The sequence below is a fragment of the Malurus melanocephalus genome, unplaced genomic scaffold (assembly GCF_030028575.1).
Source record: "Malurus melanocephalus ecotype Western Australia unplaced genomic scaffold, MMel_1.1 scaffold_3, whole genome shotgun sequence".
Lineage (NCBI taxonomy): Eukaryota > Metazoa > Chordata > Aves > Passeriformes > Maluridae > Malurus > Malurus melanocephalus.
In genome coordinates this window covers 4,233,299-4,377,477 of record NW_026623235.1, presented here as the reverse complement: position 1 = coordinate 4,377,477, position 144,179 = coordinate 4,233,299, and the positions used below count along the sequence as shown (strand labels likewise).

Genomic DNA, 144,179 nt, shown 5'->3' with positions numbered 1-144,179 from the left:
GAGCACAAGTCTGTGCTGGCTTTCTGTAGCTTCATGCCCTCTCCACAAGTTCACATGCCCCTGCATGCTTTAGAGTGTTCTTGCTTGAATGCAGATGTTGTACATAACCTTAACTATACATATAGAAACTTGACATAAAAAACTTTTAAATCCTAGACCAGAAGTTCCATTGGAACTATGCAGCAATTTGGTTTTACTTTGTTAGTGACAGAAGACTAGACTTTACCTTGTCCCACCTTCTTTTCCTTTTAAAGAATGTCTCCTAAAATCACTTTTGATGAAAGATATTTTTTTAAAATTTAAAAATAAAGGTTGAACAGAACTAAAAGAAAACCAATGAAGGTTTTCATTCAGACCTACAAATTTTACTTACATTTAAAGGCCCTGATGAAAACAAAGGCTAAACTTCACATTCTTCTAGTAGCACACATAGGAGATATTTTAGTTTTACTTTATTTTTTCTTCAAATGTTAGTTCTATATGATGACACAATGACACAGTATCTCCTTATATAAAATTCAAAAATAGTCACTTAAATTGAGTTGAAGTTGTTGCATTTTTATGACAATGGAATAAAAATACCCAACTGTCTCTCACACTTTATTCATAGCCTGCGACACATAGAGTACTTAATGAAGTCATGGAAAGAAACCCCAAGCATTTGTTGATCACGGATGTTAAAGGACATGTACTGGTTTGTTCTTTAAAAGACTGATTTTTTTAGTAACTGCTATTCAAATAAGGCACAATACATCACCTCCTTCTCATCTGCTGCCAGTCCTTCTGTGAGGGGAGCATACAGGATCATGTAGCCTGTGGCCCCCGCCACTCCGCTCCACCTGACCCTCATGCTGCTCTGGGACACATCGTAGAGCTGCAGATCCGATGCCATCGGCAAAGCCACTACAGGGGAACAGGAGAGGCACCTCAGCTGTCTCAYTTGAACAACCAGCTATTATTCAAACACTTCATTTTACCCCAGGAAACACAAAGGAAAGTAGCTATCCCCAAGCATGGAAGTGCTGTCTGTATCCTACAAATAAGATTTAATTAGTGCATAAAAGAAGTCAGAATCAGAGAAACAAGGAAATGCTGACCCAAACCCACTCTAATGCCAGGGCACATTTATGCCTCACAAAGCATTTAAGCACAGCTGCTGTTAGGAACCAGCAGAAGTTTTAAGGGATGGCTTTTCCTGGGAATAGTTCCCAAGTCAGAGTGTGGGTGTGACAGCCACAAGGTACAACACCCTGGAAAAACTCTGGATGAGCACACATCACACATCAAAATACTTTGGCTGCAAACTGTCTCCTGTTTAAGGCCTGGACTGTCCAAACTGGCTTCTCTTTAGGTTTCCACTTCCAGGTTACCCCATCTACCCTTCCTAACCTTTTACAATCTACTTCCATCCTATCCTTGTTCTTGTATTAAGTTGTATTCCCATGAATTCTCATCATTCTTCTGATTTATAGGGAGAAACCACCCATGAACATTTTCAAATGGACATCAGTGTCCTTGCTCAGAGCTCCACTCACATCTCTGCCACCTACAGCAGGAAACTACATGTTGACATATCCTGAAGGCACTTRGTGCCACATTGTCTCATTCAAACTGTCCCAGGGTCACAGAGAGAGTATCCATCACCCATTCTTCTTGTTTTGATTCTAAAAAAATCAAAAATCTAAATCTAAAAATAGGAAATCTAAAAAGTAGGAAGAGAATCCTCTCASTCTAACTTACAACTTCCATTTTAACTCTCAACAGGAACTGGTAGCTACTCTGGCAATATATATAAAAATTGACAAAGAGGTGACTGGAAATAAAATGTGKTGTTTTCTACTGGAATTTTCAGCCAAAGAGCTCAGAATCTCAAATGTAAACATCTAGCAGATAATGCTGGTTTGTATCTTGGACAGTTACCAGTCTATCTTAACATTCAGGTAACACAGGGATAAATTAAACCAACTAAAACTATCTGGAATAAACCAGGTGAAAATATATTTTTAGCAAATTAAAATGTGAATTAATTTCATAKTTATTCCAAGTTAGAAGTGACTATTAAATCACAAAACTTTCTACTTATCTGTACATTATGCATGTATCTGTTTAGATTTCGCACACATATAAACTACTTTCACTGTTCTCCATAAACAAATGCAATTGGTGACTATTTTAATCTGTCAGTATCTCACCCACAGGCAGGAATGTAAACTACCATTTTCCATAACTCTCCATTAGAATAATAATTAAAAAAACAACTTTAAAATTGTGGTATTTTTAGCATGTGTAGGTATTAACACTGGCACATGTCAGACTATTACTTCCAACACACTATCAAAGACAGCTGTATAAAATGCTTGATGCTGCATGRCCTTGGGGTGTGATCTGATCAGATCTCTGAAAGCCAGCAGGGCTGGGCTCTGTCAGAACTTGACRGGGTGACTTCAAAGGAATACCAGGTGAGATAAAAAACAATCCTGGCTCACTATGTGACCATTCTCTCAGCCTCAATAAATTAAACAGGTCCTAACACTGTCTCATGGGGTATACCATGGCAGGAGATGACATTTTGAGAGACTGAGACCAAAACAAAAGTCTGAAATAATTTTATGTGATTCTATTTTGTCTTCAGATTAGGAGGATTAGCACTGACATGCAATCAAAGAACTGAGGACCAAAGGCACCTCTTGAGATCATCAGTCTAAATCCCTTCCCTGTTCAGTTCAGGATCAGCTAAAGAAGGTTTCTCACAACCTTGTCCAGTTGGGATTGAAATATCTCCAGAGATGCAGATTTCACAACTACTSTGGTCAACTTATTCCAGTGTTTGACCACCATTACAATACACCATGCCTACTTCTGTTCAAATTGGATTTAATGGGGTTTTAATTTGTGCCYGTTGGCTCTTGTCCTGTTAATAAGCACCTCTGAGAACAGGCTCACTCCTCCTCTACATTTCCTTACATCAGGGACTTTGACACATTGACAAGATCACCTAAGCCTTCTCTTCTCAGGCTGAACAGTCCAGCTCAGACTCTTCTCTTATAAAAGATGAGCCAAGCCCTCAATCACATTTACAGCCTTCCACTGARGTCACTGCAGTGAGTCCACATCTCTTGTGCTGGGGGAACTCAGCACAAGATCAGGCACCAGGTGTGGCCTCATCAGTCCTGAGCAGAGGGCAAGAATCAGCTCCTGAACCTGCTGGCAATCATTTTCTAATGCAGCCCAGGAGGCTCTTGGCCTTTCCTGTGACAAGGGTGCTCTGGTGGCTCACAGTCAGTTTATTTATCATGACACCCAGGTCTGTCTGTGCAGAGCTGCTTTCCAGCTGTCTGCCCTCAGTGTACAGTGACACATAGGGTTGTTGCTCCCCAGGGGCAGGACCTTGCCTTTGCTGAAATAAATTTGTTTTCCTCATCACATCGCTGGCCAGATTCAGCTCCAAATTGGCCTTGGCTTTCCTACACCTACCCCTGCAAGATTAGAGAGCAGATCTATACTTCTCCTGGGTCATCTGCCTCTCACACACTTCCTTTTTATGTCTGAGTTCCATGCCAGCCTCCAGTCAGCTGATTACCAGCTTGTCAGTAGGGACCTTTCCTGAGCTTGCAGGATGTGATCTTTGGCTGTCGAGCCATATTATCACTTCATATTCCTCCCAGCACATATTTGAAGACACTGAAGGCTGCTGTCCTGAAATCCAGAGTCATGGTCTGTTTTTTGAGCTCCTCCCTCTTCTTGGAATCCTGAAGTCCACCATGGTCACTTGGTCACTACAGCCAAGGCTACCTGAGACTTCAGTACCGTCCTTCGCTATCAGTTCATCCTTGTCTCTAAGCATGAGCTACAGCAGAGCACCTTCTCTTGCTGGYTCCTTGATCACTTGGGTCAGGAAGTTGTCAAAGTACTGCAGAAACCTTACAGATGGTTTGAGCCCTGCTGTGCAATTCTTTCCTCAGTATCAGCTGTTGATATATCACATTTGGACTTCCTGTGTCTTAGTCTGAACTATAAAATTACTGTTTCCTTCCATTCCTAGTATCTGTCATATTTACTAAAAAAATAACTGCACTTTKTATATAAATACATAAAACTGTAAATTTATTAAGTTTCACTGTATCCCAAGCCATCATTTTACAGGCAGAAAATAATTGAGAAAGAAACTTACAGAAGTTACTTTGAAATGTTTGCCACTGGTATTGCAGCAGATTTCTGGTCCCACCTAATCCTCCACTCATGAGATCATCTTCAGCTACAAACCTAGTTTATAAAGCTTGGCTCCATACCCAAAGCACAGGAATGTTCTAATTTAGAGTTCAATACAACTAACTTCAAAGTTCAGCCCAGAGATAAAGAATTTTCTCAGTGTTTWAATACCCACAGAGCATTTGGACTTAGGAGCTTAGCCCAGAATTAATTCAAACAAAATTTTRTTTAAGACAAAAGCAATAAAAGAAGGTAAATTGAAAAAGACTCCCTTCTGTATTTATTTATCACAAAGACTAATGCTTACACATGTTGATTAAATGCAGATGCTCAAATCTGCAGCAAAGATGCTGAGGATACTCACGTGTGGTTTCCGTTCCACGGAGGCCCTCGCTGGCAGTGTTGGAGTAGATTGCAAACACAGCTATCTGGTACTCTGTCAAAGACATCAGGTTTTTCAGAACTGCTGTTGACACACTTCCATCCACCACAACCTGTTTAAAAGAAAATTTAACTAAATATGCATAAAGCAAATGAACTATATAACCATCAAATCAACCAATCCCTCTTTCAGGCGATTTTTACACTCTATTAAAATTCAGTTCAGGCTGCATTCATATACAGTGAAATGTCTGAAAAAAACCAGCAACCATACACACAGTCAAAATGTTTATCTGATATAAGTAGCCATTTAGAACAAAGGAATAGCTTAGCTAAACAAAATGTGTGGGATACAGCTGGAGAGTGTGTAAGTGGCACTTTGTGATATAATATCATGATAAATATTCCTTTAGTACTACATATATACACACACACTACTTCAAAATTACATCAATACATGTCCATTCTAAGCAAGTTTCTGCAACAAAAGGATACAAAATATAACCTTAGTTAAATCCTTTCCATTAAATTTGATAAGTTGTCAGCTGAAGTCAAAAGCTTGTTCCACTGCATTTTTTTCCCATCTCCAAAATGTTGAAGTCTATTCAAATAAACAACTCTCTCCAAATTTTCAATGACCACTTGCAGATGTCCCAAAGTATACACCCGTATTATCTTCCTTTTATGAATGACTTTTTCTTTGAATTGAAATCTGGCTTACCATCAACTCCTATCTCCCCTGTTCTCATAAACAGAATGGTGCCAGGGGTGTGTATGGAATTGTTTCAAATAATCATATGTGTAAGGAAAAATGCGGGCACTTCACCCCACCCCTGCAGTGCTTATTATTATAGCACAATACAGCACAATTATTACTATTATAGCACATTTAGTTTAAATTGTATGACAGACATGTAGCCTGGCCAGTACACAACCTCTGTCACCACCCAGGGGGACCAATCTCCTTTCTGGAGCTCACATAGGGAATTTCAAAGTGGATTTAAAATAAAACCACAGATTTCCTGCCTGGTTAGTTGCCCCTGTTTCATTAAAAATTTCTGAGCAGCTTTCCCTCCTGTTACCTCTTCTGGCTGTCCTCCTCGAGTGGGATAATACACGACCCTGTATTTCTCCACTTTGCCYGGTGCATGGGTCCAGCTCACCCGGAAGCCTCTGGCTGTCACCTCCGATGTGACCAAATCCGAAGGAGACCCAAGAGAAGCAATTGTTCCTAGGTTGGAGAMAAAACAAATTTTTATTCCCTTCTGCATAATAGTGACTTGGTTTGTACTTGCTGAAGCTCTAAATATTGTTTCTCATCGGAAAATCAAATAATTGGCCACCGCACACTTATTTAGGTTATTTTCAGTGGAAACAAAGAAGTAATAGTGAATACTGCACATGGAGTTTCACTTGGATTRAAYCTYCCTGATCTTTCAGAAACCTTTATAYGAAAAAGACAAAAATACAAYACTAAGCCTTCCTGACCTTCTTCCATCACTGCTTTCAGACCTTTCTGTTGTGGCTTTTTTTCAGATTGCTTTCCTCCCAGTCATGAAAAACACACAAGTACATATACAGCTGTGATCTCCTGTGCTCCTCAGCAGGTTGGAAACTGATACTGCCTGTCAGCCTGCTGAAGAGACACAGCAAACAGTCACCCTCTCTGGCAATCACTCTTTTCCACAAAGATGTCTCATCTATCCATGGTTTTTCCATTCTCTCTCATTCAAGAAAGCCTTCCTTAATGATATATATTAAATATATCTATATATTATATCGAATATATATGATATTCAATGTGTGTGTATATATATATATATATATATATAATCTTCCATATATCCATATATATGATGAGAGAGAATCACTTAGCATTTCTGTGATAATAAGGAATCACAAACCAATAAATAGAAACAAAATCCACTGAAACCTTTCAGAAAGAAAGGCCTCAAGTGGGACTGTATCTCTGGCAAATTGCAATGTTTTTTCACAGCCATTTCTTTTGTTCAGCAAAGCAAAAAATATTGTAGTCAGAGGAGGYTTTTTCATATAAGAACAATTTTCTTCACTGCCATCTTTTCTTGTGCACCAAGATATCTTTTTTGTGCATTAAATAAGAGAAAAAAATCCATCAACAGGGAGGGACAAAGCAATCTAAATAGTTGAAAATTTTGAGTACTTATGAGACAATAAAAACATTAGGTTAAGAGATGGAAAGCACAGCATGAACATAACAATTCCATGTGCAGCTGTTAAACTAATTCATCCCCAAAACTGTATTACAAAAAATTTCCATACCTGCCACTTGGAAATAGTTACAGCGAATGAATAYATGTTTTTTAATTCTTTTTTTGTGCTAGAAAATACCATAATATTTATCAMTATTAAAGACATAGAGCAAAAGATCAGAGATATCTAAGCAAGAATAAAACATAGCTAGWAAGGTAACTTCCTTGGCAATGCACTGTCTTGCAAGCAAAAGCAAAAAGCATGAATGTAGTGCCAGAAGCCAGCCTAGAACTGCAGGTATTTGATTGTAGCTCTAAGTTCATTGTAAGCTACATGAAATTTTGTTTCTGTTCACCTTTGATTTCCTTTTCCTGTTCCTCTACTCGTGAGCACACTGTTCTGGTAAGACCTTCCACAATGGTGTGCATGAAGTTAAAGTCAGCCACGTTGTAGACRTGTGTGCTGTCAGGTTCAGAGGCAATCTCTTTGAGTTCATTTATATCTGCATTCTTCACACCTTTCATTGGAAATAAAAATAAAGAAAATATTTGCAATGAAAAAGGATAAATCTTGCCTACACAAGGATTGATAAAAAAATTGCTAATATCCAGTTGTCTGTTTTAATAACAAATTGTTCTGGTTTTAGGATGTCAATTCAAGATGTTCATTTCTGCCAGTGTAAGTRGCATCTTTTCAGCTGTCTCATCAAAACATAGCATTCACTTGTACTGCTAAATTCCAGTTATAGCTGCAATGCTTTGAGCAATGTTTATACAAATTAGTGATGGTTCTTACTGGATACAGGRGAAAAGAACAATTCCTTACAACAGATAGCAACAGAAGCAAATACACCAGAGGACAATGGGACAGAACAAATGAGTATGGCAGATTACACACCAATAGCAAACAGCTCAATGCCAGCATCTCGTAGGTTTTTAGCAGGAGGGATAACATCATCTTGGGACTTCCCATCAGTGATTAGTATCCCAATTTTRGACACTCCAGGTCTTGCTCCTGCTTCAGGCTTAAAGCTGTTTTCCAAAATATAAGTTAAGGCAAGACCTAAARGAGAAAACATTTTAGAAGAGTTTAGAAAGGAAAATATCCATTCATTTTGCTAATATCACATTGTTTGTTTCTCAACTCAATTAAAAAATTCTGAGAAACATTTTGATGAAAAATAAATATAAAAGAAAAATTTATTTACTGAAAAATTAAATTCCAACAAGCAGCAATTTTTTTTAAKAGCCTTTTCATCAATCAATGTAAACTGGCTATGAAAACCTAAATTGATCTTCCTGTAAGTTCATCATCTTTTTTTTTTTCTGACTCTACCAAGTTCTACCAAGCTAGAACAGGAAGTTCCATCTCCTACCTCCATTTTTTATGTGAAAGCACRTACTCTGGATAGCTTAGTAAATCCCCATGCTACAGATAATCTCACTGTTATTTGTTTGTTTATTCTTTCTGATTTACAAGCTGGATAAAAGCTTGGGAGAATCTGATTTTAATAAATGCAGATTCTTTAAAGGGAAAGAAGAATAACAGCTCCAGGACAAACTCACACCTGACAATGACAGCCTATCTGAAAACTCCTTTAAGTCTCCCACAGAAAATGTTTCTAACTCACTTTCTTCTAACATCCATATAAAACAATCATGATAATTTACTATTTCCTACTGTAATCTCATTCCTAGAATCATACTAGAGTCTTTGACCTTGGTTCCACTGCAATCCCTCCTTCTACCAAAATAAAGGCCATTGCTCATTGTTCCTCCCATTCCTTACCCGCCAGACAAAAATAAAAAAAGGCGGCAATTTCCTTAAAGCCATGTCCGTGTCTTTGGATATATCATTCCAACATTACTAACTGCTGCTTTGATGACACTGGAATTGTATTCAGAGACTGTATTTTTTCCCAGGTTGTCAGGCATCCCCCCTTTATCCATCACTAAGTGTCTCTGGGGTTTCAGTGCTTTAACTACAAAAAGGTCAGTGGAAATCTAAAAGCCCAGCTGGTCATTTGTAAAGTTAGTATTACCAGTTGTCAAATATTGAAACAACATTCTTTCCTTCTCCAGAATAAAGCTCTGTGCATGAACATTATAAATGGATTTTGCATTTTCTTCCTAGCAGGTAAAAGATCTTTCCTCCAGCACAGAGAGTTAAGTACWCTTTGTTTTATGGGTCCCTGTCCTGATTCCCAGTGAAAACAATGGACAARCACTTCAGAAAAGACTTAACTGACCCTGGATAAAGCCACTGGCAAACTGCAAAACCTCTGTCCTTTTTACCCTCCATAATAGGCCCTAACACTTCTTAGTCTGTACTGAAAAATATGATTTTTAACAAAAGGCAAAAATTAAAACACTCACGGTACCTGTTAACGTATTCCCTCCCTTGTAGGGCAGATTMCGGACAGCATCCAAAACAGCCTCCTTTGTGCCATAGGCATTCAGGTGCCACTCAATTCGGGGATCACCACTRTATTGTGCAAGACCTAAAGAAACAGAAATCAGACAATAAAGTGGGGTTTTTTCAAGTATCTACAGTTTATGTACTTGGTTATCAATACCTTGCCACAATTAGCTTACTGTAAATCACTTTGCTACTATACTAGAAAAAAATGCATTGGTTGACAACAAAAAAATAGTATGAAGTTGTCCTGGGAGACAACTCCTTAACTTTCAAAACCTTTTGCTCAAGTGCTACTTAAATGAAAAGCAAAGAGATGCACAATTTTTTCAGATCTATTAACATTTCAAGAATTTTTTTAAGAACAATTTTACTTAATAGACTTTCGAACAGTAGCAGATCAGAAATATAATATTTCCACCGGTTTTAAGCACAAGAAAAGCCATCCATTGGTACATTCTGCCTCCAAAAATTAAACTGCCAGTGTTTGAGGCTAATGCTGGTTGAAGTTAATAAGACTRYTTCCACTGTTYTTATTTTTCCACTGACATTGCATTKGAGTTTACCRAAGTTGACGATCACAGTAAACAGTGAGCATTAACACTCCAAACATGCCAGCAGCATTACTCTGATGATAGAAGTGCTAGTTTCAGGTGAGGATGAATGTTGCACAAAAATAGTAGCATTAATCTGTTAACTATCTTGAAATGGTAACATATTTGCATTGCTACAGAAATATTAGGAAAAACATGCAGCATCTTACCTACTCTTGTTTTCTCAGATCCCACATTGAAAGCTGAAACCAGGTTTTCCAGGAAGAGTCGAACAAGCCTGAAATTGAATCTGCCAATACTCCAAGAACCATCTACTAGTATCACAATATCTGCAATTGCTGGAGTTTTACAGGTAAACAGGCTTCCTGTAAATCATTAAAATTAAACAATATTATTAATTCAACAATAAAGTTGTAACTCAATAAATATATGGCTTTCTGCTCCCAGCAAGCTWGTTAAAGCTAGTTTCTTCCACGATCAGAGTGAGGAATAAGCAAAATGACTAAAGGTGTTTTTTCTAAGTTCAGTAATTGAATAGTCTGGTCATTATCTACTTCATTAAGGTGTTCAAAACATTAAGTAGTTCAAAACTACTTTGGGGAAACCTATGAAAAGAAGTCCTCCTTCTAAAAATAGTTGAGAAAGAAAAAATTAACCATCATATAGCACAACCAAAGCAACAGTTCATTTTCATTCCCAATGTACATATACAATTTCAGTCCCAGCACACAGGTCATGATACTTAGCCTTAGGCACAGACAAAGCAGAGAGAGCTGCCTAGAGATGCAGACATATTAAACAGTTATCAAGGCCYTTTTTACAGTCATCAGAGAAAACCAGGTGTTTCTGTACATCTCTAAAGCTCTACAGAAAACCACGAGGCACCACTGTACACTTGTAAAGCTGGAAGAGAACCTCACCCCTGGGAGTCAAGGTCAAAACTGAAGGTCAGTTGAATATGCTGTATTAAACCTAAGTAGGAGGCACTCAAAACAGCAGAGGTAAAATAAAATGCAAAGACCTCAGATTCAAATTCACAGTCTCTATGAGAATGAGCATGAGAATGAAGCTTTAGTCTTACAGATATATGGAAAACACAAAAATACAGAAGCRTTACAAGAAAATACCAGCAGAAAAGATCTGATGAGAATTAGCAGAAATACATATTAATGGTCTCTAGGGTTTAAATAACCAATAGGGAAATCAGAGGAAATTAAGGTAGAGATTAGACAAAGGTTGCACAATAACTGAAACGCCTAAACAGAATTGACACATTCAGCTCAAGAAAATGGCAGGAAGGGAAGTAAGGGAACAAAAAGGGTTTTCAGAACCTTAGACAGAATTGCCATATTCTACAGAAGTGGGTGGGTGACTGTGAAAGTAAGGCTGCTGAAACAATGGACTCGTAGCGAGGGAAACAAAGGAATGATATCACACAGGTATAAGAAATGAGAGCTTATGTTTGAAGCACAAAAATAACAAACTCCCCACCAGATTGGCTAYAAARCAAGGAGGGAAGTAGGAAAGACAAAGCAAAGCAGATTTAGTAGAAAAGGTATGATGCATCACAAGCCATTTAGGGATGAAAATCATGTCCCTGAACACAGTAAAAAATGAACACAGATCAGTGAAATCAGATGCAGCCCAGCTTTTATCATCATTTTTGCCAGGATCCATTATATATGTTAGTTCACAAAGAATATTAACACCTAAGATGGTACTAACAGGAATCACCAAGTACACTGCCAGAAATAAACTGAATTGAGCAGAGATGTTCAGCAAATAAAAGAATAATTCAGTGAGAAATTATCTAAAAGGTGCTTGCATTAGCTCCCAAGAAGCTCTCCTGATACAAAAAGGAAATAAAACACATGGTTAGTGTCTTAAATTCACAACATACTATTAATGACAAAATTTTCATGAAATGCAAAATTATAATCTCACAGGCAAAACCAATCTGATGTGCAGAAGGAGTTCAATTGGTAATAATTAAGGTTAGATTCATACTGTAGTGTAAATCCACWGAGCATTAAAGCCAACCCATAAAGTTACAGTTAATGTCTTAAACGTGTACTACAAATGTTTTTAGAAGAACAGGGAACATTTCCTACGTGCAGCTAGCAGTGCAGAGTAAGTTCTAAACACATGACAAAAATTCCACTTACAAAGATGCCAAAGCAAATATTTTATTTTAACTTTTACAGTACAAGACAACACTATTTGAATTGGCAACACATTTTAATGTATTGACACTGGGGAACATTTAGTAAGCATCAGAAAAATGATCTGAAATTGGAAGATTACTCCAAAATCTTTGTCACTGAAGTCAACAGAAAAACTTCCCTTGATTTCAGTGGGACTGGAATCTGTTTTGTGTTTTAATAGGAATCTACTAGTCATGGCAAAATTAATGTTTTAAATATCTTTGCCAAATAAACTTCCTGTTCATCAGCCTGCATTACTTGCAGTATCTGTCTTCCATTAACAGGCAGTTCAACTGTGCCATTCTCACACTGGCCATGATAAATGTTGCAAGCTTCAAAAGAACTTCTGGCAAAGCAAAGTGCTACTCTACACCAGTAAGTGAGAATGATTCACATCCAAGCAGCTGTACCATAGCACAGATRCACCTTCTCAGTGTCATCCCAGCAGTTTAATCATACAGCCCACTGAGGATAACAGGATTTGTGTGGCTGTATTTTCCTTCTCTGCTTCTAAAATCTTGTGCTGAGTATGAAACYCAGTTACTACCCTGGGTAATATTTCATATCATTTCATATCAACAGGTTTTGCCTATAAGCTTCTTTAATCCTGCAGTGATGGCTTTGTAGTGAAAGCTTTTATCAGTTTCAGCAAATCCATTCAATGAAGCAAAATCCAAAGAATAAAGAAAACAATAACAACRTTCCTTTCAATGTTTTATTTCCACATCATCAGATCAATGCAAGTAGTATAATTCAATTGTTTTTTGTTAAAGAAACATGTGGTTTGATCCAAGACTGTACTGCAAGGTCACAGTGTGAAAATTTGTTTCATTCTTCGTAGGTAGGAGATACTTGTTGRATCTTTTCTGCATAAAACATTTAGGTTTTGTTACTTCTGTACACTCACTATTTTGCTTATGKTTTCTCCTTGTTGTACTTAAAAGAATTGAAGAAAGTTCCCTAAAAGGGAATAAACAACAGTGAGATATTAAACAGAGCAAGGCGGTGATAGAAATCTTTAAAACCTCATAGGAACACAAACTCCATCACAACCCAGTTAATGAAGCTAGTCAAAAGACACAGTGTGTAGCAAATAATTTCTGCACCCCACTGTGCTCAGCCAGTTTCCATTACCAGTTCTTGCAAATATTCTTTTTCAATAATCTTTCCATACAACCATACATGGCCATGAATTCCTCTAGRGTTTGAGGGTAATTTTGAACATTTCAGCTATCTACATATTATTTCAGTRGGCAATTTTCCCAACAACCCTTCTTAAAGGAGGAGGACAGCATATCATTGCATATAATAAAGCTTTCAACACTCAGTGTTTTAGTCTACTGCAAGGTTCAATAGTGTGATCAGGTTCAATACAGTGCTAATTTCCCTTTTATTCCATCATCAAGAAAAGAATACTGAGACAGAAGGTCTCACTTCCCTCTGAATTATACAATACTTACCAGTTTCAAAAGTGGAATAGTAGGGAAGAGACCAGTTACCAAATTTTGTATCATGTTTCCTAATGTTCTATAGAAAGCATTATTCTGCTTCAAGTTCCACAACAAACAATAACAGACCCTGTGATTTTTAGGTAAGCAAAAATAACAKAATTGCACTTATTGTAAAGTCAGAATAACAGATTATATATTTTACACCAGCAATTGTCTTCATCCATTTACAATTGTGTGGAAAATTTTTATGGGGAGAAAGTAAAATTGTATAACAAATTTACAATCCTCCTACCACTACTTGGCACAAGGAACTTGCCACTCTGCCAGCAAGCTAACTGAGGAGAAAGGGACTTGGTCTGCTCACTTCTGCTTTTCATAGGAGAAGGCATTGGTTCAAAATTTCACCTTCAAATGCACCAGCATAGAGCTAAAGAATACCAGCAATGTTTTAGGGCAAGGTATTTAAACAAAACCTGCTTCAGAACTGGCAAAAATCGTATCATCGTCAAGAATTTTGGTTCCTTTGTTTCAGGGCAATTTTTCAAGAAAAAGCCAGCACTGAAAGAGCTTTGCATGTCCCAGATGAAGTTTCCTGGTTCTGATGCCTCAAGCCTCCAGACACAGAAGGTGATTTGCTGGCACTTCCACTATGCAAGTGCTACAGCACTCTCAAGACYGTGTCAAAATTTGGCTGAGAGTGAAGCCAAGGACGCCAATGCTGAAAGAAAGACCCAGAGAGAATTTTCTGGGCTAGAGGGAGCATTATTTGAGCCTGCAAAACCGACCCTTGAGCCATCCCACTGAAGGGAATGGAGTGCAGAGCGAGAGGAGCTCTGAGAGAGCACAGCAGGCTTGACAAGCTCCTGGAAGGGCTGAGCATCTCTCCATGGCTGAAATCCCTCCCTGTGGCTGCTCTTCCACACTCACCTTGGGAGCAAGGGAGCAACATTAAAAACAGAAGTTCAACAAAAAAACCTGCAAGTCGTACTTAGATAGAAATACAAAACAATGATTTTTAATCTAGAATAGGGGTTTTTTTGAGTCTTGGAGTTAATACTACTTGTCTTTGAAAGTTCCTTGAAAGGCAAAGGGGGAAGCAGCAAATGCARGCACTGCCACATGGGAGGGCTCACAAACCAGTTCAATTTGCATGCAGTTATGATATGTTTTGCAGAAACACATTTGATATTTCGCCTCCCCTTGGTATGAAACTCTGTTCGCATTTCCAAGAGCCAAAACACACACTTCTTCTGCTAGAAGTTAAGACTATAATTCTTTCTGARTCTGTAATATGTCACTTCCTTTCTTACTCCCTGCCACAGTGGAAAGTCAAATAATATATGTGGAAGGAGAGGTAGAAAGTTCAAGTAGAGGTCAGTAATAATGCAGAATGAATAGAAGACTCGTTCATGGGATAACAAAGCACAAAAGGCAAGAAGCTTGATGACAGCAGTGAGTGAAGAATACCTTGTGAATAAAGCATGAATGACAGAGAACAGCCAGTCCTCCACAGCAAGTGACAGCACCACACTGAGCAGAAGCACCACTGAGGACAAGGGCAACATAAATCTACATCAGCAAAATGTCACATCTTTTTTTTAAAAAAGGGTTAAAAAAATAAAGAGACACGAGGCAGTGTCCAGCTCCAAAATTCAGCGACTCACTAGTCCAGGCTTCTGACATTGATATTATYGCTCTGTGCTGGTGATATCATCCCTGCACTTGGACCTCAGTTTAACACATCCCATATGTCAGGGATATGGACCAGACAAATGCACACAACATAATGCTGTTCTTTAAACTAGATCCAATCACAGCTTGAATTTGAAGGACTCAAATGCTGGAACATCATTAGGTCGAAAGAGCAGCCCAACAAGGTTATAAGTTTCTCCCTGCTCACTAGGAAAAAAAAAAAAAGGGCAGCCAGCCCTTTTCCATGCACCTTATTCCTCTCCAGGAAACAAATGTAGCTCAACTGGTAAGCCTATGAATCTGTTATTTTGTGGAGTTGGAATATTAAGGTTTTCTGAAGCTATTTTGTSTAATCATGTCACATTTGTCTGTGAATGCTGTAGTTCAAAAATTTTGCTTCTTCCAAAAAGTACACAGCTGTAACTGAATACTATTTAAATCATACCTTCTGAATTTAAGGCCATAAACCCAATTAAAGGAGTAGCTAATAACACATTAATTGCCTGTGTACACTGGTGATAATTCTCAAATGTGAGAGAAGGAAACACAGAGCTGTTTTCTATGTACTTCTATGTACTTCTGTACTATACACTCAATGACTGCTGTATTTCTGCAGTAAGCAGTCCCTAGTTTAGGGTTTTCTTTCTARATCTGAACTTTTTAATTTGAGAGACAAAAAACAAGTAACTATGAAAGTGCTGGTGTCTGCTCACAGACCACTGTTGATTGATAACACTGCAGAACCCAATGTCTGCAGCAGCTTACCAAACAGCAACACTAAACACTCCTGGTCTGTGCACCTAGACAGAAAAATATGTTTTAAAGTCCCCCTGAMCTTAAACTGAGAGTTTGAAACATTTGTTTTAATTTCTTTTCCAGCAAGCAACATGTCAACACAGAACAAAGCACGCTGCTGAAGTTTTTGCTGAACCTGAAGCTCAAAATGTCAATATACTGTGTGCATTTAGGCACAATTTACACTGAAGATGATCTGCACACGAAACCTAAGAAATTCTTCTGCAGATTACAGTGATAATTCTCTACTTCTCTTTTCTCTCAGTTCTGCATCTGAGTGTATGAATGTTTTAAATAAAGCAGCTGTCTCAAGGTCTAAATTACTTTTCAAGACACAGAACTATTTTTTTTATTATTATGGTCATACTTATCSACTATTCCTATGTAACAAATATACCAGGATTTAAAAGGCTTATTTCTCCCATTTCTTTAGTGAGGTATGAAATCCCTGACACAGTTGTCTTTGGCTATCTAGAAGACAGTTAATCAGGACACTTTAGGAAAAAGCWGTTCTCAGAAATCYTCAGCATTCATTAAGGTGYATGTCTAAACYKCTCTAAACCATGATAARGAACTGGTCTGTGCCTGASCTTGTGACACAACAGGTAAAGTAAYAGAAAAGAGCTTGTTGAGAGAACAGACTGCACACCTATGAAGGTATTTAACACAGAACTAATTAAAAACTAGTTGAAACGACTGCCACAGCACTGTCAAATGACAGCTCAGCATTACAGATCTAGGTACATATGATGCTCTGGCCAGCATGTCTAGAAACAAAAACCATGGTGCAGTACAATTACAGTGCAGAACATTTCCAAATTCAAGGCCTTATATCACCTTCAAGCAGTTCTTGAAATAAAACTTTCATAAYGTAACCAGTGTATATGCTTGCATAAATACAAATATGCAGGGATCTTTAGAAGCATCACTAATTTAGGATGTCATGTGTCAATCCACAAAACTCAGGGTGAAATTCGTGCCCTCTTGCATGTACAATTCTTCCATTCTCTAATTAGCAGAGATGTCTGAGTGAACACCTTACTCTGAGAAATCTCARCTCCCAGAATAACAGGGTACTGGAGGTGGGAAGGGGCCTCCTGAGTTGGGTCAAACCACCCTAATCCATGCAGGGCCAGCAATGGCAGATTGCTCTGGGACCTGCCCAGTCAGATGAAAGAGTCTCCAGGACAAAGACTCCACAACCTGAGTAACCCACTCCAGTGTCATCATAGCAAAGTAAGTGTTTTCTTTGATTAAATATAACTTACAGTTATCTTAGTTTATGTCCACTGCCTCTTAGTTTATGTCCACTGCCTCTTGTCCTTTGACTGGCACCACTGAGAAGAATATCTGCCTTCTTCAGTCATTGCAGTGTGTATTCTTACACACTGGAAAGGTATCTCTCAAACCTGCTGTGCTCCAAGCTGAACATTCCACCTGTGTCAGCCTCTCTTCTTATGAAAGATGCTCCAAGTGTTCAATCATCCTCATAGCCCTTCAATGGACTCCTCCAGTAAGTCCATGTCTTTCTTCTGCTGGGGAGCCAGCCCAGCACTGGACACAGAATTCCACATGTGCTTCACCAAGGCTGGGCTGAGGGGAAAACCACCTCCATCAATCTGCTAACAACCTCCTTCCCAGCATTTGCCTTCTTGTAGCAAGGCTGTTTGCCCCATGACAAGTGGCTACCGCCAGTTCATGCAGGGCCAGGGCCTTTTCTGCCAAGCTGCAAGGAGCCAGTTGGCCACCAGCATGTCCTGGTGCCTGGGGCTRCTCCTCCCTGGGGCTYTGGGCTTCCCCTTGCTGATCTGCCACAGCTTGCCATCACCACCCTGCCTATGTACCCAGCTTAGTTTGGATGTTGAGTTTGAAAGGTCTGGAGGGTGTGGAGATACGAGATCTGAGTTGTATTTCACAGGCCACAGGAGCCACCATCCCTAAGCCCACAGTTTACAGTTTTCCCTTCCCTTATCATACTAGAAAGATCAGTGCAAAAGACCAGAAATTTTACCACACTTTTTTAACCACATAAACAAATCAAACCCAAACAAAGACCCTGCTGACCCTGGCATTATTTCTCAAATAGCTGTCTGCACCACTGTGCAGCCCTGATTYTGCTGACTTCCCTGCACAAATGGAAACTAAATACACTCAGGCACCAAGCTGGTGCTGGTGTTCCACAGAAGCTCCTTTGAGTATTCCAGGAGGGCACAACACAAGAATATCACAGCTCTGTTTACTGGGGAATAATGAGCCAAAGACACACACACCAAACTCAGCAGTCAGATAAGGAAACAGGACTCCCTCATTACATGCAGGGTAGCATGATCAGTACAGGTRAGAACACCTTTGAGGAAGAAAAGGTGAGGTCCTCTCAGCCAGGAAAGCTCCATTTTTGCTACCACCAGCCACCTTATGGCCAAGGAACATATCTGAGCCCTAACACCAAGGCTTACTCAGCATWGGGCACCAGGMAAAGGTGTGACTGTGACACAGCCCMGAACCASAGTCCTGCATCAACAGACAGAACAGACACAARGACATCAGATCATGCACTGAGAGTGGAAATGACCCTGAAATCATCTCTCCTCAGGACAATCATCTCCCCTCTTGATGTTGAACAGGAGATGAATAAGACGGACTATGAAACAAGACTCTCCTCCTCTCAAAGTGGAACCAAAACTTTAACTCTTTTCTCCCATTTTGCTGACTGTAGCATAAAGGAAAGAAGATTCTTCATCAGGGTATGCAAATCCATGAGTTTGCTGATGAATGCATCAATCCTTTACAATCACAACATTCCTACAAGAGGTTCTTGGTCTCACACTTCAGTCTTTGCTAATGTATCTGTCTGCTACCACCTCCCCAAAGCTTTTTTAGTTCTTCTTTAAGGTTGCCACACAAGTTTGGAAAGGTGTCCGGAGTTTCARCTTGTTGCTATGTAGCTTCAAAGACAAGATATTGTGTTATATCAATATTGTGTTATATCAAACATCTGATATCAAACTCACAATATACCAAGGTGTTTACCTAGAAAATACATAGTCCTGAGCAAGCCTACAGACTTCAGATTATGAGAATTCATGCTGCCAGATGATGAAGAACTGTTAAGGAATGTCTCAGCAGGGTAGTAATGAAAGTGTTTCAGTAATGAAACCTGTCAGCACGGACCCTGAATTTGACTTATGGGAACGTCTCTTGCTGCCAGCAGAATCCAGCCATGCCAGTGCCCTGTGGATTGGATGGATGCTCAAGAGCTAATGACTTGAGGAGATGAAAATCAGTCTCAAGATAATGAAAGACCATTCATTCAGCCAAGCTTCTATTAATCCATCATTCAAGAATGTGAACAGCAGTCTCCCACTTCAACCAAGAATAAATTGCACAAAAAAAGGTCAGTGCCTTAGGGAAAGTTACCAAATGAAAAAAAAAAGAGGCCAGACAAGTTTTCAGTTGGAAATAGTTCAGATTTATGAAGTATTACACATATATACTGYGCAGAGATATGAGGAGAAACATAACTCAAGGGTTGTGAATATGAAGATAAGCATCTTTTAACTCAGAATCTGAGTAGTTCTGATATCAGGAGCTGGATCACTTTATAACAAAAGTGAAACCTCCATTTCGATAGGCTAAGTCCCTTTTTCTACTCAGAGAGYAGAAAGAGAGCTAGCAAGTTGTTCTTTTTCCAAACTACAGATTCTCTAGATATCTATGTCAACATGGTGTCTACACTTCAATGAGGCAGATGCATTCAAGGAGCGTTCTTAGGAGGGACAATTTGGATGACAGAAAGGCAATCTGCCCAATTYTAMCTGGCCAGGAACAYTTGTGAGAGGTAATACACAACCATRACCAGATATTAATGTAYTGACAGGAAGAAAAGCATTTCCTCCTACAGAAAAGAGACACCAGGAGATGTAAGTGGAATCTCTGGGTAAGAATGGAAACTGGTCATCATTTCTAATGCCAAGCTTTCCATTTTCAGAACAAAGCAAGGGCTTGTCACCTGGAATATACAAACTGAAGAAGAYATCCAGCAACCTCTARGTTAATAGTCACYYTCAATCTAGGGCTACAATCTMATGTAAATAARTAAAATTTTACWCATATYCAGAACAGACAAGGGCAGTTAGAARACACATAAGARAGCCTTCCTTATCTTAAAATCAACCCCTTGCTCCCAATCTCTCTTTCTGTCTGTTCATATTCCCTGATCTYGCTTCAATCAGGGATTTCTTCTGTCAGGATCAAAGTGCACAACTCAACATGAACCCTTTCCCAACTCCTGGCTTCCAAATTTCAGGTCTTCGGTTTCAATCTTGCTGTTACTCAAAAGTATATTTTTTTTCTTATTCASATTATTTGAACACACTTGTGTGCTATTTAACTTGGCCAGATTGCAGATGTAAATGCTGCAATCGCTAATCGCAGCTTGCTTGGTTTTCTCCAAAGCAACTACCAAATGATGGCAAAGAAAAATAATTTTGTCCATGCTAGTGCTGATATTTCCCATCAGGTTTTTCAGCCATGGGAGCCAGGAAGGAGTCTTCCAAATTACCCTGGCCAGGTCCATAGAGGTATTGCCAYTGTAGAATGAAATCCAAGTTCCAGGCAATAGTCAAAGGACACAAAAGGTATTTCCTCCAGAGAATATATCATGATGATTTCATGGAATAAGCATTGATCACCCACAGCACAATGAGCTAAACTTTCTGGCCAGTGCAGCAGAGTTTAGCCAAGAGTTTCCTTGCATTAGAGTCCTCCGTAAAGTCCTCTGGTGTTTAACATCAAAGAAAGCAATRGTATATTCTGACAAGTCCACTTCATCTCCTTATTGTAAGATGTTTTCACCACTTGCAGTTGAGAGACAAAATTAGGAGTTCCACAGAARAATGGAAAGCCATCACATTTGGCACAAGTAAAAGCCCAGTCATTTCAAAAACCCCCATGCTCTGCCAATCTAACAGGGATGGGGGCTGCCTGCTGACAGGACTGCTGGGCAGGTTCTGAGTGGAGTCCAGGGCAGACACCTTTTTGTAACATCGGGATGGTGATCTGGCCAGCAATGAAGCCACTGAAATAACTGGCTGTAGGCATTCAAATGGGACTCCTATTGGCAAAGATCAGATGGTCAGGTGCTGCTCTCACTAGAGAAGGCTGAGATAGGAGACATGATGGACTCTCTGTTTGGGCTAAGGTTGGGCAGAACAAASCCAACTGAGTTCAAAGCCAAAGTAATGGAGTCTGAAACCAAAATTAAGTCTACAAAATTATTTCCAGGATAAACAGCTTCAGAGTGGTCAGAAGAGCATGGTGAGGGGAACATAATTATAAATGCTTGCCAAAGCTTTGTGGTGGTCCAAAATGTTCTAATAATGCTGCAGCATGGTCCAAGCATTCCCCAGCCTTCCCAAGTGTGGCATGGGAATGTGAGGCCACCCCCTTAAAGAAGCATAGAGAATAAATTCATTTCTATGTTTATATTACTTCTAGTGGATTAGTAAATGCCAGAACAAGCAGGTATGAACCAGAAACGGAAGAGCTATTGACAATCAGGTCAAAAGACCGCATGTCACTGCAAATGTCACTGCAAATGTCACTGCATGTCACACACTGCTGAAGACAGCATTCGATAAAGACTACAAACATATCTGTAAAGATAGTAAACACAGAACTGAAAAGTAAACTGCAGAAAAAATCCTGAAGTAACAGCCTCCACAAAGCACATCCTCAGGAGTGARGCAGTGAGTGACAGCAGATGTGCATCCCATTTCATCCATGACAAGGCAATGCATCCACATACATCCTATTGACACTGCAAAGGTGGAATATTCAAGCYTCAGTATTATTCAGAGACATCTTTTAAGGCAATGTAGGCAGCAACCTAGCATTTAGACAAATGCAATCAATAGTAATAAATTTCACTATTTTTCTGWTGCAGGCTTTCATTTACAAATGTCCAAAAAGGAAACCTATCATACAGAAGCACTCACAATGTTTAAATAACTTAACATATTTCTGAAGTAGGAAATGTTCCCATTTTGCAGCATCAATAAATTGATACTAAAGATGAATGACCAGTGTTATCTCTACACTTAGGAATGGAGGATAAGGAGGTAGACCTTGAGCTAGCTAGTGATGATCARGCAAGGGCATCCACCAGGGAGAGTGCTGTACTGAACAGTATCTCTGCACTGCTTTTAATTTTGAAGTAAACTTGGTTGCTTCCAGTTCAAGCACCCCTTCAATATTACATTGCACCGCACTGGAACAAAAGAAAACAAGACATGCAGAAATATTGTGTTTTTTCCTCTTGTGTAATTCCAGCATAGATCCAGAAACTGAACAATAATTGCAAATATTCATCCTGCTTGTGTCTTCCAAGATCAGCAACATATTTTGATAATTTGCACTCACTTCATCACATGGTCTGTATGGTTCAGACTGGTGGGTGACTGCTAAGGGGGTAATGAGACAGGGGATACAGGATCTGTATCTGGAGATTRTACAAAATCTAATATGGTGTGTTTAGGAGAGGAACCAAAGGCGCTGTTTGGGGATCAACACTCAAGGGAAAATAGGATCATAAAGGCATCGAGGGGACCAGTTCCACCTGCACAAATGTCTGGTTAGTCCTTGCTTGGCCAAGCCCTGTGCTCRATCACCCCAGACCTATCAGGACTACATGCTCAACTTTGCTTCTGCCTGGAGCAGGGGCACTGGGATAAACAGTTCAGTGGTCCCCAAAGAAAGACAAAAAAAGAAAGTCTTCAAAGTGCAAGAGCCAAGTACTTTCCAATAAAYTTTGCTTTTACCCTCGGATTGTAGAGGCAGATAAATGGAAGAGCTGRGAAGACAAAGACTGTTTAGGAAGAACATAATGGCATGGGGAAAAATGCCCACACAGCGCAGTTATTTCTTTCTTCTGCTGCTCATAATCAAGAGCTGAAGTGTCCTCCAGAAAACTCAAGGAAAYTCTGCCAGTAAGTCAAATTATTGGTTGTGTAAAGACATAGTTAATGCATTCCATAGCCCAGGAGTTCAGCAAGTAATAAAAAAAAATAGAAAAAAATAATGACTAAAACCAACATTTGCAGTTACATTAGCCAGGATGAAGTGAGTAAAACTATGAAACACTGCCAATGGAGCAGAAGTTCAGAAGGTATTCATTCCTTGGCTTAGTCAAATACCTCATAGCACCCATTTCACACTGTCTAGTAATGCTTACTGAAGCATCTGACATTAACTAAACAGACAAGTTAATAAATTAGATAATTAGTCTCTTCTGCGGAATAGTATCTTAATACACCCCTCTGTGGATTTTTCCTATTCTGCTTAAATAGTGTCATTCAACAGCTATAAAGTGAATGTCAAAGCTCATTTGCATCAAATGTGATAGTAATGTTGACAGAAGAATGCAAATCGGTATATTTTTAAGCTGACTGCACCTCTCTTTTCTATCACTGTCAGAAGAATGATTTCACCTCATTGCAAGAGCTACTAAAATAGAAACCTCAGACAAGTATACCATGGCATTTTGAGGAAGGATGTGCCTTTTGCATCATCTGATGGGTGCATAGCAATGATGAAAAACACAGAAAAAAAATCATTCAGAAACACTTACATTAGGAGATTGTAGAAGTAATGTGAAAAAAAAATAATTAATAATGTACAATACATCAGGTTAAAAAAATTACCAAACTGTCCCACTGCAAACAACAATAACTTTGGATACGCCTACACAGTTTTTGCAGGCAACTGAGCACTGGCAGGTCACACTCACCTGAAACAAACCGCAGGCACACTTTATGATACTAAGTCCTGAAAGTGCTAAAAACTCACAATTTAGTACAGWATCACCAAGATCTCTTCTGTGTGCAGCACTGGGTAGTGAAGAAAACACAGAGAAGAGTGGAACCTGCATGAGTCAGAGGGAGTTCTGACTGAATTAGCAGCTATATTCATTATAACTTGTATGTGTATATATCTGTATTAATAATAATAATATCAGTAAGTGTTAAATGCACTCAAGATCACTAATAACATTAAATTATTTCAAAGGAAATATTTGTTTTCTCCTTACAGGCAATTTTTGCCTCTTACTCAAAAGCTTTTTAATTTAAAATAATATAAAAATGCAGGAATATTGATCAAGGCACATGAAGTCACTATTCCCTTTTTTTTACATTAGTTCAGATTATATTGCTTACATACAGATATTGTAACCTGACCTCTGCACCTTGCTATTACAGCCAATAGCACCCAAGCTACAGCATCACATAGCTCATTATACAGAGCTGCTGTTTTTCTAGCTCTAAAGCCCATTATGATTTCTAAATTATTTTTCACTCMCCCAGTACCTAAATTTTCCATTGCCAGGGTGTCCTTTCTATACTCATGGACAATAGATTAGTTATAAATTCTCTGTTCTAAATTTCTACCTATTTGTCCCAGTCTTCCACAATGCAAAACTCAGATCTAGCTTTCATTGTCAGTCGATTTCTCCTAGAGTTTCCTCTATATTCCATTTGGGCAGGGAACTGGGTGGCAACACCTGTTTTCTCAGATCTTCCAGTGKCTCCCCACCAGCCCAGAGAGCTCAGGTGATGTTCCACCAGTCTGACTCCTGGCAAAAGTGACTCCCAACAGAAAGAGACACCTAAGGGTTCCCCCAGGTATTTTAACTCAGCACTACATCACTGGATATTCATAGAAATYGGTGAAAAAAACACACCTGCCCCTACTGGACTTGCTCTAGGGGTGAAACACAATTTTCATTTGGGAAGGTTGAACTAACCACCAAGCTCTGTGCTGTGCAGAAGAGATCCCTGACCTGCCTAACCAGTCATACTTACTGGTTGTGTATGGTTATATGACATGCATTTTACAATGAGAAAGTAAYTGTAACATTGTGCTACATAAATCCCAATCCTTTATGGGAGCTTATTTCTCATTGTTTGCATGTCTACAGACTGTATAAGGTTTACCCTGTGACACCTTATTCAGAAGAGAAATCTGACCCAGACCTGCTCTGTGCTATCCTAAATCATCTTGATTTGAGAGTTGCATAAGGGAATTTCCAAACAGGACAGGTAAAAGACTGTATAAATGCTTTACTCTAGCAAAGCACTAGAGGAACACCTTTGGCACTGTGTTTGTGGCCAGGWTTGGGAGGATGGAGGCTGCAGGGGTGGCCTTTGTGAGAAGAGGCTGAGTGTCTGTGGACAGGTGGTGGAACCTGTGGTGGTGGAAAGGATAAAAAATGCCAAGCAAAGAGAGGAGGAGGGGGAAAAAGAGTGAGGAATAGCAGAGAAAACTCCAAGGTAAGAGGAGAGAGTGGTCCATAGCCTAGAAGATACTCCCTGCAGCCTGTGGGTGACGTACATGGAGAAGAAAGGTATGAGAAGAATGAAATGGCAGAGAGAAACCACTACACCCTGATCATAACCTCTCAACACCCCTTTTGCACCACTTGCTTCCTCTCTGAAGGGACTTGGACTGCATGCAACTTGCAGTGATAACAAGGGAGGAGGAGAGGAGTCTGGGAGAAGGTCAAACTGAGCCTGGGAAAATGGAAAGGAAAGCTGTTGTTTTAGTGTTTGTCTCTTGTTTCCCACTACTCACATTAGAAATTTTTTTAGTTGGCAACAAATTAAGCAAATGTTCCCCCTCCTGACTCTGTTTGCCTACCATGGTAACTGGTAAGCAGTGTCMCTGTCTTTATCTCAACCTATGAACTCTTTCATTCCTGTTCTTCCTCTTTTCTCTCCCATCCTGCTGGGGAGAGGAATAAGCAAGCAGCTAGGTGGGAGTTTGGCTGCTAGCCTACACTAAGCCACCACAYCTCTCAACGAAAAATCCCCACAATCAAGTCAACAAGCATGAAGATAAAACTGGCCTCAGTGTTTTGTTGTTTATATTGAAATGAAGAGCTAAACCCAATTCAGATACGTGGAGAAATACTCTGCAGAAAAAAAATATAGAGATATGTATTTGCCAGAGGTTATAGTCGAAACATTGTGATTCTCCCCTCCCCAAAGGGATTTGATTAGAGAATCACTCACAGAGGGTCTCTGAGAAACTGTAAAACATCTGAGAAGGCACAGAATGTATTAACCCCTGTCGCTGTACAGAAAAGAGCTTTGTACATGAGGGAGTTGGAGAAAAGCCAAGGTACAAGTACTCAAATATCAGTGAGTGCTGAAAGAAGCTGGAACTGTGAGCTTTTTCTCAACAGACAGAAAGAGAAAAGGTTTCTGACATTATTAATACGAGTGTGCACAGCAGTGATAAATCACTAAGCTGAAAAATGACAGGGTCTCAAACATATAGAAAGGAGATTCAAGACTTGAAAGTGGTTGTGCAGAGGGATTACAGAAAGTTTCTGGAAATCAAATATAAAGTGAACATTTGATGGATGAGTGCTAGACATTAAGCCTGAATTAATTTGGCACGATGACATTACTGGATATACACTGGAGGTTTGCTTGCGATAAGAGCACAGTACTTACAGCAGGAAGGGAGTAAATCTTTTTAAACCACTTGAATGAGTAGGACAGAATAGATGGAAAATTTTAATCTATGTTGCTGAAACTGCTGGAAAAACCACWAGCAAGCTGTACAAGCTGTTGACAGAGTTCCATAAAGACAGAGCAAAACTCTAATAAGAATCTAATTTAAGGGCAAAAGAAGAAAGAGTCCAGGAGAAGGCATTCATACCTCCCAGCACTKCTCAGAGCCTTAGACAATTGATAATTAAATAACAGATAGTACTGCATAATCAGTCAACCAAACCACAGATAAAAATACGAGTGAGATGCTCTGGAACCACTTAGAATCATGAGTACAGGTATTTACATGTTGAATTTCTTATCAAAGACCTGGTTCCTAGGAACAGAAGGAAGGGCTRTGGTGAAATCCATGTCCCATTGAAATTGAAAGAGAAATTTCTGGGCTTTATTGTGTGACCCTGAAGAAGGTATATTAGCTAAGTATTTGTTAACAAAAATTTTATATTATTATGGGCCTGTTGTGCCTTTCAGGAATAACAGCATGATACATGACTTATCCTAATGCACAAACTGGAGTTTTTTCAAACTCACTGACAGGTRCATTGCTGTGCTTCATTAGTTTTTCCCAAAACAATGATTTTGGGTTTTCTGGCCTACTAATCCCCAYAAGCATCCTTCTGTAACAAGTGGAGCAGATGTTCATAGAAGGCACCTCCTTACATCAAAACTTGACTCCAATAACTGGTGAATTATGCCACTCTTTCACTCCAGACAGGAGCAGAAGGCACAACCACTGACAACAGTAGTCTGGACAATGGCTGTTTTCAATTTCTCTTATGAGCAAAGATTGCTCTTGCCCTCAGGTAAGATATTATTCTACCTAACTCAACCTGCCTGCCATCATAAAAGATTTTAACAAGTTTATACACACTAATAATATCCTCAGTAATTTCACAGACAACACCCTGAGTGTTGACTGCTGGAGGGTAGCAGAGCTCTGCAGAGGGATCTGGACAGGCTGGATCAATGGTCCAAGGCCAGTGGTGTGAGGTTCAACACGGGTCAGCGCTGGGTCCTGCACTCAGGTCACAACAACCCCAGGCAGTGCTACAGGATGGGGAACAGTGGCTGGAAAGCTGCCCTTGGAAAAGGACCTGGAGGTGCTGATCAACAGATTGAACATGGGCCAGTGTGTGCCCAGATGGCCAAGAAGGCCAATGGCATCCTGGCCTGGGTCAGGAATTGTGGCCAACAGGACCAGGGCAGGGATTGTCCTCTTGTGTCTTACTCGGCACTGATGAGGACACACCTCAAATCCTGTCCAGTTCTGGGCCCCTCACTACAGTAAGGACATTGAGGGGCTGGGGAGTGAGTCCAGAGAAGGGGAATGGAGCTGGGGAAGGGTCTGGAGCACAAGGCTGATGAGGAGCAGTTGAGGGAGCTGAGGGTATTTAGCCTGGAGAAAAGGAGACTCAGGGGAGAATTTATCTCTCTCTACAGCTGCCTGAGAGGAGGGTGTGGCCAGGTGGGGATCAGTCTCTTCTCCCAGGTGACAAGGGACAGGACAAGGGGAAATGGCCTCAAGTTGCACCAGGGGAGATTCAGACAGGATATAATGAAAAATTTCCTCACAGCAAGAGAACATAAGCATTGGAACAGACTGCCCAGGGAATTGGTGCAGTCACCACCCATGGAAGTGCTCAACAAATCAATGGATGTGGCACTTCATGAGATGYTTTTTATGGATACAGGGTATTAAGTTAAAGCTTGGACTTGATAATCTTGCAGGTTTTTTCCAACCTTAATGATTCTATGATTCCAATAATTTCTTTTGTATTGCTAACTCCCAAGGTCTTACCAGCTTGACCAAAGACATAAATGCARCCACAGAATGTATCAGAGTTGCTATTAAACCCATCAAATTTAGCCATACACTAAATGGTTATGAAACCAATTAACTGCTGGCTTGAAATCATTTGGTTGTACTCAAATCATTTCCTGTCAAACATCTGCAGAGGATCAAGTTATTATTCATRGGCTTGCCATAAAATTTTACACTTATTTCTTTAATCCATTTCTTTCAGACTTTTCCTTATTTCTTTGATCCYATTTCAATTTGAGGTGAAACAGTCTTTATATATTAAACTAGGAAAATTTTGGTATCATTACTGTCTGTGTATSAGTTCTAAATTCACTTCTACCCCAGCTACACATTTTTTTTGCTGATGTTGTTATTTTTGCACAGCGTTTTCACTTGGAATTTCACCCTACTCCCACTGAAGTCATTCAGTTGGAATCTCCATCACTTTGAATAATCATTACACTGCGCAAAGCAAAGAAATATGCAATAGTTAGAGTAGAGGAAAAAGGTCAGTTACTTTACAATAATATATAGCTGAGTTGAAAATAGAGCTTAAAAAATTCAAGAATTCATATAAATTAGCATAATATTTTTTTCTTTATGATCAGGTTTGCTGATTGAGAAGTTTGTAAGTTTTGCCTTTGTTTCAAATGCATACCCCAGTTTTCTAGTAAAACCTGCTACAGCAGGTATTGTAAGGCAATAGCTTTTCACAAGTACTGGATGGAGACATATTTTTTTTCTGATACAAACGCCCTGGTACAACTGAAGAAGCTCAGAGGAGTAAAAAATGGTGCAGGGAGGAGGAAAGTGACTAAGCTAAAGACTTCAAAAGTAAACATGAATCCTAAAAAGGGAGAGACTGCAGATCCAAGCTCTTCTTGCCAATTGTATTTTTGCCCTTACTCCATGAAAAAAGCACAAATTCTCTCCTGCAGTCTGGCAGACACTTTCTTCTGTCTGCATTTAATCAACATTTTCCAAGTACAGGCCCAGTTTTCCYTCCTTCAATTTTTATCACTTGTCCTTCATTTAGAAGGCAAATCACATTTTTCTTCTCTAGTTCTGTAATTTCTTCCAACTCAGCCTTCCTCTAGACATAATGTAGGAAAGATCACCTATCCACTACCTTGTACTAGCAGGTATAACTTGTCTCTTTAGCTAACATTCTCCCAATGCACCCAAAGGAATTCAAGGGTGTTTTGGTCTGAGAAATGCGGTATGAAAACAAACTTGCATAGTATTAATAAATACAACATGACACAAGAATGTGTGGTAAGAATAAAAACCCACCGAAAAAAAATTTGTAGGGGCTTCAAGGAGCTTTGGGTGAGGTCTTTGATACTTGCATCACTGGAGACAGATTTAAAKGCAAGGGGAAAATGGGATCCTTGAAACTGTCCAGTTTATTCACAGAGAGACTATTTCAGGTCATACCAAGCTCTTCTTGTCTGTGCTTGTTCTGTATATCATAAATAACCACTGAAGGGAATAATTACTGTTGGGGTTACTTCATAAMGAAGATGCTATTTGAATTTTAGAATAACAGGAAATAGAGCTGCATATTAAGCTTGAAACAGATTTTCACCCATACTAGACAAACTTCTCATGKCAAGCAGTATCACATTTCACCAGAAGATTGGCTCCTTGCAAYGGGACAAAATTAACTCTTTTTTTTCCCCTTCCTCAAAATGTTTCCAAAGTTTTTTTATATACAACCTACACTAGGACCAACTTCTCAAGTTATGTGGCTAAGTATTACAATAGTATCAATTTGACTTTAGGTGTGAATTAATCCTGCCAACCTGTTTTACAGCCAAGATGACATGAAGTAATTAGGTACACACATACACACACAATTCTTCCAGTACTCAAAGTGCATTCAGTGGGGAAGTACAAGATTTTAGTAATTTTAATATTATTTTAAATGACTTTTCAATAATTTACTTCTATTCATGGTGGTATTTAGGACTTTATAAAAAAAATGAAGTAAAAGACAGAACTAAAAGCAATACCTCTGTAGCAACTCTCAAATATTTCTGAAAACACTGTTTTTTCCCTTCTATTTAATTAAACCCATTGAATCGGATTTAAAGTACTGTCTTACAGAAAATCACTACAATGTCCAAGTTAAATAAAGAAGCTGATTATTTTCAGAATATCACATSAGTTATATGTGTTATGATCTGACCTTCTGGAGCTGGTTTACTCGCATTTGTTTTTTCTGGATCCTTCACCTTGGATTTACTCGTGTCTTTTCTTCTCTCTATATCTTTAACTGTAAAGTAAGGGAGGAAAAATCAATKAATCTAGAAACAATGCAGTTTATAAGCATGTAATTTTCTTCTTCATGATAAAGTAGTTGCATCTGAAAATATGCTTAGGTAATGAGTGACTGTTTCTGGTTTTCCCTCCCTCCCTTTAGGTTTATTATTTTTATGGATCTTTCCCCATTCTATCATCATTAAAGTTCTCAAAACTGACTCCCTTCACACAGGAGAGTCCAAAYAGTGACATCAGAACCTAAGCCCATGCAGACAAAATCCCACACTGGAAATATAGCCCAGAAAATTGGCAAAGCTTGCTGAGGCAAGTCCAGCATTGCAAAGTTCCACTCCAAGTCAGTCAACACAAAAGCACATAAGCCAGCTGTTACACTATCCTCCTCACAGAATCAGCTCAGATCCCATGCCCAAATCTGTATTCAGGGCACCAAATACTCCCATGAGTGCAAGGCTGCCCCAGAGCTGAGACTTTGACAGTTTCCTGTTCCACAAGTGGGTGGGATACCTCCCTCACTATGACCCAAATCTTTCACAACAGCCAAGCAGAACCCAATTKGGTTAGCAATTTCTAATATTCCATTAGTAGCCAGTGTTGCTCTAGTAATAGCCTGAAATGTTCTGACAAAGGAGTCATTGCTAAAGTCACATACTGGGAAGAAAAACCACTTCCAGAATTTCCTTAGAATGCTAATTGGTATCCGCACTCTAGCCATCTGCAACAGCCAGGAAAAGCTTAAAACAATGAAGCTGAGAATATCTTCCATAGTAAATAAAATTCTACCCCAATTACACTCTTTAGCTGATGCAAAATTGGATTATGACTGASATTCATCCAAGCAGGCACTGAGCCTCAGCCAGGACCGAAGTCCCTCCTCTGTGCTACATCATTCAAAAAACCACTGTGAGGGTGTGAAAGGAGATTATCTGTCTCTTGACTGGGTGAGAGAGACTGTGCAAACATTCTGTTGTACATTAGTGTCAAATTGGTTTCACTAATTCATCCAATAGTATGTGGAATACCTGAATCATCCAGGAGTGCTCCAAGTTGCAACCCAAAATATAAGACAATATGTTGTCTAAGGAAGACAATAGGTCAAACAATCACGGTCAAACATCTAAATGTGATCTTGTCTTTGCAGAACCTACAGTGCTCACACTCCAGATACGGGGCTGAGAACAAAAGACCTGAAGTTTTGACTCTTYTTACTGAGACAGAATGTGTGACTGTGTATCACCTCTGCCTTTAGCAAACAATTGTGAAACTGATTCGGGAGCAAATTCAAGTCCACAGCCTTGCTGAGGAGTCAGCTTTTACCAAGGCAGATCTTGATTATTAGCTGGGTTACAGATAATGCCACAGCAACATCAGGTCTTAGTCAGAAGTCAGAACAGAACAAGACTGAATAAAACGAGAGGTGAAATACCAGAACAATAYTGGCCAAAAAGGATGTGCTGCTTAGCCTGCTAGGAGCATTCCTCTGAGAAAAGGCCAARAGCAAGGCCAAGGGCTGGCCTCCTCTAATGCTAGTGCTATTGAGGGGCAAATCTCCAGAAAAATGGTACAAAAGCCTAAAAATGTTCAAAGGAGACAAGTCAGTCACATCCTGGCAGAGATTTCTGCATTTGGGAACTGTCAAAATTCTAACCACATAGGAAGAAGAGACAAGACACCAGTTTTACCCAAATATTTACACAGACAAAAATTTTATCTAGCACATTATTATATCTGCATTTTCAAAGGAAAAAAAAGTCTCCATTGATCTTAGTTCATTAAACTATGTACTAGAATAAGAATTTATACCTGGCTATATAAAGAGAAATACTCTTTTAACCATAAAACTTTATTGTAAGCTTGAGAATTCTTAGTACATCAGCTACAACTCAACRGTATTAAAACCATACATCCAATGCACTAAACCAGATGATATTCTCAAAGCTCTTTATAAACTTGACCTTTTTTGTCTCAAGAAATAGTGGCCACATGTCAGAGAACAAGGAAAAAAACTACAGTAGAGGACAGCAAAAAAAGGATTTGTATATATGCTGTATCTGGTTTTACTCATGCARGGCATCATGTTGTTAAATGAAACTCCAGCCTTATTAAGTACATGTTTTCAYGTGCAGCAATGTAAATAGAACACAATCCCCATATTCTTAAATCAAGCTGCCAGTTGCTCTACTTTCCCCAAAGGCTATTTTAAAAACAGCTAAAGCTAATATTATAGAAATTGCTGTAGCCTACTCTGGGCTTCTCTTTAATGCTAAAATAATCTGTGGTTTTGTGGGTTTCCTAAACAGGACAGAACTTAAGGTAGTAAATACGCAGTTGTAGTGATGAAAAGCTAAAAGAACACCACATCAAGTACTCAGAATATTTTATCTTGTGTTGGTTCTAAGAGACAGGTTGTTTAGCAAGGTGAGAAAAGTTCAGTGTCAGGGAATCCASCAGGCTTTCAGCTGTACTCCTACACTGCCACATTATTGTATTTATCAACCAAATTCCCACTAGTCATATTTAATATGTTTAATGTGAAGMTCAAGATAAATCAGATATAGACATYAAGAGCATGTCTTGATTATRCAAAAAATTAAATTTGTAAACATATTTGACCACTGAAGACCATTAAGAAATCAGCCTTTCATACTATTGAACTAGCTACTAGTTGCCAGTTGGCACAGTTATAATATTTTTTTAATAAAAATGAAWTTTTTTCASTATTGGAATATAGCACTTTCTTTCCACTTACTGAAGATTCTTTCCATGAAATAACAGCTAATTTCCTAACGAAATGAGAAAGAAAGAGATGCCAATCCTGTGGAAACAAAGACAGCCCAATGCAAGATTCTACTGTGCAATCAATTCCTCCACCTGTATTTCTATCAGTTAAAATACGTGGCTTTGATTCTCCTTCCACCACAGAAAATGCCATTTTTCCTTTTTCCCTGCTTTGTGTAACACTTGCTACCATTTGAAAAGTTACATGAAATATCTTATAAATTCTGCATGTCAGCCATAAAGAGACACGTACTTCTGAACTGGCCTTGTGCTGGCTTACTCTCCTTGTCTTCATTGAACGCAATGATCTGAAGGGCATAATTTTGGTCTGGAATGAGACCTTGAATAATTGCTTTGGTTGCAGTATTTTGAAGAATTAATTGATTTGTTTTTCCACCTACAGGACAAAAGACAAAAAAAAATTCCAATAAATACATGACTTTGTTTGCTTTTCTTATAGCACAGTAAATGTAATGATTAAAATACTTGAAGCTCTACCATGACCTAAGCATTCCCACTTTTCCCACTTTGGGGATTGTACAGCCAGTCCAGAGAAGATCCCMGAAAAGTAACAAATTAGGCAGTCTAACCAGTTTTTTTTTAAATAGAAATAATCTAAAATGAGCCTTTGCAACTGGGTCTCGTGAAACAGACATGGTGTCCAGCAAAATCATTAAATAAGAAAAAAGAAACATTTTACAAAAATCTGTCAAGTTTGGTAACATCACACCCCTCAGGCTTTCACTCTGTGATTGGCTGCCAGTTTCAACCCTATTATACCCACATCAGCTCTGAATACTGTCTTTGCCACCTTTCTTTGGGCAAGGAAATTCTCATGTATAAATACAAATATTAAACATTTTGATGTCCATTTATATATGAAGATTGCATACAAATATGTGCAAAGATGTATTTTAGCTGTATGCTAAAACTGTTTCTGTATCTAAATTTTATTTTAAATGTACAGAAGTAGCACCCCCATGGCTCTATACAGCCACTTGGTTGTCTATCTTTTCAAGTTTTCATTCAAAAAATTTTAAAGGTTGTTTCTTTTTTCAATTCTTTTTTTATCTTTTCCATAGTGCTCACTGTGAAAAGCTTTTAAGCCATAGGAAGGCAGCTTTTTCACCTTAAAAGAGAACATAGAGACTTTTACCTGAACTTGGAGTGACAAGAAGTTTATATCCAGTGATTTGCCCCCTGGGGGCTTTCCAAGAGATCTGTACACTGTCAGGACTCACTACATTATATCTTAGTCTTGTTGGTGGGGACACTGCAAGTTTGGAAAGAAAACAACATTTTAAATTCAAATAAAAATTAAACAATTTTAAACAAACAAAAATAGACACATATAGGAAGACAACACAAAATTTTAATGRTAAAGATGCAAGTTATTCAAAATGYCACATACATCAGTTTATTAGTTTGTCAAATGACATCCCCAGGTGCACTACTTCCCTCAGACAGACCTTTTATTTATCTCTTTACAAAACAAACTAAACAACATAACAGCAGAGGACAGAAAGGCAAACAATGTTAGAGGTTAAGAAACTAGTTTAGCAGGCAAAGCTGGCAATAAAAATGCTCTTTGTTAATATATGGGAATTAAAATTGCTCTCTTGCTTACACTGATAAGATGCATGACCTACACTCCTTTACCTCTCATTACTGTGGGCATTTCCCCACATTTCATGTCACCCAGGGCCAAATTTTCAAATCCTTGTGAGSAGAGAATAACCAAGAGGAAAGACAGGCATGCACAAGGCAAAGGGAACATCAGCTGCTCAATTTGTAAACCTGCCCTAAACAGCACAAGGATTGCAGCTTYAAACACTGCTTCAGTCTCATCAAAACTAACAGGCACGCACAGACAAGCCAAAACTTGGACAGGAGTGATCTGGATGGTAAGTAAAATTTGACTTGTATTTTTATTGTGCCATCACCTAGRTTTCAAACTGAAGCAGCAGGTGAAATGAATAAAAGCATGAAAGTGTTGAGAAAGAGGGGATGTATCAGCAAAGCAACCGACTCAAGAACAAATGGAAAAACTGCCCCGTGTCATTGCCATAGTATCAGCAACTTTGTGTCTCAGCACACAAACGAGTTTTTCAGAGTTTTGCATCCCATTGCTCAGTCAAACTCCACTGGTGCTGGACCACCCTCTACAAAGTATTTCTGCTCTGCTTCAGGGAGGYACATCCCTTCTTCACTGAAAAACTGCAGCAGAGCAGCTGGCAGTGCAGCCTGGGGCATCCAAGGCTGAGTAGAATTTGTCTCAGAGAGCAAACCCATCTACAGGGAAAGGCAGCCAGGGAAGTTACCCAGAAGCTGAATGTCAGAAGGGCTAGAAAACCTCAACACTTCCAACCTTACTCCTCTCTTCTTGTTGCCTCCACAGCCCCCTGAACTGTCTCCTTCCTTTTCCAAACCCTTGGTGCCTCTGCTGCTACATCCTCAAGGTTTCTGTTAGTAAGTCTAAGAAATCAGGGAAATTCTCTGAAGCAGGTAAGTGGCAATTTCTTTTCTCCAGGGCTAAGATTGCTCTACTGACTGGCTCATGCCCTCAGATTATTGGTCCTTTAGATATAACAAACCAACAGTCTCATGATATTTCTGAGATTTAAGGATTACAGCACATGGAGCATCTGAGTCAACAGGCAGAATGTGCTGGCCAGCAATCCCTGGCCTCGTCATTTGATCTGCTACAGCCAATGCAGCTCTGGCACCAGCAGCAGCCAAAGACCTGTCCTGAACTGATTACTTTTTCCTACTTGCTACTTTTTCCAGCAGCTTGGGTGAAGAAGGAAGGGAAAGAGGCAGGCTGTAATTTTTTTGAGATTTGGGGGTGCATGTTTTTTTCATGTCATCTATCATTAAATACATTTGGGATCTCAAAAGCAAGAATCTGGAGGTTTAATACAAGAGATGTATTTCCTAGCATCCAGCCTCTCATTCCATAAGTGGCAGCTTTGTCTGAWCAAGAGCAGGTTCTGTAGTTCTCTTCCTTGAGGGACTTAGCACCAGAACAGAGAAAAGAGAGTGTAAAAGGATCAAGAAAAGCTCAGCAACACCTCTGCATTCTCAAAGACTTCAGAGAACAAGCTCAGGAAGAGAGGCAAGGAGACAGAAACAGCAGCACATGAACTCCACACACTCAGAACTTCTGATTCRCAGCACTGAGCTTACACCCAACCCATGCACCTCCTCAGCTGCTGGGCACAGTCTCAGACCTCATCTTCAGCCTCTCACCTCCCTCAAGTTTAGAAAAGTGATAGCGAGCAAGAGAGTGTGCAGGAATCGCCGCAAATACAACACAAGTTCTTTGAAAATTTGGCCCTCATACTGCAAAATGTTTTGCTRGGCAGGCTTCTGCAAGAACATTCAGCACCTTATAATTGTGAAAACATGACAGAGACTATGGCGAAAAAGTTTTTAAAGMAAAGCAGACTGCAATTATGGATTACAGCTGTTAATTCGTTCTCAAGATTCATTGTCTTTGAACTACACATAAATCATAAACAATGAACAAGAGTGACAAATCGTACCTAGAAGTTCACAAAAATACAATTCCTCTTTTTATTATGCCTCAGGAATAGCAAATAAACTTTTAAATAATGGCTTTATGCCAGTGTGAAAATGCAGCACTTTTGGAATTAAGTGGTAAATTTGTATGGGGATTAAGAAGCAGAGCAGAGAGCAACAAAGTAACAGCCAAGATTGACAAAAAGAACCCAATCATGTCTTCGAAATTCAGTTCATTTTCTCTGCCATTTTCTTCCTTCCCCATCATTCTTTTCCATCCTACTTTCAACTTGACAGTTTATGAAAGCACCTTCTAACAAAGAAGCATAGTTCTGGCCTAACTGCTATTAGCCATCACCAAAACAGGTAAATATCTGAGCCCCTAAAAAACAATCACAGATCTTACAGGCAAAGAAGGACACAATCACCAAAAGTTTTTTGTATACTACAGAGATACAATGTGAAAGACTAGAAAAGTTGTGCCAGAATAGTCTTTACATAACTGGTCAATTTTCACTGRGTATTTTTTGCATCAAAGGCAGCARTGCAGCAGAAGGGACATTCCCACACAGCAATTAACCATAAGAAAGAAAATAATTACTCACTAGGAAGATAATCAACTGTGTCTTAGTTGTGCAAAGACTAACGTTCTGGCATAGAAAAGTACACATAGCTAAGGAAGTTAAAAATCTAACACTCGAACAGACAACAAAATATTGATGGGAATTACTATGCATTCACCAACCTGAAGAGGATATCTTTATTTCTTTGGACCTTTATTGTCTGTGGAACAAAATCTCACTTCTTGCAGAAAGGGAAAAAAATTAATCCAAGCTGAGTCAGTTAACTGATAAAAATCAGTAGCTAGATCTCGTTAAGTGGTTTTACAGGAATGCAAAAGAGAATGGCTGTCAGCAACATTAGAGCAGTCACCCAAAAGAAAACTGACAAGTTCAAGGCTTTGGTTTATGCCACCAGGAATATTAGCACTCCAAACACATAACTCTTTTGGACARCTAGGGAAAGAATGTTTTCAGCTCTTACTGGAAAGGAAAAATTCCATAAATTGCCTATGGACAATTCTCCAAGACATCCAATAGTCTAAGATTGGATACCAACTAAACACGGGCGTCAATTTACTGTTGTCGTAAGATACTAACAAGTTAATATGCAATTACATTGCAAAACTGCAATTACAATAGTAATACATGAAAATTATKGCTATAGAAAGAAAAGTTTCCATCTTTAAATACAGAAAAACTCTCAATGCAAGTTACTTTATGAATAAGTGAACAATTTTCAAGTGTTTTTCTTGCCCAGCACTGTGTTCACACACCATATAAGAACATAAATAGACAAAAGCTGTTATTTATACATTATATTGAATGGGAAAGRAACAGCAATGCTGAAAAAATAATTGTTGTTGAGTAAAAACTGAACAGCACTATGTGGTTTATAAGACATTCAGCAAAAAATGAGATGGAGCCACACAGCTCCTCTGAAGGGATAAGTTGTAGCTTCAGGCAACGTTGGCTTCAGTCTCACAAACATATTCTCCTTTCCAAGAAGTCACATTGCACACCTTTACCATCTGTGCCAAAGGAAGGAAACACAAGCTGGAACTAATACCAGCTCTTCCTACACCTTGGCAGAGTGTACAGCTTCTTAAAACAGACAAACAAACTGTGTTAAATTGTAAATAGTTAGCCAGCTGCATGAAGAGCTTACTGCAAGGAGTRGCAACCTTGACAAAAGAAAGAATTTGAGAAACATCTTATTACTTTAAGTGCACCTAGGGTTTTTTTTCAGTGAATGTGGAATAGAGACTTCATATCACCTCATTCAATAGAATAACAGTCATGTTGGGCTAAGGCAATAGTCCACTTAGCTTAATATCACACTGCTGACAGCATTCCATAGCTGATGCTTGCTGAAAGAGTCCAAGAACAAGGGAAGTATTGTTCTTTATTCATCAAATACACCAACTCTAGCTTCTGCTGGTGTGATTACTGTGGAAAAAACCCTCTCTCTGACCTTCATTTCATTGTATTGATATTAAAGGGAGAAAACTGCAAACATAACCTATTGAATCAACGTTTTAAAAAAGCAGAGAAGAATATAGTTTTCCAAGACCAAGGAATTTCACAAAACTTTCTGCAGWTGGATCTCTATCCCCAGTCCTGTTTTGCAAATCTTAACCATATGTATTAGRACTGAAATACAGAGAAAGGACTAACCATATGCTTTGTTTTATTGGCTCATTAAATCCCAAACATTCTGAACCTCATTTCTGACCAGAATTGATGCACTGAACATTGGGAACATACATTTCTTGATTCACCTCACATCACCRACATCAAGTATTACAGCTTACATGTGTCCCCAAGTTCTGGGAGAGACTTGGAAAAGGCTCACAGATTTCCAAACATCCAAGATGGTATGCRTCCCCAGCACGCAAGTGCCACGCAGACTGGACAACGTTGCTACTCGCATTTATCGGAATTTTGAAAGGCTCACATTGCCAATAGTCTCTGAATGTGCTCATGAATAATGCATTATATAAAACACTTTAAAAGACCCCAGGATCCAATTCTGCTCCCGGTTATGCCCATGCAGTCTCATATCAAAGGGATTACATAAATCTRAAGTTGAGAGAAATGCCTTTCTTTAGAAATGATAAAAACTCATTGGTATTCTTCCTCCCTCCTACCCCAAGCAATAGGATGAATTTTCTCTAGCARTCAAGACACTGTCAGTACAATCCAACAAGTATGTAAGCCTAACAATCCCAGCAGTATCCTTTAATACTCACAAAGGAGATTTTCATTTTAAAAGCTGCAGAGTAGTCTGTGACATTTAACAGATCTATGCAATATGAAATGATGTAAGCACTACAACAGCTACTGCTCCAACAGAGAAAAAAATACATGTTCCACACAAGCTTAATATCATATCTGATCCTTCAAACTTAATTGATTACATAGAAGACAGTAAAAGCAACTTCTGATAAGACTTTCATGTAAATAGCAGTAAAAAAATGTTGTGTATAACTCATTTTGAGACACAGGAATTTGCACAATATTTATGGTATTTGAGATACTGGTTCAAAGAGCACACATRAATATGCAATTCTACTCCCACCTGCTCCTCGATATCAGCAGTAAAATTCCTGCTTCATTTCAGTAGAACTGGATTCCCATCCTAATAMGAAGGAAGTGACACTTGCATTTGGAATAAAAAAGTCTATTTCTGAATATCAGAGTGAAAAGCTCCATCTTCTTATTTGTGACTCACCTTGGCCCTGGACATCACTGATGAAGAAAGCTGTGACAGCCAGAAAAGCCAAGAGAAAACCACTCTGTATCTCATATCGACAAAGCATCTTCTTCCCTTCAGTAAACACAGTATCAGCAGGTCTGAAAACACATGGAACACAAAGACTTACTAAACAGGCAAAGAGAGGGCATCCACTTTAATGAAAATTGTGGGGAAATTTGGATTCAACTAAAACAAAAGAAAAACAAGCAAGAAAGGAATTTACCACAGATATGAGTGGAGAAAAGATTCCCCAGGAGCAGTTTTATGACCAAAGCACATTTTACCTGAAAGGGACAAAGAACCCCACTTGGGCTACTCAATAGCTCTGAAAATTTGGCCCATATAAGAAGAAACACCATATCCTTTGCCAATCATACACAATCATTGGTAACAGAGTAAGCTATACATGACAAAGCACAACATGTGTCTTTATGCAACCCAATTTTGTAAGAACCTTATCAAGAAAACTGGCAAAGAACTCTGAAACTTGTGTAAAAAGGCAGAACTTGCTTCTGAAGGAACTCAAGTCCTCTTCTCATGATCCTGTATACCCTACTCTCTTTTACTATTTGTGCCTTATCCAACCTATCCTGTGCTCTCTGTTGCACACTCTGCACTTAGAGTAGTAACATCATGGTCAAAACCATCTAGACTAACTTWACCCATCGGAAAAAATCAACACTTTAGAATGCAGCAGTATATGAACACTAGAGGTAGTTCTAGGTGAACTAGCAGGGTTACAATTCTGGTGCCAAAGAGGAAGTTCCAGAATGGGTAATTCATCTGACCATAGAGGTCAGCTTAAAAACAGTACCAGTTTCACCATCTGAACCTATCCTTTAACACTTCCCAGTGGTTATTTCAGTTCCACAGAAATATGTCTCAAGATACATCAATGTGTGCCTAGCACAGTACTTACAAACATTTATCTTTCACTCAACTTTACTGCACTAGTTTTAGTTAATTTTCTGGGCCAAGAAGAATTTCTGCTGTCCTCTGCTGTKATAATTCTACAGGAGAATCAAATAAAGAAAATTAATAGTAGATTTCTCACTGTCAGCAAAGAGACAGCATTTGAAGGTTTAMCTGGGTAAATTTTGGTTTATGTATTTCTGTGTTACAGGTCTCTCCCATWTACCTCCTGTGCAATTTTCTCTAATATTCCTGACAAAACATCACTGTATTTGTCTTCCATGTTTTCCTTGTCTTGAAGGCACAAAGCAAGTGGTTCACYCACAATCTAATATAAAAAGCAGACTGAACCAGTATTAAACAGAACTGGATAAGACCTACATCCCCTTCTCCCTTTAAGTATTTGCAATGTGACATAGCTATCCCAGGACTTGGTAGGTCTACTGTCACAAATCCCAGACATGAATATCACAGGAGGTTATCAAAGTTTCCACTAAATTATCAACAAATTTCACATTACTTAAACATGTATTTTGAAACAGTCTCTTATACYATAAATCTCTCAAGACAGAGGCAAATTCCTAGAACCCAAAACAAAGATGTGCACCAGGAACTTTTATATTGCTATGCACAGTTCTTATGACCCAYTGTCCAGACAGAATTCAGAAACCTGAGCAAAGTTCCCAGGTTCCCTACTACATGAACCAAAGTGTCAAACACCAAAGGATCAAAGCCAGCAGACAGCTGCTTAGTGACAGGCAGTAGGAAGAACCAAGAATATCTCAAAACAGGCTGAAATCCACTTCTTGTGTATCTCATGCTGGGTAGTGATGCTTCTCCCCTCACTCAGGAATACAACCTGGATCAAGTAAACACAAACTCTTCAAACAACAGCACACAACTCATTCTTCCATGCAGTCACCACTGATGAGGTGTTGATTTTCTTCCATAGTAACCCAGACATTAAAATATTCACTCATTGTGCTGGCTCAATTCCCCACCTGCTACACTTGATACAAAACCTCCTCCAAAGTAAGAGCTATAAATACTAACTGACAAGTAATCCTCTGTTAGAAACATTCTCTACTGCTGCTTTTAGAGAGAAGCCAGAGGAAAAAAAAAAAAAAAGATTTATTAGAATAGAAACAACTGGTGCTGGATCAACTAGACACAAGTTCACCTCTGCAATGATCCGCACGTCAAGGTTCACTTAACCAGGCAAGGAAACCCCCCGTCTGCAGCCACCTTGTGGCTGACATCGTCTGGGACTAAAAAGAAATATCCTATTTCTTCTGCTTTTTATATATTTCACCTTTTAGTAAGCATGTGGTAGATGAGTTATCTACCAGACTAGCACTGGGAGCCGATAGCAAACCCTCGCAAGCCGAGAACCCTGTTACAGGGTGAGCCCCGCTCCTCCAGCTCCYCTCCCAGCCGGGCTKCAGGGCTCGGGGCTCRGGCCGGGCAATTGGGCACCTTCCCCGGGGGAAGGACGCGCCCCCGAGAGAACCGGCGGGACAAACAAGGAGCACATCTTCGTGCTCTGCACTCSCACCMKGGGAGGARGCTGAGCCGCYTCCGCGCAGCCCKGGCTCCCCTCCCGGGGACCGGCAGGTCAATGGGGTTTTTTGCTCGTATCTCGGTGTCTCGTTGCGGAGCGGGGCGGCCCCGCTGCCCGGACACAGGCACACGTTCCTCGGGTCGAGAGCGGAGCCGGAGTGCGACCTGCCCCGACCCCACAGGGAGCTCTGCCCTCCCGCTCGCCTCTCCACAGCCCCCGCAGCGCGGCCCCAGCCCAGCASAGGCTCCGCTCTGACCCCCGACTCCTCTTTGGGGGCTCCCCACCACCGGCACCCACCCGTGTGAAACCGAGGAACCCACCCGGGTTAAGGGAGGGACAGAGGGCAGGTGGGGAATGGGCCCCGTGAGASCCGGGAATGCCGGAGGGAGCGGGGACCGGGCGAGTGGAGCTGGGGCGGGGCGACTGCCCGGGCACAGCGCGGCTCGGAGCGAGCGAGGGAGGGAGGAGGGACGCGGGCAGCAGCCAGAGTCTCCGCCGCACCAACACTGAGATTGGTTGGGTTTTAATCACTTAAAAGTAAGGCCTTTGCAGGAGTTTCYAAAGGGATTTCCCCGTCCTAGCGGAGGCTCCCCACCTTGCACTCTCCATCTCCTCCTCCCTCACCCCATTCTCCCTCCGGGCTCCGCTCCTGCCGCCGCGGATCTGGCCGGGCAGGTGGATGGGAAGCGCGCCGCTCCTGCCCCGACCCCCGCCCGCCTCGCCCCAGCCCTCGAGGGAGAAGAAGCGGAGCGSACACCGACCTGTGCGGGCATCAGCCGGGAGCAGCCGGCGGGGAGCGGCCGCTCGTTYTCACGCGGGGCTGCGGGAGAGCCGCTTCCCTCCCCACTGGCCGCTCCGCATCTGATAAGGCGAAAGGGTAGCGAAAGGAGGCGGGCAATTATAGAGCAGAAGGTGGAAAGAAGGGGGGGGAGGGAGGGAAGAGGCATAAACGATGCCTGAGATCCCACCCTCCGCCCCCGAGCCCGACCCGCGGCGGGGGCGCGGCCAGGTGCGGGGAGGCACGGCCGGGGGCGCGGGCAGGCACGGCCGGGGGCGCGGGCAGCGTTCCACGGGCAGGTGCTGGGCTTGCCAGGGTCCTCAGGGTCTTCTGGGTCTGCTACCTGTTAATGCATTTTCCTCTCTCCAAAGTTCCTCGTTCACTTCGTTTACAAATGATTTAGAAGTTGCCTAYTCCACAGTACAGCTTGGAATGCAAGTATCGTCCCATGCCAGCTATTGAGATGTGTGGATTAGTGATTCATCAGGGAAATATTTATATTAAAGTGTTCCAACATTTGTCTGGCTTAGTATAAACCTTGATTAAAAGTRCCGTAGTACATACATACATTTTTTGCGATGTGGATAGGCACTACAATGGTACATGGAATTACAGAATCTATATTCTATATTTCCATAGAAATATGAATTACCCTGTGGTATATCTTAGTGAATTTACAATTAAGGCTACTRTTCAAAATGTTCCTAAGTCCCAAGAATTTAAGAGGTGAATGAATATTCATTACAACATGCTTGGTCATCTGTATAAAATTACAAATGAAATCACTGAAGGACTGAAGTTAAGAAACAGGCATAGGTGATACAGAGATGTGCATACTTTCGTCATGTAAGTAGGAGCCCCTTTTAGGGAAGAAGACAGTGAGTCACAGGGAGATGACKGTGACTGAGTGTAAAGCAGGACCTTCTGTTGCTGAGTAGGATTCCCAGTCCTCCAGACTCTTGTCCAAATTCATAGTGCATGGATATCTTTCCAGTTAAACTGCAGAAGTATCTGAGCTTTAAAGAAGCTCTTAAAGTCCAGTTGTTTTCTATAGCCAAGCTTTGAAAGCATTCCTAGATCTAAAAAGCATCTACCAGATTTCTAGATCCTGGCATCTGCAGTTATTTTGCTGCAGCACCAGCTATGTGTAATAGCCAGTGCACACACCAGTCAAGAAGAGCAACTTGCAAGATAATCATTCCTCTGAAGYAAAAAGAAGTTCTGCTCATTAGTGTTAAATATACAGTTTGTACCCTTTTCAGTCCCTAATTTACGTATTTAGCTAAATAGTAATACCCAGGGGAACAGAAAACAGATAATAGAATCATAGAATGGGCTGAATTGGAAGGGATCCATCAGGATCATCAAGTCCATCTCCTGGCCCTGTGCAGGACYCCTTAAGAAWGTCCCCATGTGCCTGAGAGCATTGACCAAAYGCTCCGTGAACTCTGTCAGACTTGGTGCTGTGATGACTTCCCTGGGGAGCTGTTCCAGTGCCCAATCACCCTCTGGATGAAGAACMTTTTCCTGATATTTAACCTCTCCTGGCTCAGCTCCAGGCCATTCCCTGGGTCCTGTCACTAATTACAAGAGTGAAAACATTATTGCTTGACCCTCCACTTAGCCTCACAAGGAAGTTGTAACTACAGTGAGGTCTCCCTTCAGWCTCCTTTTCTCCAGATGGAACAAACCAAGTGACCTCAGCTGCTCCTCACACRGCTTCCCCTCCAGACCCTTCACCATCCTTATGGCCCTCCTTCATGACACTCTCTAATAGCTTAATATCCTTTTTACATTKTGGTGACCAAAACTGCACACAAGAGAGCGAGACAATCCCCTCCATTGCCCAGCTGGGTGATGCTGTGCCTGATGCCCCCCAGGACAGGGTTGGCCCTCCTGGCTGCCAGGGCACTGCTGGCTCATGTTCAACTTGCCATGGACCAGGACCCCCAGGTCCCTTTCTGTCGTGCTGCTCTCCAGCCCCTCATTCCCAGTCTGTGCACACAGCCAGGCTTGCACCATCTCAGGTGCAGAATCCGGCACTTACTCTTTTTAAATTTCATCCAGCTGCAGATTGCCCAACCCTTTAATTTGTCGAGGGCTCTCTGCAGGATCTCTCTGCCCTCAGAGCTGACAGCTCCTCCCAATTCAGTGTCATCAAMAAACTCACTCASTATTCCTTCCAGTCCTGCATCCAGGTCATTAACAAAGATGTTGAAGAGCACAGGGCAGAGGATGGAGCCCTGCAGAACCCCACTAGGGACAGGTCACCAGCCTGATGTRACCCCAYTSACTGTRACCCTTTGTGCCCAACCTGTGAGCCAGTTGCTCATCCATCACATAACACAGTTATTTTGATGTGTGCTGGACATTTTGCCCAGAAGGATTCTGTGGGAGACAGTATCAAAAGTTTCAATGATTAAGATTACATTTACTGGCTTCTCTTGATGGATCGATCTATTTGCAGTGCCCCTGAAGACTCAGWAAATGTTGAAAGGTAAATCAACCCAATCCACAATTGCTCGCTGGCTCATGTGTTTCAGGGTAGGACAAGGAACAGCCTGCCAACGGGAGAGTCTGGCTCCCTCTCTTTCTGCTTTCTTTTTCCCTCCCTCCTTCCAGACTTACAATGTAGTATCTAAAGTCCGTGAGCACCATCCTGTGGCTGCAGCTAGTTGGAGTATTTTGACTCAACAGTGAAAGGTCTTGAGGATCCCACTAATGGGCAAATAGATTCTGTAACTCGTTGTAGGCTTCAAATGTCTTTAGTTTTTATTCACCTGTTCGTATCAGAATTTAAATTAATATTTTWAGATTTTACAAAGTGAGTGCTGTCAAGGGGAACTCAGCTGATTTTATTATTATCCATTAGTTTTCTTCTTTTAGACTGCTATTTTAACAGTATTTGACCACTTTTAGAGCTTATGATGCTTATTGCCATTGAGTTTGCTCATCTTTCTCTGGAAGGCCCCATAGATCTCCTTGCATAATTCCAAGGAAGAACTACTGTTGTTCACAAGTTCAAGATAAAAATTAAAAGTAAGGTTCCTTGAAAGAGTTTGTAACATCTGCACACCTGTAAATAGAATAAGATTACAGTATGCTTAATATGAATGTACAAATGATTAACAAATGTTTCCTTTTTGTCTTCCATTAAAAAMAAGCAAACAAATAAACAAACTTTTAGTTTCAAGAATTCATTTAGTGATTGTAAATTTGCCCCATAAATTTACTTTGAACTAGTTTGAATTGGTCTAGCCTCACCGATTTGAAAAGAACAACAACAACAACTTACAGCCACCAGATAGTAAAGTATTCACATCAGCAAGATATGGACAATCTTTTTCTTGGCCAGTGTACATTCCACAAAATTTCTATAAATAGGATTACATGGCAGTGATATTAGAAWTACAGCTGGAAACAATTCCATTAATCCATCACAAAAACAGAATTAGTGCAGGCTCACAACCTCAGAGTGAGCTGGGTGAATATCTAATTGTATGAATAAAACAAGCAATGGACCACCAGCAGCAGTAATTGTGCAAACACAACAGAAACCAAAATGATGGATGTTTTTGTGGCTGTGAGGCAGAATTGCACCATCATTATCAATCCTTATCTCTTTTTTTTCATATATTCTGCTTTTTAGGATATACTTAGAATATTATTTTTCTGACTTCTTTCATATACTAATGAATGCAATATGCACCATTTCTCACAGGATTTTGGAGATGAGAGTATCAAGTTTGGGGGATATTTTCAAATGGCAAATAATCAAAAACTAACCAGGTCTTGTGTTCTTTTATTAAAATTATGTTTTTTAAGTTAACTAGCACTTTTAGCTCCTAAACTATCTTACAAAGAAATGTACAATTTTAAATACCCTTTATCCTCCAGCATCCAAAAGCTCCAGTCACATTCAAAGGTTTTGACTACGGAACATCAATTTGAACCACTCACACTTGTCCCTAGGCCTRACAACAAATCACATATTTCTCTTTTCTTTATTAAAACAACTCCATAACACAGAGACAGAGATAACATTTGAGGTGAAGCATAACTGACTTTTGCTTTACATTTGGTTAAATATAACATACAATACTCTTTGAAAAGTGGTTTGCCAAGATCAGTCTGTCAACACTTGTAGTAATTAGGTGATCTATGAAGTAAGTCATGCACTGAGAGAGCAGAGAAGGACTTTGGACTATATTCCACCCAAATTAAAAATAGAGAAAAAATATTTTAATTGTGATGTACCTTCTTCAACATMTTAGCCATGCATGCTTTTTAATTTTCCTCTTCATTAGTTAAGACAATTAGTTAAGACAATTATTTTGTGATGTGAATATACAGTGAAATGACTTCTGGAAAGGATAGTGAATTTTTGTTAAGTATTTTTTGCTAGTGTCTTTCTTTGTGCTACAACTATTTCTCTGATATCAATCCCACAAATGTGGCTTTTTACATCTCTATTTTTAGGCAGAAACTGTCAAAGTAGTCCAGCTTTACTTCATTATTTGTTGACATGTCTGATGTTGTTGAYATGTTTGATGAGTCATTTTCATTTCCTTGATGCTTTCTGGATTTCAGTTCTTTCAGCACTTTAGTGAGSTGCTAGGTTAATTCTTCTGAAGCTTATTACACATAATGAGGTAAGCGACAGGGATGCATAAGAAACCAGATTGATGCCATGGCCATTGAGGTGTAGCTGTTCATGTTTAGAGTTGTTCCTGCTCCTCCAAAATTGGCAGGAAAGAGATCAAAACTGGACAAAAGGACAATAGGACAATGAAAAAAAAATCCAAATATTATTCAGTCATGTATTGTTCTGTTCTSTTCTCAATATGACGGTTTCGGGGGTAATGGCAAGAATGACAAGGTAAGTGTTTCATAAAGTCATCTTCTAATTCTGCAGTCAAATTAGATCTCTTTAGATGTGAGGGGTTAGGTTATCTATCTTGCATTTACACTTCGACATCTCAGCTAGTTTCTGAGCCTTTTTCAGGCCAGTGCTGAGGAACAAATATAGCTGTGTGAACCTGGCAACATGGTCAGGARCTACCTTCATCCTTCTGAGCCTCTGTCAAATGCAGTTCCATTTAGGGAGGGAGTTCAGCCTTAAGTAAACTTACTAAAGACAGCAGGGAAGCTGAGTTCAGCTTGCTGAGATRCTGAAGGTGCTAATTCTTGCACCCACAGGTTCCTCATAGCTGCAGTGAAAGGGCAGAGCAGCAGAGAAGTGATGTTACCCTCTCTGACAYGCAGATGTGCTCACAGGGCAGGAGCCCTTCTCCCGTCGCTGGACAGGGAGGGCTCCTGTGTGCTTCTTCTCCCTCAGGCTGCAACAAGAAGGAGGATTTTCCTCATCTGTTGCTGGGCAATGTTCTGGACCCAACAGCATCACACAGGATCACAGACTCTTTGGAGAACACCTAGTCCGACCCCACCCTGTTCAAGGAAGTCAGCTAGAATGGGTTCTGAGGGCCATGTCAGGTTCAGTTATGAGCATCTTCAAGAGTGGAGACTCCACAGCCTCCCAGGGTGACCTACTCCAGTGCTGACCACTGTCACAATGAAGGGGGAAAAACTTACCACACCACAAATGTTTTCTTGTGTTCAGATGGAATTGAATGTGTTTCAGTTTGTTCCATTGCCTTCTGCACTGTTGGTACACTGTGAAAGGTCTGGCTCCCTCTTCATTCCTTCCCATCAGGTATTTATTTATCCAAATGGATCAGATTTCCCTGAAAGAAATGCTCSAAGCCCTCAATCACCTTCATGGTCCCTCTCAGGACTCACTCCAGTACTTGACCCAGCATCCAGATGCAGGGATTTAGCAGAGGGGGAAGATCACCTCCCTCGACATGCTGGCAGTGCTTTTCCCAAGCAGGCTGTGAGGCTGTTTGCCTCCTGTGCTGCAAGGGCACACTGCAGGCTCAGCACAGCTCAGTGTCACCACTCCAGGGCCTTTCCTGCAGGCAGCCACCAGTGTGTGCCTGTGTCTGAGATTATTCCTCCCAAAGAGCAGGAGCTTGCACATCCTTTCGCTGAACTTCATGATGTTCCTGTTCTGCATTTTTCCAGCCTGATGAGGGGGCTCTAAATGGTGGCAGAACCTTCTTTTGTATCAATCACTCCTCCCAGCTTGTTTGCTATCTGCAAACTTGTTCAAGGTGCACTTTTCACTCTTGACCAGTCCAGTAATGAAGAGTCAAAGCAATATTGGCTCCAGTTCCAACCTCTGCCTGAGGCACATCTCTAGAGACTGGGCTCCAGCTGGACTTCATGCTCCTGATCAGAACCTCTTGAGACCAGAAATTCAACCAATTTTCAGCTCCTCTCACTGTCCCCTTGTCCAGCCCATGCCTCAGCAGTGTGTCTATGAGGAAGTTACGGGAGAAAGCCTTACTAAAGTTCAGATGAACACATTGCAGTCATAATGTGACCACTGCTCCCATTTGCTCCCAGGCTACGTGCTGGGACTTCATCAACCCTCCCAAAATCCCTGCATTTGGTGGGTAGGTGCTGGGACACTGCCAACATGCAGCCAGGGTGCTCTSAGTAAAGAGGAACAACCAGGCTTTGTGAAGTCACCAGCAGCTGGAAATGGGTAGGTACAAAAACAACATTATCCTGGCAAAAGGTTTTGCTGGATTGAGCTGTGGTGCAGATTAAGTTGCAGCCCATCAATGGTAAAATTTAACACAGTAAGGGAAGGACTCCCCCATATTTTACTGAATAAGCATAAGAGGTACAGATTCTGGATGTCTGTGCAAGAAGTAATTTTCTTTGGAATGAAATCCTGGCTGAAACGAATATTTAAACCAGTAAGAGCTGGAAGCAATACCGTGGTGGTCTCTATAATAAATAGTGTAAGTTGTGAATGCAAGGGATGTATGGAACAAGAAACAATTTCTTTCCAAATAAAACACATCTTAAGCTATTACCTAAAAGAAGCAGAGCTTCTTGTCCTTTTCCTACTGAGCTTCTGCTGTGAGCTCCTGCCCTGGACACCCTTGAACACTGTAATTAATCACCTTTGGTCTGCCTCACTCTGCTCTAAGCACTTTTCTAGTACACATTTGACATGAGGAACATGATTATTAAATGTTGTCCAACTATCTGGTTTTCATCTTGTAGATTACTGAATTTTCAGTTTTTCTAATTTGCAATTTTTAGAAAAGCTTGTGTTCATTAGACTTTWAAAAAATAATTACAGTTCTCTCCTAGAATAATATCACATGGCAATGTATTGCATTTGTTATGCTCAATAAACACCCAAACCAAACTCACCTTTAGGACAGTATTTTATATTTCTCAAAATTTTTTATTCATCTAAACTGTTTCACTTGTTCAGTTTTCAACAGCCTGGTTCTCTTTGCTTTTTTTGAAGTGGATGATGAGATTCATCCATGGGTACTTYGTTCCCCTACATATTTTTAAGCATTACAGCTGGAATTTTTAGGAATAGACTTAGTTTCCCAGTATTTATATAAGCATATGTTAAACATATAAAGTTAGCTTTCCATGAATAAAATACTGAATTTACCTTAGCAGCAACTTTATGAAAGAAAAATGGTCCTGAGATTTGTATTTGCCAAAGAGAAAGCAAGAAGATTTTGTAAATTTAAAAAAAATAGCTCATGTTTTAGAGTAATTTAGATAAAATGTGAATAGATAAAAGCCAAGAAAAGTATTAATATTTTTATTTGCTGCAAAAAGCTCAATAAAATTACTCCCACTCAAACACTCACTGAAGAAATCCAGTATGCCTTCCATGTTTGTATTTCAGGAGTATTTAACCTTTTATTTATGTTTTATTTTATTTGATTTTTATTTTTCCAATAAAATCTGATACTAAAAATCAGTATACTGGAAATGTCACTTTATCAGGTATGAGAAGAATTTACAGCAGTTTGAAACTTGTTTTTTTTTAGCTGCGAGGCAATAACAGATGGGGGCAGTCTTGGATAAACATCTCTCCTGTGTATTCACAAACCTCTATCTTTTGTGCTTCTGCAGTTCAAATTCAAGTACTGTGTCTGTTAAAACACAACTCTTTGATCTACATTATAAGAGCCAAKAAATTATCAGCTGTAAGGACCTGGATTACTCCCCTTCTGTGCAGAAAGGTCCCACTCAGCCAAAGCCAACCCCTATGAAGCTTCTCCGTGGAGGAAAAGCTGCTGCTGTGGGATGGACTKGGAGATGGCTGAGGTCAGACCTGCAACAGGACGTGTGACAGTGGTCACTGAGCTCTCCCTGACACTGAGGTGGTCACTGGGTTTGCCCAGAATCGCTGTGATAAAGACAAGGAGGCTGTTTTGGTTCTGCATCTGTTGCGGAATAGCCCTGTGTTGCATGTGCACCCAGGAAGAGCTTGGACACTGCCACTGAACAGGATTTAAGCACCTTCAATATCAAGTCAAAATAACAGGAAATTACACCAGAGGAAAGCAAGTATTTGCTCTGGCGTTAAACAAAGAGCCAGTAGAAACTGCGCTCCAAAATGATTGATCTGATCACTTAAATAGTTATAGGGTATTGTGACAAAGTATCAGAAAGCGGAAAAAAGGAGAGGCAATAGTTTACAACCACAAAACCCAGATAACATCTCAAAAGATTTTGGGTAAGTCTTTTTTTTTTTTTTTTTTTTTTTTGCTTCACTCACTCTCAACACTTAGAGACTGTATTTTATGCTGTTGTAAAAACTTTTTGCAGTATCTGGTTCTTGCCCTGAACATCACTTCAATCCACATTCTCCACAAAAACAGGTAAAAATAGAATATTTAACAACACTCTGTCCATAATTCTACATAATCTTCTAGTACTTGTTCATTRAACTGTAGTGACTTACTTCTCATCTCAGGCTTCTTGGCCAAGTACTGTAATCCCCATATCATCACCTTTTTTGCTGTTTCCTTTTCATTATCACTGTTTGGACCCTATTTTAACYTTTAATTTATTGGTAGCATCTTTCATAAATGACAATTTAATTGCTCTTGTAGTATTGGCACTGGCCACAGTAATTTTTTTTTCTTACGGTGCACAGAAAAAAGTTTATCTGTGTATCTGTGGCCTGTTGAAATTAATACAGTGCTTGAGATCAGACAGCTTACAACAAAATAATAAAAATAATGTCTTATTTCTTACACAGTGTTTCTTACAGCATAATCTTCAGAGATTATGGTGGAATAGTAGATRTTCTTCACTATCTTACACAATCAAAACCTCTGTCCTGAGATTTGCAGTCTTGGAAGAATAGTCAAAACATCTCCTTTAGGCCACTGGGCATTTCACAATGTTGTTGTTTGCAACCATAAAAATAGTAGTTAATCATAAACCTATCATTGCTATTGTTGTCCAGCACAAAGAAAGGAGTTAGTGCTGTTTGGCCCATCAGCTGATCTGCCTCTTAAAAATAGCAAGGTTTAACCCAACAAATTAGTCCTTAAAATCTGAAAACTCTGAATGCTTTTGCACTGGGAAGTGACTGTGTGAGTCCTTACAGTAACAGACCGTATTCTCACATGGCTTTTGCATTTGCTGATTTGCTGGAGATAATATTAACCTGTGTACGAGACTGAGTATACAATTACAGAGCAGTTCAGCTACATCAAGGTGCATGATGACCCTATTTAATCCTGCTCAATTCTTGTTTGCTAAAGCCAGCCAAAGGAATAACTTGCCTTCCTTTCTCCCATATAGCAGAGGTAGCTCTCCAGGGGGAATCAGGCTCTTATTTGACTGATATCAATCTTTGAAGGGTTCCTCCTCTTGTCTTGCCTGTGCTCTGTCACTGTTTAGGCTGCCAGCCTGAAAAGTCTGGGAAGCTGAACAGGAGGACAATGTGGTTTTGGACAATGAAATCTCCTCTGCAAAATAATTCTGCATTGGACCCAAAATTTGCAAATTGCAGGAGTCTACAATGGGGACTTGTATCTGTGCTCTCATAAAAATAACTTTGTTGGGTTTTGACTGGGTTCCATTGCAAWGAAGAGCAAAACTCACTGCTAGGGAAGGGGAGAATAGGATCAGCCTATTTCAAAGTGAGCTGTAAGCACCTTTGAAATTGTGTAATCTTCAGGTTCAACTCACACCCAGCAGCTCTCCATGAGCAGTTTTCCACCAGGTAATGCAGAACCAGACACATGTCTGTCTATCTGCTGATTCTGTGCTGTATCAGAGAAAGWGGAACAGGCAGAACAAGGCATTTTGTCACTGACACGAACTCTGAGGCATGAAGGTACAATTCCTAAAATCATGTTTCTGTCCTTCTCTACTGTCTGAACTTCATTTTCTTTGCATTATATCTGCTGATATTTTTTTAAAACTTGGGTAGTTATTGCCTGCACACTGATGAAAAAAGGAACAACTTGAAAAAAGTGAAGAACAGCTTTGTTTCTCCAGTGTAGTGCATTCTTACTACATGTTATCTTTTTAAAAATGTCCACCTATGGCCATTTGCCATGTCCAGAAAATATTGCAATCATAACACAAGTAATTCAGATTGCTATGTACATTCTGTTAATTTTSAAAACTTGTCATCATTAAACTTTCATTTCATAGCATGTACAGTTTCCTCAGCAGAGGAATGCAGTAAGAGTGCAGTGCTGTGTTTTTTTCTGGGCTCACAGGATCAGGTGAGAGCTTAGTGTGCCACACGGAAAGGAGACTGAAGGACACTCAGTGCTTTAGTGATGCTGAATCACTACCCTGCATGCCAGTGGAACAGATTAATTCTTTGCTGGCTCAAGGAGCAGCCAGTCTCCTTTTTGTTGAATTTTGGGTTTTTTAGAGGTTGATTTAGAGAGTCATCACAGTCAAATTTGTGCCTCTCATGTTGAGTAGCATTTATTTTTAAACCAAGGCTGCATCTGGTGGTCAAGTCCAGTGCAGATTTAAAAAATAATGTCCAAAATATGAGCTGTCTTATCTTTCTGCTGTTTAAATCAGCCTGCCAGTAACAAGTCAGACTGGGATTTTGCTTCTAATCTTACAGTCAGGTTGCATTTTTGTGCACTTAATGGAATTATTTCTGATTTTCTGTAGGTAAATGAAACAGAAGGTCACCACAAACACTTATAATCACTACTGTAATTTGCTTAACTGGATTCTCAAAGAATTTCCCATACTATTTGTTAAACTAGCATTAACTTTCTTCACTTGCTTAGTGAGTGCATAAGATTTATAGGGCTTTCAGTGTGTGGTTAATGTCAGTAACAAAATCAGAATTATTAACAGAAGTAAAATTAAAGATCTGAACTCTTCCTAATTCTCAGTCTTTTTGCAAGAACGATAACCTGTCCTATTTACTTACAAATTCCCACTTATGTTATTGCACTGAAAATATTGTGTGAACTGCAACAACACTCATCCTTTAGCYATGAAGTTATTCCTTTGAAAAGCCTGGGGGTTTTCCAGTTCTTGGTTTTAGTGACAGGCAGGAATGTGCTGGACAAACCCCGAGCTGCCCACGCTGCTGGGAGTGTTTGGTGCTGGGCCCAGCTCCCCCAGAGTCGCAGACGCCGTTTGTGGCCTCGCTGGGGTGAAYGCGGCGTTGGTGTGGGGCAGCTCCKTGGGGACACTTGGGCTCTAAATCCTCCCATGTGCCGCTCCCAGAGCTGTGACAGCTCAGCCACAGCCTGTGGGATCTGGCACCAGGGCTCTCACCAGCACAGCCTGGGGGAAGAGGAGCTTGGAGAGGAGCTCCAGGATGACTGTGGAGCTGAGGAGGTCACGGGCTGACCGCGCATGATGAGAACCTGGCACACTGGAGACAAGAGACTGCCAAAACTGAAATACAAGGTGGCAAATAACAAATTCATTGCTACAGAAGGTTCAAAATACATAAAGGGAAATATTTTTCCACAGCCACGGAGCCTGTGGGTTGCAGTCAATACAGGGCACTGCTGTCTTTTGCATTAGGGGAAGTGTGCCTTGCTTGCTCTCTGAAAGTTCATCCCGCAGGCTGAAAACTGGCCAAGGTCTTAAGAGACTGAGTTTCAGCTCTGCTCCTCTGCAAGTTTCCTTGATGGTCTTAGATATCCAGGACACCCACATGGATTTTACTTTGTGCACATTGGWTGTAGGAGCTCATGTGGTAACACTTGGAGAGTGGTGGATGTGGGAGGGGGGCCCTGAGGATGTCCTGTAAAACCATGTCCTGTAAAACCATGAAGAACWTGAACATGATTAAAAGGTGTAAGCCAGCTAGAATGCTATAGCTACAACATGTCAGGTAACTTGTGGTGAAATCTTCAATCCCAATGGCCCTCTAAGCATCTGTGTGCGTTAACAGGGGTTTTAAATGGATTTTTTCTTTTAATGTCAGCACCTAAATTCTCTATAAATTTTGCTTTGAGTTCCTCACTTGCGTTTGGACGCTGCCTGTGCCCCGTTCTGCTACAGCAGTGAGCAGAAGCTCCCCTTGTAGCAAAGGCTGAGATGTGAAACACCGAGATGTGACTGACTGTGGCGCAAGGGACAGAGCAGGGAGAGCCATCACTGAAGTGCAGGGTGGTGTAGAAATACCTCAAGGCAGCCAAGAGCTACAATACCTGTCATACTGMAAGCAGTGCAATAAAATGTGGGGTTATGTGGAAATACTCAGCTGCTGCTGCATCTGTTCTCATCTGCTGTGTGTGCAGTGGCTGCTACTCCTTCTTATGATCCTGTTTCTCTAATGGGAGCAGTTGCTGCCTTCCTGTGACTCCTTGGGTAAAATTAGTACTTTTCAGGACAACTTAAAAGCAGCTTAAGTAAAAGAATCTGTTGAAACATGCAGAAAGCAATAATGTATGATCATTTATATATACGGATTACAGCTCAGCTGACAAATGGCTCTGGTCCCCTTGACTGGCAGTAGACAATTCAGAAGCAGAGAGATCTTTGCGTGAGAGACCACTTTGCATCTTGACTAAAAGCATAGGAGGAAAGGAAAAGAARACAATTTTCTTGAGACATTTAACAACAGCACATCATCACAGTCAGTTCTGCATGATACAAGTGAGCAGCTTCTTTGAGATTTGGCAGGATAGCCAGGATGTTCTTTTCCATCAACAGAGCTAATTGAATATACAGCTGGGTAACTCAAAAAAATTTGACAGCTGTGAGACAATTGAATTAACTGATGTTAAATTGTGATTATTAGAGATGTCACTCAGTTGTTCACAAATAGGTGTCTAACATGTTTTGAGCTATCCTACAATATTTAAGATATCCTCTGGGACTTTGTCTCTAGATGTGATCTGAAGAGACCGTAGACTTCACTGAGGGTGCTCTCTGCTGCAGAAAAATGTCTCAAACAGCCTAAAAGCATCTTTGAAGCACTTGACATTTATGTGTATGCAACAGAAYCAAGCCCCTGGTTTCTGAGTTCAGATTCCAATTAGGTAAGTAGAAGTAGAAGGCATCACCCTGCTGTGATGTTTTTTCAGAGTCTTTGCAGTGTTGGGAAAAGAGCACTGCATTAACCCGTGTGCCAAAGGTCATCTTTGCAATCACAAGCCCATTGTTAGGAGTTAATCAGGATAACTACTGCAAAAGGGTATCATCAAAGAGCCTTTAAAAAGTGGACAATTTGATCCTAATCATRAAGTTTTTATTCCTGTATTACATGATTTCCTGGAGCTCTAGCACATTAAGACAGCATTGTCTGTTTTTAGAGAAAGAAGCAGTAATCAGCAAGAGTTAAGGTAAATGTTTTTTGTGTGTTCATCTTCCAAATTAAAATTTCTGAACCGGAAGAGATTTTTTTCTTTGTCTAACTATAGGAGATGAGGTCCAGGGGATTTATATTTAAATGGAATACTGATGCTGCTATAAGGAATGTCAATCAATAACCCCCAGAAAATAATCTCTTAGGAGAATGAACAATAATGCAATCATGTACAGTGGGAAATGAAACARAAGTGTAACACACACTAACACTCATTTTATCATGAAAATCAAACAGTAAGAGGGTAAGGCAGCACTCTTTTATAAATGCATCTTTTAAGCATTTAATGGAGTGTAATAGAAAACGAAATATTGAATATTTTAATATTCAACAGGATCTTGTTTGTTCTAGCAAAACAAACAAAACACACACACTTGCCAGCTGMAGTAACAAACAAAAGGGTGCATAAAGTTATCTTCAAAAAGCAGTTGAGCTGAAAATGYTTATAAAACAAAACAGACACTGGGAAAATGTAACATTAAGATCTTAAATACTTTCATGTTTCTTCCTTTCCAAGTTAAGCCATAAAAGCTAGTACATTCCATCTTCAATTTTTAAATGAGTTTTAAGAAAATCTTTTCTTGTTTCTAGAAATATTTTGCAGGCAAAGCAAGGCTGTTAGGGCACTTTAAGAGCAGAAATTAAAYGGATTCYTGATTCTGCAAACTACTAAGCACTYCTTCTGAGTGTAATCACTTAATATTTCCCAGGCTTTGCTCAACATCACGCTTAATTAAACTTTTGCTAATAAACATGAAGTGCTCAGTTTAGCCCCATTGCTGGACTCCATTGACAAAGCAGTTGTTCAGTCAAGCCCACGTGTGTATTTATTTTTAGCTGATACATGCAGTTTGAATTCTATTTTAAAAATAGAAGATATTTTAAAACATTTAAATTACTTCATAATGTCAATGAAACTTATTTTGTCAAATGAAATGTTTTGTTTTGGGAGTTTGTTATATTCAAAATGAAGGTATTTCCCATATGTATCTTTACTATATTATTATGCACTGCATTTTCTAATTAAGTGTTCTTATAAATAAATGCATTATTACAACACTGTTCTTATTAAAAAGGCAGTGTTAAGGACATAAATTGTAAATTTAGCCATAAAACTACAACACGTTTTCTCTCTGTGATGGTATTAAGAAACTTAACAGGACATTGTGGGACTGTCATTCCTGGCAGTGTCCAAGGCCAGGTTGGATGGGGCTTTGAGCTACCTGGTCTGGTGGAAGGTGTCCCTGCCACCAGGGACATGGGAATGGAACTAGATGATCTTTAAGGTCCCKTCCAACTCTATCATTCTATGACAAAATCTTTCCATTCTACACCACTTCAATGCACCTGCCTGAAGGATTCTCTTCTGTGGTCTACATTTGTTTTGCTTCTACTTTAAAATAATCAACAATAACTTTAAAACAAGTTAACTTGGTATTTTTTCTTATTTTTTTTCTTTTTTTTTTTAATTATTATTTGAACATACTATGTATTTTCCATCTATGATCTACTAATAGGCATCATATTGCTGGTTTTGCTCAAGTTTTCATGAAATTTTCATTAAATTTTTCCAGAGGAGGTTTGCATTGAGAAAGGAAAGTAAGAACAARTATTACATGAGACATGGTTGAGTACAAACAGAAAAGTATTTCTGTTCATCACAGGTCCCACTGGAAACATAAGGGGGGGAAAAGGAGCATTTCTTTATCAGATAGATGGAGAAATAAATTGTTTTTCTGTTTAATAAAATAAATTCTAAAACCTGCAGTGGAAAAGGTAAAATGCAATTATAAAGATCTGCAGTCATTTACAGTTAGCAATGAAGATGAGCATTTATGTGGTTCCAAGTCCAGCTGTGTTTGGAAGGCTGTGCTCCAGCCAGCACAGGATGGAGAGAAGTCACTGGTAGCTCAACCAGAGGCCCAAAAGAAAACACAACTCTTTGGAGGTCTCTCACCTTCTGTCTCCATAATGTGAGAACATCCATGAAAGCTGTGGCCCATGCTGTGTTATGAATCCAGCTTTGTTAACAGTAGATGTGGTGGCATTTTATATCTAAAATTAATTTTAGTCCCTCATTTATGGTAGCGTTTTCTTACTATGCTCCCTTGCCTCATGTCTTTGTTCATCCATGAGTTAACATTTGATCAATGCCAATGCACCTGTGTTACTGAAATACTAGGCCAGATTGATAAGCACTGCTAATTTATGAAAAGCTAGCAATGGTGATCATGATAAAGAGGCACTCAAAAACAGACAAGTAAAAATACAAAGAAAGCAGGACCATCAAGACCTTCCAGAAACAATTTTTGAGTTGGAAGACTTAACTAGGACCAATGTCAACTATGCAGCAAAATAACTAGAATAGGAAAAAAAAATATCCATAAATCACGGTAAAGACAAAACAGTCTGGTGGGTGTGGACTGTCCTTTTGACCAGTGTTCCCCAGCTTGGCCTGATTTGGTGCATGCAGCAGCAGCAGCAGCCGCAGGAGCACTGGGAGCATTTTCCTGAAGAGGAGTTCAACAGCTCAGGCATGATGGAAATGATTATTTGAAGTGGTCAGTATGCTGCCTGCTCTCYGTGTACCATAATCTAAAGAGCAGTTTGTAGATGTCTCTGGGTAGAAACCCTTTAGGATCAATACCAAGAGGTGGCACGTAAAAAGAGAGTTTTCCTCTGCAAATCACCTGAAAATTCTGAAAAGAAATTATGATTATTATTTGACAAGGCCATACAAAAGCCAGTAGGAGACTGTTGTAGTCTAAGTTCAAGGAGAGTGATACAGGATGGGAAACCAACAGGTGTATGGCAGTATTTTTGTATAAGAGGCATTACAATGATTTGTGCCAACTACAGGACAGTGTTTGCTTCAAACCCCTGCTCTTAAAGCTGAGCATTGCATTTTAAATGTGTGCTTATGAAACGTGAGTTTCAACAGCACTGGAAATTCACAGCTCCCACGGCCAATGTGAGAACGGATACCTATGTGCAAAACAAAAGCCTTTTGCCTAGAGGACATTCAGTCTGACAGTAACAGCTACTCCCTTCTGAATATTTAAGAATTTTCCTCAGGAACTGCAAATGCAAAGACAAAGYATACATGAAACACTGTCTTTATCGTATAAATTAATTGTATCATTGATTCCTGTGACATCCTTTGACAATCTTAAATTCTCTCTTGCATTAGCAGCTCCTTTTCAAAATTAAGGTATAAATATTTATTTATGTACAAGTTTGTAGAGAAATCTAATSGTTTAAAATCATTCAGCCTCTCTGGAATATTTTTATCTGCACTGTGAGTATACAAAGTAAATTACTGAATTGGCAGGTACTATTTCTGTTTTTATAAGTAACACATATAAGTGAAAAATACAAGTCTCATAACTCACCAGATAAAGACATTTAAAAAGGGTGATTTATGAAAATCTTTTAACAACAATTTTATTTTTAAAGGTCCTCTCACTTTGTTTGAAGACTRGTGTGGTCTAACTGTACTTATATATGTGACATACACATGCTTTTTCACTTACATAAGTAGTCTAGTTTCAATTATACACGGGGCAGAAAATACTCATAATTGCAACAATTGATTTCTCAGTCTGTCTTGCATTAGGCAAACACTTTTGCAAAAAACATTGTTTCAGATTCTCCTGTCTCTAAAATTAGAATACTTATCTAGAAAAAATAACATTAAAAATTAGTATTTAATTCACAGTATTATCTGAAATTATTAGAGCATTACTTTGTAATTTGATCATTCTCTCTCCACCCATATGGAAAAGGAAACCTCCATGCATCATTGCTGACAGTGCAGAAGAAGAAAGATGTGCGTTTCTCCTTCATTCAAATCCTCAGACTACTCTCTCTTGTACAGAGACTGTCCTAAGGTCCAGAGGCACAACAAATGTGCCCAAATTCAGATCTCTTGTTATTCTCCAACTTCGCTGGGGCAGTTTTCCCTTACCAGACCATGATAAGGGAACAATCTGACCATTAAACCAATAATTCTGGGACAGCATTTGACACATCCCCAGCATTCTTTAGTCATTCATGAGAGTATAAGCAGAAAATGAAGAAAAAAAATGAAGAAACATACTTTGAGAAACAGTCCTACTACATGACCTTTTCATTCCAAACCTCTTCCTGAATGTAATCTCATAGACAGAAGGTGTAACAGGCCACATCCACTAGTATTTCAGATACTGCTATAACACCACCAATGTCTTTTTAAGTCTGAAAGTTTTATYTTCAGCTTCTATGCAGACCTAAAAAGCAATTAAGTTCTGATACACCTGAAGTGGATTATTGCATCATTGTGTGAAGGAAATGCCTTCTATGGGATTAGCAGTGGAATCAGTTGTGTTCAATACTATACATATGGTATTTGATCTTGAAAAGGATAATGAAAATAATGTACCTTGTAGGAAATACAACAGAAAAAAAAACCCCACACTGATTTAATGCTCCAATTAGCTTAACTGCTACTTGAATTTAATTAAATATTACATTGCTTGAAGATGTCCATAAATGATTTGCAAATGTACATGTACAGAGGAATGGCACTAAGTTGAGTGATTAAGGCTTAAAGATTTATTAGAGGATCTCACAAGATCTGTAGTAACCAAAAACGTGATCACAGAAGACAGTAAGTCTTACAAAAATTTCTTTTTAGTGAAGCGATTACTGCTGATGCTGGGGTTTGTTTTTAATTTCTGATTTCTTGCTTCACTCCACACTGTGATATTCATCCATCTCTTGAAATGCCTCACTTCTGTGAATAATCTTACATTTCCCCTGGCACTTTGCAGGAAGCAAGGTGCTCTGTTATATTCAAAATTCTGTGCCCTCTGAACTGCACGAGAGTTTGACACGGGCTCCTGTGGAATGTCTCRGAGCATATGCAGCACTATCTGCAGACAAACTGCAATTTAATTGGAAATGATACATTTCATAGCTTAATTTTTACTCTGCATSCCTTTTTCCAAAACGCAAAATTTCATTGCAGAGACAATTTGAATACCTTTGTCACACCAAAGAGGGAAAGAATTAATTAAATCCCAGATTGTCAGTCAAATTGAGAACACAATATGGAAATCCCTGTTAAACAGAAGGCAAGCAGCAGTGCTCAGATYGTGATAGAGACGAATGTATCTTGTGAATCAAGATGCCATCTCCAATCTGTAACATAATGAAATGCACAGCTCTCTCCCTCCCCCCATTCCCACTCTTTTTGCTCTAGTCTGAAGTGCACTCTGTAATGCATTATTAAGCCAAATTCTGACCCAGTTTCTTAATTATCTGTAAGCTACAGAGAACTTGTAGCAGAATATTAACTAAGGCAAGAGATGTAATACAGAAGAATCCATGATGGCATTAGAGAGAATCATTAGCATTTTGCTAAGAAAATCCTTCACATTGTAATATTTAACTTAGTCTGTATCTGCCTTAACATGCACAATTTGTATTTTAAAGGGGCCCAAGCCACCAAAACAACCCGGGGAGGGGGGGAAGAAATGGAAAAGAAAATAAAAAATATAAATTAAATCGAAATATTTGGAGAAGCATTCCTGCTTTCACAAACCAAAACACTTACAGCATACTGAAATAACAAGATTGTTTTCAAGTGTTAGGAGTGGATACCATGGACAGTTATTACAACCTCATCTAACATTATGTGCCCAACTATTTATTTTACATTAACTGTAAAATGTAACCTGCTATGGATTATACATGTGTACCAAAATTTTGGGGAGTACAAGTGGGATTTAGAAATGTCATAGCAGACAACAGTTTGAACAAACCCAGCAAACACTCTTGTGCCTGAGTTATTATTACTGGTTAATACCAAGTTAGCAGCTGCAGTTTTACACCTCCCTGCACTGCTGCRTATTAGTGGAGTTTCAGAGGTTTTCTTGGTGAAAATACAACCACACACATACAAAACCASAAACAAAGAACACAAGGACTTCTTCCTGCAAAGCTGCAGGCATATGTGAGTTTTCAGATTTGCTGAATCTTTGAGGTAAAAGTGTTTGAGTGAGTGAAAAAACATACTGAAAGAGAAATTTATTTAGTGAGAACAATTTTAATACAAAACRTATTCCAGAATTATTTGAGGAAAAAATACTTTCCCCACCCTGTAACTGAACGATTTGTGGCATGTGCATATAGAAAGTCAAGCTTTAATTGTAAAATTTAGACAGCAGAGAAAGTCTGCAAAATATATTCATAATTTTGTGGAGCAGAACATATTTATTCAGTTCAAAGCTCAAAGAAAACCCATGCAGTCCCCTTACTATCAAGTTGAAGAGTCACCTAACTGCAGAATATGGAACTTTTATACATGTTTTTTTAAAGTATTTCTTTCATGAATTCATCAGTGAAGAAATCCTATTGTTTGAGAAACATAAGAGTGAGTTAAATACAATGTTTTATTTTTAATAGTGTCAAATGCAGCTCATGTGGGAAGTTGGTTCTTTGCAAAACATCAGATGATTGGAAAGTGCTAATAAGCTTAATGTACATTCAAGTACATTGCTTCAATTTGAAGTGTACTTTCGCTACTGGAGCATCTGGATGTATCATTCCTTATGCTAAGGCTGTGAATTTCCCACTGCAACTTGCCAAATATTCTTCTAGGAATTAAGGTGTCCAAAAAATTCTCCAAAGAGATGAATAGCAAGATTGAAGCACCTTTCTTTTACAGATATGGAAAAAACCTCAAAACCAATATTTTATACTCAAGCACCTAAACCAGTGCACAGGCATTGAAACCAAAAGACCAATTTTCAAAAGCAGATTTTATAAAAGTACCACACGTTTTTCCATCTTCTTTGTAGACTAACCCATGTACTCAGTCAGGCCCAAACATTCATACAGGAATATCCTCTACTGAGCACAGACACCTTTTCTCATGCATTTGCAGTTCGTGCTTGACTGTGATCAAGCCAGGATTTAATCAGCTGGCCCCMAGCCCAAGCAGAAAGCAACTGCGACTGCATGTGCTCCAGGGACAAAGCTGGACACCAGGACAATGTTTATCAATGTCAATACGTCATGCAAACCATCTGTGAYATCCTGACCCCACAGTGTTTGGCTCTTTCAGCTCCTGAAGTGCTTTGTTCCAGTGGYGGACTGTGAGGAAATGGCCTCTGAGGCTGGAACCCATTCTGACCAGTGCAGCCATGGCTGGACACATCACCTAAAGCCTTCATCTTGTCTCTGTCAGGCAAAGAGAAGTCCGTAGTGAAAATATGCTGGTGTCTGTTGTTCACATCTTAGCATAATCACCAGTGCTATTATTGTTAAATGAAAGAGAGCCCCCTCCCCCAAAAGCAGAATCATCTCTTTAGACGCTGCCTTGTGTCATGCCACTCCATGGTTGTTATTTCTCTCACAAAAATGTCCACTAAGAGGTTTTTTTGCCTTCTCAGGCCTCCATTTCTTCCATCACTTCCATCACAATTGTTCGAGGGCCGGTCAGGATGAGGTTGCTCACTGTCCTGTAATCCACATGCAGAACATTGAGGCCATTGACAGACACCACGAACTGGCAAACCTGAGGAGAAAGCAAGCAGCAGAGCAAGTTATGCATTAGACTTTGTTTTGTTAGGTTAATTACACAGATGCACTGATCAACTGCAGGACAGGCAAAACCTCCAGAATTCACACAATCTCACTTGGTACTCTTAAAAGCCCCCAGGTTTCTTAGAATTAATCTGGCAARTTRATTKTCCTTTTTTTTYTTTAACATCAACTATCAAATMAGTGGAATYCARCTTTCAAATATTTAGAACTTTGATGTCCTACATAATTTTTTTTTCTTATAACAATGGTATTTTTTCTTGTAAYCACGATATTTTATGGTGTCAAAGGTGCTTTGCAAACAATACAGGACATGAAGCTCTGSGATCTGCAAACAATACAGGACATCAGCTGTTGGAGCAAGATGATCAGAAGGATGGAGCACTTCTCCTGCAAGGAACAGCTAAGGGAATTAGGTTTGTTCAGCCTGGAAAAGAAAAGGTTTCTGGGTGACCTTATTGTGGCCTTCCAGTACCCAAAAGGAGCTTACAAAAAGGATGGAGAGGCACTATTTTCACAGGGGCCTTGAGTGACAGGCCAAGGGGGGAAGGGAAAGGCTTCAAACTAGAAKAGAGTTGGCTTSGATTAGATATTAGGAAKAAATTCTTTACTGTGAGGGTGGTGAAGCACTGGCACAGGTTGCTCAGACAAGCTATGGATGCCCCATCCCTGGCACTGTTTAAGGCCAGGTTGGACTGAGCTTTGAGCAATCTGGTCTAGTGAAACGTGTCCCTGTCCACAGCAGGGGGGTTGGAACTGGATAGTCTTTAAGGTCTCTTCCAACACAAACCATTCTATGGTTCTATGAAGACAGCTCTGGCTATTGCAGTGTGTTATCCTTAATTTGTCTTAAACACTTTCTTAGCAATCATTTTAGTCAGCTCTTGGTAATCACATAATCACAGCAAAAATGTTTATCATGTTTCAGGCTCAGGGCTAGGTCTGGATGATGACCTCACCACATTTAGTGCCAAAACCTCCACTGGTATAACATGAACCCAGCAGATCCAAATTTTAAGAAATAGTATCATGGAAGATGAGGTCAGTACTAGGACAGATTAAAATGTCACTGACATGTGACTKGTTTTAATTTCCTTCAGCAAGTATGGCTCATTAATTCATTTCAAATATTTTAGTATTTTGTTCACATGCAGTAAAACCTGTAACAAATGTAAACAATGGATGTTTTATATGATCATAGGCCATTTTCAAGCAAAATAGCCTTGATAGAGATATTCTAACCAACCCCATAGCTTATCTTAAAACATCTAACCATGGAAAAAGTCACAACAACATTGTAAAAAACTGCAGGAAAAGAAAGATAATACTGATTCCCCAAAGACATTAARCCTTCTCTGTATCTAATCATAAAATTACAGTGTCTGGTAAAAGGGTCAAAAAAATGTGTGTAGTGTCTAGATCTATATTTTTAATGATAAAAATATGGTGCCTAAGRGAACAATAATATCATCCTGATGTTTCAGTGGAAACAATACATTCACTGGAAGGTTGTCTTACCAGAAGTCACCTTGAGTCTGTAAGAAAGAAGCTATGAAACAAGTATCACCAGAAATGTTCATGCTTTATTTTTTATGGACAGGCTGGATCAGTGGGRTGAGGACAGTTCTATGAGGTTCAACAGGGCCAAGTGCTGGGTCCTRCACTTGGGTCACAACAACCCCAGGCAGTGCTACAGGATGGGGACAGAGTGGCTGCCTTTGTCAGAGGAATGCTGCCCTTGGAAAACGGCCTGGGGGTGCTGTTTGACAGTGACTGAACGTGAGCCACTGTGTGCCCAGATGGCCAATGGCATCCTGGCCTATGTCAGGAATTGTGGTCAGCAAGACCAGGCAGGGGTTGTCTCCCTGTACTCGGCACTGATGAGGACACWCCTCAAATCCTGTGTCCAGTTCTGGGCCCCTCACTACAAGAAGGACACTGAGGGGCTGGAGTGAGTCCAGAGAAGGGGAATGGAGCTGGGGAAGGGTCTGGAGTCAGAAGAGGAGCAGCTGAGACAGCTGGGGTGCTTAGCCTGGAGAAAAGGAGGCTCAGGAGAGACCTCATCATTCTCTACAATTCCCTGAAAGGAGGCTGTCACCAGGTGAGGATCAGTCTCTTCTCCCAGGTAACAAGGGACAGGAAAAAGGAAATGGCCTCAAGACCCACCAGGGGTGGGTTATTGCCATGGTCTCGTTGATACAATGGTGTTCAGACATAGCGTGGACTTGATCTCAGAGAACCTTTCCAACCTATTTGATTCTGTGACATGAGGAAAAGTCTCTTCACTGAACAGGTGGTCAGACATTGGAACAGGCTGCCCAGGRAAGTGACAGAACCACCATCCTTGCAAGTGTTTAAAGCCCATGTGGCTGTGACACCTGGGAACACACTTWAGTGGTGAACATGGCAGTGTCACATTAATGGATGGACTTGATGCTGTTGGACCAACCAGTYTTTTCAGCATTAACAATTCTATGAGTCCATGATTTTTCACTTTCCTTATTTAGGCAGGAGCACAAGAAATGGGTGCAGAGGTGGGAAGCAGCTCTGGTGTCCTCCAATGCTAGCTCTAGCAGATTTTCTCACATGCCAAGTCATTTAACTCTTGTGCACCAACTACCTTCCCTCTCAAGAAAAATGTGCAGTGACTCTCAATTCATATTTGTGCAAAATGGACAGAACRTAGCTATCAATTTAAGAAAAATTACAGAGGAAACAAAGCCAATCCAAAAATATAACATTTCACAAAAAATGTCAGTGATGACTTTAATCTCTGCTCCTTAGAGCCTCTGCATAGGAAGAGTGGCAGCAGCAGCTCCTCAAGGGAGGGTACACTTCTGCACCTTACCCCTTACCCTCAGAACCCCTCTGCAGAGMTGAAGATCCTGGAAGTAGCCTAACTCATAGGCTAAATGATCACCAAAGTATGGCAAGCAGTGATAGCACTGAGTAAATTCTCATGACAGTAATCTTTCCTATATATGAMTATTTCAGCTGCAAGTAGCAGTGGCAAAATGGTTCTGTTTTTGCATGCAAACAAAGCCTTCTACATTTTAAGGATTTCTGTTGAAAAGGTAACCCATCATTCTCTGTGGTGTGCCTCAATCAGTATTTAACTGACATGTCGATTTAGTTTAAAATGCAGATTATTGCAGTATCTCTAGGTCTCAGCTTCCAGTGGTATTTCCTAATACCTTCTATGGCTTTCCAAGACTGTATCAAGTTTTACTGAATTATAGCTCTGGCTCTAAAATAATATTTGGGTTGATTTAAAACAGACTTGCAGAAAGAACATTGTCTCTTATGTCTTCATGCAGTTTCTGGAAGTTGAATAGCTGATATTCAACTGCTGCATATTCTCAGACACCTTGAGTTACTGGAATCCCAGAATTACTGGAATCCCAATGCATGGGACATTTGTTTGGCCAGGCTCACATATGCAAGTGTGCAGTGGATAAATCTGCCTGCTGGATCATGTCAGGGGCAGTCAGARGCCTTTGGGGAAAGGCCCTGGCACAGGAACAGACATTCCAGACCAGCCAGTCACCCAAGCCAAGCCTGCAAAGGTGTAAATGCAGAAAGTATAGGCACAACAGCAGTGACAGCAACCTGGATGCCAAAGAGTGCATTTCTTGTGGAAGACAAGAGCTGACACGTCTGCAATCTCAATATATTTGTTTTATCACATGCCTTTGGCGATCCTATTAACCAGCAATGCRTACAGGCTGAGAACAGTCACGTTGTGACATCCTTTGCACTGCATCCAAATGCCTTATTGCTTTATCATTCCCCATGGAGAGGGTTAGATGCAAGAAATCCACCCAAGCCAGATGAAAAGAGAAATGCAGAGAGGACAGTGCATAGAAGAGTGCATGAAAAAGAAAAACTGCATGAAAAGACCCATGAGAAACAGGGAAGGGTAATAAATAGCCAACCACCTGGGGGTAGAAAGCTTTCTCCATAGTAACTGCTTGACCAGTGCCCCTGAGGGCTGAGTCTCTGCAAATTCCAGACCTGACTCCCTTGGGGATGAAGAAATATGGAGCCCTTTGCTATATCCTCCAGTCCTGGTAATGGGAAGAGGTTTGCACAGTCCTGAGCCCTTCGTTATGCTGGGTGCCCTCACAGTTTTCTTCTCCCCACCCTGATTTCTCATTCAGCACTGCATCCAACAAGGGGAATGAAATGCAGCGCTGTTTGTGCATTTTGGTAATCATTAACCCTGTCCCAAAAATGCTCACATCATGCACTGCTCTACTGAAGTTAGAAAACAAACAAAAGCACCCACAAACCAGCCCTGACTGAATGTATCAACCCACATATTGCTATCTCAGGAATTTTCTTAAGGAGACTGGTATACAAAAACACAATGATTTAAGGTTRCATTTATAAAAACACATTTCAAAAAGCTGTAAATGCTTGGCTCACAGCTGCAGCTGTTAAGGGCTTTGTAACTACAAACATGTAAAGTATTTCTGTTGGTTTCCACACATCAGTAACTATAATAGATGATAAACTACAGTTAAAAGAGCCTCAAAGAACCTTTTATTGCTCATTTCCTCATTGCTCTCCAAGGAGCCTGACAAGAGATAACCATCCCTTTTTATCCCTTAGACTTCAAGAAATGACACAGCCCAGCATAAATTCCAACCATTTTGTTGGTCAGGATGTGGTGATCTAAAAACCACAGAACTAATAATAGTTAAATAAATCAACACTGAAATGAAAAAAACCTCCCTTAATTGATTTCAAATATGTAAGTATTACAGCAATAAATATTTATTGTGTAGTATTTCAATTTCCCGCCATGGCAAACAGCAGCTTATGGAAGCAGGGATAGCAGGAAAGGCACCTCTGTCTTTTGTGGGTTTTCCATGGCACATACAGAAGGTTTAACCAAATCCACGTGTCTCCATAACAAGATATAAACTTCAAGCTTGGGCTTACATTTGAAGAGAAAGGATCTGAGACCCTGTCATTTAAGGAAGTTAGTTTAGCAAAGGTTTGTTGGGACATTTGTCATCAGACTGAGGAGGTGAGAATAATTAGTTACCGTTAACATTTATTGGCCAAAATCAGGAYTGTGCTGTACTTGGAACTGCACAACCCTTCCTCCCTCTCACTGGTAATTGCTCTTTCCTCCACAGCAGCCTTTGGCTGCCTGCCCCTCCTCATTCCTGCCAAGCTGCCCTGCAGATGAACATCCACACCCCTTGATTTTCCTGTGGGAGAACTGCCCGCTGGCCACACCAAAACCCCTCCCTGGCAGGGAGTGCCGGCACCAGGGCTGGACAGCTGAGCTGGGGCTGATCAGGAGCTGAGATGAGGGTGACTGTGGGATCCTTCTGAGGGATGTCAGAGATCGGCTGCAGGCATGGGTGTCGAATTGCACAACTACCTGAGAGCCAATTATTAAACAAAAACATTGCATACCTGTCAGTAATTCTTTGTTAGTTCTGCCTCARGATGACCTTAATATTTATAAATGCTACAGGAATGCTCTTAGAGGATAGGCAGCTAGCCTAGATCCTTGGATATTCCAATGCTGTTTGCACAGTAGGCTTTAGTTACCTCTCCCTGTGGAGCCAGGCCTTGCTTGCTGGAGTTTTTTGAATTTAATGTAGTAAAAAATCCTTTAAAAATGTTCTTTGTTTGTCTAGGCACACTTTTAAGAAGGATGCTGTGAAAGATTATGAAGAGCTGGAAATTCCTACTGCAGACTTCAACTTAAGTGATTATTGCTTTTTGAGACAGCCCCAAAAAGGTATTTAAATTCACAGATGTAGTGAGTCCAACTGTTCATCACTGGTACATAGCAAGCAACAGCCACRCACAGTCAACAGATAATACATCTCAAAACAGCAGGATAAGACCATGATTGCATGGCCACCTTAATTTGACAYGAATTTTTTAAAAACCACCCAGATGAAGAGGAACACAACTGCCACATGGCAGCATGGCTGGGGATGGCAGGAGGACTGCATAAAGAGATATTGAAAACATGGCCAGCAATTAATTTGCACTGAAGGTGTGAGTGTTACTGTASATGTGGCAAGTGCATGAAGGGAAATATTAAAAAATGTGGAGAGAGTGATGCACCATCTTTCACTCCGGATCAGCCAGGATTTCACTCYTGGACTCTGTGTGGATCTTATACAGATTTCTAGCAGCTGACAGCTCAAACCAGGCCCAYGTTCTGTTGCAAAGCACATCCCTTTGAGACCAAGTAGTTCAGAAATATTGCACAGAAATAATCCATTGTTGGGAAAGCTGGGTCTGAAACAGGGCTGGCTCAGTCATCCACCATGAGACAGACTGGATTTAACCCTTTGCACTGATCTGATTTGTGTCCACAGTGATTTGCATACACCGGCATACTTTGGGACATGCTTCCCTGACTACTATTTCTTATCATCTGCTGTGAAGCAAAAATCACACAGATAATTTTTACTTTAAGACAAACCATTCCCAAAATGCATGAAGAAATGCACCATTTTCTTTTTTATCTCCTTTTAAAAAAACCTTATTAGCATCAAGTAAAAATTAAGAATTAAGGCAAATGCAGGAGTTACTTTCAACCTTGTAAAGTTCTTCAGCAATTTTTCTAAGAACTAAAATAAAAGCTTCTAACTTCTTTCAGAACTGTCTAAAGAAAAGTGCATTTTGACTATTTCACAGAGTAAAACTCATACCAGAATTGGCAATATAACTATTTCARAAAGAAAACTATATCCCAATGTCAATAGTTTTGCTTTTCTTCTTGCTAATGAAAATGAAAATTARATCCATTACAGAGACAGCCTGCTTATATTTCTGTAATACAGATACTCTCAATAATTATAAATAAATGCTTTTTTTATGTCCTACTAATCCAGCAGGGACAAGGATCAGCTGGGACGTTTGAGTAGCTCAAACATAATTGTTTCATTATGGTATTCTGAAATTCACTGTGATCTTCTAGAGGATAGTCCTCCACATGTGGTTAGCAAATCTGTTTTCCATGTTCATGGGAGACCCACAAGATCCTGATTTCTATTAAATATCACCCCATGCAGTTAGAACCCTTCCTTGTGGGCACCCATGAAATCAGGGCTGAAGAGTTAACATTTTGCAATTGTCAGTGACCTGGAGATGTCATCAGCAGGATACATAAACAAATCGAACTTTTCACACTTTATACTTTTAAAAGCTCTGGGCCGGCTCTAAAATTGAAAACATACTGTGGTATGGCCACAGCTCTCACTTGGAAAGGTTACTAAACTCCTGAAACTGAGAAGGAAAAAGCAAAAAAAAAAAAAAAAAAGGAAAAGACAGCCTTTACCATTGCTTGTTTCAAGAGTTGATACATCTGCTTTGGCTTTTCTTATCTTGCTGACAGATTTCAGCAAAATTTGGGCAAGGCTTAGGTGCTTCTAGAACATAACATCTGAAAAACAGCTTTCCAGCTTTCTGCAAGGAGGAAGGGGACATCTAAGTTTCCAACGTTTTAAAGGAAGAGGTATCTTTCCAATGGGATCCTTTCCCCCTTGCACGCCCCTGGCTCCTCTGCAGATGCTGAGAACCATTCCTCCCACTTCTGCCTCCCAAGCACCACTGCCCTCCAAGCAAACAGATGGAAACCAAGGTRTCATTCTTTTAAAATCTAATTTAAATATGAAATGTGTAGGAGTTGAGAAATGAGTGAAAGTRAACACTCCCATTTAAGGCTATTATTTTGTCACAGAGGAACAAAAAATTACACTGTTTGTACTTTTCACTGCTGTTACCAAGTAGAAAGGAGCTATTTACAAGTGGATAACCACACAGGTTTGCCTTGCCAGTTGTTAGATCTCCTGCATAAATCCTCCCAGCTAATTACCACATCATCACCTTCTACCTCACACACCACATCATGGGGTTTGTACATAAAACCCTTAGTGACAACATCAAAGAATGAGGTTTCTCTCTCCCTAGGGTGTCAAAAAGTAATTTTACTTTTAAAAGAAATGACAAAAAAAAAGTTTGCTTATTAAAAGCTGGATCAGTAACCTGATTTGGGACCACACAACTGTTTTTGCCCATAGAAAGGGATACCTTCAGCCTGAATTGCCCGAGTCTGTGAACCCAGATATCAAAGCCTTTTCAAAGAGGAGGAAGGYTTGTAACAGGACTTGGTGTCTGCAGTCCCAAGAGGTGCTCCTGTCCCTTTGTGTTGGCTCTGGGAGCAGCGTGCCAAAGCCAGGCACCGCTCCCTTTTCATCCTTTTCATCCTGTGCCAGCAAAAATAAATAAAWGAAAGGACTTGTCTCCAGGCAAAGTAAGTTCCTTGATGTGCCTGCCATAGATGGAGGAAGGAGGCAATAGATACATATCTGGTTGGAGGCAAAGGGAAAGAAGCAGATGAAAAGGAGGTGAAGATAGGATCAACCTTCCTGGCAGMAGCTTACACTCAGATCAGTAAACTGTAGCTTAACTTTCCAGATAACTTCAAGTCCCAGTGAAATCAATGGCACAATGGATGTTATGGTACCAAGAACCAAGAGCAGAGGAATTTGAGGTGGAGGAGAGAGGGCACAGAGCTCAGCTTCCTTTACACACACAACCTGCGTTTAAGCTGATACAGGGTTTCTTCTCGTTTAATAGGTCACCCATAGCCATAAAGCAAAGGAATCCCCATGCTCAGCAAAGAGCTCAGGGTATGGAGATGCTGAATGTGCTGCCACAGAGGAGCTTAAGACCCAAGACTAACCTTCTACATAAAAGCAAACACAGGCAGCACTGAAATATTTGCTCCCACACTGCTAAGCTTTACATTGTCACAATGGAATGAGGAAAAGAGATGAAAATCAGAGGTCCTAAAAGCTATGTTTCCAGTTAGATTTTTATCTTTGGTGCTGTTTTTTTTTTTGTTTTTTTTTTAAAGAATTCATGCAATCTTGATAGGATTAGTAAAGTAAAGCTGGAACCTCACAATTCACAACCAACTGCATGTTGCCGGAAGGTTAAAAAATCATACCATGGCCTTTCCTACATAACTGAGGTTACTGGATGGAACAGAATAAATTGCAGATGTGTGTTCAGTTCTGYAAATATCTCTAGCAAAACTGTAATTGGCTGTAGAGTGGGTGGTGTGGGAGTAGGCAAGCATCCAGGCTTTGCATTAACAAAATTTTGTCTCCTGAGGGATATGTTTCTTGTTCAATCTTTCCACCAGTGTGAGGCTGGCCCACTGTTCCATCTGTACCCATCAGAAACTGGGTGTCAGCAGAGCCCAGTACAACTGACAGCAGAAACTGAACTCCATTTACAGAATTACAAGTATAAGTACATAATTCTTGGTCTGTGACTGCAGAATGATATGGATGGTTTGCCTGAGCAAGGCTGCATTGCATATTTTCATTACATACACATTACATASTTCTGTTTTTAAAAAAGAGGCTGAATTTTGTATAGTATTCCAAACAAATTGGTCTCCAAAAGAAAAAAAATTATCGGAAATTAAACAACATAATCTATAAACTACATAATTTAAAAAAATTAAAATGCATCTAATAAAGTAATATCTATTTTATAACATAATACAGTATGYCACATAATATGAAAAGTCATAGGTTCTCAAGGGCCTCATCAGTAGCTCAGATAGTCTCTCCCTCCCTCCCTTCCCACCGATGGGAATGTATGGGAATGCAAGTCCTTTTTTTTCACTAGGAAGAGAATGAAACYWTTGCTGTACAACTCCACAAACAGAMTGGACAAATTAGAGGAGGARAAGAGCTGACCTAAGAGCCCATGAGAACAACTCTTGCTTTGGAGTCGGAGTCTTTTGGGCTGCACGAGTCTCAGCTCTGCAAGAGGTGGAGTTTGGCTGACAGAGCGACTGARTGGTCAGGCAAACGCCAACACAGAGAACAGGAATTACTCATGAAGGTAAATTAACGCTATCTGAACATATCTGGAGAGTAATAACATAAGAACCTAATACCCTGAAACACAAACCATCCATAAATATGGAATAGGGGAATATAGGTCACTGCTTTCCATGGCCCTAATTGGGAATTGGTGTGTAAAATCACTGACTTAATGTGAGTCCCAGTGAGAAATACCCACAGGTAAAGCTGGGCCAGGCTGGGCCACATCAGGAAAGCAAACCAGTGACTGCATGTCGAACTTCATAAGCATTTTTACTGTATAGTGCAATTTGATACCTACCACAGAACAGCTCTGAAAATGTTAAATAACTCGAATGGCTAAAGATGGCTCTGGGTAAAATGCTGCATCAGTGTCAGAAGAACACGGAGTCTAAGCTTAGAAATAATGTCTTTTTATGCTTGGGTTGACCTTTTGGTGTCTTTATTTTTTTTTTCTGATATATCTATAACTAAATTATGTTTGCTAAAACAAAACCACGCATAATGAGTAAAGAACTTTAAAACCGTATATCAGTTAACTTACACAATTATGCTAAACTGTAGCTCATTTAAGTCCCTTATTGGTTAAAAACAGTCACTAAGGGAGAACAAGGGAGTTACAGGGGCAGACAGACTCATGCAGGGCACCCTCAGCACCCTCTGGTATCCAGCGTGTCATGAGCAGGAACAGTCTGCGCCATTTGAGACAAACAGCTGCTCTATGTTTGCACAGACAAAAGTTCAATTGTTTTTCCATGTGTTTGGCTAGCTAGACAGAGCCTTGGCTTTAATGCAACATGTTTCCCGAATCATTGGCTTATACCATGAAAGGAAGCCACTTTGTGTCTTGAGCAGCAACAAGAAAAGAGACGAAGAAGTGCAGGCAAGAGTCTGTAGAGCAGCARCTGGGGAGCAGCAGCATCCTTGAAATGCTCAGGGCAGAGAGCTGAGATAGCCATGAACTTGGAAAACCACAGCATCTGAGGAACTCTCTAAGGCTTTGAGTGAAATGAGTATTGCAGCTCAACTGAATAATACAAAAAGTTTTTCATCCTCAGTTGAGAGCAAAAGTAGTTCAAAATGACAGCATTTTGCTGCACTGACTTCTAATTGTGTCTTTTTTACAGACACTGAGGATAATCTTTTTCAGATTTCAGGCATTGTGCAGATCAATTTTTCAGATGGCAGTACTCTCTCCAGAGAGCCTGGGCTACCTGGGAGTGATGTGCAACAGCCTCCGACAGCTCGAGCACGGGTGAGATCCCAGCTGTTCTGTCAGGCACCAGATCTCACCATTCAATGGGCTAAAGACCACACAGGAATTTGGAAGTTGTATCAAAACACAAGCACAGCCCTGTTTTACAGTGCAGCTGAAATCAGTGCTGCTGTCTCTCCTTTTGAATGGTTACAGCTGTAAGACTCCAGAAAAAAATCAAGAAAATACTTTCATAAATGCAGGGTGATCAGATATCTGGGTTATCCTACCATAAAACACCAGTCAAAAAGAATTTTTAAAGCTATCATTTATTAAAATAATGTGACTAAATTTAGAAAGTCCACTTATCTCCAAATATGAAGTTGCTGAAACRTTTTTTTCTTTTTGCTATTGATGAGAAGGAGCAATGTACAGACACAAGTGTAGAGTGTCACTTGTTGCCCAACAATATTTTAGGTGAGTGCCCTGCAAACAAGTTCAATTCAGTCAACTACACTGCTGTRAGTACAAAAAGAAAGAGCTCTGAGATATTTTGAAACTTTCTTGTACTCATAAGGTTTCAGTTGTTGTAAAGAGAAAAAAAAGGGATTTTATTGCCCAGTAAAACTCTCTATTAAAAGAGTCTTTAGGAAAAATCACACAGAGGCATTGGAAACCGACCTGCTCTGCAGGTCAAAATTTGYGTCTGGGATAAGCAAGATAAAAGGATAAGCACCTTGATAAATTGTGTCCTCTAAATTTGGCAGGGTGGGGGTGGGAAGATGTTAAAGGCAAAATTTAGACTCAAAAAGTTGAACTCACTATTTTTAAATTTCACTGGGAATTCCCACTGTCTCAATTCCTTTCTCTACAGTGAGTAACATGGATCCTGTTGTTCAAAACCAGGACTGACAATCATAAAAAGCATTTTTCTCTGTGTTCTTTTGTGTGTGCAGTTTGCAGTTCACATCCTGCTGGCGTGACATTTGCGTCAGCGTTCCCAACTGCATGGGAGGGGGTCTTTCCCCTTACACCTCAGCGGGTGACTTTGCACAAGCCAAGTTTTGATTTCTTTATCATAGAACACTTCCAGAKAGTCACAGCAAACACCTGGTCTCTAGTGCAATATAAAGGTGGTTGACTCTTTTAGCCAATTTTTTGTYCACTGGCCCGGAAGAAAAGGAGTTCATGATCCACTGAAGCAAGCACAGTCCCAGACCCAACTACCCAGTGGTGAGCACACTCTCTAAGGATTGCCCACAATGGTAGGTTCACTTAACCTTCCAAAACAACTTCAGAAGTTCTGAAGYCTCAGAAGAGATGTCTTCAAAATAAACTCATCCTTACACAATTCTGTGGACAAAGAAGCAAGGCAAACCAAGGAAACAAGTAGGAAAAAATGGAAGCCACCAAAAAAAGGAAAAAAAACAAAAAGGAATGTAGGGTGAAATTCTGACATGTCAGAAGGTAACAGGAGCTTTATCCTGGCTTTAAAAGAAGTAAAATTTCACACTTCAGAGTCTAATGATTTATTAGTGGAAAATGGAGCAAAACAGGAGAATTTTGGTAAAAATCAGCAGAGTCTGGAATATGGTAGCATTGAAAATATGAAATGTCTGTCTGCAGAGTAGTTACAACCTGGACAGGGGTGACAGGGTGGCATGTCACAAAGGAAGTATCTGGAGTTAATAAAAACACAAATTTCAGGAAGAGGAGACGGATGGCTTAGAAAGAGGAGAGCTGTAGAAACTGATGTTTGAAACTCAGGGGATGTAATATTGCTACATGGGAGCCACTGGGTCCAGTCTGCAAATTCTCTGCTCTGAGACTGGAAAACCTGGACCTTATGCTGTGAACCACAGCCCCCAYAAGGAAACAAAGAAACTTTAGCAAACTTCATCTGTAAGGTGCCAAAACAGATCTACTCATGAAATGTTTTGATTATGTTTGAGAATATGTCAGATTTTCTGGCATTTTCCATCTCTCTTTAAACCCGAACTACTTTACAAGAATGCCTATGCATTCTGATGGGAACAGTCAGCATTACACAGAGAGTTTGTGTAAAAGAGGAGAATCCAAATCCAAACTGTGATTTCCTTGTGGCCACCATGGGGCAGGTTCACCAGCAGCCCAGTTGTCTCTCAGAGTCTCCTGACACAGAGTTTTGACAATGACAGGGCTTCCAACACAGAGGAGGAATAAAATGGACACAGTAGCTGGTGCAGTGAAAGGGCTGGATTTCCGATCCTGAGCTGGGACTCCCAATGCTGGGGAAAAAAATCGTGATTTCAACGGACCTAAAGACACTGTGCTAATGCAAAGGATGACCACGGACATAAAGAGTCAGTTGTTGCACTTGTAGTGGCCAGTAATGAAWGCAAAGGAGTAATTTGCCAAACCTTGTCTCCTTTTGGCAACTAAACAAAATTCTGGCAATGACACACAATGCAGCTCTCAAAAGCATGTTTTTCTTCAGTTAGTGACGTCTCTGCTTTGGTGAGAGGACTGAATTCACAAAACTCTCAGACAAGGGGAGATGGGGCAATGCAATTATCTACCCAATATTTACAGAACCATATTATTGTGATAATTTTCATGGCATTAATCCCATTATACTTAGAGTATCATGGTTTTAGRGTAGGTCCAACCTATTTATAAGTGGTAACAAGATTCAATCTAAAAATYTGGGAATTACTCATTGAGTTTAATTAAATACACACATGGGAATTGGAAACTTTGGGACAGTTACAGAGGCTGCAACACAGCTCACAAGGAAAACTCTTGAGCAAATGATGACCACAGACCAAACAGAGAAGGCAGACACAGAGCAAGAACAACACCCAGGCACAGATTCATTCACTGATCGGGAATGCACAGTGACTGCTCTACACGTTGAACAGTTGTCAAGAACACAATAACTCATTTTTTCATGCTGACAGCAGCACTAGTTTTTTCACATTTACAAATAKTTGATCTCTTCCACCTTCTGTTGAATCATTACACTACTGATTAACACAACCTTATTCATTTTTCCTTTAGAGTCTTTTAGAAAGATTTCTATGAAACATTAAATAAATAGTAATAAAAAAAACCATCCACACTGTTCACCAAACTGTTCAACATTATGTYCACCATTGCTATGCTTTCACTGTGTCCTAATGTCCTGGTTATGACCTAGGGAGGAATAACACCTGGCACCAATACAGGCCAGGGGCCAACCTTGTGGGAAGCAGCTCAGCAGAAAAGGACTTGGGGGTCCTGGTGGACAACAAACTGTCCATGAGCCAGAGCAGTGCCCATGTGGCCAAGGTGGCCAGTGGTATCCTGGGGCGCATTAAGAACACTGCCAGCAGGTCAAGGGAGGTGATCCTGCCCCTCTACTCTGCCCTGGTGAGGCACATCTGGAGAGCTGTGTGTGGTTTTGGGCTCCTCAGTACAAGAGAGACATCACAAAATGGAACGGGTCCAGCGGAGGGTTACTGAGTCAGTCRAGGGTCCAGAGAATCCCTCTTACAATGAAAGATGGAGGGAGCTGRGCCTTTTAAGCCTCAAGAAGAGATGACTGAGAGRGAACCTCGTTAACRTCTRTAAATATCTAAAGGGTRCCAAGAGGATGGGCCAGACTCTGCTTGGTGGTGCCCAGCAAGAGCACAAGAGGCAATGTGCAGAGAACAAAGCACGGGAAGCTCCACTTGAACATGAGGAAGAACTTCACTGTGCAGGTGACCATGCACTGGAACAGACTGACCAGGGAGGCTGTGGAATCCCCTCTCTGGGGATATTCCAGAACTKTTGGGGCACAGCCCTGTGCARTGTGCTCTGAGATGACTGTGMCTGAGCAGGGAGGTTGGATCAGAYRATTCCCTGTGAACCCTTCCAACTTAGGCCATCCTGTGATTTTGTAATGTAACAACCGCTCTTCTCAGCACGATGTTCAAAGCTAATGCTACCCTACTCAGCTCACTCTCCAATCTCTGTGATGGACAGATAGTAGCACATAAAATCTGAGGACTCGATTAGCACTACATAAAGTGAAAGACAAAGTTAAAACATCTTTGTATTTTCTCTGGTTTTTAAAAACCAAGTTGATTTCATTGTAAAACATAAAATCTGATTTTTTTTTTAAATTAGATTTTTCTAAAGTTATAGAAGCTTGAATACATTTCTGTGGAACTTTATACTATAGTTTATAATTAAATGGTATCAGAAAATGAAGCACTTACAGAGACATGTTTGAAACTTATATRTACATTTATATTCAAGCCCTACAGCAGTGGCATTCATTGTGGGCAGTGCTATGCATGTTTAGCTCTGCTGCTTCTCTATTTATGGACAAGCTATGAAAGCAGTTTGTCAGCAACTTTTTTTGAGTGCTCACATTACCAAATACATCCATTCTCAGCTCACTGTAATGTAATTATCAAACTCGGCAGCAAGCTGATAACACTGCTAAAGGAAAATCCCAACCTGCCTCAGTGTTTTCATGCTGTAATTGAAAACAGATGGCAACTTGTGTAATTTATGCTTTTCTACAATAAGTAACATGTTGGTATAAGATAAGAATTCTAAGACTGAATTGCATCTGCTTCAACAACACCATATGCTAGTGCATAGCATAAATATTTATCCAAGTCTACTCCATCTTCTCATTTAAAGCTCAATTCCATGAAAAAATGAAAGTACCCTTCAGATACCTTCAATTAGCACTGAAGCACCTCTGGAGTGCTTTAAAAGGCTAGAGGCCCAGCATCAAACACTTCGGTACCTTCTCTTTCCTAAAATTCACAGAGAGATTTAAATGAAGGCATGTACATTGTGCCTTATTGATACAATGAAAATCCCAGCTTTCAAGCTCCCAATACCCCACCTTTAGGAGTTACAAGGAAGTTTCTCACTTACATATCCATGCTTCTCTGTTTCTCCCACTATGTTGTAAAAGACTTGGACTTGGGATACTTTTTCCTGAAGGAATTTTTTTAAAGGATTTTTAGACTGGTTTATCTTGCTTTTCAAACAGTTATGYAATCCTCACATTTGAGGTCAGGCTGGCAAGGACCATGGAATGGGTTTTGTTTTTCTCTGCAGCATGAGGTACATTCAACTTCATGAGAATCTCACAGTTCAAATTTCTTCCAGTTGCAGGAATATAAGGTATTGGCAATTCATCCACATCATATGGTTTTGGGGTGGTTTTCACCCCACTAGATACCTCTAATGTGTGCCTTTCAGTTTTCCATGTCACAAGCCTGTAATATTTTGTTATTTTGTCAGTACTTGAATTCTTTGGAATAACCAGATAGTACAGATCCTCCTTTGATTGCATAAAATTGAGCTTGATGACCTTGAYGAAGTGACATCAATCAGCTTCTTGACACAGTGGCAACCCAGTCAGACTCTGCTAGCGAAATGATTTGTGAAACTGGACCTGAAATAATCAYTTGTGAATGCAGAAGACAAATGCACAGGCAGAAAATTTAAGAAGCTGATCCCCTCCCTGTGAAAGCTTTTAGAGTTCAGGGGAGCAGAACCATGCTGAAAGGGTCCTGGCTGCACATCACAGCTCCCAAGCTGAGCTCCAAACAGAAGGGGTTGGTACCAGTGACAATAGGTGGGCCTTCAAACATCCTGCTGCTGACTGAAATGAAGAACTAGGCCAGAAAAGGCAAGAAGAATAGGCTTGAAAAGCTTGAACAATTTGTATGATTTGAGGCAATTTGTATGATTTGAGGACCTTAGGTGTAACAGCTATAAACACTAATTTGCTAAGAATCAGTTTAAGGAATCAGACATCCTTCTTTAACAGTTTGAGCGGGGATTTCTCCAGCCAGTGGGAAGAACAGATGATCAGCAAAATGAGTAATTAATTTGTCTCTCTCACAAGCTTCATACTTAGCTAAGTCTTCTTGTTCCATCATACTCTGTCACAGTTATGMCACGCTAAATAACAATGTGATACATAATTTAAGTCACTAGTTTGAAGTTAAGTTGTAACTTCTCAAAGAATATTTGCACCTTAAAAACAGAAATGAACTTACAGAATAAATCGCTGAAAAAAAAGAGAAAAAGTTTTACTGACAACAGCTGGCAATATTTAGCAGTGTCATCTGCAGAAAACCAGATTTTTCAGCCAGTCAATAATGAATATTAAAGCAACCCAGGAACTTCAGAATCCTGCTGTTCCTGTCTGCACTGCTGACGACAGCAGACAGCTACACAGAGCTGCAAATAACTCAGAAGAACGCATCGCAACACTGACTCCTTTCATAGCCTCGCGTCGCCTCCAGCTCCCACTTGTTAATGCGCTTACAGCAACCACTCTCCTCACAACACTGTCAGAAGCAACCACACTTCAGCAAACCAGGCCCAAAAATGCTTTAATAAAGCTAATTGACTAGATATTTACTGAATTATTTTCTCAGCTTCACACCTGAAACCTCAGACTGTGAGTGGTAATCCTATTTACCAGCCCCAGATGAGGTATCAAGTCCTAAAGCTTACAGCCTCTCATACATCTTCAGCAGACCATGCTRGTAGGGATTTTGTCAGAAATAAATTGTCTGAAAATGCCCCCACAAAGGATGTCACACGTAAGGAGATGGCAAGTGCTGCCACGCCGAGGTGTGCGTGTGACAGAGCCCACGTGTCCCAGCCGCCCGCGCCGTGCCTGGACACTGCCACTGCCACTGCCACTGCCACTGCCACTGCCACTGCCACTGCCACTGCCACTGCGTGCGGGCAGAGCTCTGCCCCGAGCTCATTGAGCTTTCTACTCAGATTCCCAACTCACAGCACTTTGGAGCAGGCCAAGAGCCCGGCCAAGGTCAAACTGAAAGCAAGCCACCACTGAACCCAGCAGGTAGGTTGAGCCTGAAATGTTTACTGCTTTCTGTAACACATGGCAGAATTTTAAAGGCACAAACAGAGGTCCTACAATGAGATTGCAAGCAGCAGTTCTCTCTCAACACTATGTCCAGCACAATGCAAAGACAGGAAAATAGTGCTCTCCAAAAGAGGCAAGTGCAAAATCACCAGCTTTACAAATAAAGACACTTATAAAAACAATTACAGTGGATGCATCTCCTTAGGAGGAAAATCCCTGCTGCTACTGCCAAGAACTTCTCTACAAACTGCAATGCCAAGGCTTGGCTCTTCTTCAAAATCTTGCCCTTTTCATCATCGCCAACTCCCCTTGTTAGCGCTTCTTTGGTGTAGCACTCCTTTGCAGACAAAAGCCTCTTGGACCAGCCCACTAGAAGTTACCATGCCCAACAGCCTATTTTCAAAATCCCCTTCCTGCAGCTTCCACACAGGAGAATGTTTAATTTCAAGGAGCTGTCATCTAAAGCCTGTCATTTGATTCCTTTATATTCGCCAGATTGAGGAGTTCTGTAAACAGATGGATTAAGTGACATAGATTTTTTTTTTAAATTTCAAATACTGCACTATGATTTACATACTTATTGCCATGGGAACATCTCAACAAAAGCCTTTATTTTCAAAGAAAACACCATTTCTTCACTAGGCTGAAGGTATTCAGCATTTCCAAAAATGGGGCAACAACTTTTGTGTCTAAAGTGGGCCTCATCGCATATACRGCTATACATTTTTATGTGCAATTCTGCTCTGAAAAACGAATTCATACAAAGATAACTGTTTTGGAAACAATCAGATCCGTCCTTGTGTAAAATCAAGGCAATATATCCCAGTTTTACAACACCGTTTGCTCCCCTCAGGAGAATGGACTATTTTACTTTCTTCTGTCTTGAATGGTTCAGGTAGACCTCTGCAACCCCATGGGATTTTACATAGGACACCACAGTGATGTTGTCAGGTTTCAGAATTGCTCCACTTTACTGCTAACTTCTATATTCAGAGAATAAAAGGTGMTGAAAAATACTAAATTACTAAGTTCAGTATCTAGAACATACACATGAGTTCATTTATCATTTTTAAATTTAGGTGCTTTAAGTTTTAGGCAAGATTATTATTTGAAAATTATATTCTTCATAAAAAAAATTGTAACTGTATATTATATTTAGGTGTTGTATAAAACATATAAAAAAWTTCCAGCTCCTTCAGAATTCAAGCTGTTTGCCAGGAGGATGTGTCTGGGTGCTGCATGCACCAACAAGTTCTGCAGCTGCCATTCCCTGTCCCAGGGGTTTTGCCTAACTGTAYTAAAAAAAAAAAAAAGTTTCAAAGACAGTATGTTCTTGAAAGTTTCATTTAAAAAAGAATCATCAGCCAGAGAGCAGAAACCCCTGTTGTGYACTTGCTAAGGAGGGTCCCATGGCAGTGCAGTGGGCAGAATGTGCATTCCTGGAGCTGAAGCCTCCAGCCTGGTGGGTGTGAATACACAGATGAAAGGCAGCTGGGATGAGTGTGATGGGGAAGAGATATGAATTAGAAGGCTACACAAAATTCATAGCAAACTGGGCTGCATGTGGAATACACCTGAAACCTTCATCTGGCTTGCTGCCATACAATAATGCATGGCATAAACTGGTAATTTAATCTTTCTGGCCATTGCAGCAGGTGTAGCAGCTAATTTAATTTTCTTGCTTTTATCTGTAATTAGCATAATAGCTCTCCTTTMTTTTTCTCTTTGTACAAGGCAAAGATTAATTCATAGATATATGMAGGCTGTGATCCAATCCCACAGGTAAGTCTGCATTAGCAATATAAAAGCTAAAGCGGAATGTGTATTTATTGATTATTAAATCATGTATGAAACTATTTCAGCCCTTCATGAAATATKAAAGTATCATCCGTTGGTCTTTCCAAATTGTCTTGAATCGTRACTGCTTTACAGTGAACAATGGGCTATGCTAGCTTCGCTTCCACCAGGTATGTCTGACTTTGCCTCTTCCTCTACAGGTAAAGTCCAAAAGCTACATACCAGCAATCACATAAATACAAAGTAAAGAGGGAAGCTAAAATTGTACAGAGTTGAAAAAAAACCCATGAAAATTAAAAAAAAAAAGAAGTCAAGAAAACAGAATACCACCACCACCAAAAGCAGCCAACCACATGAATAAAAACCCACCCCAAAAAGGGAAAAGGTTAAGAAAGCAACYTGGAAAGGATAATCGAGTCTCATGTGAAAAAGCAACTTCAAGAATCTCAAGGACAGAAGAAAAATAGGAGGGAGTTGAAAGGCAGCAGAACTCACTGTGCAAAAATGCYTGAAACCGAGACAAAGGCTGGAAACAAAAGCACCTCTCCCTCCCCAAATACAGGCAGCCCAAGACTTTCACGGAGCAGCACAAATTCTCCTGGGAAATTACCCTGTTTTGAAAACCCACCTTCATCCCCGCTGCAGCTGCTGGCCCACTGGGATCCACGGCCTGGATGTGGCAGGGTTTGCTCCCCCTCACCACAAAGCCCCAGCCCACAGCATCACCAACGATCTGGAAAGAGGAAAGGACGTGGTCACTTTCAAGCAGCTCCATGAAATTCACGGGGGCAACTTCTAAATGGTCGAAGATACAATTTCAAAATCTCTATACTTCCAACACAGAGTACAGGCTGCTCATGGGACTCATGGGAAAGGCTCTATCGAAATGATTCCTCTTGCTTTTAATGAACTATTTTTTGTTGAATTAGGAGGCTGTAAAAGCAATGCTTCCAATGACTAGGTTCCCAAATGTCTTTAAAGAAAGGCTCTAACAATGTCTGTGAGTTAAAATTTCTGTCCCATCATATAGAAGGACCCTGGCAGAAAACTTTATTTGGGTAGGTGATCACTCCTGCACAGCAGGAGCACCAAGCTCAGATGAGTTTGTGTGATACAAATGTTGTTGCCTTTATGTAATTTTACACACCTTTTAAATCAGCAGTATCACACTGTCATAAGGACAGGATAAACAATGCTGAATCAGACGTGAAATTTGTGGAAGTACTGCTAATGGAATTTTGGATTTTAAAGTACAAACCTCATCAAATGCAAATAAGCTCTAATTATCCCATCAGAAAATGTCTGTTTGGATTGCTCTATGCATACAACATGCAGAAAACAAAGAAAAATACTGGAGACATACCGTAAAAGTTTTTCTAACATATGGAGCTCCAGGCATCAAGAGCTCATCAGCAGTCACAGGTCTCTTTAATACTGTGGAGGTACAGAAATGAATATTCAGTAAAAACAGTCCTCTGGAGTTTCTCCTAATAAATAAAATCCAGTGTTGGGATACGTCTTTTTGGTCCCACTTCCCAAACATACTTTCAGCTCTTGCAGCCTTGCTTAAAAGTAGTAAGAGAACCAAGGAAAAGCTTGCTCAGAATAACTCTGAGCATAAATGATGAGATCTTTGGAAAATTGGGRCATTTAACCAACAGATTTTGTTGTCTGCAATCAAAATCCCCTAAACATTATCACAAGAATCAGAAGTGGCTTTTCCTGTGTCCAATGTTGAAAGAAGTGACCAACCTTCCTGGCATGGAGMAGCTTTCCTTCCCAGTTYAYTGTGTGCTTTGTTGGGKGCTCTCTGCTATTTCATCTGAGTCRGGTTTGAATCACAGAATTAAGCAACAAAAAAATCCTGCTTGGGTGAGGAATTATCTCAAGAGATTTCTGCAACTGTAGGCACAGATTTATGACTCCCATGTTATCCAGGGACAGACTAGATAAGCTACAGCTGCCTGGGATTTAAATGAATGGAAATACCAGTAAGTTTCTGCAGGTCCCCACTGCCTTCATATGTAATGGCATGATTTTCCTCTGAACAAATTAAATTTAAAATTCTGCCAAATCAAATCAATACCATTCCATGTACAATTTTTCATCCGTCCATAAATGCTTCACAAGATAAAGGACATCATAAAGATATATGTTCACCCTATTTGCCTCCTTCACCCTTAAAATTATGGACAGTTTTCTTTTAGTGGTAAATAACTTTGACAGCATCTGTCTTTTCAGTCACAGGTGGGAGACAAAATTTCCCACAGATGGTATTTGAAGACATTCTTGACTTTGTTAATGACATTCATGGGAGCAGAGAGAATTCTAGCACACAAACGGATACTTTTTTTTTTTTTTACTTTCCCATGCATTTTGACCAACTGTCATAGAGCCAGTGTTACACTTTGCAGAGCRTGTCTCTGCAGTGAAAAAACAGAACGATTGTGCCCATTTGACAAGTCAGAATCAGGTAAATCATGCATGCAGGGCTCCCTTATGTACGTCCCTTCATTACACCYCCAGAATTTTTTTTTTGTTTGATGGTTGTTTTTCTACATGATTGGCCAAGTCATGATCTGGGTGTTTTTTAAGTGTTTGCCTGCAGGAGAGCCCGTCTGACAATAAATACACCTCTGCCTTGTGTTTATTAACACGTAGTTTAGCAACACGCTCTGGGTCTGGATAGCAGGAAGCTATTTGTRAATAAAGTCTCTTTATAGTCAGCAGAAGAKKAAAAAWTTCTCATAACATTTRCATCTGACAGYTTTACATTAACCTATTCAAGCTGAYGTGTGGATTTGTACTTGTGCTCTGGGAGAAATAACCCTACATTGCCAGTAATTGTATAATTCTTAAAAATCAATCTGTTTATAAGCCCATTGCTGTCTTCTTTCGAATATGAGTMTGTTAAAGCTACTCAGAGTTTGAAAACTAGTCCTAAGGGAAAATTTCCTCTAAAAAATTTATGCAAGAGCAACATCAGCCTGTTCCTTTTCTTCCAGTGTTGTGTAATCAACTGCATTAAAATAAACTTGTTCTCACTACTCACAGACTGACACTTCATATAAAATCAGAACCATAAATGWACGGAATAGTTGGCATACTTCAGATAACACACCCATTCATGGATAGCACATGAGTGCTGTTTTATCTGTCTACAAAATTTTCAGGGTTGTAATTAGTGTACTGGGGACAAACAGCTCCCCACACAAAACCAACCAGAGTGTTTCTGGGAAATATACCTGAGATATTCTGCCAAAACATGATCCTGTGGCACCTTTCATATAGGGCCAAGCCCCTTGCACAAAGGGGTGAGCATATTGGAAGGTGGTGTTGAACACCCAACAGAAACACACTCCGAGGATGAAATGGCCACTAGAACTGAGAGATTTCCTTTGCTGGGCAGGTCTGCTGTTGGCTTCTGAGCATATAATCCTGCTGAGTCCTTCCAATTATTCTAGTTCAGAATTTCATACTGAATTCCCAGCAGAGCCTAAGGAGAGGGAAGGAAATGTGCTAAAAGGAGAGAGAAGGCAAATATCCTTCCCTTTCTGACGGCCACTCTGCACAGCAGGAGTGAAATGCACTTTAGTCCGCTCATCTCCGGAGTTAATGGTCAATGTTTGGAACAGCATTCACCCAGTGCTTGAGGCACTCTCTTGTAATCACTCYAAACAGCATCCCTCTGAAAGCAAGGATTACACATATCCACTGAAGCCTTATCCCATTCTACAGTACTCCCCACACCACTAGCAGAGACTTGGTGAATTTGAAATAGTAAAGAACAAAAAGGGCAGCAGAGACTTTGTTTGATATTCACGGCTGTTTCTGAGGGAAACAGAGAGGCTGAAATAATATCTATCTTGGTCTGTTTTTCCCTTCCCAGATGTACAGTAAGAAACAATTTTAAGTGAACTGTGAAAGAATGGGTGTGTTTAACCTTTCGGCGTGGGATAGGAAATCCTTTCAAAAGGAAAATAAGCTTCAACACTATTTCTACCTTCTGAAACAGACCAGTGTTAAGACTTAAAACAAATGAAAATGTTCAAATGGGCTCTGACAGGCTGAAACAATGCTGCCTCAGTGGTTTTTAGAGGCTGCTGTTTTCTGAGAGGTGTTATTTCACAGCAGCCCAAGCGGTCACTGGATAGTTAAATTCTCTGACTTGCACCAAAAGAATGTCTCTAGGAGGAGATTTGAATCGGTTCAGAGCTTGGCAGTGAAGAGGCTAATCTAGGCCTCTGACTGCATGTCCTCCTAAGAGATAAACTGCAGCTCAAACCACAACTTGGACTTGACACAGAGATTACTGAAGGCAGGCGTCTGGCTTGTGTTCAACAGGACTTCAGGCTAGAAGATGATAATAGTTCCCTCTGGCCTACAAAACCTGTGACTCTGTGAATTTTTAATGTATTCTTGGAAACACAAGCTTAGGCGTGATGATAGGCATTCTTCACATCGCCTTCTCCCCRAAGAGATGTCTGCACCCTGCCTGCTGAGCATTGTAAGCCATGCTGGTGCTCACCAGATTTGGGGTTGCAGAGCACAGGGGGACTGCTGCTGAGCGTTGGGCTGCTGCTGAAGTACCCGCTGCTGCCACAGCTACTCATGCTGCTCCTCCGCACTGCCGACACGATCTTTATCTCCTTGGTGGGACTCACTACAAGCAGGGAAAAAGCAGAGAAAGGGAGCTGGTGTCAGTTATTAAGCCATATACTTTTTTTTTTTTTTTAAATGAGACAGCAACAAGCCACACTTTCACTGCCAACTGGGAATGAGTTAGTGTGTCCTACATAGTTGGACAAGTCACGCATCAGAGTAATGCTGCAACCAGCAAGATGGCTGAACTGCTCCCATTGCACTGTCTTCTAAAAGGCACATGGGGAACTACGTTTTTCCAGTTTTCCTTTCACTTCTTTCAGTCTTTACCAGATATTGCCGTACACAAATGCTGGAGGGTTCCTTTCTCCCACTTTTCATCTTCTTGGAAAGTCTACATAGAATATATGACAAATTACTTTGAGCTTGGGGTACTTTAAYCAGTTCATTTTGATCAGATTCTGAAATGCTATTGATACCGATACACTCCAGAGAGCTATAGATTTGGTAAACTCAGTGAATGGACAATGCCTATGAACAGGGACACATAACAACCAGCCCTGCTTTTTTTTTTCTAACACTGAAATGCCTTGTCCAAAACCAATTTTTTAACATTCCATGGAGTCACTCTTCATGCAGCAGTATAATTAGTGAGTCACCTGAGAGAAAACTGGTGTGTTTCCTGTTGTCATGGTTCTGTTTGCGCAGGCAAAATGGGCTGTCATGGCTTTCTGGCATCAAGCGAGATTTCTCAGTGAGGAGCTCCATTAATCGCCGCCGCCGGCGGAAATTCATTCTGCACTGGTAGAGCAAGTTGCTGTCCATAAAATGGTGCTTGTTGGACACTGGGAAAAGAAATGGATAGAAAATCTGTGCCTGGTAGGACTGAAATCCAAGCCTAGCCATGTACACTACAGACCTGGCTGTAAGGAAGCAATGCTCAGAGCTCTCCTCTTACACTGTACAGGCTCAGAAGGAGGAGGAAGGTGGTCAGCTTCACATGGGTGGCTTCAATATAAACCCTTTATTGCAACAATTACAAAGTAGGAATTGCAGTGACAAACGTTGAAAGGAATCTTTTACACTACCTTGATAAATTATGTGCACTTCTTATTGCCAAGTGGAAACAGAAGCACTTTGCCTCTCCATGGCAGGTTGCATAACAGTCCCCCTGCATGCACGCTTCCTCAATATGCCGCTTGCTTCTGCTGGTCACTACAGACCAGACTTTGCTCCTTATGTCAAGTTTTGTGTAAATTCATCAGTATAGGACAGCCCCTGGGARCTCTGTCCAACTACCTTGCTCAGAGCTATAGGGCAGCAAAGAATCAAGACCTGTGTGTATTTCCTCTGTCTTGTTCACCACAGACACCRTGTCCCAGACATTTCCTGCAGGCGACTTCCCTGCTCACATGGATACACAAGGTTTGGGAACAGGCACCTGGCCAAAAATCATTTCTTACAATAATGAACAAGAATCTTAATTGCAACCTGTTTTGACACTGAGAGCAAATCCCAGGCTGCTGGTGTCAGAGCAAGAGCATCAAGCCTACCCCCAGAGTGCAACATCACCRTAACGTCTGCGAGTTTGCTGCCACTGATGCTGTGTCTTAACAGCAATGAAAAATGCAGTAGCTGGATGCAGCTCTGTGCCACGTCCTGAAAGTGCTCTGATTCCTGCAGGTCCTGATTGCAGGAAAGCCCTCTGGAGTGCCCGCTGCATCAGTACTGCAGCACCCGAAACAGCTGCAGTAGGTGTTTGGCAGAATTTTTCTCCATTTTCACCCAGCTTCTGTTATCTTGTTCCACAGAAATAATTTCCACAGTCGACCTTTTCAATGAAGAATACAGATTCTGGATTTACCTAGTTTATAAATTGCATTTCTTGCAACACTGAATCATAAGAACTGGTGGGCTATAGATCTTTATGTGTGAAGTGTAAATAACAACACAGGTATGCACTGAGGTCAGTAAAGTCTTTGACTACATGACTCAGTCACACTGCAGACACAGAACTTTTGCTCTGTCCAATACATGGGGTTTAAAAGCCAGCAGAGTCCAAGGTGCTACACAAGACCCAGAGCCTGGAGCCCTGCTGGCCTGCTYTCTCTTCATTCTCATCCCCCACGCAGTCTTTCTTGCTCTCATCCCTTCTTAACACCTCCCTGTATCTCAGATTATTCTTCATGGACCCCACAGAACTATACCACACATGRCAATCTTACAGAATAGGCTGTATTGACACATAAACTGCCAGTAAGTCATTTGATGTTTGTCATTTGTGAGCTAAAGAAATAACCTTGAAGAAGAAAAAGTCCAGTCACCTTCTCCAGGGATGTCAAGTCACCCAGACAATAAGGAGGATGCCAGTCCTAGATATGATCCTCACGGCATCTTCTATGTGGATGCAGAAACTGCCTTACAAGGTCAGACCATCTTGCAAACAAGCATGTCCCTTGCCTGCCTGGGGCACTGTCAGAGGCCACTGTCTGTACAAATGGATTTCTGCCTTTGGGACRCAAGGAATAACCAGGACACAGGAACTTTCTGAACTGCACCTGCTTGTGCYCAAGCTGCCTCACAGACCATCTGCCCCAGAGCTGCACAGCTCAGGCTSTAAGGCATCCCTTAGATTGCCTGGCTCTGTCAAAGGTCTTTGGAAGAGTCAGTGCTACTTGGTTTTTGTCTGCTTCAGTTTGGTGCTGTGTCCTCAGGGATTCAAAATGGTTTTTTTAAGCCAAATTTAGCATCGCAAGTGACTCATTACTTATTGCAGGCACACACTGCTGCTGTGCTCCCCATTTTGGATACACATCATATGCACTACTATGAAACAACCCTTACTAACAATCACTGGTTTTGAAGAAAGGAAGTCGAGGAGGAGAGATCTGGAGATTTGCCTACATCCCCAAAAGGATTCGTTATTAGAGGCAGAGTTAGTACGTAGGTGTTCACAGCTACCAGTTTCATTTTAAGATCACTGACACAATAAATAAAAGTAGCAATATCTATCAATATCTTACAACATTATTAGAATAAGGTAATTTAAAGACCAAAAAAAAATTTTTTTTGAGGCCATGGCAAACTCAGACTTAAAAAGGCAAGCTCTATTTATTCAGCACTACTGTGATTCTTCATYGTAAATGAAAGAGGGCTCCACAAATGCTCCACTGGAAACAGAACTACTGTGGCCAACTATTCACAAKGCAAAAAGTATAAATATGGTTTCTGAGTCCAGTTAAATATTATGACACCACAGCTTTTAACTAAAATTATTCTGTTATTTGTGTCATTAACTGAAGTGCTCTGAGKGTATTCAGAAATCACAATAATCACAGATAAACACACATTCGTGCTGCAGACATTGTCAAGCATTCTGAAATTCAAGAATTACTGACCATGAAACTAGATAATGTAAACATTTTTATGCCAAGATACTGAACATATTTTAGAATAACAATACTTGTTTTGACTGAAATATTGTAATATTTATATATTAAAACAACAACGCTTAGGTTTTCCATTGAAKTAATTAATGTCTGCTGTAACTATTTTAATCCACAGAAGGGAAAATTTTCTGCAATAAATGTATGCAAGTGGAAAAGCTAAGTCCAATGACTGTGCTGGAGAATATTTGTATATGATTTACACAACGAAGGGTTTGCAGCTGAAATGCTTGTGACAAGTAGCATCAGTATAGAATGTGGAGTGCTCCTTGAATTCCATAATTTAACCTCCTCATTTCTAAGGATAGTTCGCATTTCATGTGAGTGACACAGTAACAGCRTGCATCCTCAATTTGAGCAAATCAWGTGTTTGTAGCATCATGTAATTTTTTTACATATTTAAAAAGAAGCTAAAAATAGAAATATGAGTAGTATAACTCAGACTGCCTYCTTGTGCATACATCATCAAATAAAATCTCTGACCAAAATGATTACTGTGCCTCATAGGGTTGTTCGTTTTTTCTTTAATCATCTGATTTATTCATTATTTGTGMTGAAATCTCCAGGCTGTGACTGCCTAAAGATGAGTGTGTCTGGAAGGGTGTGGRAATAGGGATTTCCAGACCATGGGTCAGAAGGAAGAGGTTGAGGAGGGGGAGGAAGACATGGGTGCTGGCTGCCTATGAAAGCACTCCTCAGGTGCAGTGGCTGACTTTCTGCAAGAACCAGCAGCTGCACTTGCCCTTGTCTTTGGTAAATCACACTCTGTGAATGCTGGCTGCAAACACAGAAGGCTGGGTTTGTTMCACTGGCACAGGTGCAGCCACGGGTGCTCAGCTCAACTGCTTCAGGAGCCCACATTTTGCTGCAAGCAGCAGAGAAAAGTGGGAGTGAGAAGCTTTTCCAAATCGATGGCAGAATGCTGAGAGGGCTGCACGGACTTGCCCAGGAGTGGTTTCTTTAAAGGTAATGTAGAGGTTGTTACCTCTGGGCGTTGACTCAGAGGCAGTAGCAGATAAACTTGACAAGGCTCTTGCTCCAGGTATCTGCACCTCTCACAGAAGCTGCTGGTCCAGATAGGGATTGACATTACTGCTCCTGAATTAGTTCACTGCCCTTCACGGTGCAGCGTAGRAAGGCAAGCTGGCACCCATTTCAGTTTGCCTTTAATAGGGACCATGGCTGCCAAGTGTCAGGAACTGTGTTTGTAAATTATGAGGGTGATGCAAAGAGCGAGGTGGGGGTGATTTCATGTTTTTCCTTCCAATTTAATTCAGGTTCCTTCATGTGGCAACACGCTCAATGTTACAATGTGCACCTTATGCAACAGAAAGACATGTACCAAAGAGAGTAAGGTAAAAATATGGTGACTGCCAACCTCCAAAACCATAAAGTACACAAGAGCATTTATGGTCCTGGAAGGAAAGRACCTAACACTAACACACAGTCATCAATGTCAAACTTTGGAGGCAGGGTCACAACCCACCAGTCTAATCTCCCACATAATACACAGGCCACAAACCTTCACTCAGAAATATAATTTTAACAACTATCTTTTAATCTTATAAAATATTTCATTTACTCATACTTTAAAGACTGTATTGACCACTTTATTCTTCCCCTTACAAGCTATTCAAGCTTTCAGTTGCTTTCCTTGCCAGACAATAAAGATTAATTTCAAAGTTGAATCTGCTTAAATTTAGCTGCTAATCCCTGGATTTTGACACACTTTCATTAGAAAATTATGTATGATCTGGTCGAAAATCTTTCCAAAGAAGTCTGTGAAGAGATTAAGCCAACACTCAAATGTCTCTTTTATCAACTGAATAAATACTACCCCTAAATTCTGACCTTTTTCTAGCCCTCCTTGAGTCCTCTTTGGAATTCATCCTTCCTAAAAATCCACCTATCATAACTGCGTGCCCACAATTACAACCTCACTCCCCTTTTTTTACTGGCTGTTGTCCTGGCACATCCCAGGCTCACAGTTACTACTGCACTGTACTGCACAAATAGCATCAAATGGGAATAATTTGTGCCCTGCACAGCACCCTCCTTTCCCTGCACAGCACTGCTCTGCAGCAGCAAGTGGAGCCTGCATTTTCATTTCCTAGATGTATTGCCTTGTAGTTATACCATTAGTTATACAAAAACCCCATCTCTTTTGGGGTAACAACATTTAATTAAWAGAGTTCAATTATTTGTTTACTGTCTCATCTATCCCCAGAGTTTGCACATTTCACTGCCAAGGGTTTTAGCYGGTCATTCACCATTTACATTACTGTCGAGAAGAGAAAAATCAGAATATTTATTTTGGATTTTCTCGGATTGGGAGCACTTAATGTTGCAGCTTTTGTTGTTCTTGTGYCTGCCTGCCTCACAGTTTCTGTTGGGATACATAAAATATAAATAGTAACATCCATGCAAATCTTCTTTCAGCTTCTGATTCTGACATAAAATCCCAGGATCTGCATGGAGCTCAAACAGCCTTTTCTTTTTCACTTTTTCAAGGAGGCTGATGTACAGCAGAGATAGAAATATTAGCTTTACAGTGATTTCATAGAACCGAGGAAGGTTTAGAAAGGACAAAAGCCTATTTTAATAAATGGTATGACTCATGCCTGAAAAATCAGGCCATTTTCATAACTGGCTTTTCCCCCAAATCCCTCCCACCACTTCAATTCCCCATGATTTTTAGCGCTGATAATCTGTGTACATCTCCACCGCGGTGATTAATGCTTTCTACCAGCTGAAAGCTGCAGTCCCCAGTAGGACACATCCAGTGAGGCACTCCAGCTGCTCTGCACGTCCCCARAAACAACACTGTCACCAAGCAGGCTCACGGCTGGAGCCAGGGAACGGCTGTTCCATGTTGAGGGAGCAGTGGGAAAGAGATCAAAGTTCCACGAGGAGCCAGATGAGCAGCTTTCTCAAGACAGCAGAGGACACACTGAAGTGTGTGCTTGTTTGTTTGTGTGAGAGGGTGCTYGTGCTAGGGTTAAGAGGAAGACATTATAAAACATGAGCAGTGTGTATGGATTTTTCAGTGTGGATATGTCATATCTTTCTCCACTTAAAGACAAAAGCAGCATGGAACTCTTTCCAGCACTGCAMAACACATTTCCAAGCCTTTCACTGCACAAGGCAGCAGTCCCAGTTTATTCAAAAGTACACTTTATCTTTTTAATGAGGTAGTTTCCTCTATTAAAATAATGTGAAATGCAGTTTGAAGTTGCAGGAGATCATTCTAGACCTTCACTATGACTGGCTGCAATAGTCTGTGCCTTCGTATTGCAAGATGATTATACCAAGATGATTATTTTGACCTCTGGAGTGGCAGGATATTGCCCCAAAAGATCTGACGTCATGCCAAGAACAAATGCAGGATGATGAGACATTYGCTGACAGGCTGCAGGGGCTGGAGGGGCCTGGGGGATTATCTGACAGAGAGCACAGCCTGAGCTGCTTCCACCTGCACCCAGAGTGTGCYCAGGGAAGGGATTGGCTCCCACTCCACTCTATTTTGTTTTCTTGCTCCCCTCTCCAAAGCAGAAGCAGTGTTTAAAAGGGAAGGAAACAAATCAACACTATAAAACACTTGTTCCTTAAAAYGCCTCCCTCCATGGATAGTACACAGCTTGCTGAGCCAGCCTCCTCTGTGCCTCAGGCCTTTGGCCAGGCCAGTTTTGGTCCCTTGCCAGGGAAACAGTGGAAGTGTGCGTCCACTTTGGCTTTCAGAGAGCGATGGTGAGTCCGTGGGCTTGGCAAACACTGACACAGGGCGGCTGCGCAGTTTTCAGCCAGTCCTCACCCCCACACTGCCCACCTCTGCCAAATGACCCTGCCACTCCTGCACTGCCCCTCTTCCACTCCTGCCTTGCACCAACACACACGTGGCTGCAGGAGAGGAACTGGCACTGTATTCGGCACTGGACAATGCTTTTCCCACTCCGTTCACAGCCTTCCTGTTTTTCTGCTAATCTGGCACTGCAAATGCATTTTAATAATGGCACCTATTCAGATYAGTTTCCTTTTACACATTGATGAATTCCACCTGCTTGGATCGCCCACAAATCCAGGGAGAGAGASTACAGATGTTCAGTGAGCACTGAGCCCTGGATCTTGAGTCTTGGATTCCCTGCACTGAATAAACACRCTTGTATTTCCACCTTTTATGAATGTTTATTTGCTACGCAGACTGCAGATAAGCCCACCTGTGAATGTATTCAACCATCACATTAAACTCTCAGCAGTGCAGCTGTACTAAACTGTATTTTTTTCTTATTTGGATTACAAGGAATTCACTTTGAAAAGAAAATGCATCTAAGCTTGAACTGCTCTTGTTTCCACTGATCCTCTCATATAAAACTGCAAGGCAGGTTCTGGCCCTGAAATACAAAATCCAAAGAGCTGTTCCAGCTCATCCTACTAAGGGCGAAGCCAGTAAGCATGTCCAGAAATAAATAGGTCCTGGAACTGTAAGCAGGTCCAGGAAAAAAAAGCTGTGCTTTAACTACAGCACTCTGAATGATAACTAGGGAAGGCTTTCTTAGCTGCTTCAATGAACTGGGGTATATTAATGTAGTCCAAAAATAGTATAGAAAACTTGTAGACCGTCTTTAAAGCATCAGGATGATAGTAGAAAACTGTCAAAAGTTTCTTGGAAACTGAAATTCAGAGTATCCTGTTCTGATCAGTGCATTAACATRTTATTTCTGCTGCCTTAAAATAGGTATGTAGATAAGCATTTCTACATGCATTTTGTCTTTCCAGCCAGTTTGTCATCTATTTTCAAATACACACAACTTATTCTAGCATGAAAAGCCAGTGTTGAATCGCACACATTTCAGCAGGCTTTTTGGTTTGTATATGAGGATTTATYGTCTTTAATTTAGTAAGTTTACAGAACATAGCCAACTGCTTTTCTTTGCTTCCAAATAAAGTATGGAAAGTACAGTCTGTGGCAAGGGAAGCAGAAGATGAAAAGGCCCATCTGGGTATTTCTTTTTTTTTGTTGCAGCTGTTACAAACTGAAATCCATTCTCTGTCAGAAAAATAGAATTCAATAGTTAATATGAAGAGAATTTTTCATATGTTATTTGCATAAAGCATAGAGCACGTGGCTCTTTCAAATCCATTCCTGCTGTAGATAAAAACTGCAAGAGCACAATGAGAAGCTGACAGACTAAGGAGCTGGGAGTTTATASAATTACATACAAAGTTCTTATTCTTTGACTTTTTACAAGGGAAAAATCAYGAAAAATATGCAAAGTGGTCTCCAGATTTAGCATAAGCAGCTGAATTACTGTGGGTAAGGTTACTGTCCCTACACGTGGGAACTACCAGGAAAGAGCTGCCACACAAACAACTCAGTGCTTCTGCCTGGCATCAGCACAGGAGCAACAGGACTTACAGTAAAAACAAAGCTGTGCTGCAGGACATCAAAGACTAACTGAATGCTTGTGTTTTACTGAGATAATTCAAGGTGTCATCTGTAAAAATGTGATGTTTTGTAATTTTTAGCATAATGAAAGCTTGCCTATGTCCAAGAGCTGATGTGATCCAGGTTTTGGATCAACTAGAAAAATTGTATTAGAAAATACATGTGTTAATTTTGGATGAGAAAGCAAACGATCAGTTAAGTCAAGGATTTATGGTATGGTTCAATGATACTTATAAACTGCTATCTGTAGTTGATATTTCCAAGAAAGGTGTCCCAAWGGGAAATCTTGAATTTAGGGAGCGTATATTTCACATACATGGCAAGTTTTCACTTACAAAGTATCAAACACCAGCTAATCATAAGTAGCTGGACAGMAAAGGTAAATACAGCAGCAAATACTTCATTATTCACAGCAATTTTAGGAGACAAGGAAAGCTTTCAACAAAAGCAAGAGAAATAATACTTTGTTAGATATTTAATCTACTTTCACAATTATAACAAACTTCCAGTTGCATCCTATCTTGATGGTTAAAACTAAATGCACTGATCATCTTCACAAAGGAAAGTCTACTGTAAAAAGKTTCAGACTCCTTGCAAAGAATAGGATAAGACTTCCCTGCAGAGACAGGGACATAGCATGTATCAACATTTATTGTTCTCCCTAAGTCGCTATAAAGTGTTTGTTTTCATCTCTCTAAGTAATTTGCACAGTGGAGTTTGCTGATAAAAGATTAACTCTTGACAGAAGATAAGCACCTGCTTCTGTCCCAAGGCAGCAGAACGTGTCTACCTTSAACACACCAGGTCTGATCAAGTGCAATTGCCTCAATAAAACCTTTTCAAGTTGAACGGTGTTTCAAAGGAGGGTGAAGGCCGAAGATACTGATAATCATGCTTACGACATCTCACCAYGTATTTATTACCATCATAAAATCCTAGCACTGATGAAATCAAATAAATGTTTACRTTGGAAAACASCTCTAAGATCAYGAAAATCGACCACTAACCTGMCACTGCCAAGTTTACCACTAAACCATATTTTTAAGTGTCACATCTACACATTCTTTARATACTTCTAGGGATGGWGACTGCACCACTTCTCTGGGCAGACTGTTCCAATTCTAGACAGCCCTTTCAGTGAAGGMATTTTTCACAATATCCAMTCTAAACTTGCACCRGTGCAACYTGAGGGTTTATTTTCTTGTTCTGCCCCTTTTTACCTGAGAGAAGAGAGCAATGAACCCACCTGGCTTCAGCCTTGTTTTCAGGGAGCTGTAGAGAGTGATAAGATCTCCCATGAACCTCCTTCTCTCCAGGCTAAACACCCCCAGCTTCCTCAGCCTTGTGCTCCAGACCCTTCCCCAGCTCCATTGCCCTTCTCTGGACTCACTCCAGCCCCTCAATGTCCTTTCTGAAGTGAGGGGCCCAGAACTGGACGCTCAGACTCACCAGTACAGGTGGTGCCAAGCACAGGGGGACAATCACTGCTCGTGCTGAMCACATTTTTTGGCCAGGATGCCATTGGCCTCCTTGGCCACCTGGGCACACACTGGCTCACGTTCACTCACTATTGACCAGCACCCCCAGCTTCTTTCCCGATGGGCACCTTTCCAGTCACTCATCTCCAAGCCTGGAGCATTGGATGGTGTTCCTTGCATCGGGTTCTTGTGACCCAGATTCAGGACCCAGCACTCAGCCTCGTTGAACCATCAATCCAGCCTGTCCAGACTCYTCTGTAGAGCCCTCCTACCTTCCAGAAGATCAACACTCCCAACCAACATGGTGTTATCCACAAAGTCACCTTTGCTGCCCTTAAACCCTTGATAAAGATCTCCTTAGTAAAGGTAATTAAGAGGACTGGCCCCAGTAATGAACCCTGGCCCCCATACCAAGCCCTSGGGAATACTCCAGGCCTGACCATCCAGCCAATATTTTTTACTCAGAGGAAAGCGCACCCATCCATACCATGGGAACATGGAACAATTTCTGCAGGAGAACACCGCGGGAAATAGTACCAAAGGCTTCACTGAAGCCTAGGTAGGCCACGTGCTTCAAAGAAGGCAACTGGTAGCCTGTTTTCTCCAAGAGTTTCTTTTACCCCTCAATTCAGGAAAACAAAGCTTTTGAGAACCCATCCCACCTATTCAGCTGCTGATCTGATCTGGGAATCCGCATCCCAACCCCCTGGAGCAGAACAAACAGCCGTGAAAAATGCTTCATGAGTTTCTGCTCAGGGAAGGTGCTGGAGGGATGAAATGTCAGGGAAGAAATGACACCAAGCACATGGACATGAAGGCCAGCAGCAGCTTGGGAAACCGCAACAACAAAAGTGACAGAATTGATCTGGCATGAGAAAATGAATTCTGCTCAGGCCCCCCTTTTTTGCAGGCTCAACAGGTGGCACACACCAGCTGTAGTACAAAGCCATCTCTGGGTGTTTGCATTTCATGATATATTGAACGGTATTCTTAAGTGTCCTATGGACTGGTTACTGCCATGGASGAAGTGCAAATATTCATCTTGCAAGTTTTAGATGCTATCTTAAGACAGCATTGGTTTCTTTTAACAGAAAGAAATACTGGTTTTTATTAATGAGATTTTTAAATTTATACTATTTATCACTGGAGATTCCGGACTTTAAAAGTTACTGCAAGGCAGACAGATGTTTCTCCATCCCTCCAGTTTTCATACTCAGTGAGTTCCTGGAGGAGGACAGGAAGACTCTGCCTGTCATGTCAGCAGAGTTCTGCTACTGTGGCTGCAGTTGCCTGATAAGTTCTGCAGCAAGGGCCATAAGCAAGTATGAGTCAAAAATTACTCCACAARAGCTCTATGAATACCCTCTTTCATCCTTGGACATCTCAGTATCTCTGTTTTCCASACTGAGAAAGGGCTGTGACTGTGTGTGGATTCTCACACTGTCCTCTGCACGCCCCCAGACAATCCTCACTTTGGCTGATCTACCTGGGAGCTGACAGATAACTTCTCCTGCTGCATGTGAATTTTGACCACAGCAGCTAATCTGTCCCATCATGCCCATATGAAGAACTAAGAATGATCCAGTTTCCTGGAGGAAAGTTTTATCTATTAATATTACCAAGCTCCACATACTTTGCTGTAGTAGACATGGGTTTTTCTACACCTGGGAAATACGTTCTATGCACCTTTTGTGTCTGCCCTTATTGTGGATCACCAAATTTATAATTTTCCCCACAATCTTTATTCCTGTATTCTRGATGAAGGCCATCAGTGTTCACAAATGCCGAGTAACTACTGGCAACTACAATCCCAASACAAGCCTTCAAGAAATGTACAATGCGTAATTCCCTGCTATTTATGGGAGGTTTATTCCATATTATGTGGGGGTACCAGTTCAGAGGAAAGGAAATCTGGGACATTTGCAAAAATGGTGGTTTGTGKGTAATGATTTAATAGAATCACAGAATATTCTGAGTTGGAAGGGAATCGAGTCGTAMTCGGAAGTGAATGGCTCATGTGGGGATCAAACCCACAACTTTGCATTCTTAGCACCAGGCTCTAACCAACAGAGCTAATCTCTGTGATTTGTATGGGCCAGTGAGATTTCGGAAGAACGCAATTCAGCACTTGAGTCCATTTCACCATTTTCACACATGGCAGGGGAAATACATATAGTTGCATATATCCAAAGAGATCAGGAATATTATTTTAAAACTGAGAATTTGATGCTTTTACAGTATTTATAAAATTCCTCTTAAACCACTCTTTTCATTKTTAGAATTAGCATCAGTGTCTGTTTCCTGTGTGAAACATGGTTTGTGTCTGACCAATTAAAGTGAAGAAAAATGTGTCAGGAAGCCATTTTGAATACAGTGGCTCAGCTGCAGAATAGAGCTTTTCTGAAAAGAGTAGCTGAAATGAAAGTCAGTATTAGTAAAAATAAATTGCGCAATTCAGTTGTGGCTGGAAAACTACTACTGAGTTTGGCAACTTGATGCAACTATTTCTATTGCTTTCCATCCCATTAGGTGGGATAATAAATACTTCAAAAGAATAATACAGCAAGCTTTGTTTTATTCCAAATTGTGGATATCAAACKATACTGCTATAAAAAGATTGCCTTTTGGACAGGAAATGTTTTATTCTCCACTCCTGTTCATTATGAGTCTTTCTGCTGGTTCTGCCAACAAGGATGCCAATTAGTGTCAAGTAACATTTTGGTACTGCTGATGAGAGACAAAACAAAGGAAGCACAGTATGGTGAGATCCATTTATGGTACTAAGACACCGAAAATATCTTCTTTTTGTTTTTAAATTGGATCTAGAACTTGGTGAGATGGGTGGGAAGGTGTTGGGGAGAGAATACCACTCCTGCCGTTATACAGTTTATATCCGTAATTCTGTACTGGAAGTTCTCGTTTCAAGCTCCCTTCTTAGAGRAAGCCAGCATTATATGAACCTTCAAAGAGCACAGACCATATCCAGTTGCTAARRTGAACCCYAAACCAGCTCTGTGTTAATTCTGCTACTACTTTCATCAATATTCCTAACACTACCTAGACAAACTGTTGCAGTGAAATTAATGWAATGTTCCCTTCACAAAGTGGAAGWGTGYACAAAGCATATTCRCATGGAATGTGCATGAAGCATGTTCAATAAATCTCAAGGACATAATTCAGTTTTTCTTTACTTATARTAAAAACGAGGTGAGGAAGATGACAGTGCTTTGGAGCAATGACCTGGCATCAAAGGTCCTTCCTCAGCAATTCCCAGAACCCTGCCTTCAGCTCATGAGTTTCAAATCTCTTTCTAAGAGGACACCTTGCACGTGCTCTTGACTACAAGAAAAGGATGGGCAGGAGATAAATCTGCAGAATGGCCAGGGCTATCCATAGAGAAGTAGGGCCAGTGTCACTCAGGAATGCYCCCTGAAACCTGGCTTGACAGGGGCAAAATTATTTCCCTGCAAACATGCCCTAATGAGCATTTGCCTTAGTTAATGAAACAATGGTTGATTTGTAAGAAAAGCCACATCCACATCCTGACTTTCTTAGCTGTGCAAGATTTCAATAGCTAAGAAAACCCAGCTTTGCACCAAATGTTAAGCCCTGACTTTACTTCCTCTSCAAAAACATCTGTATCAGCATAAATCTCACTTCTATTTTTTTCTGTTTTTTTTAAAAGGAAAGTTTACTAAATATGTAATACATAGAAAATGCCCAGGTAAAAATAGGAATGAAATCATTGCCTCTATAAAGAGGGATGGCATACCTTTCCTGTCCATCAAGCTCCGTGCAGTTGGCACCACATAAATCTTAGGAAGCACAGGAGTAATTATAGAACTGGAAGCTGGTTACTGTAAACATTCAAAAGTAGATCCTAGCAATTGCAAGTTATCATGAACATGACTAGAACCATGACAAACCATGCAGATCACTCACTTGGCCATTTCTATTCATGAAAACTAAACTTTTTTTGCAAAGTAATAAGCAACCTAGTCAATCTAGCACCTTGTATATTAACAACCTGCTGATATAATCAGCTGTTTGTCAGAACAAAGGGTTGATGTAACAACCTTGGACCACCAGGATCTGGTCATTTTCCCGTCGTGCACTAAGTCATGTAGGTAACAGCTTCTGCCAGCTTGCTGTCATCTCCTGGCAACCTTTCATGGCTCCCAACACTTCTATGGTGGGAAATGCCTGGTCTCAGAAGGGCAGTGTGCACAGAGAACATAGAAGATGACTATATGTAGAATGGGGTTTGGTGCCACGGGTGTCAATTTCTTCACCCCTGGGGCAGYACAGAAAGAAAACTCTGTCTCCTCCATCCTTAACAAAAGGAGCTTCTTGGTGAAGGTGTATCTGCCAGGCATATGATACTGGACCATGAAGAAATACTTGATTCCTGCCTCAAAGAAGTTATAACACAAATACAAYAATACTTCAACCAGAAGCCACATCCTCTTTCTTGCCCAAACATACTAGAGAAACTCTGCTACATGCTCAAGAGAGAAAGCTGCTTTACTGGCATCTGACTTTTCTCTGTCTACAAGTATGGAGATACACAGAATCTGAAATTCTTATTCTGCATAAAGAATTTAGCTTCTTGATGGCTCTAATCCCTATTTGACGGCTGTAATCTATTTACCTCAATTACACACACACTGCTTGCAGGTAGCAAGCTCTATAAGGTAATTACTACAAATGTAGGAGCAYTGACTTTCATCCACACCCTTAAGTTGTTATTATGCAGTTTCAAATTCCAGCGGTACTCTGCATTTGATAAAGCATTTTCAGAACTAATACAATGAGCTTCTGAAAAAGCCACCCTTTAACTAAATAAAGTTACTTAGACTCCTATCTGAAYTAATTTACAACCTAAACACACCATGATCAAGAGACAAGGGCCCCTCCGCGTGATTTGACCTGAAGAAAATGCTACAGTGGGTGTAGGCTGTGGTGGTTGGCAGTGGATTTCTCACCGTGCTGTATAATCCCGTGCTCCAAGAGCCTGCGKCCGAGCTGCTCCGCTTCACTCCGGGTCGTGGCCTCTCCCTCCTGGATCAGCCAGTCAATGAATTCCGATGCTACAAAGGTCCGTTCRTACTTGACTCCTTCCTCTTCCCTGGCTTGCAGAAGGGTATTTTCAGAACTCATCAGCCTGGTATGGAGGGGGGAAGAATTGGTAGGGAAAATGGTTCTTGAGAAAAGCAATTCCAGATCTATTTTGGCAAATCTCACTGATATTAAGCAAACGTATATGAAGCTTTCACGGACTTACTAAATCTTTCCTCAAGCTATCCATTTACTTAGGAGGTGAATTATAWCTGCTTAGTCAAGAGATTTAGGCTTTATAACCCTGTGTAAAATTAATGCTTTCTAGCTTTTTCCCCTAAAAGAAAATTAGATTTRTAAGTTTTGTATTTCCCCTATTTAGTGTTTTACATTCTCTAAAAGTTACTGTATAATCAACTTAGAAAAAAAATTAGCCTRAAAGCACCAGAATGTGACTAATGTGTTCAAAGCTTCCTAATTAATATTTACAGTTAGCAGGACTATGCCCCCAAGTCATTTAGATGACTTTGAAAATTCTCTCTGTAAGCTCTAAAAGAGCTGCAGAARAATTCAAGAGGAGGAAAAAAGGAAGTTCTGTGGTTTGGGGGCTGATAAATATTGCGTATCTAACATTTGGTGAGGCAGCTGCAGTCAGTGAGTTACACACAAACCTGAACACATTTTAACATCTGAGASTCACAGTGCTCTGTGCCTCAGCTGGCTGTGTGTAACACCAGTCAGAGGAAMATCATGAGATGTCCCTAAATCTCCTAGCAACTCACATGTACGTAGCTGAAGGATAATAATAAAATTCTTCCCTATTCAAGATACCTATGCAAATGATGCAGTATTTTTTTTTTTTAAAGGCCTCATTTTGTTAATGCAAAAGTCAGYCTGAAAGTTTGAAAGAGAAGCCAGTTTGAAAGAAGGAATGAGAATTGTTTCTTTTTAATACAGAATTACACTTCTTTAGGGGGGAGACATTGCACCACTGCATCCTTAGCCACCTATTTTTTTTTTCATAATTATTTTACTTATTATAAGCTAACAGTAGGACTTTCAGAGTAACAGCTCAAGAATGGAAAGATCATTTTTTCCATGTAAGACAAATAGATCCCCTCCCTTCACCAACTATTTTGTAATTAAGAACACAACTGAASTACAACAGGCATATTCTGGAAGTGCTTAATCTTTGCCCTTCTGATAAAGGAATTGAAATTYATGTAAATCCATACGTGAGCCATCTGTTTCTTAAACTGACAGCATGTCCAGAGATTATGGAATATAACTTCACCTCCTTTGGCAAGCATCAGAAAAATCTGCGCCATAGGAACTCGGAGAGAAGTTTCATTTGAAATTACAGTGAAGAGGTTTGACAGGGCCCAACCTCTGTTATTTCATCTGAAAGATTTCTTCTCTTGACTTTAATGAGCACTAACCTGAGGTCTGAACCTACTGGATCAGACCACCAGGTAGCAGATGATCAAACCAGGCAAAGGCTCTCCAGACACAGCAGCGTGTCAGTGGCAGCACAAACTGCTCGTTTAGATGTTGATGCGTCATTGACAGCACCTCTGAGCTGAGTAAGAACTCACAAAGTCAGGATTAGCTAAAGTCAGAGATTAGGTCAAAAAACAAGAGTATGAGCCAGCAGGGACAACATATTGATGTCAGAACTTTTGCAGACTTTATTCTTTTTTAGTATTTTCATTTACAGGCATCTTGTCCCACAGCATTTTATCCCACACTAACCACACCTAACAGAGACCTACTGTGCTCCAAGGGACTATCTTTAAATGTGTCTCGTTCACCGGGCTTTTTGCCCCCCAGAAAAAAAAATGGAAACCCAAAGCTTGTGTCTTTTTGTACCATCTGCTGCATGGTTACCCACAACTGGTTACCCAGGCTCTGCAGGCACCAAATAAAAAATCCTTAGTATTACGTTAATTGTTCTTTGATGAGTCTATAATYAGTTGACCAGCTCACTGAATTCAAAGATAGAAAGATCCTTGAAAAGGCAATGCTAATTGTTAAGATTTTTACAGAGACACAAAGGAATTCTGTAAAAATATCAAGYTGAAAAMCACTCAGTTTGACATTTCACACCCTTCTGCATAAGCCCAGAATAGCACTGCAAAGGATTAGGACTTGTGAACAAACAGACACGACAAATTGCCAGTTTAGGAAGCCCAGAGACAGCAATCCATGGACTTACATCACTTACTGAAGTAAATCACTGTAACTCCWTGGCTGCCAACAAAACTGTACCAATTTACATCAATCAAAAACCTGGCCTTTCATTAGGCAGAACTGGAAACTGCCTCTTACTCTTCCATTTTCTCCTTGTTTCAAAAAAAAAAAAAAACATGAGGCCATTAATAATTAAAACGTATTATTTGTTGAGACTGATGTTATCCTGCATTAAAGGAATGTGTTTAGCCAAACACTGAAATTCAAACCCCTTTTCAAAAGAAATCTTTAACTTTGTTTTATCAAAATAACTGCACCAGAGGATAAATGCAATTTAACCACTAGTGAGTTAAACTGAAAGTGATTCCAAGAATGCAGTCTCAAAATTATCTGAAAGATTTCCTGAAATTAAAACCATAAATCTGCGCTTCTTTTGCTGTGAAATCTGGTTCAAAAATCTCAGTTGATGTCAGCATCATGAAATGACTTATAGCTCCTAAACATGACTGCACCAGAAACAACAACCTTGTGTGCCTGACCAAACCCTACTGAGAATTGCAAACATCATAAAAAAGGATGGCTGCACAACTTGATTTGTTTTTTAAAGCTATGAAAGGTCTGTGTTGGATTTATATAAGATTTGCAGCGAGTTTTATTGAAGAGAAAACATGTTTATCTCATTCAATCTATGTGGTCAGTCCTGTAGAGCTTGAAAGCTGATACCAAYCTTAGATCTTATAAACAATTCAACAGTTTCAGACAAGACTGTAGGAAATCCTGTAGGTTTCATCTCTATACTGAAGCTCAAAGCATGTTCACAGAAAGGATTASCAAAGTTTGCAATGATGTGCAGGGAACCTGAACTCATTCATGGTTTTCAGTGCAAATGAAGGGAGAWTACAATCAGAGAATGATTTTAAATCTTCTAATCCCACTGGTACAGCCACCAAAGATGCCCACAGCAGGGGAAGGAGGTAATGCCACAAGAAAGGAGAGCTCAGGTTACAAGGAGCTTTGTGGACACGCAGAAGAGAGACAGGAAATRGAGCCCCTCAGCAGAGGGACAGTCCTGATGTTCCCCTGTCCCAGGGCAGAGATCGAGGCATTTACCCAAAACAGCAGTCTGAATGCAAGGAACCTGCCTAACACATCCAGCCCTCTTCCCATGCAACAATCTGCTGATCCTTCTAAATTTTGTTCATTTTACCCAATGAAGATACAAATCTCTGCGTGGACTGGCGCTGGGTAATGTGTCTGAAATTTTGGAAAGCACAAATTATGCTGACTTCTGAATACAGTGGTACTCCAGCCCTAACRCAGAGAGCGGAAAAGAGGAGGAAATAATGATGTCTATCTTAAATTAGCAAAGCCTACTGAAGATTAGCAAACACTACAAAATTAGACACAGATTTTCAAAATGTGTTGGGTTTGGATAGATTTCCTTTGGCATAGCTGCATTTCTCTTGCATTTAGGCCCATAGGCATTTTGGTAAACAACTCGGAAATGCTGCTAAGTGACTTCATGTTTGTGCGTGAATACTTATCTCCAGTTGTTGCCATTTAGTCATTATTTTAATAGCACTGAATTAATATTTCCTTTTTCATCACTATCAGGAAAACTGATACAACAGATACATTACACAATCACACATTTCGTTGCAGCACTCTTCCTGATTTTCAGTATTAGATTTTGAGTTTAAAATGTATCCAATGAAACTGTGAAGGTGTTGCTAATGAAAGTGCACAGACAAGGAAACTACCAAAATCTGAAATCTCTGCACAGTGGATTTGCTAAAATAAACAAAGTGAAGCCCAGATAGCCCAGGTGTGCTTTCTTATCCCCCATGAATATGAAATACTTCCGATGATTCATGGAGAATTTTGACTAGCTTTGACTGTCACATACTGGTTATGAAATGCCAGGTATTTTTAATTGATACTATATTAAGCACTCAGGGCTGGTTTTAAAAGTTTCTGAACCCTTCAGATATGTTGCCTAGGAGCAAGCACCTTATGAAGATGCAGTTATATTTAGATACAGGCGCACCTTTTGGCTTTAACTCCTTTTCCAAGATGGGAACAATGTCTACGATTATGAACATTTTTCTGTTAATACAATGTTAAACAAACTGGACCAAATACATTGGTTTGGGAATAGTTCTCTATCCAGAGAAATGGTGATCAAAGCAGACACTGGTAGAACAAAGTTCTTTCTACCGTGGATCCTTTCATGCAAAGCATTGACAAAAAAAAATATTTTTCTTATGGAAAACTAGCATAGAAATATAGACCAAGAAAAGCACTGTAGACACTCTAATCTGCTTTTCAGAGCACAGGTCACACATATAGGCACTGCATGTTTATTGAGTCCAAAGAGCAAATGCTGTGCTCAGTAAGACACAGAAGGCTTAGGAGATGCCTGATTCAATTCACCTGTACCAGGGCATAGAATGGAAGATATTTTCCAGTGGTGCATTTTCTTATGTCTTAAACAATTTATTATATTTTTTAATAGTCACAGTCACTATGTCTCAGAGTATTTTATATGATGGGTGCAACAAAAGGAGTGGCATTTACAATTACTTGTTGACGTTTTTGTTTCACTGCTTTTTCACCAAACTGATCTTCAAAGCTKGGTAACCTTGAAAATAGTATTTATTATCAGCTTTTAAACTTAGGAGTTTCCCRAGTACCTTATTCTAAGAAGGAAACAAATCTCCTCCAGTGAGAAAACACAGCATCTCTCCTGGCTGCTGCTTCTGCTCCACGCAAGCAGGATAGTGGGCGGTGTTCAGTCTACAGCATATACTTCCAGTTTTTTTGGTAAACAACACATCACAACTTTAGCCTTAATTTGTAGCATATGCCAACATACATTTTATTCTTTCTGCTTGAAWGCACTGTGTCAAAATCTCTACATCCTAAATAAAAATGTCTTTAATTTTATATTAGGAAGTATGATTAAGATACCTAGTTACTTGACAGAAATRATCCACTGGGATATTCAGTATCTCAGCATAATAATCTGTTTAAAGTCATAATTAGATGCTCTTCGTTGGGTTCGTGGTTTTTTGAAATACTTTTAACATAACTTTTCTGATGTTGAAACTTTGCCAACTGGAACACTGAAGATACAATTCACCTGTGATTTAAAATCATCCCTCCTTGTGAAACTCTAGATATGGAGTCTCCACAGACATGCTGCTGCTTGTTCTGCGCATTTTGGTGTATTAACATTTTAGGAATTATGATTAGGCCTTTACATGACAAATAATTATGTAATTACTTGAATTATTTTGACAAATAATTCTGTAATTATTTTTCTAGAATAGATTTCAAAAGCTTCAATCTACATTGCATTCTCATATAGGCAGTATTAACAATCTGGGACATCAGAAAATGCCATTTCTTTTAAAATGAAATGCCTCAAGTGAATATGGTAGAAAGGCAAGAGAAAAATGGGACAGGGAAGGACCCCCAACTAAAGTAATGGGATTACCCAGACCCRTTCCTGAATGAATTGAAAGCTTCTGGGACTATTAAAAAATAGATTAACAAGTATCATTTGCACTATCACATGGCACTATTATCAACATATGAATACTGAATGCAACATACTTTTCATACAGTCTTTGTCCTCTCATGAACACCTTCACCTCATTGTCCAGTGGAAACGTCCCATCATCTTTTCTGAAGCGGTAGAACAGTTTGACATCCTTGAATTCTTTATGCTCATCACAGACTGAAACAAAATAACAAAAAAAAAAAAGAAAAAAAACCTTCACATTTATATTAAGTAGTTGAGGATAGATTTAGTGGGTACAGCTGCTGAACTTGAAAGCAAGCACATGCAGAGCCCAATCCCCTGCATTTCTGAGCACACAACTTTACTCAGTTCTAATGATAGGCTGGAGAAAACTTTTGGAGAGGTAACCAATTTCTGAGTGAGGGGGATAAGTGTTCATCAGTTTTAATAGTAATATCGCAAACATGAGGAGCAAAAAAGTATCCATCCATTGCACACCCAGAAAACCCTTTGATGTAAACAGTCTGTTGGCTTGTCAGTTTAAAAAGCCACCAGAGTAGAATGCCCAATAATGTAAGGTTTACCAAACCTCTTTAAGTAATCCATATCAGTTAGCAGTGCTGCAGGAAACTTGAGACTTCCTAAAGAAACAGTTACAATCAAAGCCTTCTGCCCTCTTAAAATTGTCTCAGTTGCTCTGCCATGCCTTCTAGCAAGTGATAGGTACGACATGAGCATACTGAGATGCCAAATTAGGTTTGTAAAACAGCAGCTGTTGATGGGCTCCGGCAAAAACTGATGGGAAGGCTATCCCAAGCAAGCTTTTCCTAAGAGACTAGTCAACCCACATACAGGGGTACCTTCTGCACCACAGGATCAGGAACTGGTACCCCTTTCACTTGACTCAGGACTTGAAAGATTGCTCTGAGCATCCTGCAGAACCTGAAGGAACCTCTCTGAATTTACCTACCCAAGCTCACTTAGTAAACTATTTTATTGAAGTGCAATACATGAACATTTTCAAGAAACACTTGTTCTATTTCGAACACATGCACACATATTTATAAAATTTCTTCTACAGTTTGCAATTGGATCCTAAGGTATAAAATGCCTGAAGGTTGTTAGAGTTTTAAACAACCATTCAGCAATAAAACATTGATTGCTCAATTAAATTAAGTCACTCAGGCATCCATGCAACTCTTCACTGACATTTCTCAACAGAGGATTAAGTAGACAGATTTGAATACCCTATAATTACTTTATTCTTTAACTATCTACCGTGAGTCCCGGTTTCCATAACAACCCAGAATTTTCATTTAATAGCCAAGCAGAAGCTGTAGAAGTGGCACTCATTCAATATGTGCATTTCTGACTTTTAATTAAGGTGTTGTTAATGTGTAGATAGCAGCGGCATTGCTGTACACACACACAATGACCTCTGCATAAAGTCAACATTCGTCTGTTCATAGTGACTCAGTTTTCTCTTAAAAAAGAAACAAATGGTACATTTGTGGTTTTGAAATAGGTAATACTATAGGCTTGAAATTGAGGCCTTGGATCTTCTTTGCTTGTGTGCTTCCCAGCCTCTTTGTGCCCCAAAAGGCAACTAAATGCTACCAGTGAATTGGAAAGCTYCTTTTCATCAGCATGAATTGTTATTCAAGAAGCTGAAATGAGCAGATCTCAAATAGACAACAAGTTTAGGAGAAAATTAATCAGGGCACAGCCAGACCACTAACTTTCTTGCAGCTGCACCAGCACTAATGTTTGTGCAGCTGGTGTGAGGGCCAGGGCCAGGGAACTAATCCACGTGAGAAAAATGATCTTTTTTTTTGCTGGCTGATTTTTCAGATGGGTTTTTCAGCTGAAGAACTGTGCTCTTAGGAGCAGGGAAATGAGGGCAGCAGGGAGAGGGTGGACACAATCTAGCTGGGGCTGCTCTGGAGGCAGGGAAGCAGCACCATAGACTCCAGTAACTTCCCCCCCTGCATGGGGAACATCACACTTCTTCAGGCTCTCACCTCACACAGGTGACCTTGCACAGCAGCCCAGCTCAAGGGAGATTTCTGGCAGGAAAAGGATCCTACCTGTTCTATACTTGGCTGAAAAGCAAGATGGGATTTCCATTTGTCTCACAGCAGTCAATAAAATTTAGCTTAGAACTTTTTAGCAGCTGATACTGCACTTACCATGGTGGATAATGCTGTGATCCAGTAATTTCTGCACCAGTTTGATGGCTGTCTCCCTGTCAGAGGCCTCTTTGTGGTCAATCAGCCAGTCWATCAGCTCTTTGGCAACGAAGCAGTTGGGGTAGGTTTTGAGGTGATGTCGCCGATCCTTAATGACCTTTTCTTCGTGCAGYCGGAGCCTGGGGGTCAAATCACCTTGTAAGTATCATTTGCAAAGAGCCTCTGCAACCAGCAAGACTGGGATGAGAGCAGAGCAGTGGCACCCAAGCCCTGCTCACAGGATGGGCTTTGCAGGTGCTGGGCAGAAAAGGAAGAGCCTCAGTCACACATCCAGTGCTGACATCTCACAACCCAGCAGCCCAGAGCAATCATTTGTTACAACTTTAAACCCCATAATTGGAAAAAGTTGTTTTCTGCTCAGTGGAAAAGTTAAAAAAAACTGAAGAACAGCAGCACAGCACACAAAGTCTATAAAAATACTTCCCGTAGGTCAATTAAACTGTCAATAATTTGTAATTAATTTTCCCACATTACCACTAATGTGTTCCATATTATTTTATAGTATCACTACTGTAGATTTTTTTTTTAATCTCATTATTTTTTGCAGCTATAGCTTCTCCCTTGGTTGGATAACTGCATTTTGCCTCCCACTTCACAAGAAGCACAGCATTTATGATTTAAAATTCAGGGGTGAAGMTGCTCCAACACAATGTTATCAATCATTAAAAAGCTGCCTCCTACTCCAAATAAAGGAAACTGATTTCCCCTTGCACGCATGTTAGCAAACGTTCCCTGTCTGCAAATTCTCCCCCATCGTCTTGAAAGCAAGTTGGTTGGCAGTTTTTGAGATGCGTGAGTCAGAATGAAAGATCCTGATTAGAGTGATACCTTGAGGTTCAGAGGTTCTGAATCTTCATGTTTAGTAATTTTTGTCCAAATAAAATAAGCAACATTAGCAATAAATTAATGCATAGAGAGTTTTAAAGTTGTTTGAGGTTTTATGCTTTCTTGTTCCATTTTAATGAATGATACCAGAAAATCTGTTTTTGTAGTGTCTATACCAAAGTTCTGAGGAAAGCAGAGAAACCACAATGCTTGGGCTCCTAGCACAGACAGAAACATTGCTGTTCATTTCCAAGAGGCCAGGATCCTACTTTGTAAACACTCRCACTGACTTCAAAGAGTCCTGAGCAATAGTATAATGATTGCAGGGGGTACAAAGGTGACACCACAGAAGGGTGTTAACATGAGCCTCAAGAACCACAGAGCAGGACTATGAGAATTTTTCCTCTCAATGAAATTCCAGTATGAAACAATAATTTCTCTTTAGAATCAGAAAAAGAGAAAATATTTGGCTGAAGTCTGTGAAGAAAATAYTATTAGGCCATCAGACAAGACTTATGAAGGCTTCTACCTAAAAACAGTAGCAAAGTAATGCTTTGTTCTGCAGCATTTGGCCTTGAACTACACTGGAATGGCCAATCTGGTATGTGAATTCAAAAACAGATTTGCAAACATCATAAAAAATTGCAAGATTTTAATATTAAAAACACTGATAAATCAGATTAGTATTCTGGAAAGAAATGCTGATAAATATCCTACGCATTGTGAAATTCTCTGAGCTGAAATACTWTTGCATAAAGCATATTTTCCAGATGTGCTCTAACAGCTGTCACCATGCTTAGAAAGAAAAGCATACACAGTTTYAATTATAGAACATGCAATTATCAGTATGTCTGATGGGGCTTTACAATTAAAATACATTCCAGGTCCTGTTAATGTTCATTCAGTCTTATCTCACACAATAACCTGTGAGAACAAACTAGAGGAAGAATGTATAATACAAATGTCAAYAGCTCAACCCAGCTTTCAGTGAGTGATGTAAGTCTAAATGGCTGGAGTCAATCTGATACAAGAGGGAAAACCCCTTCTATGACATTCTTTGTTCACGTGTTGCATAGGAGTGTGCCAGGATTGGTCTGGCATTTCACAGACAAGTCAGTAGTCMAGAGCACCAAAAATGAGTATTTATGTCTTAAATTCTGACTGCAGGCTTTCCTGAAGTTGGTGGGCTTATAAGTATTTCAGTTCTTCTGTCATGTCAAAAGACACATGTTCCCACTACCATCCTTTTCCTCAGAGATTTTATAGGGTCTCTCTGTATACCTTTCCATCTATATTCATAAAACTCATTTCATTAYCTGAATTACTTCAACCCAGTTGATAAAAGAGTATTCAAATTGGCTAAGAGGCTACAAAATCATTTAGTCAAAGAAAACATGACCACATAACCCTTAACAAATTTGAATTTTCAAATGAATGTGCGAATTGCTTCTTCAGTCTATACCAATTATATCCATACTGAATTATGCCCAGGCTAATTTATTTGGAATAACAAACACAGAGGGAATTCAGTTTTTCTCTTTGGTGATGTATGCTGTTCTCTTTGTCAAGGCCCCCTCACCTTTACACATCTGCTAAAAATCAAACTCTATCGAGGAGAAGTAGCTGAATAAATTGATACTGTACCTAGTGTAAATTACAAATATAGAAGCCCCAGGTAAAGTTATTTGGCATATTGTGGTGTGCCAATCAAAAAGTTCAGGCRGGAATTAAAAAAATGTGTCTGTGCTCAAAAGTATTTATCAGGACCCAAATCAAATGGAATAAAAAGGAATAAAATGTACCCRTGAAAACAATCTTACACTGGAACCAATGCTCAAGTGAAGCAGTAAATTCTTTATCCCTTGGCACTGACAAACAGGGTTCTCACTGAAAGTCCTTGATGTTTTCCCTTTAAGTAATGTTAATCACTTTATGCCAGCTAGTCTGCATGGTGACTGGAAAAGACCTAACTTGACATGAAACACATTTTTCTCACTAGAAGAAGTTTTTCTCAAGGGCTGCTCAGGAGAATTAGCTGACTGACAAACCCCTGCCAGTTTGAGGGGAGAAATGGGAGAAGAGAGATGAAAACAATGAGGGGTGATGGGCAGACAGCTTGATTCAACAAGCCTTTGGAAAGTTGACCCACTTTCTATAACTTAATAGCTTAACCCACTAAAATGATCTTGTGTACACCAGTCTCCACACATATTCAACATTACCTTACATTTTGCATGTGGGGCCACAGTCTGCCTTACCTGAGGAAAACAATGTGGAATCCAGAGCGTTTGAGCAATTGCCTGTGAACTGTTACAGGCATATGCAAGCCTTTAATATTTACAAATTTATATCCATGGCTCTTACTTATGCTTACAACAAATAAAGACAGGCTGTATTTGCAAGCATGCATGCCAGAACAGTATTCTTGGGGGTTTGTCTRAACAGGAATTGCTCCTAATTGACAATATGTGGGGACTCTTGCTCCAAACAGAACTGCCTTCCTCCTACACAGCATGGAACACGRTAACTTGGAACACACTGCTCCTGCTTTGCCGTAAATGTGTTCAGAACTATCTGAAACAATGTTATTTGTTGAGATATCATAGGCATTTTCATGGGAAAATCTAAATTTTTGCCTGGAAATGAAGAACCAAGCTCTAACTTGGGGTGAAATTGCTGTTGCAGCTACATGAAACCTGCATTTTCAGGGGCATTTTTATTTCCACCAGGGACATTATACATTTTGAAGTTCCCTGYGTCTTTTCTGAACCAATGGGTGAGGATTTATGAGACAGTGCCTGCACAATTAGCTTTCCTTTTAAACCCCAGAATAGGCCAACCTACTGGATGAATACAGTAAGGATATCATTAACAGAACCACAGTCCAAATATCTCACCCAGCTGCTTCCCTCTATTAAGTCTAGTAGTCTATGCTTGGCTAACATAGATCTYACAAAGCACTGTCCAATCTTGAGTTCTATGAATGAAAAAACCTAAAAGCATCCTGCTCTTCTTGGTAATTCTCTGAATAATTAATCTGCCAGTTCCTAGTACATCCTATATAGTCCCTATGTTTACCCAGCAAGGCTCAAAAAATGTGCAAGGAGCAGGTTGGTCTCTGACACTCTAAATAAGACAATGGTGTAAAGGCTTTCCTAATGTGCTCCATTCATTCACCTCTTTTCTCATTCCCAAAACAATCACACAAACACATAAAGATGCATATACCATAGAATCATAGACTCATAGAAACAGAAACAGAATAGTTTGGGTTGAAAAGGACCTTTGAAGGTCATCTAGTCCAACATGAGCAGGGACATTTTCCATAATATCAAGTTGCTCAGAGCTCCTCCATATTGACCTTGAAGGTTTCCAGGGTCAGGGCATCTACCCCCTCTCTGGGCAACCTGTTCCAGTATTTCACCACCCTCACCACAAAAAAATTTCTTCCTTATATGTAGTCTTAATTTACCTCTTTTAGTTGAAACCACTACCCCTATCCTATTGAGACAGACCCTATGAAAAAGCTGGTCCCCATCTTTCCTCTAAGCCCCCTCTAACTTTTAGAAGGCCACAATAAGGTCTCCCTGGAGCCTTCTCTTCCCCAGGCTGCACAGCCCAACACGCTCAGTCTGTTTTTCTGTTTTCACAATGGGTGCTCCATCCCTGTTATCATATTCAGGGTCCTTCTCTGGACCTGCTCCAACAGGTCCATGTCCTTCCTGTGCTGARGATCCCACAGCTGGACACAGGGCTGGGCTCTCACCACAGTGCAGTTGGGGGACAGAATCAACTCCCTGAATGTGCTGCCCACAATACTTTGGATAAACCAATTTTTTTAATGGAAGAACAAAACACTAGTGAAGAGACCACTGAAAATAGAAACTCCTATCAGAATTTACTAATTATCGAACAATACACAATGATACTGTAATTAGTCATGGCACAAAACRTGTCCTGCCTCAGCATGCTCTGTTGCTGCTGAGGAGTTCCAGCATGCTCAAGTGTTACTGCTGTGTTAGACCTTGCACACATCCTGGGTTTCAGTGACTATCCCAGACTGAGCAGTGTCAGGCAGGCAGCATTCATTGAACTGCTACAATTTTATCAAATTTGGGTGAACTCTGAACAAAATTATACTAGATCCCTTGAAAGTTAGTGGCTATATGCAGAGATGCAAAACACTTTAGGTGGTTTCTGCCATCTTAAAAGTCTTTCACAAGTTTCATATACATACGGAACTTTTGTACAAGAAGGACTTACTTATTTCCAAGGAAAACTAGTTGCAACGTCCTTTGTGACAAACATAGTTGGACAAAAAAAAGGATCTTGCCAAAGATAAGAATAATTCATGGTGGCCAAAGAGCTGTCTACAGCATGGTAGATGGGCATCTTACTAAAAGATTACATTTTCCAAGGTGCCTCAGTGACTTAGAAGCACAAGTCCCACTGAAATTTAWAACTTACAAATCAGTTACATACCCAGTTCATTACCAAATAAATGAGCATAAGATGGCATTTGTGTATATATACACACATAGGAAAATCTACTTAAAATGTCCTTTATACTAAACTTYTGTCTTTGCACTGTCAGCAAAAAAWTAAAATAGGCCAGTGAGGATATGAACTCTGTACACAGAGGCAATCGTGAAGGTACTCAGTGAATGCAGTGTGTATTGCTTGGACAAGCATTTCCAGCTGGGCTTGCCAAGTCTCAGCTGAAGTGTCAGCATTTCACTGCTGCCTGTTCCTCTTTCTATTTATGCTTCAGTTCTGCAATCACTTAGTTTTGTTACTTGATATTCACAGGAGCTAAATTACCCTTTAAAAGATGGGGTCGTACTGGAAATAGGATGAAGATATTTCTGTTTTGGTAGCTATGGCAGAGCAGGAATTCTGTCATCTCAAATACAAAATATACATTCTGTCATCTCAAATACAAAAGGTGTCTTCAAAGCAGCCCCTGATATCTGTTCTCATCACTGTGATAATCCCCACTTTTTTGCCCACAGCCATGTATGTAGGCACAGTGAGAAGATGCCAGAAAGCAGAGCCAGATAGAGAGACTTCAAGTAAACCATCTCTTGGAGCACTTCAGAGGAAATGCTAAAGCTTCCAAAGAAGTGACAGTTCACCAGTGTCCCTGTGACTTTAAATAAAATATTGTGGCTGCCTCTTTCATGAAGTCTTTTTTTATACATTCAGAAAGTACTAAGGCCATTGAGCCCGCAACCAAGCATGCACAGCAAACACCCCCAATACACGCAACATTTTACTAACACTGTCAGAGTCAAAGCAAACTCTGGGGAACAGACACAGGCATTGCTCAGGGTCTGGGATGAAATCAAAATGATGGCTCTTGAAGACTCTCTTTCAGCTAACAAATTCAGGCCAGAAATTCAGAGCCACAGCCTCCAGAGTGTGCAGAGGAAATTAGATCTGTGGGTTTGTATTGATCTGTCATAGAACTAGAGACCCCTTGTAAAACCTATAGAAGCTGTGGACTAATCTCCCTGCCTGCCAAGCCATTTCACTTGCATTTGACTTTTTTAAATAAAATGTGTACAAACATGAATAATACATCGAACTGCCCTTGAACCTTGAGAGCTTCTGTCTTGCTGGAAAGCAWAAAACTGGGTTTTGTAAAGAGGAAGACACAGAATACAGGCAAGTTTTTATTTCACCTGGTCATAAGGAAAGKGGAGGTCTGCCTGTCTCACTCTGGCTGCTCACTTTCAGGGCTGAAGCTGTCAGAACTCAGCAAATCACAGCCCTCATTCTCTGTGTGGAAGTCAGACATAATTTTGCTTCTCACTCAGTTATAGATGAGTTGGGATGCACCACAGGACAAATGTATGCAGGCCARAGTCTATGGGATAATACTGTCTGGATCCTCCAAAAGAACTGATGTACTTTTTATTCAAGAACAAGCCATCATTGCTTATATCCACCAACCAGGTTTTGTACCCACATTAAGCTTCTGTGACTCTACTGCAAAGATGTTCTTAGGCTTATTAAATCAACATGTACGGTGGGGATTCATTTTCTTGAGGWTATCTTCCCAAATCTAAACTGAAGACTTCTACCATAAACTATCAAAATTTCAAAGTACAGACCAGAAACCAAAGCAGAAATGTTACATCCTATGACTGGATTGATATGGYAATAAGCTCACCAACTCTTGTAGACTTACGCTAAAATACTTCTCAATAAAYGAATTATTTTATGGATAGCAAACTSAGGAAGAAGCCTTGAGGTCTCCAGGGAGGCCAGTGAAAATCAATGAAATTTGTGTCAGGGAATGCAGGCCTATTATCTCAATAAAATAGCTGGAAGAAGAGAATGTCACTTTGAAATACTAAATGGGCTGAATAGGGCAAATAYAGGACAGAGAGCCCAAAACCTACTGCTACAAACATTCCTGCTAGCACTGCCGCTCAGGAACCTGGAAAGACAGACCGGCAGATGGGGAATAGGATGCTCAACTGCAGGCCTGCATCACTGGAGTCAAGAGGAGGAGCTGCACCAAGGATACAAAGGCTGTGGGTACCAGGAAGCCCTGCTGGGCAAGAACTCTCTTGGATGCACCCGGCATGCCAAAGGGTAGGGGAACYGAAAAAGTTACAGGCTGAGGTCCCTCATGCAGCAAGGCTGACATCTCTTTTACACTTATGCAGAGGGAAAGGCTGTCTTTGACCTTGGCTGGCACTTGCACTGTGTGCAGCAAGTTACAGATCACCTGAGAAACAAGGTCTTTTCACCCACCCATCTATCTGCAGCAGGGGAAAAGCAAATCTGTAATGCCCAGAAAGCCCCACGGTGGTGAACAAGCCTGCAGTGAAAAACAGTAAGAGGGGCTGTTATCTGCCAGAGATAACCCAAGAAATCCAYGGGAGAACTAAAATTAGTCAAGTGTCTAATCTTGAATGCAGTTGGTAYTTCTCCCACCCTGTCAATAAGTGACAAATAGTTTTGCTGAGACATTATATGGGTAACTCTTAGCTCAAAGTCCTTCCAGGCTTGGCCACTCTCAGCCTGAGAACCGTACACCTGCAGGAGATATTCMCCCTGATATTTTGCACTTCTCAGAGGAGCACCAACTGTTTGGACTTCTTTCAGTAGTTCTTGGCAACTTTCCATCCAGAAAAACAAATCTGCCTTCATCATTAGTAAAGTATCATACTGCAGTAATATCTCGATTGTTTTCAGCAATTGTTTTCCATGTCTACCCAAAATGCTTATCCAAATACTGTGCTGTGTAATCATGGCTGTCATTAAGCACAAATATCTTGACAGGTAATACAATGAGGTAATAAAATGCTTAGTGTTATGTACTATTATTAACAAACTTGATTTTATACCGGGGCTGTAACTCAAAAGTTTATATTCACTTCCAACAAATACGTAGGTCCATCCTAAAATGAATACAGATGCAATACTATTTCAATATCCAGCATGTTGTGGCAAAACCATCAAACATAATCTMTTCACATTCTAAATAAATAGCTTCCTTTCTTTCATGTTTAGTATAACTGCAGTACCAGGATTTGTTTTTATTTTGAAGGAAGCTGTGTTAGCAGTAAGCGCAAAAGGACTCACTAGAAAAGGCACTTTGTATTGAATTTCTTTAAATAATAAAAAAATCCTACCATATTTTGACACTGATACATACTTTYTTATGTCCTACATATGGCAATACCTCAACATGCAGGATGCTACACAGTCCAATGACATGATTCAAGGGAGTTCTTTCCACTGTCCTCCAGAAGTCTACTGAAATCCAGTGGTTGACCAMTAAACTGTAAAATAAAACTGGAAAAGTGATGCAGATTTTTAAACACTGAAAGTAATTATCCATTTGACTGGATTGCCTACAGGCAATTCAATTGTTAGAGGATGACCTTCACAGTTCATAAATAGAAATGGAGGTAAGACTATAAAATGTAAGGTGATGCACTAACAAAATCCTCTGCTGAAAACTGAGAACTCAGGCTGAAAGTGACAGAGTATGAAACAGCTGAATATGGGGTAGTGAAACTTTCACTTATCCAGGCTGAGACCATACAAAAACCAAGGGAAACCTTACATTGTACTAAGAAAGATGTTTCCAGAAATTATGGGAAATCCAGTCATTTGTATCACTGTCTATGATACCACAGAACATCATCTAAATACGTTCTTTGTTCATTGACATCTCATTCAAGAATGATAAGCTCAAAGAGACACAATGATGCAGCTCTACTCCACTGTGAGAAATTATGAGCCAGTCTCATTAACAGAGAGAAAAATATACTGGATTGGGAGTATGCCTTACCTAGACAAAAAGTGAGAGGAACAGAATTGCTGTCTATGATCTTTCAGGTGAGTTGAAAGCAGAGAGCAAGAAAAGCTATTTAAGTAATCTGAGGGATCCTAATGTAAGAATTAGACAAAGTTCTGGAGAAAAGATTTTCTTACTTCAGGCAAGAATATAAATTACTTTCAGTTAACTGTAATAAATATACCAAAGGATTATGTATTATAATATTTTTCAGATGACCTTCTAGTCCTGTGTTTTATAATTACATGATTTACATTGCTATCTCCTAACAACCTTGGGAATACGGTAGGGTAGAAGAGTATCAGAGGCTGGCCTTTGAATGCACTATACCAAGATTCAGCCTTTTKTAAGTCCTGGTTCATGTCAGCTGCAAAAAAAGGAAAGTTAAAATGCTGCCTATATTAAGTCACTTGTTGTTTATATTAAAGCTTTTATTACAAGTGTATATGCAGATATACAGACGATCTTTGTGTGTTGGCCAAAGCTCAGCGCCTGTGAGATGTTCCCATTCTGTGAGTATGTTTCCTTTGCCACAGGGCGCTCCTGGATTCTCCTTTTTACTGTGCAAACATACAACAGTCCTTATCTGGCTGATTAAAAAGACGGGGATCTAACTGGCCAGTCAACACCAAAACAGGGGCATGTTTTCCTCCAGCACCTGAAGGAAACCCGACAATCTCTGTGACATAAAACTGTGTCAGGACAGAGCTGGGGATCTGCTGTGAGCAAAGCCCATCAGCTGGGTAGCAGCATGCACAGAGGCCAAGAGTTTGCTCTGCTTTCTTTGCTAAATCAAAGTGTAGAAGCAAGGARGAACTGCAGTGGCTGAGAATCCCTCTGCGAGCTCCACAGCCCAGCCCTGMGTTTTACCCTTGGCTGAAGCCTCTACATCTCTGAACTTAGGTGGCTTTCCTGCGATCACATCCAACATTCACACATCCTCCTGAGATCACCAGGTCTGCAGGAATCTCCAGCCTTTAACCTGAGATCTTGTGAAGTTACCACGAAAAAGCTGCCTATAAGGTAATAATCAGCCTGGTCTTCTTGGCCTGGAATTTGTCTGATTTGATATAATGGCACATGATGATTTTATTTATTGAAATAATATAGAGTATGCAATTATTAAAGTGAATAAATCAAAATAAGTTAGAAGTCTAAACTGAACAATGTTACATACAGCCTTTTGGAGTTCCCTTAAGTTGTCYTGTCTTTGAGAGCAAAATATAAGCCAGTATGACCTTTCCAGTCAGCTGGAGGCAGCAAAACAGTATAATCCTAATTAACATTCTGCTCATTTACACATTTTCTTCTTACAGAAAATCCTGTAACATTCAATAAGGTTTCTCTGCAAGGGCCAAAAGAAAAAGAAAAAATAAACCACCATGTGCAGATGAAAAAATGAAAAATGTCTCAGAAATGTACTGATTGCCCCAGACTACATGAAGTTCCAAATGAACGTATGCCAATGGTAACAATTATTTTACTCAACAATTTTGCAACATAACACTACTGCATTTATTTTTTAAACACAGAAAGGATTGCCCTCTGACACAAATGTTTTAATGACAAAAATATCCTATCTGTTTTAAATCTCTATCTAGGTCATACAAACACATAACAGCAAGAATTATGGTATGTGAATTTAAGGGGATTACTTAATGGCATGAAGTTGCTTACTCATAAATTCTGGTAGGCTAATGAAGAACCTTATCATTAGGGAAAATCTATTATTAAAAATCCTAGTTAAATACTGATTCTATTTTAAAATATTTTCCTTTTGAAAAAATCTAGCCTGGGGATGGCTTTGTTAGATTAGCTCAGCATTTTTCTACATCTCATATATATGACATGAACAGATACACACAGTGGCATAGCTACTCTTCATGAGTAGTTCTTTCTGTCAGGAGACTATCAAGGATCTTGTCTTGTTTGATTAGGTCTTGTCAAAAGCTCACAAGTATATAAACTTTGAAAAGATAAATATTGAATAAGCATTCCTCCTCTGCTCTTGAGATTGAATGGAAATTTTCCTTTAAATTAATAAATAAATCCCTAAGGAGGCCAGAGAAGTTCTGTTGCTCTACTCAACAGCTTGCTCCCATTGCTGGKCCATGTGTTTGCCATTTCTCCTTCTAGGCAAAATTCTCTCTGCAAACATGCAGAAAGCTCAGTGAACAGGTATTTATGTGCTCTGACAATAAATTCAAAATGTGACTTCTTAATGCTTTAATAACTCAGAACATGCACCCTGACCCTTATTCACCAAGTAACGGCATCGGCTTTACACACACACCAGCCTTACTGGAATGCTGCTGCATTTAGATTATAACAACATGGTCATGTTTACAGCATTCTCCAAACTTTGTCTTGGGCCTCAACTTGAATCCAAAACGTAAGTTGCACAGACAGTTAGAGACAGACTTTAGATGGGCAGCAGGACAAGAGGAGCTGAATGCCTCTGATCTGCACTGCGCCTTCACAGACTCAGATATTCACCTACCACCGGTGTAAATGGCCCAACACTGTGTGTTAATCCAACTCATGAGCWCAAGACAGGCCCTGACATCACTGTCTTGAAGAAAGGGAGATCTGTAGGAGCTTAGCTCTGGTTGCTCCTCAGATGGTTTGAGGAAGCACAGTTGAGCAGACAGACCACAGGCACTTCTTGTTGCAGCTGCCCAGGCACATGGAGGCTGGCTAGAGCACGTGCCAAGGTTTAGTCCATTACTTGAGCTGGCTATCAAAGCAAGGTACTCTGTTAATTAGGTTTTAATTTGAACGTACCCAAAACAGGCTTTATGAATGTTGAACGAGAGAATCACAGAATCACAGAAATGTTTACATTGGAAAATGCTTTTAAGATCAATGAGTCCAACCCTTAACCCAGCACTGGCAAGTCCATCACTAAACCATGTTCCTAAGTGCCACATCTAAATACCTCCAGGGATGGTGACTCCACCACTTCCCTCRGCAGCCTGTTCCAGTTCTTGACAATCACTTCAGTGAAGAAATTTTTCATAATGTCCAATCTAAACTACTGCTGGTGCAACTTGAGGCCTTTACTTCTTGTCCTATTGCTTGTTACCTGGGAGAAGAGACTGAYCCCCATCTGGCAACAGTCTCCTTCCAGGGAATTGTAAAGAGTGGTAAGTTATCCCCTGGGCTTTCTTTTCTCCAGGCTAAACACCCCCAGCTCCCTCCACTGCTCCTCATCAGACTCTTGCTCCAGACCCTTCACCAGCTCTACTCTCCTTCTCTGGACTCACTCCAGCCCCTCAATGTCTATTTTGTAGTGAGGGGCCCAAACCTGAACCCAGGATTCGAGGTGCAGCCACATCAATGCCAAGTACAGGGGAATAATCCCTGCCCTGGTSCTGCTGGCCACACTGTTTGTGATACAGGCCAGGATGCCATTGGGCTCCTTGGCCACCTGGGCACACAYTGGCTCACGTTCAGTTGCTATTGACCAGCACCCCCAGGTCCTTTTCCAAACGGGCACCTTTCCAGGCACTCAATTCCAAGCCTGGAGTATTGCATGGGGTTGTGAACAGAATGCAGGACCTGGCACCTGGCCTTGTTGTATCTCATAAAATTGGCCTCAGCCCACTGATCCATCCTGTCCAGATTCCTCTGTAAAACCCTCCCCTCCTCCAGCAGATCAACACTTCCAACCAACTTGGTATCATCTGCAAAGCCACTGAGGGTGCCCTTGATCCCCTCGTCCAGACTGTAGATAAAGATATAYAGCATTTCAGTCCATATGTAAGTAGGCAGTACATACATGAACTTCTGAAACCCCAAAAGGTTTGTGGACATTGAAGATATGAAACCATTGATCAAGTGGCCAACACCTTTCTGTTTTTTTCCCTACAGGTTTTTCATTTGCTGAGGGGGAATACTGATACTTTGCATAAAAAGATGCATTATGCAGTTTTCAGCCTACAAGCAAAAATTCATTATTTCCAGTCCACTGGAACTTTTCCTTAGTCACTACATGTTTAAATAAATTCTTCTTTCCATGTTTAGTGTGCTTCTCTGGAATAGTTTATGCGATCCTTTCTTCCTCTTTTGTCCCAATAATGCCTTTCTCAAGAGTACTGTTGTTACTGGCCCCATGTAAACTCAGATGTTTCATATTCATCAGAACAGAAAGCAACACAGATTACAAACATATTTCATGTGAAATTATGTAGTAAACACCGTTTCAGCTGGTGTGGATTTACAGAATCAACCAAAAAACAGTAATATGAAGTTCTTAATACATTAGTTTGGAGCAGATGTAGCCCCTCTGTAGCCCAAGAAAGTGAATGCAAGCAATCATCATTCAAACACTGGTGTTTGATTCATTACAGTAGGCCCAAAGTATAGCACTTGGAAAAACCACCACTTTATAGAAAACTGAAATGATTGGATTTCCCCCCAGTATGGTACATTTTTAAAGGATTTAGGCCTTGCAACATTGTGATAAAGCACAATGGCACATAGATAAAGAAAGAATCCCATTGTTTTGTGTGTGTTAAAAGAAATATTATTAAATAGGTGAGATAATTAAATGGTTGGGCACATGCCTGATATAATCACGCCTTTGACTGCAGTATTGACTACAGGATGAGAGATGCCCCCCCAAAAGAAGAAAACATTAACAGTTCAAATATTCTTCTCTCAACATGTGAATGAAAATCCTCTTTCCATGAGCAAAGTTGGAGGTGCAGGACTATGCACAGGAACCTCTGAACACACTGTGCACACAAATGAACTCCCAAACTGGTCCCCTTGGGCACAGTGGGAGGGGATCTGARTGCCACGCAGGCAGAAAGAAAGAGGAGCAGGTGCCTGGCCTGAGATTACTGTTCCTCTTGTAATGTCAGCAGGGCACAGCCAGCAGGATTTCTGGCACCGTGACCTACTGGTCTTACAGCCCATATTACTCTCTACACTGTCTCCAATCTTTTCACTATTCTCATTCTTCAAGGATTGCTATAAAACCACTTGTCCTAAGTATTTGCACTTCAGTTTCTGTCCCAAGTTACTGAGATACAAATCCACAGATCACAAACATCTTGGAAAGCAATCCTGGTGGTGGGAAGAGTTGTGATGTTGGCATTTGATGAATCTCACATGATCTGAGGTGAAATCCTACCCTAATTTAAGACATTGAGGTCAAGAGAGTCAGCCTGTCACCTCCAAATCTTTCAAAAACCTCAGCTGAAAGAGATTTCAAAAGTTCTTGGGATTCATTGGGAAATGAATACATTTATCATTCTTACATTGGCCTAAAAAGCTGGACAATGTGAGAGCAGTGGTACAAACCAACCCAGCTGATTTTGCTGAGTAGGTTAGRAGGAATTCTCAGAAGCCCTCCCACCAGGGTCACTAAGCGGATAATCATCTCTGGTTACCATTCAACAACAACAAGCTGATCATATCAGCCACCACAACTTTAASAAGACAACACACCATGCATTCATAAAATATTCAGGTGGAAAGGATGTCTGGAGGTCACCTGGTCCAACCTATACTCAAAGTACARCCAGTTAGAATGAGTTGCTCAGGATCATGTCCAGGCAAGATTTTAATATTTCAGAGCTTYTCTGGACCCCTATTCCAATTTTTTACTTACCCTCACAGAGAATAATTCTTTCCCAATATCTAATTAGAAAGTATCTTGTGAATTTTGACTACTGCCTCTTGTACCATCCCTTTGCACCTTGGAAAACTCTCTCCCCCTTTCACTACATCTTCTAATTTTGGTAGCTACAACCAGAAGTAAGAATTCCCCAGGCCTTTTCTTCTCTAGGCTGAGCAGACCCAGCCCTCAGCACCTCCTGTACATCACATGCTCCAACCCAACCCCAATCTGACAGTCAGCCTTTTTTGGAGCTTGAGTTTGTAAGAAGACAYCTTTTTGTAGTCTGTTTTGGAGAGTTGTGTAATTTTGCATAAATTAAAGATAAATAAATAAAGATTACTAAAATAAAATAATAATTTTAATAAACCTTGCTTTATTTCTTCTATTCGGTGTGCTTTTAAGAATACATTTTCATTGTCTTGTTTAATTAGACGTAGTAATATGATACCAATGCCCCCTAAGATCTACTTATTAACCYCATTTAACCTCATCTATTTCTACTATTTCCCAAATGACCTGAAAGGTCTGAGTTTGTCCAGCATGCTATGAGTTTTGAAAATAATTGTCCAAGACAAGTCTTTAAGCTTCTAGACACATCAAAATTGTATTTGTACAATTTCTTTTGGGATTTGTACATGATAATGCTACTTTGCTTCTTCCCATGACAATCTCTCTCTGTTTGCACTGAACAATCTAAGCTAACAGATACTTTTTCTACATTTTAGTTAAAATAAATAAATTTCAGCTAGAGGAAAGTGTAAGTTAATTAYATCCTGAGCATCAGGAAACAATTAACAGCTTTTTATTATATTGCCCTAATTTCTGAGCTATGCAATTATATGCTACTGCAGAAAAGGATGTATGATTATCAAGACAAGGATCTTTTCAGAAAAAAAGAAAGGAAATTGCTCCACTGCTGACAATCAGTGCTAAAAATAATGCTAAGCTAACATCTTTTCATAAGTAATTTCCATTATTTGCAATCCTAACTTTGAGTGATGTGTCGGCTGTGTGTTGTCAGATTCTCTTTCCAAAGAGGATGAGCATAAATGTTGGACTGACTCCTCAAATAAGCCCTCAAAAATTCAGCTTCCTGTGAATACTTTGCAAAATTCATTGGAATTAAATTAAAAATAATTGGTTTTACTAACTATATTATAATTACATCTTGCATTTGCTTTGCCTCTTAAATCAGGGCCAAGATTGGCTTGTGAAAACACAAAGGGAGACCCAAGCCTGCTCATAGCAGCCACAATGCCTTGAAGACACAAGCCACAACGTGAAAAGCAACAGATACAACACACAAACACTTCTTAAATGCCAATAAACCCATTTGGCCCAGTATGCAGGAAAGCCAGGCAGACACAGAGCCAGTGGGCTGTAGAGCTGTTCAGYTGAACACTCATAGGAACACTACGGAAAAACCCACTTTGGCAAGAGTACTTAGTGTGAGAAGCAAGAAAACCCACACAAACCTCCATAACACGAAGTCAAAGGCTACTGTGCTAGATGGTCACTGTGTTACTAGGGGTGGAGAATCTTCCCAAAGCAGGTAGAGCATGTAAGACTCATACAGGATAAATATTACAGTGCTGCTTCAGCAGAAAAACTTTGGTCTCTGTGGATTCCTTGGGCAACGCTCCAGGAATACCTCTCCTTCAGTTTTGTTTCCAAGTTCTACTTCCCTATTATTTTCCACTTCGAGTCTTCTGTGCACTGTCATTGACAAACATCGTTTTGCCTGAATCTTATCTAGCTGTAATGCTCTTGGAAAGATAGTTGCCACAGCTCTAAAGAATAACAGTGTCCATCTGCCCGATCCCTGACACTGCCTTCTCCCCTGTCACACCACAGTATTACCATACWTGACCTTCAAGTTCCCATCTTTGCTATCACCATCTCTTAGGTACTTTGGCTTTTGCTCCAATCAGCCATTCAGTAAAAGTTTGGCATTTGATTTTTTACCTTCAAGTGAGCATCTCTGTGCTTGCTACCTTAACAGAGGAGACACTCTCACCAAAACAGCCACAGACCTGTTTGGATGGAGTCACCCAAATCTTGTCTAGCAATGCTATGATCTCTACCAAAAACCTGGCATGTAAACAAGGGTTGAGCAGGGCAAGAATGGATGAAGAGGATGAGAAGGGGCTCCTGGACTGGCAGAGCTGCACTTTTAACATCAAGAACTGATTCCCTGAGAAGCCAATCTCACTGTGGGGGCCCCACCCCCTGACCTCAGACCAGCTAATCTTATCCTTTATACCATCATCAGTGCTAGTTTGACATGATGATAACCAGGCTGAGCCCCACACTGTTCATCACAGGCTCAGACACACACACCAACGCCATGCACCAGCCACATAGAAGAAGCCCCAGGGAGTTGGGCTGCACTTTTATCCAGGAGTAGCCAGACACATTGGACCAACAGTCCCATGAAACACACAGCATGACCTACCCCTGGCTCCTCACAGAAACCAGAAAACTCTCATCTGCCTGCAAATCCCTGTGACACAGCTGTGGCAGCCCTTGTACTCAGCCACACAATCGCAAGGAAATGGAGAATTACAGCCTTATTATGTGAAAACATGCTTCTGTATTCACTCAGAATTAGCAAGTGCAATCARGAACATTTTTTAATTACTCACAACTGCACCTTTGAGATCTGAATGCATTTACTGGATTGAGGCACTGAGAAGACGCAAACTACAAAAACTGTAAAAGGCTGATAATGAAGGTGGGGGTGGCATTCTGAAGCAGTGCTGTCACACTGGTGATAAGCTGGTCATGSGAACTGCACAGTACAAATTTCAAAACATCTGAAATGTCAGTATCTGAACATCCATTCATGCACAATACTGTGGCAAGAGTGTAGAAGTAAAGGTAAAAGCCTCAAAAGAAAAAAAAATTGTCAAATTTAGTCTCTGTTCCTGTCCAGTAACAACATGTGCATTGGGCATTTTAAACTCAATACCATTTTTAMAATGTCTTCTACAAGAGCCTGAAATTTTTAAATGAGAATCCAGCAAATTAAGCCCTGAGGGGRTGATCAAGCAAACCAAGCAGTGGCTGCTACCACCATTCCCTGTACTTGACCATGTGTTTCTGCTGGCTCCGTCACTCCAGTGCTGGCACTGGTCTGACTTCATGCTGAACCTGTTTAGAAAGTTAAATTTTTCTTATTTGGCTTCAGCTGCTTCAGTTCCCTGAACTTCTAAACCCAGACAAACACCAGYGTGAAGTGCAAGGGAAGTGATAAGAAAGGGGCTGCAGCAGCCTGCAGTCAGATCTGCTCTATCAGTAAACCACAGCCTCAAACTGTGTGCATTTCACTGACAAGGGGGAAGCCAGCACCCATTTCTCCCCCTGTACTTCTTCAGAGAAAGCTTTTTTGTGGTCATGTGGTAAGTTGGTTTGTAAAACTGACCCAACTGAAATACCAGCCTTCCAAAAGCTCAGCTGATCACTTTCCCAGTGCAGGTCACCATATGGTGAAAGTCCAGAGATGCTTAAGCCAGCCCAAAGGACAGGAAGCACAGAGGGGGGAACCAGAAGGCAGAAACACCTATTTCATTCCAGTGGTTTATACAYAAAAATTGTTTAAAATAAAATAGGTCTTCATATCCTAACTTTGCTTAAGAACAAAATCAACAATCCATGATTAACACATGAAATGCGTCCTTCCCTCACCAAATGCCAGTGGCTCTGCTGAGACTTGAAGCTTTAGAGTTTGTCTTTATTAATCYTTACAGCCCCAACACAATTCTTCTTCAAAGACCAGGTACACAAATCAAACCTGATTAGCTCTTGCTTCTTCCTCAGCCYTTCATTCCCTTTGCCAGCTATTCATCTGTTTAGCCTTTTCCCACGTGAGTTTATTTTGAGGAGATGACAGGCCTTGAACACAGGAAAAAGAGTATCTTTGAGTTAGCAAAAGTACTCACACAGGTCTGCTCTGCCAGGATGGTAGAAGCAAGAGAATTAACAGAATAACAATACAAGTGTTATGAAAATAAAAAGCAGAATAAGTAGCAAGAAAGTTAGAAGGATCCTGAGCGTTAGAAGGAATGTCTGTTTCTGAGAGCAGACCCCAAGCCCAGAGCTACCACCAAGCTGGCACTCAGTGCCTGGATATTTAGTGATGGGGATGACCTTAACTGGACTGCAGAGAGGCTGACATTTGCTGCTGTGACAATATCCCTTCACTTTCCTAAGTCCTACATCACAGAAAGCACGGAAATTCTGTGAGTTTTACACTTCAGAAAGTACTGGAGTCTACAGATACAAAAAAAATAACTCAATTAAAGTAAGATGAACTGATTCCTTCCTCATCCTTGTTCATCTATCCAACAGTAACAGCWGGCTGACCTCCCTCCTGGCTCCAGACTGGGCTCTTCACTGATGTGACTCTGAGGGGAAAAAAGAATAGATCTTTTCCTGAACAGGGTACCCAGAGATCCCCACTCATTTCAGTCCACACATTATCCTCTCTGCATTTCCACATTTGGGAGTTATTTTCCTCTGTGCTTTCAGGATGCCATTCTTATGCTCAGGATCTGACCTCCCAAACCAGAAATCCCAGTCCTGACAGAATCCCACTTTGGTTGCCCCACACAGACCACCCCTCACCACCCAGAACCCACCTCTGCTGCAGGACACTGCTACCAACTGCAGCCAAGATTTGTGTTGCAAGGCCTTTATTCCTCTCCAGAGCATACAGCAGCTACCCCTGTTGGGACCTGATAAACAGCTCAAATTTTTAGGCTTTCACTACACAAACAGTAAATAATAATGACAAGTGATAGGGGGACCTCTCTGTCATGGTGCCACTGTCACTGGTCCCACAGAAGCAGGGATCATGTTGCAAATGTAAACCTTGATTGATTTTGGGCACATTAATTCTGCCTTCCCTGCACGACCACCAACATCGAAACAAGTTTTTCATAAGCAGCTCCTCTAACATAAAATACGTTAAAAATACTCTTGGTCATGCTATACACATCAACTCGCCTGCTGATTTCTGCTAACCTGAGACAAAAGTTAATGATTGACTCCATCTGGAATGGAAYACATAAAATATACAGCACAAACCACTCATACAACATTTGCCTCTTTATGTACCTAGTGAAAGAACAATCACTATTTGCACATGAGTTGTTAACTACTCGATCTCTGAGCTGCACTTGAGGAGAGATGCTGATGGTAACAACTGAATTATTAAAAGGCATAGCTAAAAGGAAAGAACTGAGGAAACAAAGCCTTACATCTTCATTTCTAGAAATGCTGAATAGTCCAAATTTTACTGACGGACATGAGAATTTGAAATTCCTGGCCCAGAAATGTCATTTACATATATATACAGATACATATACATAGATATACCTATACATATATATATATATATACAGATGGGACTTGTCATTAGAATTAATACCAATGGATAACATTGAAACACATGAAAGGGTGCATCAGGTATCAAAGACTCTAGAAAAAAATAAACATATAAATTTGAGAAACACAAGCTTTTCTAAAATTTAAGTCATTWATAGTAACAAAAATATGTAATTGAAATTGTTGTGAGAGGGTAGACTTAGTGAGAAACCTTGATTTCAGAACACTTCATTTTGCAGCTTTACCAACCTTCAACATCTTCTCTTTCAGTGTATCACTCTGGGGAAACTTCAGAGAGAAAACAGCCAATTTTTTGGTAGCTTGAATTYGGAAAACAAATTTAGGAAAGTGAAATTATTTGGGCAGAGAGTTCTAGAGCAGTTTGTTCCACAGAGACCTGAYGATATAATCTCTGTGTTCTATCCACCCTGAAGAAGTCAGCATACAAGAAGCTTCTCAARTGAGACAAGTAAAAACTACTTTTTTCAGGTTAGTTTTGAACCCAATCAGTAGCTCTTGGCTAAGGCAAATGCAACCACTGGTGAAGAACCAAGGAGGTTGCAAGAAAAATATGCAGGAGGTAGAAAAACAATCACCCCATGAGATGGAAGTACAAAATTGGATTGTCTTAGGCAGATTACAAAATCTCATCTTAAGGAATTTTGTCAATTCTTCAAACGGCATAGACATTTGTTTAACATCTGAAGATCAGTCAGGATCTGACTTGAGAATAAGTGATCTCTGAACAATTGTATACCTCAAATCCTTTCAGAGTCTAAGCTTACAGCASAGTCTTAACACACTTTTAAGCACARTAATAGCATTKAATAAATTCTGYAGCTATAACCCTGTATATATAAYCCTGTATCATAGCAATACACTAACACTAAAGGTCATTTGATATCATTKCTCTAGAAACTGTCACTGTTATGTGCCAGGGCTTTCTGCACCTTACAGTGCCAATGAACTTTTCAATCCTACCACCACAAAAAAAAGTTCACTGTGTATTGCTCATAATAAGGTAGGAATTACCATCCTTCACAAGTTAATGACTCTGAAAGTTATGCACTCTAATATGGCTTCTGAAAGTGATCAGCTTCCTGAAATGCAACCTTTGGAAGTCTGGTGAAAACTGGTTTTGTCTTACAGCTCCAAAATGTGTGGCTGTTTACCATGTAAAACCATTACCTTTGTAAAACTGAACTCATACACCAACGCTGACAAAAAGGCAAACAAATYTCTGTTGAACCTTTTGCCTCTTCCAAAAGAAAGAAAAATCTCTAASAAACATGCTTCATATTTCTCTAGAAAGAAAGACAATGCTGATTTTAAGAACTAATCTATCAAAATCATTACATCATCTAAGARGTCTCATAATTCTTTACTCAACTATTTAACAGAAGTGTGAATAGAGAAAGATATTGCATCTTGGGAAAGCTGGTGATAAGGAGGGATTCAAAAGTCTGTCAAGATATTAAATCCCATTCAAGTTACACCTGCTACAGACAACTGCACCATATAYACAATGGCAATAATAGATGTTTAAATATTGCTCCTCAGTCAACTGAAGCCTGAGGATCCCTGAATTACTAGGCACATTTTCTACAGGAAATGAGGGACTCTTGGGAGATATACAAGATTTTGATGACAATCTGGCATCAAGAAACAATTGACAAGAAAATTTCAGACACCCCAAACCTGTAAAATAGGCAACCAGCATCTGTATCAAAACATGCCCATTGAAACTGCTTTTGGTTGCCAGAGGGCAAGATCAGCTCTATCCAAGTCAGTGCTCAAACACAGACATAATACTTTAATCCTTCTGCCAAATAGTGCTGAAATGGGCACAAGTTGTCTTCAACCGTGAGTGAAAAGAGCTTGGAATTGCTCTGCTTCTGATAAAATTCTTATCAACTTCAGTAGTGCCATTATTAAGCTTCCAACRATGACTATCCAAAGCACTGGGGATGTGAAACCTTCCTTCTTCGGGCACTCCCAGCTCCAAGGAAGCTCAGGGTCATTCACTTCCCCAGGGCTGCACCAGGAACAGGTTTGCAGGCAGGGATGTAGCAGGGTGGAGGCTTCAAAGGGCTATCCCAGTMCTGAGGAAGCTGAAGGGCCCGTGATCCTCTCAAGCACAGCTCACAGGTTCTTCAGGAGACAGTTCCATATTCATCACTTCTAACTTACAGAGCCTCTTAAGAGCAATGCTGTTCCAATCTCCTCAGCGGAGCAGAGGTTGGAGCTGGGGTTTGGGGTGGTTAGAGCTCTGAGGCATCCAGAGACTCCACAGTTTGTCCCTGTGAGACCATCAGTGCCTGYGAAGCTCACAGCCGGATCGTGCCCATCCCATCTCTCACCTCGCTCTTGCTAATCTCCTGTGTGGTAGCAGAAGCTCACAAAGGGTCTGTTCTGGCATGTCACACTGCAGAAATATTCAGCTTTCCTTCACAGCTGTCAGCTTAATAATTTAAAGGCTTGCTAACAGCCAGACTTTGAAAGTCCTCACTTTCAAAAATATGTTTCTATTAACCAAAAGTGAGAGTTAGGCATTTGCTTCATCAGCTACTGGGGATAGAGTCAAAGGACACTACTGGATGTAAAAATGTAYCATGTTATTTAACATATAGCTCAAGATCTTGTTCCTTTTTCCATAAATCACCCCACCCAGGATTTACATGACAGCCTGTGCCAGCAGCCAGCTTCCTGGGTGCCAACTGACATTACACACATCAGGGCAGAGGCTCCTGACCTTGCAAAGGCAAAACACACAAGCAACCGAGAGACAGGAAGAAGGAGAAGGAAAAAACTCTGTCCTACTCCTTTCCCTCCCCAAGCCACTGTGCACAGAGCTTCCATTTCCACTACAGACATTGCCTGTGTGCAAAGCCAGGTTTGCCAAGGTGCTGCTCAGAGCAACTTCAACCCTCACTGCATCAGATTCCTGCCAGGGAAGGACAGATGTGCAACAGGCCACAGGAACGAGAGCTATGAGGCAACATGTGAGGCTGGAGCAAGACAGGCACTAGGACCATTGCAAGAAATTTAAATCAAGCAGCTCTGGTAAGTATTTGAGCTCAGACACACGTGTTGTTTGGTCTAGGACAAGAGTGCTTTAAATACCTACATTTGATTGGGTTTGTGTAAGTAACACCATGCTCAGTTTCGTTTTACACTTTTACTCTGAAGTTATGTGCTCATCTTGCATGCACTTTCACCCAAATACACACATAATCACCTGTCTGCCTGCATCATTCCCACTGGGGGCTTATCTCRCAGTTGTAAGCATCACTAAGAATAGAGTACAGTATGTTTCCTTGAGTGCATGTGTGTGCTGGTTTTCTATCATCTGTTTGCCTGCCTCAAAGGCTGCTGATATAGCCTGTCTTTGATCCTGAAAATGCTCTACATTTTCATTTAGAATTATAACAATTACACGCTTATCTTGGACAGGAAAAGGGAAACTTCAAATGCAGGGTTGGCTAGAACTTGTCTGCCAGCCAGTTTTCTATCACTTGTTTTGTGGCTTTTACTGACTAGAAAATTGAAGAATACAAATCCTTTGCACATTGTATCCCAACAGAGGAACAGAGTGAAATTAAGAAAAAATTGTGGGAAGTAGACAATTTTGGGTGCAGCTTCACAATACAGTTACAGCTGACCCAACAGCTCACTGCTATCCAAATGGAAATTTTGTGTCTTCTCCACCACCTCCACTTCTTCTTTCTGGCTACACATTCCCAACACCTATCTTCTGTGGCTTCTGGAAGTCACCAGATCAGAAAATTAACCTAATCACACATTGGACCTGCTTTCAAGAAGTTCCATAGCAGGCACAAAGAGGAGGTGGCACTACACTACTGGGGAGTAGGAAAAGGGTCAGAAGGTGAGTGGATCTCCTTGTTCAGCAGCAGCCAGACATTATGCACACTGACTTGCTCATCAACTCACAGATCAAGCAGCTAAGCTACTTCTTATAGATTTCTAAAGGAATGTAACTTCACAATTATTAGCAATATTAACAACGTCACAGGATGAGCAATAATTATTTTGTATTTGCAGATCACCTTGCCCAAAAAGACCACCATGTTTCAATACCTTAACAAATAAAATTACAAATATCATCCTTCATTGTAACACTAAGGAGCTGATTCTAGGAGCCTGATTTGGTAACATTGCCTCAGTTTCTCCTTAGGGAAAGACAAAGCTTTTGCTTTTACATTTCACTATGACATATATAGAAAGATTAATGTGATCCTTACAGAAATTTTTATTAGCCTTAATCTTCAACTTCTAGTAACATAAATTAGGAACAGCAGGATTCTTATCTGGCACTTGGATGAACAACTCTGCATCAAATCCACMATGCAGGACCTGTGCCAGTGTACTCTGTCACCCTAAATTTCACTTCMGGCTACTTTGAAGCAGAATCTCAAGCCTGGAGCAGGCACTGGTGTGTACTGGAGTCAGATCACCAAAATAATGTTTACTTGCCAAACATGAATATCACTGCTGTGCTTGGTGACATTTTTCCTTACTTTGTAAATGCAAACAGTAACAGTGTCTGTACTAGCAGCAATGATTCCATSTCCCAAAGCAGGGAACATTTCTATCACTTTGCAGTGTTTGTCTAGCATCTGAGCAAAAAGTTTTTTAAAATTCAGGCAAAAGCTACCGGGAAAATATTTTTACCATCTCCTTCTAGTAACTTATATAACACATTATGAATGACATTTTTCTTCCTGAATCACAAGATGGTCCATCACCGAACTGAAATTATTAAAATACTTTTTCTCCTCTGTACCGTATAGGTACAGCCAGCACACGTAGCCAACATACATCACAAAAATTTAAAATTAACTGAGTCAGGCATTTTTGTTCAAGGCTCCTGTGCTGCTCACAACTCCAGTCACACAGCACTGTTAATTGCTGCTGGCACTGACAGTAGGGATCCCCTTCCATCTGCTGGGACCAGCTGATGCAAAATAAAAACAATCCCTTGGAGTGAGGCGCAGCTCTGCGGGGTCAGCGCCCGGCGCCGCTGCCAGCGCCGGCCGTGCTGTGCGGGAGCGCTGCCCTGCGCTCGCCTTGGCTCTCCGTGGGGTGCTGAGACACTTTATCGCTTATGGTTTCTTTGGGGTTTTTAATCTTTAAAAACGCCCCTCTCCTGCAGCGTTTGATGTCTTTAGTGACGCAGCAGGCTGTCCCCAGCCGCCTCCTGTTCCACGCAGGGAGCAGAGGTGCCCGCGGCAGAAGCCCCCCGAGCGGCGCTTCCCCTCCCTGGGCTGGCAGCGCCGGCTGCGGCCCCCGCGTCCTCCTCGCTGCCGAAAGCGGGGCCGGAGCCCGGGGGCGCGATGGAAGCAGGGCAGGTGCTCCGGTGCAAAGAAAGTCCGCGGGGACAGACCCTCGCCCTCGGCCCGCAAACATTCCCCTCCCGCCGTCAGCGAGGCTGCTGCTGACCCCGGCAAAAGCGGGAGGAAGACACCGCTTACCGGAGCTGCTCGCCGGTGAGCAGGACCTCGGCCATGTGCTCCAGCTCCGCCGCTTTCTGCTGCATGCTGCTCATGCCCTCCTCCATCGCCGCCGGCCTGCGGGCACAGCACCGCCGGGTGAGGGGGGACCGGGGACCCGCCGCCCCCCGGCCGCCCTGTCCCCGCCGGGCGCTTCCCGTCCGGCCCCGGCYGCCGCGGGGCTCTTCGCGGGGGTGGCGGCCAGTGACAGCCACCTCCTGCCGCTCCGGCTCACCTGAGTACGTCAGGTCACTTTTCCCCTCGGCAGCTCCGATCCCTCCCGCCGCTTCCCGTGTTATTGTGTCACTGGCAGGCGGAGAAACACATGGCTGCAGCCGCCGCCGCCGCAGCCGCGCTCGCCGAGGCAGCAGCGGCCCCCCCCGGCTGTCACACGGCAGGGTCGGCGCTGCCCCCGCGGGAAGGGCCCGGCTCCCCGCCGGGGGCTGCGAGCCAGGCGGCTGCTGCCGCTCCCCAGCCCGGCCCGGGAGGCAGAAGCRGCCGCGCACGGAGGAGCACAGCGCTCCCCGCCCGTGGGTCCCTTCCCGCGGGAGCAAAGTCCCGCGTCCGTCCTTCAGCGCGGGGCTGCACGGAGGAGCAGTGAGCTCGGGAGAAGCCGCTCCGRCTGCGCGGGCGGAGATGCGACTGCCGCCCGCTCAGGTAGTGCCGGCTGAGCCTTGGCGGKGAGCCTTAGAGATGCAGCGCGGGGCGGGTAGTAGAAGGGGARATAATGGTCTGGATTTTCACCCTCAAAAACTGCTGCTGCCCTCCTGCTGCCGTATTTCTGCTTATCTGCCACCCAGGGGTTATTTTCAGACCCTGGTCCTCTGCTCACGTCAACTCTTTGTCTCCAGGCGACAGAGGATGCAGAATTCTTGAGGTCAGAGGAGCATTTTGTCTTGGCAACGGGAAATAAATTGCAAGGTCATGAACACTGTCAACATTTTAAATGGGAAAAAATCTACCTTTTTTGCAAAAAAAAGTCCAGGAGAAGGCATCTTCTGCAGTGCTTCAGCTATGGTTTTCATTTGCAAACACATGCAATACATTGATTGACTACTCATTCCCTTTATTTCTGCCTGCACATACTCTCCATGCATGGAAACTGTATCTTCTAAAGTACTTGCAATACTGTCATGAATTCAGGACCAAAATGATAGAATCACAAGAACTAAGAAGGGATCAAGTGAACCTAGTAGTAACCAGAGTGCAGACAATGGGAAGAAGGTGATTCTTTGCATGGCCTGTAGTAGACTTGTAGCATTTATTAAATCCAAAGGTGGCTCTGGATGAAAAAGAATGGACTTGGAACCAAGGAGAAAAATACTTGGAAAATAAATCTACATAGGGTTACTAAGCAGACAGCAGCCACATCCAGCTCAGGAAATTCTCTGTTCTAAAAATAATTGCCTCACAAGGCAAGCACTTGTGTGACATTTCATATGTGTTTTCCCTGCTACTCCCTAAGCATCTGTTTAAAGCCACTGAGATGAGCACAGGACTAGATGGAYCTTTGGTTCAATCCAGTAGAGTCCTTTGAATGAGCACCTTTGTGGGTCTCAAAGAGCACTAGAGGTCCCTGAATAGCAAAGGGATAAAAACACAATCTGCCTKTGTTTCATTTGGGCCAGAGACAGCAGACACCTTAGGACTGTAAGCACTACAGCTCAAGATTACYTTCTGTAAATTTGGAAGACATGCATTTAAACTGAATGCTTGCAAACASCCTCTAATTCCACTCATACTGCAAACATACAAAGTACAGATTCACAAAGCTGGAAACAAAAAGGGAATTGAAACAACATCTCATCTGACCTTATCTTTAGGACAAAGAATGTACACAGTAATTTTTAAAAAGCACTTTATCACATGACTGAAGGAAAGACAATTTCAAGAGAATGTACATTGCAGAGCATTCTTTGGTGAGTCCTTGGCTCTGTCACCTGGGTTTGCCTGATTTCATCTGTTCACTGCTGCTAAACATACCAGAAAGTGGGGAACTTTCTTCTGAGCTAGTGAGCAGATCTGTGCAGATGGTTGCAGGGTCCAATGAGTGCCAGAGCTGACACCCAGGTAGACTGGGACTTGGTTACACAAAACAGGAACAAAAGAGGGGGAAAGAGGGAGAAGAAGTTGTCTTTATGCAGTGCGGAGGTGTCATGACAGGATTCTTGTGGAACTGTARCCTGAAATCTGTATCTTTCCATGCACAGTTTTGTAAAATGCAGTATAATGGATTATTTAATTATTATAGAATTTTGTAGTGGCCTTTGCACACTGATATCCCATTTATGATTTGTTCCACATGTTCACACTGAAGTTTCTTACAGTTACAGTTGTCCTGAGATAAGGGAATTGGCTATCAGTCACTCCGAGCCTGATGTCACCCACAAAAGGTTGATTGACATAACCTTGAAGGGTCACGTTTCAGCCAAGAGCCAGTAAAAAGCTACACAGAATAACCTGATTAAATGTTTGCAGTTTGTTTTTAATGTACAGACTGCTGTGGAACATAAGGTCTAGCAAAAAATTAGGCTGTGTTGACTCTTCCTTCTGAGACAGACTGGTCATGAAAACTGAGAGGCTCCTCTAAGAAGTGGGACAGCATGTGCAGAGTCAGAAATCCTGACAGCAAGAGAGGCATCCCTCTGAGAAAACCTCCAGGAAGTAGACTGATTTCTTTTTTTTCAGATATAAGGTCAATTTTAAAAGCCAGTGCCTATTTTACATATGAATACATGAGTTTTACCGCAACATGGCTGAAGCTAAGTGAGATGGAGGTATCTTGCCAACAGTAAGACATTCCTCAGCCAAAAGCATAACAGATCTTTGAGCTGGAACTCTCAAAACACTTCAAAACTCATCCTCCACAACATCAAGAGAGTAACAAAAGCTGCATAGGTCTGCTGGAGGGTTGGTACTACAGGTGTGAGGGGAAGCTCAAGTGTCTTCCAGTRACTTTTGATAACACTAGAGGCTCTTTGGCATGCAGTAAGGTATAAAGCYGCACATTTGAGTCCCCAAGGTCACAACGCTCTGTGGAACATCAAGCATGAATAGGCACATTGTATTAGAGTACTGGGTTTAGAAAACATGTTAGTAGGTTGTATAAACTTTCTTATCTCATTTGGTAAATGCCCAAGTGGCAAAACACTAGATGTTTACATAATGAAATGAGAATATTGCTTTCACTGCTTTGAAGACTATTGTATCTGTGGCCTAAATTTTGACTTAATAAATTAATCTGGTATTTGATTAATTAATTCTTTAGTCTCACTAATAAATTTTCTGCAAGCTTACTTTAACACAAGACATCCTCATGAAAGTATTACAAGTATTGATGTCTATGCTTCTCATTTCTCTTATAGCCTTTTTCTTGAGTCCCATATAAAACTGTTTACCTTTTTCCTTGCTGGATGACTAGAGCTTTTTTAAACAGAAAAATTACATAGATGGAAAAGATGGTGAAGCACTTCAGGGACAAAAGGCATTAGCAGGTAAACTGTTGGATGGTTGTGGGGTTTTTTTCCTAACATCTTTTGTATAAGAGACAGCATTATGTAAACATTGAATTTTAAAACACTTGGTCATTCTCTTTGCTGAGAAAGACAAACACAAAATGGTTTTTGGCTTTTAAGTTGACCTTTTATTTAAGTAGCTCTTGCAACTCTCACGGAAAATTAGTGGGAAGGTTTTTTCCTATATTCCCATGCTTATTTGCAAAAGGAGCTCACTTGTCTTTGTGTTTCAACTGGTTTACTTCCTTAGCACTAGAGGCCTAGGAAGGGGAACCATAAGAACTACCAGGTATTGTCCAACCTCCCCTCCTCTTTTCAGGCTATGTACAATAGTGTTYCCCATACATGGAAGTGCACAGATTACATTCATTGCTGCTTTTAGTTTGAACCATTTAAGTTGTCTGCTAGGAACTGGTCATAAGAATCAGTGTGTGATTCAAGCGACAGAATGCATCTGGCCAAGCTAATTTTAGTCTTATGATAAACCACAGGAAAAGTTAGTAAGTTTTCAGAAAAAAAAAAGGAAAAAAAARRAAARGRAAAAAAAAAAGAAAAAGGATATGTTTTAAACTTCTCTTTTTCTATTATTGCATCCAAGCTCCTGCATAAGCCACCACAGTGAGATAACAGAAGGAACTTTTCTCAGTCTGTCCAACTTTACAGCACTAGTGTAAGACTCACATCTGTTTAGATTCTTATATTTCATGTGTTACTGACCTGGAACTTGTTATAATAGGAAGCTGAAGTACAAAGAAAAAGCCATTTTGATCCTGAGATATGCAGAGACAATCTGAAAGCAGATTTCTAAGCCTGTCCTTACACAGCTTTTCCATTTTGCATTAAACATTCAAGTACTCACTAGGACAGACAGAGTTAGCGAGATTCCTGTGCAGGCTGCCAGCAAAGGCATGACTAAGAGATGGGTACCTGCTTTAGTGCTTGCCCCTGTGAGCAGGTAAATATTTTATAGAAACAAGTAGCTTCAATAATCTAAAAGATCAGAAATTTGCATCAGACCAGTAACCCAAATAATTTCAGCTGACAGTATGCTCTGTTAAACCAGCACTTTGTACTACCCAATGAATGTTGCTGTTTATTTTATCCACTCAAGTTCCACTACTTTATTATACCTGGAATATTTTCTAATTTCTCTCAGTTTGTATTTTATGTATTCATTTGTTTTGCAATGATTTCGAATTTTGAGCATCACAAAAATATTTACAACTAAAAAAGCACCTGTAAATCTGTCTGAAAGCTCAGATTTATATTTGAATAAGTTCATATGTATTGTCTGTAGTTCTTTTTGTTTGTTTTATTTTATTCTGCATTTAACCAACAGCAATTATGAACTTGTTCAGCCAATGCTATATCTACATCATGTGTTTAGTTARTCCAGGTCATAGTCTTAGACTTGTGTAGTATCCAGCCTAATGCCTGGACTGGGAGGTGTGAGTCAGCTGGGAAGGGTGACTAAGAGCTGAACAGGAACTGCTTTCTAAACCGCTTCTCAAGTGTGAAGACAACACCTTCTAACTCAGTGGTAAAAACCAGCTCCTTAAACCATCCCCCAGCTATATCTGTGTTAATGCACTCTGATGTCTGGTTGCAAGATTTAAAATGTTTGTTTAAAGCACTGTGGCTTGAACTGACTGTTTGACACTGAATTGTGGTCAGCCCTAAACACTCAGGCATGGGTTGGTTTTCTTGTTCTTTGGCAGACAACACCTAAGAGCTTAGATTCAGTCTAAGACACTTTARTATCCTATTAGGCCTTTGCTATCTATTACACCTGCTTCTCAGTGCAAGGTTCTGTTGGCTATTTCTCTTTCCACCCTGCCCCTGATGGAGCAYGCTCTGCCTTAGGGGATCTGGCTCTTTGTTTCCTAGGGTGAGCATCACAGCCAGGGCTTGGGGTGGTGGGTGCAAGCCTGCASTGCACATGTCTCTGGGGATATGTGGTTCTGGTGGCAGGAACAGAGGCAAATAGTTTCACAGATGCCAAACAGCTGCTTCTGTGAGGCACAGAATCAYAGCCCTCCTCACAGACTGACGAGGCTTCAGCATTGTCCCTGTCCTTCACCCCATCCCACCCTGTCATTCATTAGGTGAGGCTGTGGGGCACACAGAGACATCCCATGGCTGAGGGACAGCCATCAGCAAAGCCACTGCTCTGGCTGACAGACCTCCCTGGGGCACGGGCAGCAGCACAGCACACTGCCAATGTGCCACCACTGCTGCGGGCCGTCAGAAATCCTACAAACCGATGGCATCCCTCAGCCCCACTGGAATAATCACCACCGCAGCTATGCTGGAGTGCCCGACTCTTGTCCGTGTCCGCATAAAGAACTCTTGCCRGTGTTTAATCACTCTGCCACCCTGTGGCCCTTTCAAGAATTTAAATATGAAATGCCAGTTAGAAAATCGTAGTGAATCGATGGTCCACAAAAGAAAACTGCTGTTAAAATAAGCTAATT

General features: G+C 40.7%; 2 protein-coding genes across 5 annotated transcripts in view; both read right to left on the bottom strand.

Annotated features, from left to right (window-relative positions):
- The window catches only part of COL14A1 (collagen type XIV alpha 1 chain), a 111,152-nt gene extending 67,579 nt beyond the window's left edge, over window positions 1–43,573 (bottom strand). For all 4 annotated transcript variants that reach the window (XM_057368034.1, XM_057368025.1, XM_057368041.1 and 1 more), the window contains exons 1-12: window positions 43,444–43,573; window positions 40,186–40,307; window positions 34,526–34,642; window positions 33,623–33,766; window positions 30,500–30,586; window positions 10,001–10,156; window positions 9,203–9,322; window positions 7,720–7,884; window positions 7,178–7,339; window positions 5,673–5,821; window positions 4,574–4,703; window positions 758–903 (exon numbers count right to left, since the gene is read on the bottom strand). In XM_057368034.1, coding sequence (XP_057224017.1) covers window positions 758–903; window positions 4,574–4,703; window positions 5,673–5,821; window positions 7,178–7,339; window positions 7,720–7,884; window positions 9,203–9,322; window positions 10,001–10,156; window positions 30,500–30,586; window positions 33,623–33,766; window positions 34,526–34,642; window positions 40,186–40,273 — 1,464 coding nt within the window. In that variant the 5' untranslated portion in view covers window positions 40,274–40,307; window positions 43,444–43,573. The remainder of the gene's footprint in view (window positions 1–757; window positions 904–4,573; window positions 4,704–5,672; window positions 5,822–7,177; window positions 7,340–7,719; window positions 7,885–9,202; window positions 9,323–10,000; window positions 10,157–30,499; window positions 30,587–33,622; window positions 33,767–34,525; window positions 34,643–40,185; window positions 40,308–43,443) is intronic.
- A 17,495-nt stretch (window positions 43,574–61,068) lies between these two features.
- Window positions 61,069–138,657, bottom strand: DEPTOR (DEP domain containing MTOR interacting protein). The gene is made up of 10 exons (XM_057368011.1): window positions 138,426–138,657; window positions 138,173–138,268; window positions 112,459–112,637; window positions 110,362–110,485; window positions 104,481–104,659; window positions 89,788–89,973; window positions 89,055–89,189; window positions 85,890–85,960; window positions 85,155–85,259; window positions 61,069–64,741 (listed from the first exon to the last, which is right to left on the bottom strand). The coding sequence occupies exons 2-10, from the start codon at window positions 138,256–138,258 to the stop codon at window positions 64,613–64,615; spliced, it is 1,194 nt and encodes a 397-aa protein (XP_057223994.1). The 5' UTR covers window positions 138,259–138,268; window positions 138,426–138,657; the 3' UTR covers window positions 61,069–64,612.
- Window positions 138,658–144,179: the final 5,522 nt, after the last annotated feature.